This window comes from Hyperoodon ampullatus (genome assembly GCF_949752795.1).
Source record: "Hyperoodon ampullatus genome assembly, chromosome: 3".
Lineage (NCBI taxonomy): Eukaryota > Metazoa > Chordata > Mammalia > Artiodactyla > Ziphiidae > Hyperoodon > Hyperoodon ampullatus.
In genome coordinates this window covers 130,385,944-130,507,839 of record NC_136916.1, presented here as the reverse complement: position 1 = coordinate 130,507,839, position 121,896 = coordinate 130,385,944, and the positions used below count along the sequence as shown (strand labels likewise).

General features: G+C 39.7%; 1 protein-coding gene across 4 annotated transcripts; it reads left to right on the top strand.

The window, feature by feature from the left end:
* Window positions 1-3,479: 3,479 nt before the first annotated feature.
* On the top strand, window positions 3,480-98,124 carry NIN (ninein; the record flags this gene model as incomplete). Of its 4 annotated transcripts, none has more annotated exons than XM_079700459.1 (29): window positions 3,480-3,826; window positions 14,114-14,195; window positions 26,365-26,534; window positions 46,366-46,405; window positions 48,052-48,242; window positions 52,283-52,429; window positions 52,917-53,084; window positions 53,580-53,716; window positions 54,037-54,177; window positions 54,432-54,606; window positions 57,565-57,675; window positions 58,051-58,140; window positions 61,641-61,779; window positions 63,648-63,769; window positions 64,892-65,397; window positions 66,320-68,464; window positions 69,753-69,878; window positions 69,987-70,056; window positions 72,337-72,552; window positions 75,525-75,638; window positions 78,997-79,119; window positions 81,508-81,621; window positions 82,428-82,574; window positions 83,835-84,014; window positions 85,072-85,221; window positions 87,907-87,981; window positions 92,048-92,248; window positions 95,712-95,825; window positions 97,915-98,124. In XM_079700459.1, the coding sequence occupies exons 1-29, from the start codon at window positions 3,644-3,646 to the stop codon at window positions 98,122-98,124; spliced, it is 6,387 nt and encodes a 2,128-aa protein (XP_079556585.1). In that variant the 5' UTR covers window positions 3,480-3,643. The 4 variants fall into 4 exon arrangements, with proteins under 4 accessions (XP_079556585.1, XP_079556584.1, XP_079556587.1 ...); XM_079700458.1 differs by having other exon boundaries at window positions 87,907-88,008; XM_079700461.1 differs by lacking the exons at window positions 95,712-95,825; window positions 97,915-98,124 and adding an exon at window positions 93,895-93,957.
* Window positions 98,125-121,896: the final 23,772 nt, after the last annotated feature.

Sequence of the window (121,896 nt, the reverse complement as noted above, 5' to 3'; positions counted from 1 at the left end):
CCCTCAGAACAACCTTCCAGATGGGTATTATTATTCTCATTCTATAAACAAGGGGACTTTGGAAAGTATTTTAATACAGATTCTCCTCCAAAGTCATATCCCATAACAACAGCAACAACAAAAATGCAGCTGAAAATTGAATCCACTGGCTTAATTACTAAATCATAGAATCAAACTTCAGATGGCTCTACGTGGTACAGTTTGGCAGTGGGTGCTCACTTTCTACTTATGCTTGGCCATGTCTAAGACTGAAAATGCCTTTGAAAAGGGGTTGGATGGGGAAAGTAGAGGTATGCTTGTGTTTCAAAGTCTTCATATGCTCATTTCTGTAGCGTTCATTCAGGGTAAGTTTCCTTGTAAGGAATCTCCATATCCTAAGTCAGTCCATGATGTTTACTGAGTCCCTGGTGTGAAGAACAGACTGTACTATGCATTTGGGGGAAGCTATAAAAGAAATTGAAATTGTGAACCTTGCCCTTAAAGAAATTTCTGCCAAGTGGGGAGAAAAATAATTCTTGCACATGAAATTACTGGTGAACGTTTGGGGAATAATATCAGCCAGTAAAAATGCCTTCTGTGCTAGAAGAGTACTGACAACTTGTCACCATATGTAACATCTTTTGGATGTTTCCATATGATCATTTCTTCTCCAGGGGTGGGGCTGTTTTCCCTGTTAAGTCAAAAAAATGTTTTACTAAGCACAGTTCTTGAGAAGCAGGGAGATGAAATAAAGAGATAAAAAAGGAAAGTTGCTATGAAATGAAAGAGGTTTGATTTAGGGAAAATCCAATGACCTCCCAAAGAGCAGGGCATGATAGCGTATCAGATTCAAAGCTGTAGATAAGATTGGGACTTCTCAGTACGTTGTGAGACTTTTTTTTTTTTTTTTTTTTTTTGGTACGCGGGCCTCTCACTGTTGTGGCCTCTCCCGTTGCAGAGCACAGGCTCCGGACGCGCAGGCTCAGCGGCCATGGCTCACAGGCCCAGCCGCTCCACGGCATGTGGGGTCCTCCCGGACCAGGGCACGAACCCGTGTCCCCTGTATCAGCAGGCGGACTCTCAACCACTGCGCCACCAGGGAAGCCCGAGACTTTTTTTTTTATATTGAATTACAAATGAACTTATTTACAGAACAGAAATAGACTCACAGACATAGAAAACAAACTTATGGTTACAGTTACCAATGGGCAGATAAATTAGGAAGATGGGATTAACAGATACACATTACCATTGTGAGTTTTATGGTCTTCTTTCATTGGTTTAGATGGACAAATCCCCACCCCTTAAAATAATTTTTAAAAGGGGAAGTGTTAGAATTCTTTCACTTGAGATTTTTTTTTCTTTTTTTTTTTAAATGTAAAGTCAAGCAGAAGCAGAATAGTCTTACTTTTATGACGTTGGTCAGATTCCAGCCCAGGGGACTGTAGAACTCAGAGAGTGAGTCTGAGAGCTGTGGCAGCCCTGAAAATCCCAGAGCATCTTGGGGATTCTCAGCAGATCTTAGCTGATGATGAACTGGGTGGATGCTAAGTGAATCTCATTAGCTAAGCCTTGGCCCTGTCTAAATTCCTAACTTTTGAGGCTTTGCTTAACACCTTGGCTTTTCATTTCTGATGCTTTGATGTTTACTTAGCACTCTCAGATTATTTTGTAAACATTTACATGGTGATTAGTTAACCCAACAGACCAACCCTGGGAAGGCAGCCAGAGCTAGCAGCACCGTAATAGAAAAACTGATAATTAGGAGAAGAGACCTTTGAGACCAGGAGCCTGGACCAGAACATTACCTCTTTGCTTTAATGAGTGGCCCAGCTGTTTGGATCCATCTTCTGACTTCACCTCGTTCTGCAGAAACCCTTGGGATAGTCATTGGCTCTGTTTTAGCTTGTCATGTTTTGAACAGTTGTCTCTGAAAAGAAAGCAACCCAGCTTAGAGCAACACTGATGTGTTACAGAAGGCTCGCTTATTTTCAGGTCTGGCTGCATTCAGCATCTTAACGTGTGTGGTTCCCATGTTGTAATGATCTTCCCTATAACATCACCTCTAAGTTAGAGTTTTCTGACCCAGGACTTGGTTTAGTTAAAGGTGTGCTTTTAAAAGTAGAATGTTGGTTGCCAGGGACTAGGGGAGGGGAAATGGGAGTTGTTGGGCAGTGGGTATAGAGTTTCAGTCATGCAAGATGGAAAAGTTCTAGAGATCTGCTGTACAGCAGTGCGTGTGTAGTGAACAAATGTGGTACTGCATACTTAAACTGTTGTTAATAGGCTGGATTCCATGTTATGTGTTTTTTATCGCAATAAAAAATTATATTGGCAAGATAAATACTTTTTTTAAAAGGTGCTGCTTTTTATAGTCAAGGGGCTGGTTCTGCGAGCCTTGTTTGAGATGGCTGAGGTCACCCTCTCAAGGGTATATGTTCTGTTTGGCTTCCATTGCATCATTGTGAAGGTACCTTCCCATGCGAAGGTTTCAGGCTTCCGTTGGAAAACCCAACACATTAAAAGTGAATTATTATGCAAGCAGAAAACCAGATTTCATTCGTCAAGTATTGAGGGACCTAGAATTTTATGATATATATTTTTAGCAAAAAAGATTCTGAGAGATATTGATGACTGTGTTTTCACAAATCCCATGAAATGTGGAAAAATGGAAAGTCTGGGGTTAGGGTGGATCAGAGAGATGGAAGACCTATTAACCAGGAGTACAGAGGGGAGACTGTCTAGGTAGTGGAGGGTCCTGAGATTCTGTGTGATTCACATGTGGTCTGTGGCTCCTTCGGACCTCATTGTCTGAAAGACTGGAGTTGTGTTTTCCCTTTTCTCTAGGCAACTAAGCATTACCTAAAACTCCCTGGGGCTGAAGCGAGCTTCAGGGAATACTCTTCCTGTCACACCTCATGTAATTGCAGTGAAGTTAATTGAGTTGCTTTTTGAGGAACTCGTGTAAGAAGTGTTTGGTCTTATGTAAACAGGGAGTGGTTTTGTATCAGACATATTCATGCAGTGCCTCTTTGCTGCAGCCCTCTAGTCTTGACTACAGTGGGGGGCAGTAGGCTGAAGGAAGAGAAAGGAAACGGCTTGGCAAGTTGCAACATCTGGCAGGTCCTCTGGAGCCCGCTGAGTTGCGTGGAAGCTCTGGCCCTGCAGTCTGTTGTGGCTAACAGTCACTTCATTTGGAAAGACTGGATGTCAGAAGTGGCTTTTCACCTTCTCTGAGTCCTGAGAGGTCTCTTAAGACGGCTTTCAGTCTTGAGTTTGACAGACTGGCTGCCTGCCTGAGCGCCGGCCAGGAGAGTAGGGCACCTTTCTGCCCATGGGACTCCCTCGTTCTGGTAACATTACCCCACCAGGACCCGACCCTGTGGATGTGCACCTGGTGTGAGTGCGTGTGGGAGCTCCCCTGGCCTGGACCAGGTTCTGGAGGGACCTGTGGTCTCGCTGGGAGGTGTACAGTGTTACCTCCCCTGCTGACCCTCACAAGGTCCCGATGGACCAGCATGAGGGGACCGGGACACTCAGAGTGTTCTTCCCAAGGGGCTGGCAGGGGTAGGGGCGGCTAGTGGAGGGGCGGTGGCAGGACTCCAGCGCTGCCACCACCCATCCCCCTCTCTGTCCCGCACAGGTGAGCGCTGTGGGCGATGGGATGGATGAGGCAGAGCAGGACCAGCATGAGGCCCGACTCAAGGAGCTGTTTGACAGTTTTGACACGACGGGCACCGGGTCCCTGGGACAGGAGGAACTCACCGACCTTTGCCACATGTTGAGCTTGGAAGAGGTGGCCCCGGTGCTGCAAGAGACGCTGCTTCAGGACAACCTCCTGGGCAGGGTAAGGCCTGGGAAGAGGCGGGGTGGGGTGGGGTGGGGTGGGAAGTGGGTGCGGTTTCTGCCCGGGCGCTGGGGGTGGAGCAAATCGCAGGTGTTGTGACTTGTTTCTAACATCCTGGACGTGTGTGCTCTTAGCTGTTAACCTGATAAACAGAAAAAAGAAAAAGAAAAAAAAAGTAATGGGTGTGACTTAGCAGCGCAGTTTGCTCCGGTGATGAGGGCCTGCTTTAATTTGTGCTCTGGAGTGAAGGTGTACTCTGAGCCTCTTAGATGAAAAGAGAAAAAGGTAACAAGAGGATGTTTTCCAGTGCTTTCCTTGTTCTTTGTGGATCATTTTATGGACTCCACACTCATCACGAGAGGGGGCTGAGATTTCCATGGAAGTGAAGGAAAGTGCAGTAAGAAAACTACCATTGCCAGGAAGAGCAGCTTGCTGTTACGACTTTTACTCCCCATAAAGCTATTTCTCATGAGGATTGTGCCTAGGGTAAAGTATTAATTAAACCTTTCACCCAGGAAATAAGACAGGAGGGTAAGTGCAGTTTCACTTAAAACCCAGCACGACTTGCTTCCAACAGGGGTGTGCGTGTGTGCTGATATTAGCTTTTACATACGAAAACAAATAGTCATGTTCTCCCCGTAGATCAAGTCACAGATGAGTAAGAGGTGAGAAGAGGTCCTTTTTTCCCTCTTGCTGTTAGTGGGAAGGATGTCTTGACCTGACAGTGTCTTCAGTTCTCATAATTAAAATTGAGAGCGTCACTTGTATGGCTTTGAGTTGAATCTTGCTGCTGGTTTTTTGCATGATGAGAAGGAAAAATGGGCAGTACTTTTTGAGCTCTGTTGCTGCCATTGCTGACACTTTGTAGACGTTCGTTTTTATCACGTGGTATAAATTGAGGAAGCAGCTGTGAAACTCAACTTTATTCCAGTGACCAAACTTCCTTTTCTTCGTTTCATTTTCACTGTCTCTTAGCTGAAGCTTTGGGCAGGTGACCTCAGATACAGTGCAGTGTATTGGCTCTCTGTGACGTTAGCTGGATGGGAGTGGCGATCATCCTGAAGTTAATGTACAGAGGATGATGTTCTTGGGGGCCTGGCACCGTGGAGGTGGCATTTAACAGGGCTCACACTTAAAGAAAGTGTGAGTTTTTGTAAAATTAGAACCATTTTTGGTAACTTTGGGGGGATTAGCTGCTTGTGGATACATGTGATCCCTAAAAAAATGCTAAAAATCTTGCTTTGAAAGCAATAGAAATGGGAGCTTTGAGAATTATACTACTTGCTCCTCATCATGTAAGGCACTCAAATGTTTTCTAGCCCTGCCTCAATCTCAGAGACTTCAGGGAGCCAACAGAGCAGCGTTTCTCACTGTCGTCCTTGGGGATCTCAGTCCTTTGGGTATCTGAGGACTAGTATCAAAGTGGGGATCTGTTTTCACACCTATTAAAACCGGAGAAGACATAATACAACTTCAGGTTTCCTTGAGAGCCAAGTGTAAATATGGAACCCTCTGCTGTAAACAGATTGCTCCCTGGCAGCAGATTGACAGCTTGCTCTCCAGATGCTGCACATCTTTGCCCTCGTTTGGCAAACTAAAACAGGGGACCAGTTATCGATTGATTCGTTAATGACTTGACACTACCAGCCCGCCTTTACGTTTGCTCTTCGCCTGCAAATAATGAATACCTAAGTGGTCTGTAGCCTGATATTTACTTAGTGAGCCAGTGATAAAAGTTAAATAGATGTATGCATATAGATTTCATGGGGGAGGTCCCTGGTGGTTGTCTTGAGAGCAGAGTTGGCATGAATTAATGCACTACTGTTCGATTTGCATTTTCTATGAAACTGAATTATTCTCCTCAGATGATCACATAAACTGGGCCATATGCTGTTAAGATACTCTATATGGTCTACAATTTTAAATTCTAAAGAAAAAAAAATTCCTTAGACTTCACTGGAGAATTCTAAGTTCTACCATCTTGATATATGGAATAGGAATCATAAGTTGTAAAATTATAAAATTGTAAGCTGTTTCTAATACCAGCCTTCTTTCTTCTCTTTAGATGGTATTTATAGAAAAATATGTAAGAGTTAGCAGTTTAGTTTAATAAAAAAGGAGAAAGAAATAACAGCATGACAAACCTAAATATATTCATCTATTTGTTAATTCAAAAAATATGTATTGTGTATATCCGGTATGTCAGCATTTTAATGGTCTTATGGTATGAGTGCAACTTATGTTTATTGTAAACTAAAGTTTTCCATTACATTGGCTTTTGGAACACATTAGTACCCATCAACCTCCTGGATGCTTGTGGTTTTAATTTTGTCTTTTATATCATAACAAGTATGATTTTTAAATAAAAGAAAACATCTAAGTTTTACTTCCTTTGGTATTAAGCTGAATTAATCTTTTTTGTTGAAAAAGAAATAAGGTGAAAAGCATTTTCTCCCTCAACTAAGAATATGAATATAATCTGTTTATTTTTTATCTTAAGATCCATCTTTCATAACTTCTTGTCCTTTTTGGTTTTTTTTAAGTCTAATGTTTCTTATGACGGTTGTCAAGGAAAGTAGCTTAAATCGACTTGCCATTTTCATGCATTTTACTAATGGGCCATTTACCCTCAAATTAATCTGTCTGATCTTGCTTTATAACTTGAAACCATATTCCCCTGAGCATGGTGGTTACCCTATAAATGTTTGAAATGCCCAAAGATTGTGGATCACTGATTTAAAGGAAAGGGGACATTGCTGGTAGGTGTTTCCTACTAGGTTATCAAAAGAGCTCCATTCATATCTTTGTCATCAGTTAAGCACCTGTCAGGTGGGTCAGACCCCCAAGACAAGGGATTCCTTGAAACACTGAGGAACTTATAGTCTGGTCAGGTAACATTCCTGGCAGGTGAATAGTACTGGGAGTAAATACTACAAACATTTAAGAAAGGGAACCATGTTAGCTCACTTACTGAACGAAGTTTCCATCCAAGCAATTGATTCCAATTGTAGTTGCTTCCTGTTTATTGTGCCTTTTAAAGGAAGTGTTTCCACATGCCTCTCTATTTCCTTTATTAGAAATCAGAACCTAAAGATGATAATTTACCTTGGTTTTGTTGAAGCCTTTAGTTAGGTCCAGCTTTAGAAATACATTTTCCTTTCCTTATTGAATATACTAACTTTGAGACAAAGCTGCCCCCCCATCCCCTGAGCTTCCCTGCTCTACTCTTTAATGTGAACCTAGATGCTGACATATTTCATGTTCTTGACACTCTTTAGAATCAAAACAAGCCTTGTGGTAGCAGAACTTACCGTTGGCTTCCAAAGAGTCCCATAGGTGTGTGGACTTTGGTCATCAAAGGCACTTTGGAATTTTTTGTATTAAAATTTGATAACTGAACAAATATATAATTCCACTCGGCTTTTGCAGTTTTCATTTTCAAGTGCTTGTGTTCTTTTATAAACATCATGATTAATTGTATATGGTGATTTGCTGGTTTGTTTCCACATCATTCAGCTTTTTAAGACTTCTTTCACTTATATACATTTTAACTGTTTGAAAAGTGAATCAGAAGTAGAGCAGTACTTTCTGGTGGTGATTATTTGTGCTTGTTCTCTATGTGCAAAATTACTCTTGATCATCAAACAGTGCTTATTTATAACCACCCCATGTTCATGCTCCTGTTTCATATTATTGATCTGGGCTTTTTGAATGAGTTGGAGGGAAAGGTGGGAACATTTCTCATTACATCTCTTAAATGTGTGAACCTTTGCCATCTATCTTACTGTTTAACCTGAAACAGTGAGGGATATTTTCTAATCCATTTTGGTCTTGTGACTCTGTGGGGTTGATTTGAACTCCTAAGGGTCTATAGTTCACATTTATAAACAAAAAGACCTTCTGATTAAGAGGCTGCAAGACTTGCTTCTTTTCTTTATTAACACTTTCTTGTCAACCTCACTGCAAAATTGACTTTGGTGTTGTATACTGTGAACCTCGCAAGGTATTTAGTTTGACATAAAGCAAGGGCAAAGGGGGAGAGCTGGCCTTCCAGCAGCCTGTTGGGAAGGCCTTCTACTCTCAACAAGAGGTATGAGCAAGTGCTAAATGGCTGTTCTTCTCTACCTACTTTATTTCAGTAATGACTGTCACTCTCACCAGAGAAAGTATGATCAGGAATGCTCATTAGATTTCTGCAGTATTCCATTTTATACTTTTATGAGTAGTTTCTTGTTTGGATGGAGGGGACTTAAAGTTCTTCAGTGTCCAGCACAGATTTTAGACTTCAGTGTTCATCTGTATGACAGAGAAACCTAGAACCCAGAACTTGGAAAAAGATGGTGACTTGTCTGGGGTCAGGCAACTCATTTGAAGCACCATCAGGATGGGAACCCAGATTTCCCAGTCCCTGAGTTTGAATGCATGTCTCCACAGCCTCCCCAGACTCCACATATGCAAATATGGATCTCATTCTCCATGCCTTGCAACCCACCCCCATCCTCAAACTCCCTCCCCCACCACATGGATGCCATATGCTATGGGAACAGTCTTTGAATCAGACCTGGATTCAAGTACTGACTCCTGCCACTTTTTAGCCATGTATCTACATTATCTTAAATACTCTGAGCCTCAGTTTCTTCATCTCTATAATGGGAAAAATAATACCCTCCCTATAAGATTGGGATGAGGTTGACTTAGAGCATGTGTATCAAAGGCCCATCTAGGAGCCAGGAACACAGTTAACTATTGTGTCCTGTGTCTCCCTGTACACTGCCCCCCTCCATCTCTTACACACTGAGAGTGGGTTTTCGATAAATGGTGACTACCCAGGAATGATTTTCTGAGAAAGCTCGTTAGAGTAGGGAATGGATTTGCTAGCAAGTCTCTTGTGTGGCGGTGGTTTGCATCTGTTTCTATCTGTAGGCAGGGCTCCTTGGATCCATCTTGGAGTACAACTTCACACAGTCGCTTTAGGTTTTACAAACCCACCTCTTAAAATGGCCTTTGCCTCTCTCCACATTGTCTGCAGTAAATGACTACTAAGCTGCAATAACCCAAATGCTGTATTTAGGAGAAAACATTTGGAACTGTATCTTTCATTATGAAACCATGTCTCTTTGTTCTTCTGTGTCATTTCTCTTTGCATAAGGCTGTCAATGTTATTTTCTTCTACACTGACCTTCTGGTGAGTCCATATTTCTATACCCATTTTAGCTAACACTTAATGTTCTGAATGTCCTTTCTTTGATTTCCCTGTGTATTAATAGCTGCAAACCTCCTAAGTGTGTTGAGAGTTACGTGGGCCTTTGTCTGGTCTAATAAGCGTACTTTGTTGAACGCTGCCTTGAGCCCTCTCATCTCAGGTCTGTTTGAAGTGCTGCCTGCACACATGGGGAAACCGTATGCATCTGATCTCCATGATTGCACGAGATGATTTTATGCAACGTTAAGTTCCTCATTCTACTTCCTGTTACAGGGTCTTTTGTGTGTGGTTTGAAATAGAATTTGTTTCTTACGCTGCGCTTGAATTATTTTTTCAGAAAGGCAAATTATGTTTTCAAAAAGCATTCCTATGAAATTTGGAGAGGAAAAGTGATGAGGTAAATTTCTATTAAGCAGTGGTGACACATGACAAAAAATATCAGACTTAACTAGTCTTCCTGTTAATTTAGTTTAAATGTCATGTGTGTTTTTAGTCAGTCATGTAATTTTCCCATTGCTGCAAACTGCCCTTTGAGGCATACAAGGTATAGGAATGCTTGTAAAATGAATGGCGGCAATTATTATTCAAATGAGGGGCTACCAACCAAGGTATGCGTGGCTCTCGAAAGCTGGTTACCATGTGAGATTTAATCGCATTGTATATTTCTGAAGATTTCTAAATTTTAACAGAATACAATAGTAAAGCTCCCTTGGAGGAGAAAAAATGGTACTTAAAAATGACAGGGACTGAACTGAGTGAGCCCACTGATGTGCATTTCTTCACAGTAGAGGACGTTTATTCACGTTTTGGTTCTGGGTTGTGCCCTGAGGGGCTTTTCTGCCCCATCTGTATTCATGAGCATTGATGGAAAATAGTAGTCACCTGCCTCTATTAGAGAACTCTCTTGAAAGATGTGGAATTTACTGCTATTGAAAGCAGAGGGTCCGGTGTCTCTGCCCTCCCAAGAAGGAAAATAAAGGTCAGTTTAAGACGTCAAGCTGCTCCAATTGTTTTTTGATCAGCTTGCCAGGTTTTTTGTTTTGGATTTTTAGATTCTTTTTGTGGGAGAAGAAGGGTGTCACCCAGATAGACATTGCTGGATTATGAAGAACCCCTGAGTTAATAATCATGTTCAGTTTTTTATAGACTTTTTTCCTTCTAAAATGTGGCGGATTTAATACATCCTAAGTCCATTTTGGAAACCTCTAAGCTCTGCCTGTGAATATCTTGGAGAAGTCGAATGTCACGAAACTGTCCCTCTTTTCCTCCCTGCTGGCCTACTAGGACATGCTCGTTTATCAGAGGCCCCTACCAGCTTTTTTTGTCTCTCTCAAAGTATTTGCCAGATTCTGCCTTGTATTATAGTTACTAATCAACTTTCTTCTCTTCTTCCCCATTCCACCCTCCCACACTCTAGAATCTTATATATTCTCTTGCTCTTGTGCCCTCTGAGTCCCCAGTGTCCTACTTTGTACCTGGTGACATTGTGTAAAGTTGAGGATTTGACCTGGAGCAGCAGAGGGATTTCCCTGAGAGGTCAGACCAGGAGTGAAGAGGGCCTGGGGCAGGCAGGGTGGCTGGACTTGGATGAGTCCATTCAGAAGGCCTCAGTTCTCCTGGTAACTATCACTTCAAGACAGGTGGCCTTGGGCAAGGCACATGCTTTCTCTGAGCCTCTCTCCCCTCAGTTCAAAGGAGGGATGCCTGCCTTGACCGTCTCTCATGGATGTTGTGAGATTCAACTGGCCAAATGTCTAGGAAAGAATGAGTCTACAATCATGCTCCCAGAACTCGCATTAATATAATTTTCTAATAACTGGATCTCTTACCCCATTTAGTGGCAAACTTTAAAAAAATAAAAAAAGGGGTTAACCATTGGGGATTGAGAAAATTTTATTAAAGTTTTATGCTACCAAATAGTATAATAAACATCATGAGGTTATTCTTGATCATTTAAAATCTTCTTGGTCTGTCAGTTATTCTTCTGTATTATAAGAACAATACCCTCAGGATTTATTTAGCAGCACGTAGATTCTTGCCTCAATACTAAATGCCCCCAGCCTATTAGGTTTTGAGTGTGTATGTCTTTTAAAATTTTTTAACTTTTTTTAAGTCTAAAAAACTATACTTTACTTTTGTTCGAGGGGGGATAGTTAATGTCTTCTCTCAATCCCAGTATGTCAGTAGCTACTTCTTGTACTTACCTTGAAGTGTCCCTGTCTTTTAGTTGCTGTATCTAATCTGTAGGGGGTTGGGAAGCAGGAAAATGAAGCTGATAATAAATCATGTAGAGCGAGAAGAAATAGCTTCTGAGTCGGTTGCAGGGCATATTCTACAAGAAGAGCGAGTGGGCTTTATGACACCTTCCTCAGCTTTGGACACCACTTGTTCGCTTCCCGATTGTCTGCCATGCTCTAGAGGACTGAGGCTGAGAGAGAAGCAACCTCTATGTCAGTGAGGTACATACTGTCTCAGAAGTGGGTGTGTTTGTATGAGGCCTAAGTGTCCCTTGAATCTGGTATAATAAAGTCTTAGAAGTTGGTTAGAAGTAACTTCCAGGTTATTGACGTCTTTGTCATGTTTGGAGGTTGGGGGAAGTAAACTTGAGATACAGAAACCCCCGAGTTACCTGCATGGCTAATCCTCACCGAATTGAACTATGTTAGGACTAAATTCCGAGGGGCTCTTTCCAATGACCTCTATCAAAACTGACATGTTGAGGAGACCCAGCAGAGACCCACAGAGTCAGATATAAAGGATGTGAAAGTCTCAAGGCAACCACATCCCTTTTGAAATAGGAGCCTCCTTCTGTTCAACTCATTAACTGTGGCAGTGAGGGACTCTGGTCTCATTCGGGTCATGTCCACTGATACCCTACGGGAGAGGAGAATCTCGGAGTTGGGGTCCCTAAACACAGCAGACCAGATCCATTTCTCTGATGCTGGCCAGTTGCACAGGTCCTGGGGGGAGGCAGGTTCCTGGGCCTCCTGCTGTCACCCCCACCCTACCACTTGGCTGGTTGGGTCACTCTCATGGCAGTTGCTTTGCTTGAAATATGGCCCTGTTTCTCTGTGAAAGTGGTGAGAACAGTCACCCCCATTACTAGTCCTATTGGTAGTGTTAACTACCACTTGCTGACTACCTAGCAAGTCCCAGGAAGTTCTAGACACTTTACATAACTCTCATTTTATCTCCCTAAAGCCACTATGAGGGAGGCGGTAGTATAAATAACATAAAATACATGCAGTGCCCTTAGCAGTACCTGCCTGATTCTCTGTGACCGTTCCTGAGACTATGCGCTCCATGGTGGCTCTATCGCCGGGGCCTAGGGTAGGGCCTGGCCCATAGCAGTGGCCCAATAAATATCTGTTGAATGAGTCATAAAGATGAGTTGTTAGATATCCCATTTTTCAAGTGGAACAAACTAAAACTTGGAGAGGTTTGGTAATTGAGCCAATTCACAGTGGCTGAGCCAGAGTCAGGACCTAGACCCAGCTGCCCCAGCTTAGAGCTTTCACTCCTCCCCCTTCTCCTGCCCACCCTAAGAGGAAAGCATGATTCTGGTAGGGAATAGTAGATGCCAGGGTGGGAGATGCCCCTGAGTGGGAGAGGCTTGGGTATGTGCTCTTTGTGGGCTGGCTGGTTAGGAAGATGGCCTTGCCCCCGGTAACTGAAGCTGGATGCCAGGGTGCCTGAAGCCCATCTCTGACTCTGGCAGAACCTAGTTCTCCTTCCTCCCCCAGGCTTTTCTGTGATTCGTCAGCTATGAAACCTAATTAGCACAGTTTATAATTCTGTAATCTTTTAGTCCTTCATTGATTGTACCACCCTGGCTCTTTAGCAGATGCCCTCCCTTCCTGAACAGACTTCTGCTCTGGCTGCACAAATATGCTGATTTTTAGTCTGTGTGATCTAAAGGAATATGATTTTAGAAAGCAATTTCAAGTAATCAAAATGAATGTGGTAGAGAAATCACATATTCTTTGGGAGGGAGTGGTAAATTGCAAGCATATGCTATTTTATGACATATGAATCTCAGTGGATTCCTCTCCTTTGTACTGATTTGCATGAATAAGACATATGATTGGTTTCCTTCGTTGTTTAGATAACTAACAAGGTTTGCTGCTTTTCCACATTTAATTCAGAAGTGGTTTTTATCTGTCACTATATTTAATCTCCTAGGCAACGTTTTGTAATGATGTCTGAAGAGACCCATAGCAGCACAAGTTATAAATTTACCAACTTTGTATTTACATACAGGGTTCTGTATAAATAGGCACCACGTTATTAAACTATAATTATGATGAGAAGAAATACCGTCTCTCCCTTCTGCCGCATGGTGAGATCATGTAAATTTAAGTTATAGAAGAATGTACTTGACCATAAAGAAAACTATTTTATCCCTTTAACCAAAGTAATATCCCAATTCTGAGTATTCACTTAAGTGAAACTCAGGTTCTTTTCCTACTTCAGTCAAGGTAATTGTACTTTTAAGAATTCGGGAGAATGCTTCCCAAGTTTCTTTTATTCTTTGTGTTTGCTATTGATTTCTATTTGTTTATAGAATTACAGGGGCCTTGGGAGATAAATATATAACATATTCCTGCCTCAAGCAAGACTGTATTTCAAGTCATCTTCGAAAGGTAGTTTACCCTCTTCTAGAATATATTAAGAGATGAAAGCATCTTTGGGACATTGTTACAGAGGATCATTTACTTGGAAGGTTTTTTCTAGTACCTAACCTAACATCTTTCTCTTCGGTCTTGTTTAGAAAAATTAAAGGAGCTAAGAATTCAAAACCTATCTTTTTCTGAGTTTATAAAGAGGGGTTTGCTGTGTAGTTTTCCCCCTCAGGGTTGAATAAATATTGATATTAGTGTTGGTGACACTGGCGTGTAAAATGATCAGCCTATTTTCCCTTTAGTGCTTTAGAGAAATGAAGAAAAAAGGGAACAAAAACAGGTTATATGACTCACTTCAAGGCTGTCAGATGCTAACAAATGGTTCTGGAACCTTGTAGATGGATTTGCTTCCTTAAGGCTGTGGAAACTATTTTGAATTTCTTTTGAATTGTTTATTTTTAGGTGCATTTTGACCAATTTAAAGAAGCATTAATACTTATCTTGTCTAGAACTCTATCAAATGAAGAACACTTTCAAGAACCAGGTAAGGACACTAACTTTTCCTCTCTTCCTTCTGCTTTAAAATTTGTCCAGGGAAGAATTTGGGGACCTTGAAGCATGTCTGTGAAAGCTTTGGGGCATCTGCCTCCCACAGATTGAGTGGTTATTTTTGGTCTTTTGACATGGTCATAAAAGCCTTGCAGCTGTTGCACACTAAGATGAGCCTTCTCTACCACAGCAGCAAATTGTGGAAGAAATCACTGGATTGTTCCTAGGAGATGTGTCAGATGGTGTGGCCAAAACTCATTCTAGGAATGAGCAGAGTGGGGCTGAATGGTACTTCCTCCCTCCTCATTTCCTGTGAACGAGGAACAGTATGAACTGGGGGGGAGTTTTGTCTGAAAGAAGAAGGTTGGCCAATGAAGAGATAATTTTATTCAGTCCTACTGAGTGGATAGCCCTCTGTTACAGACCTTATCACATTATATTATAATTGTTTTTCTATCTCCTCTCGAGTGATAGTTCCTTACGGTCCACGTTTGTTTGTTGTTGTATTTTTAGTGCCTAATAGGATGTTCAGCACATAGTAAGTATCCAATGAATGTTATGAAATGAAAAACTTAATATTATACTTCACTGATTTTTTTTCAAGGCACCATAGATTATGACACATCATTATTTTATGTACCTCTAAAAAGAAAAAATATTCTCAATTATAATGGTAAAATGCCATTGTTTGTAAGACACATAATAATTTCAGAATATTCTAATCTAGGGGTGTGTGTGGGGAGGTTATGTCTTAAAATCAATGAAATATGGTAAATATTTAAGGGGAAGTCTAAAACAGTGTTGAAATTTATATTATAATACAGTCTGGTTTTATTAAAAAAATCAGTAGTTATTAGGGGCTAGGATTAGAGGTTGACTATAAAGGGGCACAAGGGAATTTTGGGGGTGATGAAACTGTTTTATATCTTGATTGTGGTGGTGGCTACAGATTTTATAACCCATAGAGTTGCTCACTAAAAAAGAGAACACTAAAAACATAGTCCAGTTCTGGGACTGAGGAGAAATCATTGACATTTTGTCACTATAAGGAGTCACTCAGTGTGACCTATTTAGAAGCAGCACAGGTGGGAACTCATGTCTTATCCTCACTGGTGATCTAGTTCTTCATCGTATCTTCTGAAATGCTCCAGATTTGTGTCATATGTATGAACTCTGCATTTAGCAGTGTTTTGGATTCCAGATCGAGTCTCCCCCTTTTTGCCAAGGTTCTTGCCAACTCTGAGGCTTTCCAGAGCTCTCTGCAAGCCCCCAGTGAGCCTAGGAGGGAGGTTATTGCATTCTAGAGATTTTCCAGACAAAAAGTAGAATTTCTGTAGGTGACCACTGCTGGAACATGGACTTTTTGTTCTTATGGGGTCTCACATTTTATTGGCAGTTTTACTTTTTTAAAGTTGTCGTCTTGGGAATTCCCTGGCAGTCCAGTGATTAGGACTTGGCGCTTTCACTGCTGGGGCCCAGGTTCAATCCCTGGTCAGGGAACTAATATCCCGTGGCCAAAAATAAATAAATAAATAAATAAAAATTTAAAATCAAGGTTGTCTTTTTTTAAAAATTTATTTAATTTATTTATTTTTGGCTGTGTTGGGTCTTCGTTGCTGTGTGCAGGCTTTCTCTAGTTGCAGCAAGCAGGGGTTACTCTTCGCTGTGGTGCGCAGGCTTCTCATTGCGGTGGCTTCTCTTGTTGTGGAACACGGGCTCTAGGCACACGGGCTTCAGTAGTTGTGGCACATGGGTTCAGTAGTTGTGGCTCGCGGGCTCTAGAGTGCAGGCTCAGTAGTTGTGGCGCGTGGGCTTAGTTGCTCCGTGGCATGTGGGATCTTCCCAGACCAGGGCTCGAACCCGTGTCCCCTGCATTGGCAGGCGGATTCTTAACCACTGCGCCACCAGGGAAGCCCCAAGGTTGTCATCTTGATGACAGTAGTGCAAGATCTAGGGACCTTGACTAGAGCTGTGGTGACATTACCACATCTATTTTATTTCATATGAGCATAGGTAACATAAGCTTAAGTTCAGTGTTCTTCTGTATTCCCATAATATGGGTTTGGAATGGGCAGTGCTACCACTAGTCCACGTGGTCCTTTTGCTGCTCTTTCTTCAAAACCTCTCCTGTCACCTGCCAGAAAAGTGTCATAATAAATGTACAGATTGATGTGACCACAAATGTGAAGGGTGCCCCATAGAGGGCTCTGAATAATGGGGAGGTAGACAATGGCTGACTGAGCTTGGTAACAGCTCGGAAGTAAGGTTTATGAATTCAGCTCCAGGCGGTAGTTTCAGAGTTCTGTATATGCCTCAGTGCTGTGCAGGCTGAGGCCATCATTTGGACAAATCTTCCAGGGGGACTCGCAGAGGGATTTTTATAGGTCACCGTGTGCTCCATCCTTTGGGTGGGCTGCAGCAAACCTTTGTTACAGAGCTGCCCCAAATCGGTGTAATGAAGCAGCAAAGTAATTATAGCATTTCATCCAGCGTGTATGCGACTTCCTAACGTTCGGCCTGGCAGCATAAAATCCAGGATTGAGCCTGTGCCTTAAGAGTGTTTTGTCTCATATGAGGCTGGGAGTCATCCCTTCTTTGTTCCTGAGAATCTCTGCTTTTTCTATCTTTTGCCCATCGCTCCCTGGCCCTTCCAGTTGTTTTTGGGGATCATGCATTGCTTTCCACTCAAATGTTCTCCCACTCACTTGAAAATGTGACTCCACCCCCATAGGCTGCCTGGCTTGGCTGGCAAGAGACAGAGAAAGAAGGATCAGGACTCAAATGCTGTATATCAAGAGGCCACTTGAGTTCGCCCCCTCCTTCCCCTTTATGAAAATAACTATCCCTTAAGTCATAGACCATATGACTGTAGGGCTGGAGCAAATGCTGCCGTTTTATCCATGAGCAAATTGAGGCTCAAAGAGGGATGTGGCTTAATTGAAGTCTCACAGATAGTAGCAGGGGAGGAGGATGCTGACACTGTATCACCAGGGGATGGGACTCCAGGAGGCTTTAGCTTGAGGATGTCAGCCCTCAGATGGATGAGCTGGAGGCAACAGTCCGCAGTCAGTGCAGCCTGGCCAGAAAGATTCTGACAAGCGGCCAGAGGCAGAAGGAAGGAGCAAATAAGAGCAAGTGTCACCTGATCATTAGTGACAGGGATGCCTGTGTCCTCAGCATTATTTGGCTGTTCAGGACTTAATTCATCTTCTACCATAAGGGGCCAGGGCTGTTGTATTTTTGTCTTGCCTTTTCAAATCAGTGGACCTCCTGGACTTTGAGAGAAAAGGTTACCCTTAAACTATGGAAGGTGACTGCAAAAATAGGAGGGCCATCGTGCACAGCCTTAGACATTGAGTGGGTCATGAATTGATATTTTATAACATCCAAGGTTTTTATAAGTTAAAAATATCAGATGTGGCACCTGACTATAATATAGAAAATCCAGCTTGATGAGGTAGAAAGACCCTTGAACCAGGAGTTACGAAATACTGGCCGTGCTCCTCTAATTGAGTGGCCTTATACGTCACCTCTGTGGTCTTCAGTTGCCTCATATGTGAAAGCAGTTGTACTGAAAAATACTTAAAATCCATTCAGCTCCAAGATTCAGTTGTGTTGTCTCCTAATATCTAAATGACATCTACATTTATGAGAAAGCTAGCTTTGTGTTTCTATAAAATTTCACCCAACATAAATTGACACTATAAGGGTCTGCTTCCTAAGGACAAATGCCCGGTATAGTTCATGCTTTCATATTCTTCTAATAAAAGGCAGTTGTATATAAATAATACAAAAACAAAGCTATAATAGGATGTCAGAGGAGATGGAATTAAGTCATTATTTATGTAGTCTTGGGTTGTGCCATTTATAACGTCTCTGCGGTACAGTGTCTTTATTTTTAAAATTAGAGGGTACGAACTAGATGATTTCCAGCATCTTTTTAACGCTGATGTGTATGAGTCTAAGACTCCTAGGAGAGAGTTTTTTCCCTAAAACAACAATAGTAACAACAATAGTACACCATGAAAAGTACTGAAATTCAGAAAAGGTCAGAAAAATGGGTTGGGGATGTAGAGAGTCCTTTGTAAATTCCAAACTGATTAACGTCACCGATGGCATAGCTCCCTCATGTCTGTGTGTACAATTTAATTTTGAAAGTATTTTCCTAGAATAAGAGAAGGACACCTTAATTATTAGTTACTTATTCAGCTTGCTATGGCTTTGGATGATAGGATTTTTATAATGGAAATGCTGGCACAGGCTGTAAGTTACATGGCACCAACATGCTGTCTGGATCTGTTCTCCAGAGATGTTGTCCTTGTTTGATGCATCTTACATTAGATTTGTGTTCTGTAGTAGATGTTAGCATAATGCAGGAAGCTCTTTCTTTCCCTCATGCGGTTAATGTAAAATATCTTTCCTTTGTTTATTTGGTGAGGGAAAACTCAGGTTTGGAAAAACCAAATCATTAGAAAAAAAGGCACGGCAGATGATTGTTTTTTTCTTTTTCTTTTTTCTTTTTTTTTGGTAATAAACATTACTAATTCCAGAAACTGCCCTATTTCTAGTTATTTTCCTTCTATTTTGGGAAGCTATAAATATAATAAACAAATATCTCTTCATTCACTCAGCAAGGCAGGCCTCATGGCCAGACAGTGGGCTAGATCCTGGTTTGCGGTGATTGAAGATTTGTGTTCGCAGCTGTATTCAGAGTTGAACTGAACTCTGGCTGAGGACCCTGTTTTTAGGAGATATACACAGGTGGCCCAACAGGCATGTTCTCTTGTCCTCTCTCTGGTTGAGTAAGGGCTTAGTCCTCGGTTCCTTTGGTATGTATGAGATGCTAACAGTGAGCACCAGAAAATTTCTTCAAAAATTAAAAGTAAGGTAAAATCACTACCACTAACCACCACCACTATCAGAAGAGGGTGTGAGAACCCATTTCCTAAGGTCAGAGGGAATTGGAAACATTCACGCCCACTGGTGGTCATGTAAAATGATAAAACCTTCCTAGAATTATGTAAAACAATAAGTACCATAAAAATGCCTTTGGCCAATCAATGCCACTCTCAGATTTTATGCTATGGAAATAATTATGGATGTGCATGAAGATGTGTGTGTAAGGATAGTCATTTAAAATAGTAAAAAAAAAAACCCAAAACTATATATATATATATATCTCAAGAATAAATATTTGACAGTGTATTTTGGTTAGGCAAATTATGATGTATCTGTGTAATCAAAGACTAAGCAACTATTCAACTGTCCTATAGAAGAATACTTATTGTTATGATTTTACAAGGAGTAAGAAGGCACTCTTTTAAAAATATGTGTATGTGCAAAAAAGATACTCCTGATATTTAAAATTAAATAAATAGGGCTGGTGAGAATTTTGATAATGAAACAGTTTGCTGGGGAGTTGTGCTGATGTAAGTTTATTTCAATTCCAGTGTATGAGAAGGTTTCCAAACTGGGGACATGAAAATGGTAGTTTTCTACAGGGAGTCTTAGAGAATTGGTGTGTCCTCTCATGTCAGCCCATTGATGAAGGGAAAGGAGATGACAAGGCAGAGAAAATTAGGGCATGAATGAGATGGAGGCAGCTTCAGTTTCTGAGATGACAGACTGGATGTCGTCACTGTGTGTTCACCAGTAATCTTACCCATGGTGACAAATGAGGTCAGGGAATCTACTGAGGGACTGGGGGCTGTGAGGCTCTCCCTGACTCTGCTCTGCTGGCTTTGAGCCACCGCTGACCCCCAGGAGTCTGGGTGGGAGGACACTATCCAGGGCAGGAGCTACCTGACAGAATAGTGACCTTGCCCCATGGAACTCCTGTTGTTTTCCCTTCCTCCAGATGAGGAGACCAAGCCTCAGGACTTGTTAGGTACTTGTTAGATACTCCTCACCTTGATAAGGACAGAGGGGTCCAGGTCTGTTTGAATTCAGAGCCCACAGGCTCTTTCCATGAAGCACTGCTGCCCTGGAAAGCATTCAGTCCAGCTGGGTAGGTAATTCTAACATGTAAAATGCTTTTAGAAAAATATGACCATGATCGTTATTAAATCGGGAGCTATCAACAGTATGGGTTGCACTAAATTCATAGAAAAAAACGTGCCATGAAACTTGTGCCAAGCAGTTACTTGAAAGAAATGAGTTCTGAGTTGAGCCTTGAACAATGGGGAGGACTCAGTTAGGTGATAAGTGAATCTCTGCCTTTATCCCCCAAATGGCTCAAGATGCAGGCAGGCTGATCCTCCTGGGAAGAGGGTTGGGGAACAATCACATCATCATTATCAACTGGAAGAGTTTTTCTTATTGACAGACCTTCACCTGCTCTAGGGCTTAGACAGACCATCTGATCAGACCAGTCAGCCCTGGGGGTTGCCAGACCACACCCATCCACCATCCTCAGCACCCTTGTGGGGTGCTAACCTTCCCCTCGATGCTTCCTTCCAGGCAAGGCTAATGAGAGCCACTTATTACCTTTGTGCCCAGAAGCCCCTGTGTTCCTGCAGGAAACATCACTCAGATTGGTAAGAGCTGATGTGAAGACTGCTCCTAAAATTCTGTCATTGCATCTGGGGAGGACCTGAAAGCTCCAGTTGACATCTGCATCTCGTGTGAAGATTCTGGAAGAGAGGCGTGATTGGGGAGTGGGGTGCTAGTGGCTGGGAAGCAGCTGCCTTGGCAAGGGCTGTGTGCACACAAAGTGTTGGGGTGGGGAGCCTGCCTGCTGACGGTCCCTGCAGAGGCGGGGCACACTGGGAGGCAGAAGGAACCCGAAGGCTTTCCGGGTGTCTTTTTTTATGTCGTTCATTCTCTCTTGGCTTCTCTTCTCCCCTCGCTTCCTTGGGACATCTCCCTCCCCATCCCTTCTTCTTTCCACTTCTCCAACTCGCCTCCACCCTCCTCTCCTCTCCTTCTTGGCCCCTCACTCCATTCTTCTCCTACCTCTTGGTCCCCAATCCATCAGCTCCTCCTGCTTCCCCTCCCCCATCCCCACACAGGCCTCCAGCTCTCTGCCTGTCTTCTGTCCCTCACCCCCTCCCTTGCTATTGGTCTCAATCTCTCTGTCTCCTTCTGTGTTGGTCTCCCGTTTGATTCTTTTCTTCCCTTTTCTCTTATTTAGTATCAGGTGTGGGTTTGCACTCTGACTGTGTAAGCCCTGTGCAATGGTGCGTTCAGAGTAGGCGAGGAGGTGGGAGGTGCAGTGGGGCTGGTGGTGCTCATTTGCTGCGTGACTGCCTCTCGTGGGGGGCTTGTCCTGAGGTTTACACGTACTTCATTTTTGACTGCTTATTTTCAGAGGGGTTTCAGGAATCCCGTGAGTTCGGCAGAAATGTAGTATAGAGGGCCTCAGATGATCCCCCTGTGCCCAGGTCCTTTGGAAGGGTGTGGGGTCTCTGGGAATGATTTCCCAGGTTAACGAAATGGGGCAGGAAGGGAAGTAGAAAGCAAGGGGGTCTACGTGAGCAATTCCAGAACAAGAAGATCAGCACCATAAAGGCAGGGCTTTCTTCTTCATCCTGGAAGTATCCTCAGGTCAGACAGGGAAGTTTGAATCAAAAAGTGATAAAATATCCATCTTATCCCTCAACAAGTACAATAGAATGCTTTGCCCATGGCAGGTGTCTGATAAATATAAGTTAAATGAATCCACCTAATCCTGGAGTGCATCTTTGAAACTCTCCTTTAACTTCCCATGTATGTGCTGAGGATGGCACCTCATCCCATGTCCTAAGCCTTGTGTTTTTCAAGAAAAGCATTGATGGAATAAATAGTGTTTAGGTTTTGGGGTAAGGATTTCAGCTTCCTCTTGGGTCCTCATTGCTTTGCCTTTGGTCATTGGAAGAACTGAGTGTTCCAAGTGGCCATCCACATCACACACGTGGCTGGGGCAGTTCTGGGAGAGAGTACAGAGTGTGAACTGCCCTGCTCAGTTAGAGGGGGGAAGGGAGGGAGAGGCGGAGGGACAAGGGGGTGGCTGGTCGTTTTCCCTGCCTGCAGCTGGCCTGTTCCAAGTGGTCATTCTCGTTAACATTGAATTTCAATTTTTCTTTTATTATAAGTGCAAGACTGTGGTTCATCCCGATTCTGGAAAGTGAACATTATCACACCTCTGGACTTTCTCTTGGTGCATCTCATTGTGAGCTCTCCAGGGGCTCCAGGAGTCTAAGACTCCTCTGGGCAGGCTGGGCTTGTCTGCTTTCCTTCAAAGCTCATTTGTATTTTTATGTAGTGATGCCAAATAGGGAAAATGGAAGATAGGAAAGAAGGGGAAATGGCTCAGAAGCTTGACAATCCAGGTAGAATCATAAATATACAGTGAAGGAAATAAAATACTGAAAGTACAAGCAGTCCTTTATATTTTGGGGTTTTTTTCCACTGGCATTTCATGTCCCTCCTTGGAGCTCATGATTGGTGCAGTTACTTACACTTACGTTAAAGGAAGCTGTATGTAAATAATTTCATTTCTTAATAAATTAAATAACCCTCTATTATCTGGCATAGGTAAAATTGTTCCAGGATAAACCCCTGAAATACATACATCTGGATGTGCTCATAAAGTAAAGAAACTTTGCCCCAGGGCTGTGGTTTGGCAAGTCTTTGCTGGGCATGGTAAGGGAGGGGTAAGGCATTCTTTAATTTGGGTGGGCAAGAGTGTCTTGAAATCCCCACTGAGGCCTCCTGTTTGGTGGACTGCTGCTGTGCACTTGTAAAGCCCTGCTTGAGATTCATAAAGAGAACGCTGGAGTGTTCAAAGGCTTAGCACAACAATGGCTGTTGACCATGAATGATCTCCTTACTTTTAATGCCTTTCTTCCCCTTCTTATCTTGTAAATACAATGAGGCTGATGCTCTAAATAAAAGAAGGCTGTATGAGTGTGTTCAAGTCTAAAATATAACTATTTGGTGTGATTAGTGTAATTCTTTCTTGTATGGAAGTTTTGTGAAATTTCTTACGAGGAAACTTTAATGCCCCATTTTTCCTTTGTGCTAATATCTTTATTCAAAAAGATTCTACATTTTAATAGATTTCTCTAGAAATTGACTTTGTGATGTATGTACATTCTGTAAAAGATATTAACTTCGAGTTTTAAGGATTAATTTAAAGTTCCTGGCAATGCAAAAATAAGTAAGTGTATAAATAAACCAAAACTCCACAGGATCCCTAATGTTTCACAGTCTATTATCTTTCATTGCTTAGAAAAAGAGCTATTTCAAATCTACCACTGCTCCCTACATAGCATGAAACATTTAGTAGTAAATATTTTATCCACAGGTGGATTTTGGATTAAATCACAGTGGGTTGTGTTTTGTTTGTTTGAAGACTGTGGCTTTGCCCCGCTGCTTTTTTTCCTCTGAAAAAGTGCAGCGTGCATTCAGAGTTCCTTTGCCACTTCCTTCCCCAGACCATGACTTATGTTCTCATACTGGGAAAATCCCACGTTCCGTTTTCTGACGTTACACATTTTCCCTTTAATCTTTTCCAAACCCCCATCATCACTAATGGTGTACCTTGTTGTCTGCCACTAAAATTTAAGAATATGTAATAAATTAAGGATGGTTCTACATTGCCTTTTATCTGACTAGCATCTGTGGGTGTCAGCTGCCAACAAGTAGCTCGGGTGTCTGGGCCGCTCCTGAATGCTCACAAGCTGACACACTGTCTTCTGATAAAAGGTACCTTCAAATATGCATGCAACTTTCAATATAACTTTTGTATGCTTGCACACTTCCTGTAAGAGAATCGCTCAACCTAATAAAATGACTTGGCTGGGACTTTGAAAAAGCTGGATATAAATATTGCTAGAAATTATAGAGCAAGCATAAATACTTCACTCTGAGCTTTACCGAGCATTTTCAGGATGTTTCTGACCACAATTGTGAAACCTAAGCTTATCCCAGAGGAAGGGCATGGGAGCGGGGAGGACAGAGTTAGTCACGCAGGATCACCAGTCCTCCCAGGGAGACTACAAAGTAATAGCTGCCCCCTAACATGGTTTCAGTGGTGATAAAGGAAGGGTTTTGTTCTTGTAGTTCTTATCTAATCAGTTACCCTTGTTTTGAGGATCTGTGTACAGCCCTCATCTAAAAATCTACATGTCTGAGTTCAGACATACCTTGTTAAGACTGTCATGTTCAAACAGAGCACATATTATGTTCTCCAGAGAGACAGTATGTCCATGTGGGTGATAAGAACTGAAGTCAAAGCATTGCCAGTCTTATATGTTAATGGAATATTTTGTTCTAATTCTGTTCAAGGTGCTAAAAAAGTGTGTCTCTAAGCTGACATTTCTAATGAGTGAAGTATTTATTTTATTGCTCTAAAGCTACCATTGTAGATAAAGGTTAGTATGTGGTGATGATGATGGTGGTGATGGTGGTGGTGCTGATGGTGATGATGGTGGTGGTGGTGGTTGTGGTGGTGATGGTGGTGGTGGTGGTGGTGGTGGTGGTGATGGTGACGGTGGCGGTGGTGGTGATGGTGGTGGTGGTGGTGATGGTAGGTGGTGATGGTGGTGGTGGTGGTGATGATGGCGGTGGCGGTGGTGGTGGTGGTGGTGGTGGTGGTGGTAGTGATGATGTTGGTGATGGTGGTGGTGGTGATGGTGATGATGGTGGTGACGGTGGTGGTGGTGATGGTGGTGGTGATGGTGGTGGTGGTGATGAGGATGGTGATGGTGGTGGTGGTGATGGTGGTGCTGGTGCTGGTGATTGTGATGGTGGTGGTGCTGGTGATTGGTGGTGATGGTGATGGTGGTGGTGTTGATGGTAATGGTGGTGGTGGTGGTGATGGTGGTGGTGTTGATGGTGCTGGTGATTGTGGTGGTCATGGTGGTGGTGGTGATGGTGGTGGTGGTGGTAGTGGTGGTGGTGGTGGTGGTGGTGATGACGGTGGTGGTGGTGGTGATGGTGGTGATGGTGGTGGTGGTGATGGTGGTAGTGATGATGATGGTGGTGATGGTGGTGGTGGTGGTAATGGTGATGATGTTGGTGATGGTGGTGGTGGTGGTGGTGGTGGTGATGGTGGTGATGGTGGTGGTGATGATGATGGTGGTGGTGATGGTGGTGATGGTGGTAGTGATGATGATGGTGGTGGTGGTGGTAATGGTGATGATGTTGGTGATGGTGGTGGTGGTGGTGGTGGTGATGGTGATGGTGGTGATGGTGGTGGTGATGATGATGGTGGTGGTGATGGTGGGTGATGGTGATGGTGGTGATGGTGGTGGTGGTGGTGGTAATGGTGGTAATGGTGATGGTGGTGATGGTGGTGGTGGTGATGATGATGGTGGTGGTGATGGTGGTGGTGGTGGTGGTGGTGGTGATGGTGGTGGTGGTGGTGATGATGATGGTGGTGGTGGTGGTGAAGGCTGAACCTGAGACATGTTCTGCTGAATGCTGAAGTTCTTCAGGGTCAAGAGATGACTTTCCCCTTATACACATTCCTTTTATTTTGTACAACACGAAGCTCATGAAGAGAAAAGAACATAATATATTATTTTCTTAATGCAGTTTTGCATTTGCTATTTTATTCCGCAGCTTTTAATTTTATAATGAGATCTTGATGACAAGTTTCATATGAACAGTGAGCTGTCATTAATTGATTAGGATCCACTGTGTCAGTTTCTTTGTTCTGTTTTCCTGCTTGTCTGATGGATCAGATAGTGGAATGGTTAACAAAGGACTCACTAAGGTACTAGACGGGTGTGTTCCAGACTAATTGGTGTGAATGCTAACTTTACAGTGCTGATCAGGTGTTCTTTTTATCATCATTTTCCAACATGTCTCTGGCAGTATGATCCCTCCCTCTCGTTCCCTCTGTCTGCAAAACAGAGCTTAATAAACACAAGAACAAATATGACCGCTTGCTTTGTCCTGATCTTAATTCCCTAGTTTTAAACAAATCCCTCACTGCTGGCTCCTCATCTCTCCCACCACATGCTGAGATATACTCAGGGTGCTATAAATCATTCGGAATTAGAAGCTGTGCTTTGCATCTGACTTACTGGCTCATATATCGCCCACGTCCACCGCAACTGGCAAACGGTGGTGGTTTATTTTGGGGCTGGTATAAGAGGCTGTGTCCAAAGGCAGTGTGTCAGATAGGGGCTGAGATTGTCATGTAATGTGGCCTCAACTCTTGTCTCCTTGCCCAGACTGCACTCTCGAAGCTCAGCCCAAATATGTTAGAGGTGGCAAGCGTTACGGACGAAGGTCCTTACCTGAGTTTCAAGGATCCGTGGAGGAATTTGCAGAGGTGACAGTGATTGAGCCACTCAATGAAGAAGCAAGGCCTTCACACATCCCAGCCAGCGACCACAGTGAGGTAAGAAATTGGACAGGCACATCCTTCTGGATCACAGGTATGGATACCCATGGATAGCCACATCACAGTGGTGCAGAGACAGGAGAACTGAGGGGTTTATGGCTTTTCTCAGCCATTTTTTCAACTACTTGCTAATCTTATTACTTGCCTTTTGGATATATGTGACTACTTTTTCTATTGTTTATATGTTTCATCTCTGTTTCAACTTTTGGAGAGCTGATCTTTCTGTGCATGCTTTATGTTTATACATTTTTGAATTCAGTTATTTTTATACTATCTGAGGTCTGCCACTTCTAGCTCTTCTTGGGAATATCTCTCTCCTCCACAGCACTGTTATTTTTAGTTATGTAAAAAGCTAACCAACTCCTTCCCCCCAGACTATAAGACAGCTGCCGTGACAGGTAAGAAATGAAAGCAGTGTGTTTAGGTATTTCAAGAGCCAGCATCTTGTCTTTTGTGGTGGGGCAAAGCAGCTTTGCAACTTCATCCTTGTCCCAGCGCTCAGCAGTTACCAGGGTTCTTAGTGGTTCTGTCCCACCGGGCATGTCTGGCTCCCCAGCAGTCAGAGATTACCCTGCCTCCCTCATCTCCCTTCTTTCCATTTGACACAGTGCTATAATCTACCAATAAAGGAGAAGCAGTGACATTTTCTTGTTTCTTTATGGCTCATTTACCAGCATACCATTTATAGAACATGATTGAAAGTGCCATGCTGAGCAAGCTCTAAATATTTCTTGTAAATCCCAGCTTAGACTGGGGATGCAGATATTTCAGATGTTCATATAAGCTGGGAAGCAGACAAAGTGCCTCAAGTTTCTTAAAGTAGTCTGTAGATCATAGGTTGTTAGGGGAGAATGAGTGTTTGTTGCTGTCTCAAGTCCATGTTCAGCTTGCTGAAATCTACAAGAAGCTTGCTCCAATAATGTCCCCAACAGTCAGACATCTGGCATCTTCACAAACCCAAAGGTACCCACAAACCCCACAAACTCAAAGGTAACTGGAAAGAGCTCAAGTATTGAACAAAAATGAAAACAACCACAAGTACTGCAATTTAGAAGACACGTGACTGGTCTGCTGATCAGATCACCTCTTTTTAAAATCAAGTGATACCTATCCTCACAATAGAAGTGAAGGAGCACTGGCAGAAATGTGAGCGAGAAGAGAGGAAGAAAAGCAGCTAGAGGGGATAAGGGAGATAGAAACCTCAAAAATGGTGTGAGTAGTGCGGGTGAGAAGTGACAGGTGAAAACAGAAGGACCATGAGAAGCAAGAAGGAAAACATTGCCTAGAACATCACAGCACTGGGGACCAATGGGTCTGGGGCAGAGGCTACTTCCCATCTTGGTTCAGTCGGTTTTAGACCCTTTCTTGGGTCCCTTTGAGAATTTAGATAGGGCCCTTTCCCCAGTAAAACACATAGACTCACATGCACAAAAGCGTTATATGTACTATTTCAGGGAGGCAAGTAATTTGCATACTTCAGTTATTGCAGGGTTCATAATATCTTGCTATCAGGAAGGGTATCATTTTATAACATAAAATCTGTTTCATAGCCCTAAATCATGTGGAATGTATCTGAGACATTTCTCTGTGAAAAAATGGTTAAAATAGGTCTCAACACTTTACTGGGGGAAGCTTTTCTTATATAGAAAACACCTTGAAGTCTAGTATCTCCTTTCTCCAACTATTTTCAATACCTGAGGCACTGTTACTTGGTGCTCACAAATTAAATGGTTGCTTGTTTTTTTGAGAAGAGGGTTTCTAGTTACCACCTGGGGATACTCAGAAATGTTCTTGAGCAGAGCTGATTTTGTTGCTGGCAGGATATTTCTTATATCCTTATTTAATCTTGTTTACTGATTTCCAGGGAGATTTACTGTTTAAAAAGTGAGGCTTTGGTTTTATGTGTACATAAAATGAAGGGTTGAGGCCTGAGTCTGGGCAAAATCTTGCTGCTTTTGTCTTAGTGAAAGGGTATGTTGGGAGAATCATTTCACCCCCAATGAACTTCAGCTTCCCTAACTCTTCCAGAAACCTCTTAGGTGTGACCTTTTGACACTATAGATAGAAGCTTTAATGTAACAACCCACCATCAATAGAGAGCAAATAGAGTGCTGTGGAGAGTCATTTATCTCTGTGTCTGCTCTCCCCAAGGACTCTGACTTGACTTTGAGAGTCTGTTACATCCCAACCAGAAAGCCTATAGTAGAATCAGATAACACGTTTTTACCTCCCCCTTTTTTTAATTGCTGAAAGTGGACTCAAACCAAAGTTCATCCAGCTGCTTTCTTGCCTAAAAATGAAGTGTTTTGCTAGCTGAATGGAGCCTGTCAGTTTTCAAGTTGATTCATCACTTTACAAGGTTAATAGAATCATGTGTGATGTTTTTGATGTTCCTCTTGGCCGTAAGAAGGGCCAGGCCCCAGCTTCATGCAGTAACCATGGCCATGGGTCACGTGCGCTCACGGGCTGTGGCATAATTTCTTCAGCATCGGTTTTGTTGCATCCTGTTGTGTCAAGATAGTGCTCCTGTTTCCTGGCCAGTTTCTGCAATAGCCTCAGCAGTTGAGGGCCACTCAGTTGGCCAACACAGTTCAAGCTCTGGGCAGCATGGCCTTGCTCTAGAAACCCTCCTCCCTTCTACAGAAGCTGTCTAGGGCTCAGTGGAGTGCCAGGTCATCTTCCCTTTTCTAGAGTGGCCCTCAGGTCGGGAAGATGAGGAGAGCAAGATTCTCAATGAACTGTGGGATTTGTTTATTCTTAACTTACAAGGAGTTCAGAACCTGTCAGGAGTTCTTTATTGTACTTCTGGCTTTTTTTCTCCCTTTTGGTTGCTTCAGGCCCATTTGTCTCCTGCCCGTGGGTGTTAAGAATTTTTTCCTTGGGTGTGTTTGTTATCAGGGACTCATACCTCATCTCAGTGCTGCTGGGCAGTATTGAAGGTGGGAGGGGGCTGGGTCTCCCGTGACATGAATATTTCATGAGGAGTAGTGAGATGGGGAGCTGGAGACAAGCCTTCTTGGTTTGACTGTGGGTTTCTTTTGACTCCTGGGTCCTGGCTTAGGGGTTCCTAGCTTGCCCTGAGACTGCAGTTTCTCCTGTCCTCAGACAGGCCTCATTTTTCCTGAAGACCAGAGGACCTGAATCTGTTGTCAGAAGTTCTATGGAGGAGAAGTCTGGCTGTTGCTACCCAACAGGAGACTGATTTCAGCCCTAAGATGAATCAAGTAATTATCTCATTTATCTGAGGACTTGGGAGGGGTGCAATGCAATGGAATGGTGTCACAAGCCACCTATAAAAGCTGTCCTCATGGTGGCTCGCTTCCTTCTAGGAACTCATCCTGTAGGGATATGTGAGCAGACAGTCATCTGAAGGGATAAAAGAGTAATCCCTTCCCTGCTTCCCTCTGGGGTTGTTCAAGAGTTGGGGAATTGCTAAGAGTGGACATTTCATTCCTAGGCTCCTGGACTAGTGGTTCACAATGTTCTTTATGCATCGTTGTTTGGAAGGCCTTCTCCCACATGTACAACAAATATTTATTTATTTATTTATTTATTCATTCATTCATTCATTCATTCATTCATTTATTGGCTGTGTTGGGCCTTCGTTGCTGTGCGCGGCCTTTCTCTAGTTGTGGCGAGCAGGGGCTACTCTTCTTTACGGTGCACGGGCTTCTCATTGCAGTGCCTTCTCTTGTTGCAGAGCATGGGCTCTAGGCTCCCGGGCTTTAGTATTGTGGCACGTGGGCTCAGTAGTTGTGGCTCGTGAGCTCTAGAGCGCAGGCTCAGTAGTTGTGGCGCACGGGCTTAGTTGCTCCGCGGCATGTGGGATCTTCCCGGACCAGGGCTTGAACCCATGTCCCTGCATTGTCAGGAAGATTCTTAACCACTGTGCCACCAGGGAAGCCCATGTACAATAAATTTATAGGTAATTCTCAGTAGTCATGATTCTCTGTAGTCTACTTGCAACTCCACCATTTCCCTCTCATCCAAGAAAACAGAAATGCAGGCAAGTAAGAGTGATGCTATTGTAGAGATTGCTTTCAAGCACCTAAATTTTTAACGTAAGTTCCACGTGAAGATCCAGGCTTCTTTAGTTACAGCAGTTTGGAACTCCCCCCATGACCATTCATGGTGCACCACTGTGATGGCTTGGGTGAGAACCCATGTTGTGACTGTGGGATCGCAAGCGCTTCACACTTTGGCCTCATCCGCTGAATAGAATATATAAGTCTTAACCTTGTTATGAGGTTGTGTTCGACTTTTGTTTCAGTCCGCATGTTAAAGCCCGAACATAAATTGTAAACATTTTAATCATCTCCACCCTCCCCTCCCCGCAGCTTTGTTCAGGCAGTTTCTTCCCTGATGAAACAGAAAATATCTAACCTAACTGTTAAGTGTGTCTCCCCTACCAAGTTTACTTTACAAGGCCCTAAAGCCTTTGCACAGGGAAAGACCACTGTAATCTTGCTAAATTTTCAGCACTAAAATGTGTATTTCAGAATTTCATTTAGAAACCCTGAAGCAAAATGTGCTAGTTCACAAGTGACAGGTGGGTTCCACTGTCTGGCTGAAATGTGCATTCACCTTCCAATTTACTGTGTTTACCTGGCAAATGGATCCCTTGGGAGTCTGACCTCTCATCTGGGGTGGTATTGAAAGGAAAGTGGTGATTTTTCTTTGTTTGTGGGATCATTTTCACTCAAGGCAATTCAGTTGGACATTCTATTCTGAATTAATCCAGACTAACAAAGGGCACATTCTGAAATTTTAGATTCTGAAGAGTATATATTCCCACCCCACCCCCATATATGCATATATGCAGTGGCCACTGAACTGACCTTGAATTTTATAAGGGTTTCTTCTAAGGGTAGCTGGAAGTTGGGGAGAAAAACAAAACTAATTCTTGGTTTTATTCTGCATTACTCAGACATGGTAGGAAGGGTTGACAATTAATACAATTGGGGCAGGGCCACTTTGCTTTCTGCCCTTGTTCAAAACAGGGGACACCTTGTTAACTGTTTTCCTCCACAGGGAATAAACTGGGTCTAGTAAGATTCTTATCAAGAGCCAGAGGCTTTAAACAATGATTTCTTCAACTGTAGACAATAGTAGTGTAAGCCAAAACCGTGCAGTTTAAGTGAGGACCTGAGAGAAAAGTTAAAGCCCATTGCTTCATTCAGTGGAGAATGGACAAGCAAATCAAGCCCTTGTGTCGGACTATGAGGGTAGGAGGATGAGTGGTCGTTATTTAAAAACAAAAACAGAAACACAAAGAACCCCCAAACTGATTTTACTACCCTCCATAAAATCAATCTTCTTCCAGAAGTGCAAAACTGACTTGTGTCCCCCTTTTGTTCATTTTCATATATGCATAACTTTGCGGTTGAACTTCATAAATTATTCATTTACATTGTATAGAGTAAATATTTAATTCTGGAGCAAACTTCTTAATGACTGAGAGAAGTTTTTCTAAGAGCTTTTGTAGTTGAAATGCACCTATTTTCCAGTTACTCGCCCATTACATTTTTTGTTCTAGTCTTTGACAAAGTAAGCAATTTCATTACTGATGCCATTCGTTTCCATCAGATAATATGACATCATCAGGATAGGTTTTTGTTTTTTTTTCCCCTTTATATTTCTTGAGTATTATTAGATCATCTCCAGCTATTCTCAGAGATGAAACACTCATTCAAGATGCAACTATACATCACTTGAAAGTGATATAAAGAAGCCCCTTCAAAGCTAGTAAGATGTTTTCATTCTAACACAGATTCAGCTTTCAGACTTTCAGGCTTTGCTGTTCTGCTAAGTCCTCCTGACTTGATCCCAGAGGAAATTCCCTTGGAGTCTAGCCCTCATTCTTACCTCCTTGCAGGTCAACAATTTCTAATATTTATTTTCTAACTAGAAAATAAAATAGACAACACATCAAAAATTAACAAGTTAATTTTAATGCTAATAGTAACATTTTCCAACTATACCATTAAGTCTTTTTCAAATAGGAGAGCAGTATTCACTATCTGTTGAGAACAACTCTGATAAGCAGGATACCACAAGCAGATGTATGAAAGAATCCCTTTCCTGTAAGGACTTTAAAATCCAGTGAAACAAAACCAGTCCCCAACCTTGGTAGAAGGGGCTTAAAGCTGGGATTCCTTTAGATTCAGCATTTCTTCACACTGGCAGTACTGAAGGCTGTTTGGCAGGACTCATCTAAATGTGTGTGCATTTAAAAATCATACACTAATTCTTGTTATCCGCAACACTTACTTGTAGCTTTTAACTGCTTTTAAAGATAAAGGAACTGATTTGCATTCTAGTCATGACAGCCCTGCAACTGAGCAGCCTGTCCCTGGGTTCAGAATAGAGAGATTGGGAGCGGGGCTGTCAGGCCCCCTTTCATCGCCCCTTTGCCTTCCTTCAGATGCGGGAGAGGTGGAGATGAAGTCCTAAGAAGCGTGTCCCTGCAGGAACAGTAGCCAGCCTTGCTGGGTGCACTTAGCTTCCAGTACCTGCCCAGAGCACAGGCTTTGTCAGTATTTAGGATTGTTAGTTAAATATGCTATAGATGCTGTGTTTTTAAAAGTCCTAAGGTTTCCATCATAAGTATCTCCTAAACTGATCCTGTTTTTCTGCAGAGACTTCCTGTGCTTAAGTGTGCTGCTCTTGTAAAATGGACACTATGGCTCAGTGTGCTGGGGGAGCTTTGTTGCTTTAATAAATTTCTTTTCTCTTCTCTCTGGGCTTGCAAGACTTTCCCTTTTACAAAAAAAAAAAAAAAAAATCTGCTTAAGGCTGCTGAGATCAGTTCAGCAACCTCTGCTGGGAAAGAATAGCCCCGTGTGTGCCCCTGGTAATCGCTTTAATTAGCCGAACATTCTGAGGGGCACAGAGGTCTGTGTCGGAGCAGATGGCTGGTGGGTCTGCGGCTGGGCTCCTGTGGGCAGGGGCTGCACCAGACCCACAGGCTGCAGATGCTGGCCCGGCCTCGGGGCTGGAAGCCCTGGGATCCAAGAGGCTTGGGCCATCTGTTCCGCCGTCCAGCGAAGCAGGTGTCCTTCCAAAGAAAGCATTCCTGAAAGCAGTGCAGCCCACAGGTGCAGGGCACCCTCGTCCAGCTGTAGGACAGCCCGAGAGCTGACCACAGTGGCCAGCGTGACTGAGACACATAGCCCACGGTGGGGGTGTGTGGGACTCCCTTTGTCTGCCTACCTGGCGGTGCAGGGCACTTCTTTCTGCAGCAGCCATTTTAGGACCGGGCAACCTCTGACCGTCTCCCCTCTGTCTGCTCTCACGGGGCCTATTGGCCAGCACACATGGCATGGTGGGCCCTGCCAGATGTGGCCACCAAGGGGACACTGTCCACAGCACGGAGGGCCCCGGGGAGGCCCTGCTCCTACGTTGAGTCAAAAGTTGATTGCTTCATCACAACTAACACACTCAAAGCTGGAGTTTCTACAGAGTTTCTTCTGGGTTTGTTCTTAAAGCTGACACTGGTCTGTCTGCTTTTCTTTCCTCTGCCGTTGTCCTAGTGTTGAACACCCAGGTAGTAGGAATAGTAATTATAAAATTTATTTACATAACAGACAGCACTTAATTTGCAGCAGGCACTGTTTCAAGTGCTTTCCAAAAACTAGCACACCCTCGTAGGTAGGTATTATTCACTTACCCCCGAGGAAACTGAGGCACACAGGGATTAAGTAACTTGCCCAAGCTTGCACAGCCAGTAAGTGAAGAGTCCGGCTCTGGAGTCTAAACCCTTAACCACTTCATTGTTCTGGCTGAAATAATAACAAGAGCTAACATTTCCTAAGAGCCAGGCATATGCCTCCATGTCCCTATCAGGTGGGTCACTCCCACTTCGCAGATGAAGTAAGGTATCGAGGGGTCACACAAAGTGGCAGGGCCAGACTTAACCCCGGCAATCTCCCCCGGCTACCATTTTGCCTCCAGAGTCAGGAATTGCTGAATGATTTTTTAAAATTTATTAATATCCATTCTTTCTCCAGTGAGAGGCTACATAAGATTTCAAAGGAAAAAGTTGAAAATCCTTTTTTATGAATAGTATGGAGAACACATCCCAGCAATTGCCACCCCCTTCCTCTCCCACTTTTCCAGAGATGTTTGCGATTACCTCCCTTCCAGTACTCATGGCTGATCTGTGTCTAGAGGCCATCTGCCAGGCTTTCACTGTGCTGGGTAAACCGTCAGCAATTAAAAGACCTTGTTCCAGAGTGATGCCTCCTTTTATTGGTGGCGTTCCAGTAGCCGAATGATCAAATCCCCCCCAACCTTCTAACCTGCCTTCCCTTCCCTCTCCCCCTGCTTTTTAATTGGAACTACTGGCCTCGGGCAGTGAGAATAAAAATAAAAGAGCTGTGAATGAATTGAATCTGCTCCCACCCACCCCCCACCCCACTGAAAATGCAATTTAATAACAAACATTCAGCCACCCATGTGCTTACCCTTTCTTAAAGGAATAGGCCCTTGGGGGAGACAGGGAAGAAGCATAACAAAACATCTGGGTGGCAAACTCAATCTCCAGTTGCAGTGGTCTTGGAATGAAAATGTAGCCCTTAGCATAAGCTTGTTTCTCCTTCTAGCAGGGGTGGTCTTAGCTGGATCTAGGCTTCTTACACAGGGCCATGGAGAAATGCTTGGGAAATCGTTACCCTTGGAGATGTTAAAATAAGTTATCCCTTACCTTGCCACTACTTGCCCTAAGAGTTCGTGTGAAATCACTTAAACTGCTGTACCTGACGCCATTGGGTTAGGCTGTCTGAAGAATGCCTCTTCGGATGGCTGTGGTCACAGTCCCCAAGGCAGGTCTCAGACGAGTGTCCTTGATCTTCCCACACTCTGCTAAGTTTAGGAGGCATTGGCACAGAGCAGCTTTCACCCTCCTGAAAGTGTCTGGACCTCCCACTTAGCAGGGTCTCTCCATCACAGGTCACAGTACAGGAGGACGTGGCTGACTAGCAGAGTGGTACATACCAAGGGGACAGAAGTTTCCCTTTCTCCCCACCCGCAGGTCACAGGGAATTCATTTAGTGAGAATTCAGGGGCAGGTGGGCAAAAGAAATAGTGATGTTGTACCTATTTATATGGTATAAACAACATTTATAACAGTAAGGGAAATAAAATGGTTTCCCATATTCCCTCAACCAAGTATATATATATATACTTATTGTCTCTGTTTCCTTCCAGTCTTTGTCTAATTGTATAAATGTTTTTTTTTCCAGTGGTAATCATAGTGTTGATGACATTTTTGTTGTGGTCTTTCATTTAACATTTCATGTTTTTCATGCTCCTACATGGTTTTATAATTATACCTTTATCGACTACATTATGATGTATCATTATACTTTATGCCCCATTGTTGAATATTTAAATTGTTTTCAGTACTTTACTTTTACAGAAAGTGCTAAATGTACATATTTACATATATACTTTTTTCTTTCTTTGATTTTATTGCCATCAGGAATCATATGAAATTGGACCAAAGAGCATGAACATTTTCATGACTTTTGATACATAAAGCCATTTTCTTTACTAAAAGAGTAATATCGATTTATATTGTTACCAGTAACATAAACAGGCCTATTTTAAATCATAACCTTGTTGGTAATAGGAGTTATATTCTTAAATACTTTGCTAATTTAATGGGAACAAAAAGATTCCTTGGTTTTAATTTATACTTCTTTGATTGCTATTGAAATGAACCTTTCCCCATATCTGTTTAATTGTGTTGCCTCTTATGTGAATTGTCTGTTTGTATTCTTTGCATATCTGCTGGATACTTGGCACTTTTCTTACAAATTTGTATAAATAACTGGTACTCCCCAGGGTCACTCAAATTAGTGCTTTAAGTTTGAACATGGTAATGAAAAAAACCTGCAAATATAAACCTAACATATACTACATAAACATGTGTCCAAGAAAAATAATATCAAATTTTATAGTGCTTATTAGGTGCCAGGCACAATTCTAAGCATTTTACCCAGCTCTGTGAAATATGTACTACTTTATTCCCATTTTATAGATGGAGAAACTGAGGCAAAAGAGGTTAAGAAACTTATCCAAGGTTAACCCAGTAAGTAAGCCAGGATTCAGAGCCAGGCAGTCTAGCTTCCAACCTCGATTTCTTACTAGTTAGAGGTGAGAATCAGGGCAAGAGGGCAGCCGGGAAGAGTAGATCAGATAAGGCACCCAGTTGCATAGACTCATGAGATGTTGGAAACAGTATATTGGAGCCTCTTGCTCCTTTGAACTAATTAATTGCTCACTGGTTTCAAATGGATCAAGAAGTAAGTGAGCAAATGTAAGAAATAAACTTTTCTGTAGCAAGATACATACCTTGTTGCTTTCTTACCAAGGATTTTTTGAAGGTATGTGTTTGCATTTTTCCAGCTGTGTATCCCAGCAGGGGCTTGTCCAGTGATACATATTCTCCTGCCATTTCTCATGTCAGCTTGTGCTGTTAAAAATCATCCCTTACTAGTAATTTGGTAGGTTTTATTTTGATGGTTCTTAGATGATAGAGACCTATTTTTTTTTTGGCTTTTTAAAAATTTTAGTATTTTTTTAATTGCAGTATAGTTGACTTACAATGCTGTGCCAGTCTCTGCTGTACAGCAAAGTGACTCAGTTGTACACATACATTTTTTTAATATTCTTTTCCATTATGGTTTATCACAGGATATTAAATATAGTTCCCTGTGTTATACAGTAGGACCTTGTTGTTTATCCATCCTATATATAATAGTTTACATCTGCTAATCCCAAACTCCCAGTCCTTCCCTCCCCCTTTTTTTATGGCTGAGTAGTATTCCATTGTATATATGTACCACATCTTCTTTATCCATTCATCTGTCAATGGACATTTTGGTGGTTTTCATGTTCTGGCTATTGTGAATAGTGCTGCTATGAACATAACGGCTCATGTACCTTTTTGAATTATAGTTTTGTCTGGGTATATGCCCAGGAGTGGGATTGCTGGATCATAGAGTAATTCTATTTTTAGTTTTCTGAGGAACCTCCACACTGTTTTCCATAGTGGCTGCACCAGCTTACATTCCCACCAATAGTGTAGGAGTGTTCTCTTTTCTCCACACTCTCTCTAGCATTTGTTATGTGTAGACATTTTAATGATGGCCATTCTGACTGGTGTGAAGTGATACCTCACTGTACTTTTGATTTCCATTTCTCTAATAATTAGTGATGGTGTGCATCTTTTCATGTGTCTACTGGCCATCTGCATGTCTTCTTTGGAGAAATGTCTATTAAGGTCTTCAGCCCATTTTTCAGTTGGGTTGTTTTTCTGTTGTTGAGTTGTATGAGCTGTTTGTATATCTTGGAGATTAAGCCCTTGTCTGTTGCATCACTTGCAAATATTTTCTCTCATTCCATAGGTTGTCTTTTCGTTTTTGTTTTCATTGTTGTTGTTGTTGTTTTTATGGTTTCCCTTGCTGTGCAAAAGCCTGTATGTTTGATTAGGTCCCATTTGTTTATTTTTGTTTTCATTTCTATTGCCCTGGGAGACTGACCTAAGAAAACATTGGTACAATTTATGTCAGAGAATATTTTGCCTATGCTCTCTTCTAGGAGTTTTATGGTGTCATGTTTTATGTTTAACTCTTTAAGCCATTTTCAGTTTATTTTTTTGGATAGTTTGAGTGTGTTTTCTAATTTCATTGATTTACATGTAGCTGTCCAACTTTCCCAACACCACTATTTTATTTGTGTTAGGTGGACTGAATAGATTTCATTTTAGGGTGTTTCCAACTTACATACTGAATACTGAATTTTCACCATTTTTGGTGCCAAAGTAGTACGAGCATTTCAATCATTTGCTCTATTGGGTGAGGAAATAAATGTGGAGGGATAGACAGGCAGGATGCTTTTATTTGTGGGGCTTTATTGACTTAAAACTTTAAAAATAAAAACAGGAGGGGACCTTCAAGATGGTAGAGGAGTAAGACGTGAAGATCACCTTCCTTCCCACAAATACATCAAAAATACATCTACACATGGAGCAACTCCTACAAAACACCTACTGAATGCTGGCAGAAGACCTCAGACTTCCCCAAAGGCAGGAAACTCCCCAAGTACCTGGCCAAGTGGCTGACAGGGTCTTGGTGCTCTGGCTGGGTGTCAGGCCTGAGCCTCTGAAGTGGGAGAGCTGAGTTCAGGACATTGGTCCACCAGAGACCTCCCGGCCCCACGTAATATCAAACAGCAAAAGCTCCCCCAGAGATCTCCATCTCAATGCTAAGACCCAGCTCCACACAACAACCAGGAAGCTACAGTGCTGGACACCCTATGTCAAACAATAGCAAGACAGGAACACAACCCCACCCATTAGCAGAGAGGCTCCCTAAAATCATAATAAATTCACAGACACACCAAAACACACCACTGGAGGTGGTCCTGCCCACCAGAAATATAAGATCCAGTCTCATTCACCAGAACACAGGCATCAGTACACTCACCAAGAAAGCCTACACAACCCACTGAACCAACCTTACCCACTGGGGGCAGACACCAAAAACAAGAGGAGCTACGAACCTGCAGCCTGTGAAAAGCACACCCCAAACATAGGAAGTTAAGCAAAATGAGAAGACAGAGAAATACACGCCAGATGAAGGAGCAGGGTAAGAACCCACCAGACCAAACAAATGAAGAGGAAATAGGTAGCCTACCTGAAAAAGAATTCAGAATAATGATAGTAAAGATGATCCAAAATCTTGGAAATAGAATGGACAAAATACAAGAAACGTTTAACGAGGACCTAGAAGAACTAAAGAGCAAACAAACAACGATGAACAACACAATAAATGAAATTTAAAATTCTCCAGGAGGAATCGATAGCAGAATAACTGAGGCAAAAGAATGGATAAGTGACCCAGAAGATAAAATAGTGGAAATAACTACCACAGAGCAGAATAAAGAAAAAAGAATGAAGAGAATTGAGGACAGTCTCAGAGACCTCTGGGACAACCTTAAACGCACCAAAATTCGAATTATAGGGGTCCCAGAAGAAGAAGAGAAAAGAAAAGGGACTGAGAAAATATTTGAAGAGATTATAGTTGAAAACTTCCCTAATATGGGAAAGGAAATAGCCAATCAAGTCCAGGAAGCACAGAGACTCCCATACAGGATAAATCCAAGGATAAACAGGCCAAGACACATATTAATCAAACTATCAAGAATTAAATACAAAGGAAAAATATTAAAAGCAGCAAAGGAAAAGCAACAAATAACATACAAAGGAATCCTCATAAGGTTAACAGCTGATCTTTCAGCAGAAACTCTGCAAGCCAGAAAGGAGTAGCAGGACATATTTAAAGTGATGAAGGAGAAAAACCTACAACCAAGATTACTCTACCCAGCAAGGATCTCGTTCAGATTTGACGGAGAAATTAAAACCTTTACAGACAAGCAAAAGCTAAGAGAACTCAGCACCACGAAACGAGCTTTAGAACAAATGCTAAAGGAACTTCTCTAGGCAGGAAACACAAGAGAAGGAAAAGACCTACAATAACAAACCCAAAACAATTAAGAAAATGGTAATAGGAACATACATATCAATAACTACCTTGAATGTAAATGGATAAATGCTCCAACCAAAAGACACAGACTGGCTGAATGGATACAAAAACAAGACCCGTATATATGCTGTCTACAAGAAACCCACTTCAGACCTAGGGACACATACAGACTGAAAGGGGATGGAAAAAGATATCCCATGCAAATGGAAATCAAGAGAAAGCTGGAGTAGCAATTCTCATATCAGACAAAATAGACTTTAAAACAAAGACTATTACAGGAGACAAAGAAGGACACTACATAATGACCAAGGGATCAATGCAAGAAGAAGATATAACAATTGTAAATATTTATGTATCCAACATAGGAGCACCGCAATTTATAAGGCAAATGCTAACAGCCATAAAAGGGGAAATCGGCAGTAACACAATCATAGTAGGGGACTTTAACACCCCACTTTCACCAATGGACAGATCATCCAAAATGAAAATAAATAAGGAAACACAAGCTTTAAATGACACATTAAAAGAGATGGACTTAATTGATATTTTTAGGACATTCCATCCAAAAACAACAGAATACACTTTCTTCTCAAGTGCTCATGGAACATTCTTCAGGATAGACCATATCTTGGGTCACAAATCAAGCCTTGGTAAATTTAAGAAAATTGAAATCGTATGAAGTATCTTTTCCAACCACAACGCTATGAGACTAGATATCAATTACAGGAAAAAAGCTGTAAAAAATACAAACACATGGAGGCTAAACAATACACTACTTAATAACCAAGTGATCACTGAAGGAATCAAAGAGGAAATCAAAAAATGCCTAGAAACAAATGACAATGGAGACACGACGATCCAAAACCTATGGGATGCAGCAAAAACAGTTCTAAGAGGGAAGTTTATAGCAATACAATCCTACCTCAAGAAACAAGAAACGTCTCAAATAAACAACCTAACTTTAAACCTAAAGCAATTAGAGAAAGAAGAACAAAAGAAAACCCAGAGTTAGCAGAAGGAAAGAAGTCATAAAGATCAGATCAGAAATAAATGAAAAAGAAACGAAAGAACAATAGCAAAGATCAATAAAACTAAAAGCTGGTTCTTTAAGAAGATAAACAAAATTGATAAACCATTAGCCAGACTCATAAAGAAAAAAAGGGTGAAGACTCAAACCAATAGAATTAGAAATGAAAAAGTAGAAGTAACACCTGACACTGCAGAAATACAAAGGATCATGAGAGATTACTACAAGCAATTGTATGCCAATAAAATGGACAACCTGGAAGAAATGGACAAATTCTTAGAAAAGCACAAGCTTCCGAGACTGAACCAGGAAGAAATAGAAAATATAAACAGACCAATCACAAGTGCTGAAATTGAAAGTGTGATAAAAAATCTTCCATCACACAAAAGTCCAGGACCAGATGGCTTCACAGGCGAATTCTATCAAACATTTAGAGAAGAGCTAAAACCTGTCCTTCTCAAACTCTTCCAAAGTATAGCAGAGGGAGGAACACTCCCAAACTCATTCTACGAGGCCACCATCACCCTGATACCAAAACCAGACAAGGATGTCACAAAGGAAGAAAACTACAGGCCAGTATCACTGATGAACATAGATGCAAAAATCCTCAACAAAATACTAGCAAACAGAATCCAACAGCACATTAAAAGGATCATACACTATGATCAAGTGGGGTTTATCCCAGGAATGCAAGGATTCTTCAATATATGCAAATCGATCAACGTGATACACCATATTAACAAATTGAAGAATAAAAACCATATGATCGTCTCAATAGATGCAGAAAAAGCTTTTGTCAAAATCCAACACCCATTTATGATTAAAAACCCTCCAGAAAGTTTAGGCATAGAGGGAACTTACCTCAGCATAATAAAGGCCATGTATGACAAACCCACAGCCAACATTGTTCTCATTGGTGAAAAACTGAAACCATTTCCTCTAAGATCAGGAACAAGACAAGTTTGCCCACTCTCAGCACTATTATTCAACATAGTTTTGGAAGTTTTAGCCACAGCAATCAGAGAAGAAAAAGAAATAAAAGGAATCCAAATCGGAAAAGAAGAAGTAAAACTGTCACTGTTTGCAGATGACATGGTACTATACATAGAGAATCCTAAAGATGCTACCAGAAAACTACTAGAGCTAATCAATGAGTCTGGTAGAGTTGCAGGACACAAAATTAATGCACAGAAATCTCTGGCATTCCTATACACTAGTGATGAAAAATCTGAAAGAGAAATTAAGGAAACACTCCCATTTACCATTGCAACGAAAAGAATAAAATACCTAGGAATAAACCTACCTAAGGAGATAAAAGACCTGTATGCACAAAACTATAAGACACTGATGAAAGAAATTAAAGATGATACAAACAGTTGAAGAGATATACCATGTTCTTGGATTGGAAGAATCAACATTGTGAAAATGACTATACTACCCAAAGTAATCTACAGATTCAGTGCAATCCCTATCAAACTACCAATGGCATTTTTCACAGAACTAGAACAAAAAATTTCACAATTTGTATGGAAACACAAAAGACCCCGAATAGCCAAAGCAATCTTTTTTTTTTTTTTTTTTTTTTTTTTGCGGTACACGGGCCTCTCACTGCTGTGGCTTCTCCCATTGCGGAGCACAGGTTCCGGACGCGCAGGCTCAGCGGCCATGGCTCACGGGCCCAGCCGCTCTGCGTCATGTGGGATCTTCCCGGACCGGGGCATGAACCCGTGTCCCCTGCATCGGCAGGCGGACTCTCAACCACTGCGCCACCAGGGAAGCCCTAGCCAAAGCAATCTTTAAAAAGAAAAACAGAGCTGGAGAAGTCAGGCTCCCTGACAGCAGACTATACTACAAAGCTACAGTAATCAAGACAGTATGGTACTGGCAAAAAACCCACAGAAATATAGATCAGTGGAACAGGATAGAAATCCCAGAGATAAACCCACACACGTATGGTCGCCTTATCTTTGATAAAGGAGGCAAGAATATACAATGGAGAAAAGACAGCCTCTTCAATAAGTGGTGCTGGGAAAACTGGACAGCTACATGTAAAAGAATGAAATTAGAACACTCCCTAACACTATACACAAAAAATAAACTCAAAGTGGATTAAAGACCTAAATGTAAGGCCAAACACTATCAAACTCTTAAATAAAAACATAGGTAGAACATTCTTTGATATAAATCACAGCAAGATCCTCCTAGAGAAGTGGAGATAAAACCAAAAATAAACAAATGGGACCTAATGAAACTTCAAAGCTTTTGCACAGCAAAGGAAACCATAACTAAGACGAAAAGACAGTCCTCAGAATGGGAGAAAATATTTGCAAGTGAAGCAACTGACAAAGGATTAATCTCCCAAATATACAAGCAGCTCATGCAGCTCAATATCAAAAAAACAAACAGCCTAGTCCAAAAATGGGCAGAAGCCCTAAACAGATATTTCTCCAAAGAAGATGTACAGATTGCCAACAAACACATGAAAGGATGCTCAGCGTCAGTAATCATTAGAGAAATGCAAATCAAAACTACAATGAGATATCACCTCACACCGTTCATAATGGCCATCATCAAAAAATCTACAAACAGTAAATGCTGGAGAGGGTGTGGAGAAAAGGGAACCCTCTTGCACTGTAGGTGGGAATGTAAATTGGTACAGCCACTATGGAGAACAGTATGGAGGTTCCGTAAGAAACTAAAAATAGAACTACCATATGACCCAGCAACCCCACTACTGGGCATATACCCTGAGAAAACCATAATTCAAAAAGAGTCATGTACCACAATGTTCATTGCAGCTCTATTTACAATAGCCAGGATATGGAAGCAGCCTATGTGTCCATCGACAGATGAATGGATAAAGAAGATGTGGCACATATATACGATGGAATATTACTCAGCCATAAAAAGAAATGAAATTGAGTTATTTGTAGTGAGGTGGAAGGACCTAGAGTTTGTCATACAGAGTGAAGTGAGTCAGAAAGAGAAAAACAAATACTGTATGCTAACACACATATATGGAATCTAAAAAATAAATGGTTCTGAAGCACCTAGGGGCAGGACAGGAATAAAGACGCAGATGTAGAGAATGGAGTTGAGGACACGGGGAGGGGGAAGGGTAAGCTGGGATGAAGTGAGAGAGTAGCATTGATATATATACACTTCCAAACGTAAAACAGATAGCCAGTGGGAAGCAGCTGCACAGCACAGGGAGATCAGCTCTGTGCTTTGTGACCACCTAGAGGGGTGGGACAGGGAGGATGGGAGGGAGACGGAAGTGGGAAGATATATGGGGATATATGTATACGTATAGCTGATTCACTTTGTTATACAGCAGAAACTAACACACCATTGTAAAGCAATTATACTCCAATAAAGATGTTAAAAAAAAAAAAAAAAAGTAAAAACAATTGAATTCTGCCCAGAAACAATAGTAAGAAAATCTAGAGTGCTGTTTCCTCCATTGCTCCCTCCCCACCCTCACACCTCATATCCATCCATCAGGGTTGAGATATTTCTTTATGTGGAAATGTAGCCTGATAAAATTGTAATCACAAACAAGTAAAAAATCACACTGTGCCCCAAATCACCTTCCATAGATATACCATGTATATTAGTGACTTTCAGTTGTACTCTGAATGAGTTGTAGTAGGATTATATATTTTGAATTATAGCCTTTTTAATGTCTCTCTGTGGCAAGAATAATTTATCTCAGTGCTGTGAGTTTGGGGTTTCAGCTCAGTGTGGCAAATTTTGGCGAACTCTTTGAACTGGTGCTATCTTCAGTATCTTTCTGAGTGAAATATGGAACTGTGAAATCCTGGTAGATAGTTGTCCTTCAGTTAAGAGGAGAGCAACAAAATAGATGTGCCTAGGTTGCCTGAAAGAACTTCAACTCATATCAACTTGAACAAGCTACTGAAATATTTAACCTAAGAATTTTAGGTTGCACACTGTCTGCCATGAGGAATCTAGGCTCTGGAGATGGGAGTTAATTAGGCTTATTTTCCTGTTCAGTTCATTACAGGATCTAAGAAATCAGTTCACCTTGTACAGTCCAGCCACCATGGAGAGTAGGCTGGTTATTTGTTCTCAAAGGCAGCTTCATTCATAAAGTTGGATCTTTGCTGAGACAGCAGCAGGTTTTAAAAGGGGGATACACCTTTTCTCAACAGAGTTTCCTGCCTGAGATGGTTGTAGAACCTACCAACAGGAGTGATTAGGAAGCTTACTGATGAGGCCGGAGACCACTGTGGACCTACTCGTTGCCAATGGTTGGAAGTAGATCTGTGCATGCTTGCCTGTGGAGCATGGGCTGGATTTTGGTTCTGACCTGTGCCCTGGGCTGGGTGCTTTTGTGCAGTACACAAACTACAACTGTGTACGCTGTGTCTTGGAAAAGACCCAGTAGTAACACAGCACAATAAGGGGACAAAATGATCTAGTTCAGATCAATTTCACTGCTTTTAATGTAGTAATTTACTGCTAACGTACATTTTATTTAACTTGAGCTTTCTAGCCTACCTGTTTTGGGTTGCATCTCTGTCTCCTCACTGTGCTAGAAACACACCAGTCTCACTCATCCTGGTCTCCACACGTCGGCAAATAGTAACTGCTCCTTTCTTTCTACCTGGCTGTCTCCAGCTTATCTCTCAGGTCTCAGTTAGACCTTGCTTCTTGCAGGAAGTCTACCCTGAACTCACAAGGCTGAAGGACACACCCTTCTTGAACTCCCCCATGATAGCACTTACTACACTACAATATTGTACTCTCTGTTTTCTTGTCTGCATGTCTTTGTCAGCATATAAACTTCTTGAGATAAGAAATATGCTTGTCCTGTTCATAGTTGTATTCCAAAGATGTAGCATAATACCTCACACCCATTAAACATTTATTGAAGAACAAATTCATAAATGCATGCGTACAAACTCCTGTTAGTTGATGGATTCTGAATATTTGCTTCCACCTGATTTTATTGGTTGTGATAGGTTTTGCTGTTGAGTAAGTGATGTCACCTCACAAGCGTGAGAGGCAAATCCTTGGTGCGATGCTGCAGAAGGCTGTGGCGTGTTTCTTAGGAGTCTCCTGTTAATTGGCTTGTTGACTGAGGAGAGCCGACCTGGATGAATGCACTGAAGGGGCCCGAATCATGTGACTCACTCAGATGATGATTTCAGAGCCAGAGAGTGATTGGGTCTTGGAAGAACAGAATTAGTTCTAAAACACACTAATCTTCTCTTGCTTCCTCTAGAACTGGAAGACGCAGCACAGCGAGGAGTATGAAGCAGAAGGTAGGAATTGAGTGTGCGTGGGGCCTGCCTGGGAAGGAGGGGCTGCCATTCACAGGGCACTCTCCACACCCCCTTCCTGCATCCCTTGCCTTCTTACTAACAGCCTTGCCTGCTGGAGGCCAACTAAGAAATAACCTGAAGAACAACACAGCAACAAAAAATTCATTCCCAGTTGATAGCTCATAGTTTTAAATCCTTGCATTTAGCATCATGCAAGATGTGACAACTAAGATGTAGAATTTCACTTATGGGTTAATTACTCTCTTACATAGACTTTCACATTAATCTATGAACAATCCAAAACTAAATAGTTACCTATTAAAATGTATCCCTTGACAGGGCTTCCCTGGGGGCGCAGTGGTTAAGAATCCGCCTGCCAGTGCAGGGGACACGGGTTCGAGCCCTGGTCCGGGAAGATCCCACATGCCACGGAGCAACTAAGCCCGTGCGCCATGACTACTGAGCCTGCGCTCTAGAGCCCGTGCTCCGCAACAAGAGAAGCCACTGCAGTGAGAAACCTGCGCACCACAACCAAGAGTAGACCCCGCTCGCCGCAACTAGAGAAAGCCCGCGCGCAGCAACGAAGACCCAACGCAGCCAAAATAAATAAATAAATTTATATTTTAAAAAAATGTATCCCTTGACAAGTTTCAGATGTATTTAAGATGGATCAAAACACATTGATCTTCTGGCCAGCAGATGGCACTGTGGTTCAGCTGACGGAACCTCAGCCCACTTCACAGCCTACCCTGGATTAACTGTACTTAAGTGTAATTACATGTTCTCTAGGTCTCCAACCTGTAAAGACACAGCGGTGATGGGCTTAATGTCTTTGATAAATAGTGGTAGCACTAAATGCTCTTCTCAACTCTCTAAGGTTCTTCCAGGCACACACAATCTTGTCAGTAATTAGCTCATGTTTAAGTAATGACTTTACAGAATCTCTAATATGGAAGTAAATTTTAACTAGAAGTGAGAACTTTTAATAGAGGATAAATAAATTTTTATTTTTAAATAAGTAGTTTGATCCTTAAATCTTCAAATAGAACTTATCCTTAATATACCAATAATTAATAACTTGCCCTGGCAAACATTTATTCTTTCAAGTTGGATTGCTTATAGGTCAGAATATTCATTATGTGTAAAGATTTGGAAACAGGCTAATCTTGCCTTTTATAATCATCTTATGATATTTATCATGAAATTATTTCCTTCTCAGTAAAAGCAGAGCTTAGGCTAGAAAGAAAGTGGAGATAATAAAGTCTGGTAGCTATAGCTGAGGTAGGGCATATAAAGCTCCTTAGAATGGCTCTCAACCAGCCTTCTTTTCCGATCACACCAGAGCCTAAGCCTGTGCATATTTTCCTTTGGAATAAAATAAGCCTAGAACCTTGGCATTATTGCACAGGAGATGGTATTTCTTACATAGTGTGACTGCCAGTGAACAAAAAAGTGTCTGTTGGCCCTAGTTGCAGCCTAAGAACCAATGGTTCCACTTCATCTGAACTTCAGGATCAAATCAACTCAACATCAAATCAACATCTGCAGTCTCTTTCTTATAGCATATATTTTCAAAAAGCACATTTTTCTTTGAGAATAGGCTCTCAGTTCCTTTAGGGACAGCACACTGTATGCTTTTATTTTAGGCCAGTTAAGATTTTGGAACCCAGATGATTTGAATGCCTCACAAAGTGGGCCTTCCCCTCCCCGAGACTGGATAGAAGAGAAACTGCAGGAGGTTTGTGAAGATTTGGGGATCACCCGTGATGGTCACCTAAACCGAAAGAAGCTCATCTCCATCTGTGAGCAGTATGGTTTGCAGAATGTTGATGGAGAGGTAAGCCTTGCATCAGATTTTTATTCAGGAATAGTAATCATGATAAAAGCTAAACTGGCCACAGGCTAGGAATAGCCATATTTTGGTTTCCTGCAGCATGTTACAGAGACTCTATTCTCTTTTTTTCCTGGGAAGTCAGCCATGAAGATCCTGTCTCTGAGGACCTCATGTTGTATCGTGGAAAAGAAAAACTGACAATAGCTGACACTTACTGAACCCGTACTGTGTGCCCCTCACTGTGCTAAGCACATTACCCCACATTACTATCAGACACCAGTTCAGTGTGGCATGATGTCAATCTATTTGTAGATGTGGCATTTATAGAGCAAAATGTGGGAAAGGGGTAGAGGAAGGACGAAGAGGGGAGCTCAGGAGATTTGAGTTGGGGGCATATTTTGAAGGCCAGGCTGATAAGTTTAGTTTTTTGGAGAGGAGATCTCAATATCACCCCTGGGTTCTTAAGCAGATTAAGTAATAATACATAGGAAAAACTTACTTGCTGAGGGTGGTCTGAACTTCTTTTATGGGGTATAGTGGTATGAAGAGAGCCTTAGATTAGGAGACCAGCCAGGAGCCATCACAATAATCTGGTCATGAGGAAAGGGAAAAGGGTAGGTTGGTGGTTTTGAAAATGTACAACAGAAGAGTCCTGAAGGAGCCCCCGAAAGACTCCTGCTCGGTAAAATTCTGAACTTTACGTTTTCTAAAAAATTAAGGGGTGGCAGGACTGGGTGCGTGAACAGCCATGAGACATAAGAATGTAATTAATTCCAAGATATGTCTTTCAAAGAGCTGAAAATAAGGACTGGAGGGACTTAGAGGTTAGGGCTACAGTTGTAGCTTTGGGAAACTTTTATTATAATGATATTTGAAACCATGTTATCTGCTTGCTCAGAGGATAAGTGGTATTATTTTCCTAAACCAGAAAGAGGTTTATTATCAAAAGCTTCCAAGTAGTGTAGCCTGCAGAAAAGTTCTTTCCCTCCCTTCTCCCTTGTGTATGTGACCATTGCACACCCTCTGACTACATTTTAATGGCTCAGTCGTCATTTATTTTTCAGTGATGGCTGTTGAGTCATAAAATTAAATTCATCCTCCTAAATTACAAACCAGCGCAGTATGCAGAACCTTGGGTTGTTCTGCCAAGAAATATTTCACAAACTTGGATTATTTATCTAAGAACAAATCTTGGAATAAACTTAGCCGTTTGTGGGGAGTTGCATTTTCTTCTGTGGTGGAGATTCCAGAACCCAGGAAATGAAGCAGCACATTTATTTTCTTCTGATGTGAGGATGAATAAAGGATTGCTAATTGAATGTAGCTTTTAGTGTTTTTCCTCCCCACCAAAATCATGAAACACTATAGTACTTTGTATTACTAGCTCTAGACCACAGCGGAGCTGAAAGTTCAAGATGATCTCATCAGCATACAACTTGGAATCCTGGAATTTTACAACTGAAAGCAATTTTAGATTTAGTCACCCCTCATTTTATAGATAAAGAAAGAGATCACTGCTGCCTGTTGCCATCATCATGAAGGGAAACTAGGTTCACTGTCTTAAGGCTAAAACTAGTGCCCTGCTTTCCAGAAGCAAGGATGACTGTAGGGCAGGGATGGCAAACTGTCACCCTAGCTGCCAAATATGACCCAAGGGCTACGTCGCCTACCCAATGTTTAAAAGTTGAACTTCTTGCTATACTTTTTAAAATCAGGAGATTTTTCTAAAAATCAGAAGATTTGGCTCCATTTTGCTGGCAGTGAGAAGCAGCTAGCCCCTTTGGACAGGGCATGCACTCGTGTTCCGTTCGCTGGTTTAAAAGGCACTACTTCCGGGCTTCCCTGGTGGCGCAGTGGTTGAGAGTCAGCCTGCCGATGCAGGGGACACGAGTTCGTGCCCTGGTCCGGGAAGATCCCACATGCCGCGGAGCAGCTGGGCCCGTGAGCCATGGCTGCTGAGCCTGCGCGTCCGGAGCCTGTGCTCCGCAATGGGAGAGGCCACAACAGTGAGAGGCCCGCGTACAGCAAAAAAAAAAAAAAAAAAAAAAAAAAAGGCACTACTTCCTATGTCTCAAGACCATCCTGCCTCATTTATTTACATCACCTTCCTGGCCCCTCAGGGCATTTGTGATCCCTATTCTAGTGCATTATTTCCCAACTTTCACATTGGGAAATCAACCATCCAAAGACCTGGCTGGTGATGGGGAGTAAGAATGTCCTCAGGGTTCTAGATTCAGCTCCTGCACAGACTGCAGGGGGTGCCCTAGTTGCCCAGCCCTGCCCATCCACCCTCTTCTGAATCCACATCCCTGTATTCACTACTTGTCCACTCCCCCAGTACAATAACTGGTAGGATTTACTTAATCCACCACTTCAAATGGATCAGGTGATGGGTGTTTAGGCACTCAGGAAGCTGTGCGTTGATTTGGCCAAGGTCACAGGGCCAACCCATGTGGAGCTAAGGTTAGAGCCAGAATATGCTGATTCACTTCAGTCAGCACACTTGGATTTTACTGTGACTTCTGGTTTGACAGTCCTGAAAGCCTAGTCCTCTAAGAAAGTGTTCTTTTGGTTGATGAGAACGAGACGGAGAAGCTAAGGGAGCTTGGCAACCTCAGAATTTTGCCCCAAATACCTTTCCATCTGTTTCATCATATGCTTCTCTATTAGGAACTGTTGCTTCTTCCAAAGATTTCCACTCTTTAGAATGATTTTCTTGTTTCAGAGTCCTCTCCAGAGGAAGTGGTATAAAAACAAGAATAGAGACAGATGTTTCCTATTGGGTATGAACTGGAGAAAAAAGCATTGGATAAAAGAAATGCCTCAGGCACTTAGATGAAGGATAAAAATCAACAATTATGAGATGACAGGAGTCCTAGCAATAGTCCAGACTTAAGAAATGAATATTGAAAAATTAAGGATTTGTTACAAAGAGGCCTTTGTTAGAATGGAACCAGGTGTAGGCTCAAATGCAACAAGAGTAAGTTTGTTGCCTGTTCTGTTCCTTGCTACTCAGCAAACTGGGCATCACCTCGTTAGAAATGCAGAATCTTGGGCCCTACCCCCAGATTTAACTATATCAGAGTCTGCATTTTAACAGGATCCTCAGGTGATTTCTGTTTTGTACACTGGGGGCATGTCCTAGAGAAAAATTTTAGCCCCCCAAATAAAGAGGAAGCTGACTGTGAGGGCGGAGGTCTTTGCCTTCCCTCCCTGTTTTGCGGTATCCATGATTCATGCTGCTTATTCCTTTTTCCATTCCTCTGTTGAGCTAGGGAACAAACCATCTCCTAGGCAGTCCTCTAGAAGGGACTGTATGTGATGAGGACTACTTGATTACTGTCACAGGGTGCAAAGTAGTCAGGCAAAATTCGCTTCTCTTTACATCTCTTGGAGGAACCGTTCTATTGCATACACATGAAATCCTTCCTATCCAGTCTTCATTTCTCCTGTGCTAAAGCATTAAAAGAAATAAAGACCCCAAACACGCAGTGCTGTTTTAAGTAATATTCTAAATCCCAAGTCACGGGTTTCAGACCCAAACTATTAGATCATTGCCATCTGTCCCAGACCCAATTCTGCCGTGCTGACGTACCAATTTCCAAAATTCAATATAAGCAAAATATCATGTGGAGTCACCATAATATAACGGCTTAATGAATGTCTCACTATTTTCTGTTGTTACGACACTAGGAAGCTATATCTTTATGTTTTTAAGTAATTCTTTAATTTGCAAGAATAACGTGTAGTAACATTAAAGATTACCCATTCTAACAGTATGAGCAAAAGAGAAAACAGTTAAATGCTAAATTGCATAAAATTATGAAGATGTTGAAAATGAATTTTATTTAGTTTATGTGAGGGGGAAGGACATATTACTAGAAAGGAAAAAAGACTCAGTCAAGTGAGAATAAAGGGACATGTTGTATTTCTGGAGTCCTGGGGTCAAGGGTGGTGCCAATTTCTGTTGGCTGGAAGTGTACTTTGGGCCTTGTGGGGTTTTTTGAGTGAAATAGTTAAAATATATGGTTACCCTTTTCTAGATGCTTGAAGAAGTCTTCCATAATCTTGATCCTGATGGTACGATGAGTGTAGAAGATTTTTTCTACGGCTTGTTCAAAAATGGAAAATCCCTTACCCCATCAGCATCTACCCCATATAGACAATTGAAAAGGCACCTCTCCATGCAGGTAAGAAATAAATAGGAAGTGGTTTCTTTGTGAGTAGAAGTTAAAATCCATTTGAATAATTTCTAATGAATTAATCTGCTGTCTGAAGAAAAATACTGAGGAGAAAGAGAGGCAAAAGAAGAGTAGTAAAGAAAGACTGAACCACTGGGGAAGGAAAAGTTGGGTTTGAGAAATGACCATAAATTACAGTAGGAAGACCACTAATTATGCCCCTTCTGTTAGCTGTAGGTCAGAAGAAACCTGGTGTTAAGTAGAGACACACTTCATCTATATGAAGGAACTCCTGGCCAGGTCAACTGTTGATAAGCTTTGCATTCTAGGCTGACTTAGGAAAGGGAGATCAAAGGGGCTGCGTGACTTTTTATCCTATCAGTATAAATTAGAGAGACATGCCTTCTGCTTCTTGTGGTCAGGACTGACCAGTTTTGGTCTTGACCAACACCATGTTGCAATGCCTGAGCTTGCTCAAGTCTCTTTCTTCTTCCAGTCTTTCGATGAGAGTGGACGACGGACCACAACCCCGTCTGCGATGACAAGTACCATTGGCTTTCAGGTCTTCTCCTGCCTGGATGATGGGATGGGCTATGCATCAGTGGAGAGAATACTTGACACCTGGCATGAAGAGGGCATTGAGAACAGCCAAGAGATCCTGAAGGTGTGGCAGCTAAAATGAGAGAAAAATGACGAATTGGGGCAGGGTTGAAAAATTCCATTTTTTTGAAACTGTGATTTGATTGGATTTCTCCTTAATGATTCTTCTGTTCACAAGATCTCAGACGTAAGAAGTAACTTTTCCTACCCGCTTCAACCAGGATTATTGATAACTTCTTTCCATGTTTTTAACCCCTAAATTATTGATAAGAAATTTCTTAGCTGATCTCTGGTTGGTAAAGATTAGAGTTTTACAGTTGTGTTTATTTACAGTGCCAGGTAGCATTTTTTTAAAACATGCAAATAATCACATTATGTTTTTCTTAGAGAGAGCTTAGTTATGCTGTGGATTGAATATTGTTCCTAAGCAATCCCTAAAGAAATGTAAGCTTCCAACCTGTAGACTGTAAATTCAGTTCTGTGAGTTTGTATAACCTTCACATTTTCTGCTTTCACAGGATAGAACTTGTGATTGTCTTGAACTTGTTCTGATTTCTAGGCCTTGGATTTCAGCCTTGATGGAAATGTTAATTTGACAGAACTGACGCTGGCTCTTGAAAATGAACTTTTGGTTACCAAGAACAGCATTCACCAGGCGGCTCTGGCCAGCTTTAAGGCTGAGATCCGGCATTTGCTGTGAGTTAAGCAGAAGGTTCACCTGCTCTATTCCCTTCCCTGCTTGTTGAGCAAGTCATTCAGATGCCTGTGGCATACATTCTTCCATCCTGTACACAGATGTGGCTAATCGCCTATCATCTCACTTCTGTGAAAATGAGGTAGAGCTTAGATTTGCATGTAGTCTTTTGAAGAGGGCTGTGGAATGTCTGTGTGCTTTTGAAGGGTTTTGGTTGTCTTGGTTTTGTTTTTGTATTGAAGCAAGCCAGATGAGAGCTTTTTGGGGTCTATTTGTTGCTTAGAAACAGTTTCCCTCATACTTGGTTTCTTTGTGATTCTAGGGAGCAAGTTGATCAAGTGGTCAGAGAAAAAGAGAAGCTACGGTCAGATCTGGAAAAAGCTGAGAAGCTCAAGTCTCTAATGGCCTCAGAGGTGGACGATCACCACGCAGCCATAGAGCAGCGGAATGAGTACAACCTCAGGTACGACTGGCTGGGCCAGGACCCTCCTTTCCCACCATCCTGGCCCAGGGCAGTGGGGCTCAGCCTGCCTGCCCGCTTGGCCACACCTGGCCGGAGTGACTTAGGTGTGGCCAAGCCTCAAGGAAAGCAGGATTCACTAGACACTTTCTCAAGGAGCTTCCCATCTCTGTGACTCTGTGTTTCCATTTTTGGTGGATCCACGTAGGGACCTCTGAGGGATTTGATGGCAGCTTGTCAGTCTTTCCTCCTCACAGGAAACTGGATGAAGAGTACAAGGAACGAACAGCAGCCTTAAAGAATGAGCTTCGAAAGGAGAGAGAACAGATCCTACAACAGGTGGGCAAGCAGCGTTTGGAACTTGAGCAGGAAATTGAAAAGGCAAAAACAGAAGAGAATTACACCCGGGACCGCCTTGCCCTCTCTTTAAAGGTAATTATCCTATTGGTTGTACAGTCTGTGTCCCTGCTGGGAATACACATGGAAAACCACAGCTCTGTAAGAGGACAGGTCTGCATGGGGCTCATAAGTCTGCCCAGCTGCGTCATGACCGGACATGGTAGAGCTCCCACCGGGAGCTAGATTTCAGGGGTGTCTAGGCTTCTTGTTTGCCAACAGCATATCTTGTTCTTACCCCCTGAAGCTGCACTGGGTCCTCAGGGCTGTCTGGCTCCTGGTTGATGCTCTCTTCCTTCCTTGCACTCCCCCTTCCTCATTCTTAGCAGATGACTTTATTTCCTGCCACACAGAGGCCATCAGCTTTGTTTCTTTGCTTCCAAATGAACCTTTTCCCTTATACATCCTCCTCTGCTTCCCTGTGCTTCAGTAGAGGAAGTGATCCTTCTCTTTATTGGACTCTGACACCAGATAATATGGTACAGCGTTATCTAGAGATAAAGGGTGGGCGGGGTAGGGGGGTCTGGCCTCAAGACTGCCTGGTTCCAATCTGGATACCACTACTTACAGGAAACCCTGATCAAGTTACTCAAACCTGTTTCCTAATGCACAAAAGAGGCACCATCGTAATACCTACCCCATAGCATTGATATGGAGATTAAATGAGTTGCTACATATACAGCATCTAGAAGGTAATAAGTACCTATGGAATATTCACTACTGTTGAAGTTATAAAAGGTTCCTGAAACTCCACACATCAAAAACTGAGCTAATTCTCACTTCCTAACCATCAAACTGCTTCCTCTCTGGAATTTTCTCCCTAATCTACATCACCACCTGTGCTGAAAGTCTTAGAAGCTAGAGTCCTCAGTCATCCTCGATTATCAGTCTCTGAGTCCCGTTGATGCTCTGAAATGCTTCTCAGATTTATCCCATCTCTCCATTTCCACAGCCTCTGAATAGGTTCACAATTCATCACGATTTCTCAGCTGACCTGTGTGCATCCTTTTTTCCATCTATCCAACCTCCATATTGTCACCGGAGTTACCTTACTTAAGAACACTTAAAATCATGCTGTTCCCTCTGTAAAAGTGCAACATGGCAACACTGAAGGGCCCTGAAAGGGGGCTTGTCCTCATGCCTTTCTAACCTCAGATCCTGCCAGCAACCCCCAGGGCCATGCCCTCAACCCTGCTGCACCTGCCATCAGCTGTCTCAGTTCCTCAGTAAGCTTTTAGGCTCCTTCACTGCTTTCTCCAACACTGCAGGCCAAACTACTTTTTCATTCCCATTACACTTTTTTTTTTTCTTGCCAGAAGATAGCATATTTTCTATCACATCATAGATAATTGTATTCATATATGCCGCCCCGGCCACGGGTCCCGATTGTGTGTTCCCTGTGGTCAGCAACAGAAGCTGATTTGTCAGTTTCCAGAGCACCAACACAGGCCCGATACACAGAAATTGCTCCTGATTGTCTTTTTTTTTTTTTTTTTTTTTTTTTGCGGTACACGGGCCTCTCACTGTTGTGGCCTCTCCTGTTGCGGGGCACAGGCCCCGGACGCGCAGGCTTAGCGGCCATGGCTCATGGGCCCAGCCGCTCTGCGGCATGTGGGATCTTCCCGGACCGGGGCATGAACCCGTGTCCCCTGCATCGGCAGGACTCAAAACCACTGCGCCAGGGAAGCCCTGCTCCTGATTGTTTTAACATCTAAATTTAGACACACTTCGGAAGATTAGAGTTGTAGAACTGGCATTTTGGGGGAAGGTAGTATTTTTTTTTTTTTTTTGGCTGTATGTGGGCCTCTCACTGTTGTGGCCTCTCAAGTTGCGGAGCACAGGCTCCGGACGCGCAGGCCCAGCGGCCACGGCCCACGGGCCCAGCCGCCCCGAGGCACGCGGGATCCTCCCGGACTGGGGCACGAACCCATGTCCCCTGCATCGGCAGGCGGACTCTCAACCACTGCGCCACCAGGGAAGCCCTGCTCCTGATTGTTTTAACATCTAAATTTAGACACACTTTGGAAGATTAGAGTTGTAGAACTGGCATTTTGGGGGAAGGTAGTATTTTTTAAAAACACTTCAAGCACATTCTTTTTCACTCCATGTTACTCTGTGAGGGTGTGAACAAGAATGTATTTAAAATATATTGGCTCTATATTCTTTTGGCAAAATATACTTTGAAAATAATGTTCTTCCAATTATCCTTTAGCATTGGGATAGAAAATATGTCAAATGGCATATCCATGTGGTTTTATTTTTTTGACAAATGTGGGTGGAAATCTTACAAGTGTTTTATATACAGAAAAACCCCACTTTTGTGGACTTTGGTTGATATTTTATTATAATAATTCAAAATACAAATTATGAAAAACCTGTATGTATAGCTGTATGTATGTCAGATGAACAAGGTATTCTGCAACCAGTCTTTCATCTGACAGTTTATTGAGAATGTTTTTCACGTCATTAAATTTTCTACTGCAATGCTGTCAAATAGAAATACAATGCAAGCCATATATGTAATTTCAAATTTTCAAAAAGGCACATTAAAAGGTAAAAAGAAACAGGTGAATTTAATTTTAAATCATTTTTATTTAATCTAATATCTCCAAAACAGTATCTTTTTGACTTGTAATTCATCTACAAAAATTATTACTGAGTTTTTTGTGTTTTTGTTCTAGCTCTTCAATATCCGCTGAATATTTCATATTCACAGCACATTTCAAGTGCTGAATAGTTACCTGTGACTGCTTGTGGCCACTGTTGGGCAGCATGGTTCTGTAGGATCAAGAAAAGCATGCCTCCAGGAGTCATGCTTTGAGGTTATAAGATAGATATCAGTTTTTTAATATTTACTTTTTCTGCTCTAATGTACTGAAACTTTGGAGATGAACACATTTTCTCAATCTAGAGCATTGATGTATGCATGCTATAAAATGGTACAACAGTTTATTTCTTAATCTGTGGCAACTTAATATCCCCAAATTTCTTCAGGAAAACAGTCGTCTAGAAAATGAGCTTCTGGAAAATGCAGAGAAGTTGGCAGAGTATGAGAATCTGACAAACAAACTTCAGCGAAATTTGGAAAATGTTTTGGCAGAAAAGGTAAGTCTGTTTAAATTTGATTTCCTGATATGTAGCCCCAAAGTGTCGTTCACTCAAAAGAGCAGAAGCTATGCCACCAAGAAAATTTCTATTATGGAATTATTTATGTGACTAAAGGAAGCTGTCATTTTTGCAGGGATTTAATTTATACGAGGGAAACATGGCGTGGCACTGAGAAACAATCTCTGCTTTGACTGAACACATCACTCTAGAATCTTCTCCCCATCATCTAATTGATGGTGTTTCTGCTTAAATGTCACATTCCTTTCGTACTCCAGACACTGGGTGAACACCAGAAACTTGGGCCTTTGGTACATTATAGGTCAAAGAAGGACACTTGGAAAAAATGACAACTTTGCCCTTTTCATTTTCTAGTTTGGTGACCTTGATCCCAGCAGTGCTGAATTCTTTTTGCAAGAAGAAAGGCTGACACAGATAAGAAATGAATATGGGCAGCAGTGCAGGGTGAGTGACTGAAGAGAACTTAGCAGAGGAGTGCCTGGGTTCAAATACTGCTTCACCATTTACTAGCTGTGTGATCATGAGCACATCACTTAATCTGCGGGTGTTTCAATTCCTCACCTATGAGATAGAAAAAATAAGAACACCCACCAGATAAGGTTGTTGTGGAGAGTCAATGAGTAAACATATGTAAAGTGCTTAGAACAGAGCCTGAGACACAGAAAACACTTAACCTAAGTGCTAGTTGTTAATGTTATTGTTTAGTATCCTGAAATACGAGAGAATCATGCAAACTGCATTTGTCTGCTTTATCTGGGTCAGAAATTGCCAGTAATTAGAGGAAAATAAAGTTTTATTCTAAGAGAAGGAAAATGTGGTCATGTTGATGTGCTTATTCCAAAACTAGTCTTTCCTGAGCGATTAGCGCAGGCTGATATAATTTGCTTTTGTTCTGTGGATTTTTTTCCTGAATACAGTCCTTATTTTATTTACAAAATGCAAATGGAGCAGAAACCACTCAAGTCTTTAAGTAGTAAGTCATTACAAATTCCTACCAAAGGACACAAAAACATCCTTATAAATAATAGGAATCTTTGATTTTTTTAAAAAGTAACTCTCCTAAGCTCAGGAATTTGGGGTGTTTTTTTTCCTTAAGCCACAGACACTTGTTTATTTTAACAAGGTAGGCATAACTGAGTTCTAACTGCTTTAGATGAACATTGTACTTGGGCAAAAATGAAGAAAATAATCACCTCCTTATGAGGTTCCTCATAGCCTGCCTTCTCAGGGAATATACATGCACACTTTGAGAAAAGAAATGAAACATTTATGCCACTCTTATAAATAAGTTATGGCTCTTGACTCTAATCAAGTAGAGGTGTTTTCTTCTATGCTTTTAGTTATTTCATCAGTAAAATCTGTCAGCTCTACCTCCAAAAATTCCCCAAATTTGTCCACTTATTTATTTTTTTAAACAGTTTTTCATAACCATACAATTCACCCATTTAAGGTGTATAATTCAGTCTCTTTTAGTATATTCACAGAATTGTGCAACCATTACCATAATAAATTTTAGAACATTTTCATCACCCAAAAGAAAACTACCACTCCACCTAGCTGTAATCTCTCCCATGACCCCCAGCCCTAGACAACTAATAATCTACTTGCTGTCTCTTTGGTTTTGCCTATTCTTTACATTTCCTATAAATGGAATTATACAATGTTATCCTTCCTTCATTTGGCATACGTTTTCAAGGTTCATCCATACTGTAGCATGTATCAGTACTTCATTTCTTTCCATTGCTGAATAATATTCCATTATATAGCTATACCACATTTTATTTAACCATTCATTAGTTGATGGACATTGGGTTATCTTGAATATTGTGAATAATGCTGCTGTGAACACTTGTGTGCAAGTTTGGTTTTGTTTTGGCTTTTTTTAAACAGAAACAGACTCACAGACTTAGAGAACAAACTTATGGTTACCAGCAGGGGAGGGTGGGAGGGAGGGATAGACTGGGAGTTTGGGATAGACATGTACACACTGGTTTATTTATTTATTTATTTTGGCTGCTTTGTTGCTGCGCGGGCTTTCTCTAGTTGTGGTGAGTGGAGGCTACTCCTCATTGCGGTGTGCGGGCTTCTCATTGCGGTGGCTTCTTTTGTTGCGGAACACAGGCTCCAGGCACACGGGCTTCACTGGCTGCAGCACACGGGCTCAGCAGTTGCGGCACACGGGCCCTAGAGCATGCGGGCTTCAGTAGTTGCAGTGCGTGGGCTCAGTATTTGCGGTGCGTGGGCTCAGTAGTTGCGGCGTGAGGGCTCTAGGGTGCACGGGCTTCAGTAGTTGTGGCATGTGGGCTCAGTAGTTGTGGCTCATGGGCTCTAGAGCACAGGCTCAGTAGTTGTGCACGGGGTTAGTTGCTCCATGGCATGTGGGATCTTCCCAGACCAGGGGTCGAACCCGTGTCCCCTGCATTGGCAGGTGAATTCTTAACCACTGTGCCACCAGGGAAGTCCTGTATGCAAGTTTTTGTGTGGACATACGCTTTCATTTCTCTTGGGTATGTACCTAGGAATGGAATTCATGGGTCATATGATCACTGTATGTTTAACCTTTTGAGGAAGTGCCAAATTTTTTCCAAGATGTTTGCACCATTTTACATTCCCACCAATGTGAGATTTGCAATTTCTCCACATCCTTGCCAACAGTTGTTATTATATGTCTTTTTTTAAAAAAATCTCTTTATTGGAGTATAATTGCTTTACAGTGTTGTGTTAGTTTCTACTGTACCACAAACAAAGTGAATCAGCTATATGTATACATATGCAATCCCACCACTGGGCGTATACCCTGAGAAAACCATAATTCAAAAAGAGTCATGTACCACAATGTTCATTGCAGCTGTATTTACAATAGCCGGGACATGGAAGCAACCTAAGTGTCCATCGACAGATGAATGGATAAAGAAGATGTGGCGCATATATACAATGGAATATTACTCAGCTGTAAAAAGAAACGAAACTGAGTTATTTGTAGTGAGGTGGAAGGACCTAGAGTCTGTCATACAGAGTGAAGTAAGTCAGACAGAGAAAAACAAATATTGTATGCTAACACACATACATGGAATCTAAAAAAATGGCACTGATGAACCTAGTGGCAGGGCAGGAAAAAAGAAACAGATGTAGAAAACGGACTTGAGGACACGTGGGGGAGGGGAAGCTGGGCCGAAGTGAGAGAGTGGCATGCACATATATACACTACCAAATGTAAAATGATGGCTAGTGGGAAGCTGTTGCATAGCACAGGGAGATCAGCTCGATGCTTTGTGATGACCTAGAGGGAGGCTCAAGAAGGAGGGGAGGGCTTCCCCAGTGGCGCAGTGGTTGGGAGTCCGCCTGCCGATGCAGGGGACGCGGGTTCGTGCCCCGGTCCAGGAAGATCCCACATGCCGCGGAGTGGCTGGGCCCGTGATCCGTGGCCGCTGAGGCTGCGCGTCCGGAGCCTGTGCTCCGCAGCGGGAGAGGCCACAGCAGTGAGAGGCCCGCGTACCGCAAAAAAAAAAAAGAAGGAGGGGATATGGGGATATATGTATGTCTTGTTTATTTTAGCCATCCTATTGGGTATTGAGTGGTATCTCATTGTGAGTTTGATTTGCATTTCCCTGATGGCTAATAACATTTAGTATCTTTTCGTTTGCTTATCTTCTTTGGAGAAATGTGTCTTTGGATCCTTTGCTGAATATTTAAATGTGTTATTTGTCTTTTTATTATTAAGTTGTAATAGTTCTTTATATATTCTACAATCAAGTCCCTTATCAGATATATAATTTACAAAAACTTTTATCCCATTCCTGTGGGTTGTGTTTTTACTTTCTTGTTGGTATCCTTTGAAGCACAAAAGTTTTTAATTTTGATGATGTACAGTTTATTTATTTTTTCTTTTGTTACTTGTGTTTTTAACATCACATCTAAGACTTGTATTGGTTTTTAAACTCCAGCTATTACAAGACCAAGTAGATGAACTCCAGTCTGAGCTGGAAGAATATCGTGCACAAGGCAAAGTGTTAAGACTTCCCTCGAAGAACTCACCGTCAGAAGAACATGATATTAACAGTGGTTGCGTCGAGCCTGACCAGGGTAAGACATTCAGACGCCATCTTTTCAGAGTCTCTGCCTTTGACTTTTGTTTTTAAAACCATGGTTGAATGTAGGATTGCAAAATGTTGGCAATCCCGCCCCACCCCCCCGCCAAAAAAAAAGACTTTGGCAGTGCTATTTTCTTGAGCTGTTTCACTTGTGGTCTGTTTTTTCATTTGTCCTTGAAGTCTTTATGAGAATATTTCCATCTGATTTTTATATGCATCAACAAAGAAATGGAAAAATTAAACCACAAGGATATTTGCTTCGTTTAAAAAAAAAACAAAAACTGGCCACAAGTCTGAGAATCCAGGCCTTGGGAGTGTTAGAATTCAGTCACTGAGTTATTGCTGAATCCTCCCTTTCTAAAAGAGTACCTAACTGGTATGACAGTGTTTTGGAGAGTGAGCCAGACAGAAACCACAAAATTTGATTTCCTTATGCTGGCTGTGCTAAATGTCTGCAAAACAACAAATAAGATAAATAAACCTTGGTTGCCTGTGCCTTTGAGGAGGATTTTGAGTAGCAAGGTTGGAAGGCAGAGTCATTTGGGAACCCCCCTACATTCATTATCAGCTCTTTTCCTCCCTCCTGGCATCCTGCCCCTTTCCTCCAGTGTGTTGAATTTCAGTTTCAGAAAGGGTTTATAATAAATTCTTCATCATAAATAGTTTTCCCCACTGCTCCTTGGAACAGGAGTACAGGTTCTTACAAGTGTTGTTTATTCTTCTCCCTACCTATTTATTCTAGAGTAAATAGGGGATTGGAGAGGGGACAGGGACAGGCTTGAACACCTTTCCTCTGATTCTAAGTCTGTACTCTGTAGCCTTACTGTGGTATAAGAATGGAGCCCAACTGATATGATGTATCTCAGAAGCTTTTCTGGGCTTTTCCATAGATGACCAAGGGCTGGGAGTTCTCCTCATGGGTACATGAGGCTGTGTCATCTTGGGATGGTTTACCCCCAGGTATCACTTCTCAGTTGGGGATATGCCATGATAGATGAAGAGAAAGCCCAAAGCAAGACTGTCAATTCCAGATGCTAGACGTACGCTCTTTCTTGCATCTGTCTGTGTATCTCCACATGAAAAGCTTTTTTTGAGTCCCCTGCCTTAAGAGATTTCTACGTAGTATTAGATGTAATCATTTTGTCCTTGTACTAGCTCAGCCCTCAGCTTATGCTTCACATTTCAGTGTCCTTCTCAGTCATCATCATGGGCAGTTGCAGAGGTGAACTCATATGAATGAGTTGAGAATTTTCTATCTAATCTGCCTATATCCAGGCTCCTAACCTATGTCCTATTCTTTAAAAAATTTTAGCTGATAATTTAAGGTAAGGCGCTCTCTGCACTACAGGAAATTAATATTACAATACTGAATCTTTTGTAATGTTGAGGGGTGGGTTGGATATCTTGACCCGTGACGTTAACACCTCAAAGCATAGCAAGTATGCTGGCCATTCATTCTCCTGCCACATGGCCCCTCTGCTAATTTGTCACTCAGTATTCATTGGATGGAAAGAAGGCTGGTTGGTTTGACCTAACTACCTCACTCTGCAGGATTTTCATTAGGAGGAGGTCACCTTTAAGCAACAATTTCCACATCTACTCCCACCTGCTATTGGATTCTATTAAGGTTTGGTACATTGCCTGTACATGAAAGACTCTGTTCACCTTCATTTTTTCTTGTTTTCCCTAATACTTAAAAACAAGGGACTTCTCTTGGCTTCTGTTGTTTCCTAGTAGATCTCATCTGTAGTAATTTAAGCTAAAAATTATTCCTCAATTAAACTGGATATCCTTCCTTAGATGCCAGTTGTGTTATTGAAAGAACCTGCTGCAAGGTCAACAGATCCGATGTGTTTTCAGGGCTTGGTTCTGAAGAATGCAATCCATTGAATATGAGCATCGAGGCGGAGCTGGTCATCGAACAGATGAAAGAACAACATCACAGGGACTTGTGTTGCCTGAGACTGGAGCTTGAAGATAAAGTAAGACCTTTTTATCAATCCTGTTCTCTGATTTCTTTGAGCTCTGACAAGCTTTTGCATGTAGGACATTCTCAATTCTTTTTTCTCAAAGAGCAGCACTTTCTATACATTTCCTCTTGTGTCCTGTTGGCTACCAGGAACGCACTACCTCAGCATGGTTTCACAGGCCAAGGGTGAGGCCTTTTCCTCATAGGAGACAGATTCTTAAAAATGTAGTATCTTCAGTCCTAGCAAGCATGGAACTTGTAGACAATTACATTATTTCCAACTCATTGAAAAACATCTTAATAAAACTAAAAAGCCCTTCAATATAGCATTACTTCCTAAATTAGGTACAAATTCTGAATCTTGGCCTTCAAAACCCTTTACCGTGTTGCTCTAGGTTATATTTCCAGTCTTCTCTTTTACCATTCCTTTGAGTTACCTTATCCTCCAGCCAAACTAGGTAGTTTGCTGCTCTTCATCAAACTGTCCTCTTTTGCTCGTGCTATTACGTGCTGTGTTATTATTTCTTTCTACCTCTTGAAAGTCTACTTAACCTTCAGAGTTTATATCAAATGCTACCTCTTACATTGCTGAAGTCTCCCAACCAAATGTGATTTTTCCCTCCTTTGAATCCCAGGTTACATTGTAACTATTTTCCCTATACCTTTTATATGTTTTATTCTGACTTATAGTATACTTTTTTGTAGTTGTCATGAGCATGTCTAGAGTGGTTTTTCCTTAATGACAGGGGCTATGTCTTACCCAACTTTGTGTCCCCATGAGGTCTGCAGGGTACCTGACAGGTGTTAAACAAATACTTAAATTTAATTAACTATGTTAAGGCCCTAAGTTTGCAGTTGGAAAGGATGCCCGTGGAGACAAATGGTATCTCTGTGAAGGTCTAGTCAGTTTTAATAGAGTTGTTCAGAAACTAATAAAATTCAACCAAGTTAAAAAGGTAATCAAACCATGCCTGACTTAAAGATATCTTATTTAATGTGTTTTTGAATTGTTACTTTAAAACAAAAAATGGGAAAACTGAGGAATGTCTTGTAGGAGAAAAGTAATTACTGCCCCATCACCTTTCCATGGCCTTGAGTTGAATAACATTGTGGTGGTTTTACTTTCTGGCTTTAGGTGCATCATTATGAAAAGCAGCTAGATGAAACCAAGGTTGCCTGTAAAAAGGAGCAGGAGAACATGAAGCAAAAGTATGAAAATGAAGTGCACATCTTGGAAGAACAAATAAGTGACCTTAAAAATGAAATTGCAGAACTTCAGGGCCAGACAGTAGTACTCAAGGAGGTACAACACACGGCTATCTGCAGACATGAGGAGGAAAAAAAACAACTGGAAATGAAGTGGGATGAGGAAAAGGCTCACCTGCAGGAGGAGCTGAGGCTGGAGCATGAGATGGAGCTAAGGGCTAGGCTGGAGCAGGCAGAGGAAAGCTTTAATGGAGAGAGGGAAAAACTCATTCAAAATGGTGCCTGGACAGAAGAGAAGGTGAGAAGCTTGACTCAGGAACTAGAACAAGTTCACCAGGAGCAGCTGAAAAGCCTGGTGGAGAAGCATACTCTTGAGAAAGAGGAATTGCAAAAAGAGCTCTTGGAAAAACACCAAAGGGAACTACATGAGGGAAGGTAAGAAAATGGGGGAAATGGAGGAAACTGGGGCACCATTCCTCGGGGGCACCAGAAATCCCAGTCAGTTAAGGAGGCTTTGAAAAATCAGAAGACATAATAGCCCGCTGACGGACTAGATTCTTTTTTAGTTTTTCAACTTGTTTTGCCGTTGTTTAGATATAAGCCTACCTTGGGGTATTGAAACTTTTTTTTAGAAAGAGGAAAGTATTTTTTGTATCAGGAGTGTACTTTTTAAGGTTCCAGATGAGGATAAGATTATCACAAATGTGATTTCTTCCTAGTTCAGTCTTGCTGTTTTCTGAGAAAGGCCATTTATAAGCTAGATTCTGGGCAAAGTTACATTTCCTTCCAGAGTTATGAAACACCATTTCGTGCTTACTTTCCTCACGTGAAATCTCAGGTACTTTTCAGGGCTTTGGTGCTTCATACTCTAACCCGGTGCTACTTTATTAAATAAAAAGCAAAACATAATGAATTTGTTAATATGTGTGGTTTATATGACTATTATCCACAAATGTCTGCTTAATTAAAATGGAAGAATTTTATGTATTTCCCAAATTTGGGTTTAGGCTAATATGCATTTGAACATTTAATGTGAAATATCAGCCTAAGGTTTTGGCTAAAAATCCATAAACAAATACATCTGGGAGTATACCAAAGAATTTGGTTTCTAAATTTTCCTTCTAAATGCAGAGAGAGGTAAGTAAGTCTTTTAAATTAATTATGGCTGCCAGCATTGGCTCTCAGAAATGAGATCCCTTCTCAGTATAAATGAATCACATAGGAATAAGTGAAGACCATTTTTAGAAAATATTTAAATTGTTTGCTTGGCTGCTTCTTCTATGCATGGGAAAATGTTTTTTGTTTGCTTCTGGAGTTGATGGCAGTTTCAGTAATGCTGTATGTTGACCACATTTAGGGAAAAAATGGAAACTGAGTGTAATAGAAGAACCTCTCAGATAGAAGCCCAGTTTCAGGCTGACTGTCAGAAAGTCGCTGAGAGATGTGAAAATGCTCTGCGAAGTCTGGAGGGGCACTACCGCCGAGAGCTGAAGGAGGTCCTGGAACAACAGCGCGAGGAGAGATCCCAGTGGGAGTTTGAGAAGGACGAGCTCACCCAGGAGTGTGCAGAAGCCCAGGAGCAGCTTAAAGAGACTCTCCAGAGAGAGAAAGCAACTTCTCTGGTCCTGACCCAGGAGAAAGAGATGCTGGAGAAAACATACAAAGAACATTTGAATAGCATGGTTGTTGAGAGAGAGCAGCTACTCAAAGACCTGGAAGATCTAAGAACTGTATCGGAAAGTCAGCAAAGTCTGCTGTCCAGCCAGATACTTGAGCTGAAGAGCAGTCATGAAAGAGAACTGAAGGACCGTGAGCAGGTCCTGTGCCAGGCAGGCGCCTCGGAGCAGCTGGCCAGCCAGAGGCTTGAAAGGCTAGAAAGGGAACGTGACCAGGAGAGGCAGGAAATGATGTCCAAGCTTCTGGCCATGGAGAGTGTCTACAAAGTGACCTGTGAGAAAGCAGATCAAGAGAGGGCTGAGATGAGCACAGAAATCTCCAGGCTTCAGAATAAAATTAAGGAAATGGAGCAGGTGGGATCTCCTCCCTCCAGGCTTCAGAATGGCTGCCAGGCAATGGGAAGGGAGGAGGTGGAAGGAAGTGGAGCCATGTCCCTGCTCCAGCAAGGAGAGCAGCTGTTGGAAGAGAACGGAGATGTCCTCTTAAGCCTGCAAAGAGCTCATGAACGAGCAGTGAAGGAAAATGTGAAAATGGCAACTGAAATTTCTAGGTTGCAACAGAGGCTGCAAAAATTAGAGCCAGAGTCAGTAATGTCTTCTTGTTTAGATGAGCCAACTACTGGGTTTTTTGGAAATTCCGTGGAACAAACAGAGCCATTTTTACTGCCAAACCGAATGAAACAAGTAGAAGGTGGAACCATGCAGCACGTCCTAAGTGACCTGCAAGGCGATGAGGTCCGGGATCTGGAAAGTATGGGGACGAGCTCTGGTCAGAGACAGGAGGTCAGAATAGAGGAGTCTGAAGCATCAATAGAGAGTTTTTCTGAGCTTGAAAATAGTGAGGAGACCAGGACTGAAACCTGGGACCTAAAGAATCAGATTGGCCAGCTTCAGGAACAACTAATGATCTTACGTGCAGACTGTGATCGAGCTTCTGAAAAGAAACAGGACTTACTTTTTGATGTTTCTGTGCTAAAAAAGAAATTAAAGATGCTTGAAAGAATCCCTGAGGCTTCCACCAAGTATAAATTGTTATATGAAGATGCTAGTAGAGAAAATGAGTGTCTTCATGAAGAGCTGAGAGTGATGGAGACGCGGTACGATGAAGCACTAGAAAATAACAAAGAACTCACTTCAGAAATGTTCCAATTACAGGATGAGCTAAAGAAAGTTGAAGAAGTGACTGAAACATTCCTTAGCCTGGAAAAGAGTTATGATGAGGTCAAAAGAGAAAATGAGGAACTGCATGTTCTGGTTTTGCGACTTCAAGGCAAGATCGAGAAGCTGCAAGAAAGAGCAGTGCTGCAGTATGACTGCTTCTCCTTATGGGAAGCCCATTTAGATAACCTGGAAGTCGGACCTGATGAAAAGGTCCTTGAACTAAATCAGACACTGGAAGAGTGTGTACCAAAGATTATGAATGTACACCATATTATAGAAGAACATTGTCAAGAAAACCAGTACCTAGAGCAGGAGAATACACAGCTCTTAGAAAAAGTAAAAGCACATGAAATTGCCTGGCTACATGGAACACTCCAGACACATCAAGAAAAGCCTGGAGTACAGAACCAAGTAATACTGGAGGAAAACACTGCTCTCCTCAGCCTTCAGGACAAACATTTTCAACGCCAGGCCACGATCACAGAGTTAGAACGGGAGAAAAAGAAGCTGCAGGAGCTGACTAGAAAGTTGAGGGAAAGAGTCACTGCTTTAGTTAAGCAAAAAGATGTACCTTCTCAAGGAGAAAAGGAGGAAGAGCTGAAGGCAATGATGCATGACTTGCAAATCACGTGCAGTGAGATGCAGCAAAAAGTTGAGCTTCTGAGGTAATGTATGTACCTTCTACACTTCACGGAATCCCACAGAGCACCTCACCAAATCTAACTTCGCTGCTTGCTGTGCCTAGAGAAACTAACCTGTTAGTCTTCAAGAAGAGAGCAGTACTTTAGACTTCCTTCTGCTTCTGTGTCGTATTAACAAGTAGAATAACCCTGCCTAGGAGGCACTGCTTCCTCTATAGGAAATAAATGTCATTCATTTAGGGTGTGAAAGTTCATGATGGAGAGTGTTAGTTGTTTAACCATGTGCATCATCCATGTATGTCAAGTCTTTAACTCTTTTGTAGCACTTCATTTGGATGGATAGTTTTGGTGGGGTTTTTTTTTGGCTAAATGTTGGTTATTTTCCTCATTTTGATGAAACAAGTTATATGAGAATGAATGCCTTTCGTGTATCATTAACTCACTTGGTAGATAAGAACTCTCTTCTTACACTAATATAGAAAAAGTGTTGTGTCTCATGGCTTATAGTTTTTCACTTATATCACTTGAAGTGCAGGCTGATATTCTGTAAACATTGGAAATTTATCTTAGAACATATAATTTTTTGAGGCGCTATCAGATTCTAATAAATGTGCTTGAAGAACAAAGACAAAAATGATACTAATTTGAACCACTGCTCACTCAACTTTATAAAATATGATTGCAATAGCCTTCTAACAAATTTAGTTTAAAAAAAAAGACTACATCATGTCTGAAATATCTTAATGATATGAAAAAACAAAATAATTCTGGGCGTAGTTTTTCCTCATTTTACTTCAGACCATATTTAGTTCTAAAAATCATAATGAGATGAAAGAAATCACAAAGTAAACATTAGTGTACATATTTTGACATGGCCCTTTCATTTATGTAGTGAATTTTCTTTCTCTAGGTACCCTGGGGTTTAAAACTGAAGCTCATACAGCTTAGTAATATGGCTTTTGTCTTTAGGAGCAGGCAGGACTTCAGACTGAAATAAATAATTTGCTCAAAGCATATGCTTGCCACTGAGAAAGTCAGCAACCAGGATGGGCATTGAGTCTCCTTTCTGTCTCCATGCTCAAGTGTTTCAGTCACACTTCCCTAATGTCTTTTAGTGAAATTCTTACTTCCCAAAAGAAATGAGTCAATAGGTCATAGCTTGATTTCCAAGCACCAAGAGACTACTAATTTAGGCTTTTCTTTTTAACTGGCATGGAATACGTGTTTAATTGGAAGTTACTATAAAGTATTTTCCAAAGATGCCAGATGACTGCCTTGTTATAACTATTTTTTAAAAATCTCTGTACTTCAGATATGAATCTGAGAAGCTTCAAGAGGAAAATTCTATTTTGAGAAATGAAATTACTACTTTAAATGAAGAAGACAGCATTTCTAACCTGAAATTAGGGAAATTAAATGGATCTCAGGAAGAAATGTGGTAAGACATATATTTAAATGTTCTTAAGGCATTTTTGTGAGGACTAAAACTATTTTACTTCAACCGTTAAAGCCTAACTCTTAAGTTATATTTTCATTGTCCCTTTAGGCAAAAAATAGAAACCGTAAAACAGGAAAAAGCTGCAGTTCAGAAGATGGTTGAAAATTTAAAGAAACAGGTAAGGAGAGAATATTTCCCAATGTTTCCTGATTCTAAAATTTTCTTTTTTAAAATTTGAAATTTACAGCACATGCTACTGGAAATGTAGCTAATAATGGTAAGGTTGTAAATCCTGAGTTTCAAAATGGAAACTCACCTCATGCTAATTCTAAACTAGGTTTCTATTTTTTGTGAATATAATAATGTATATATTATTTCTAGACTCTGGTGCTGAATACTAGCTTTATAATCAGTGGGAGTGGGGAGGTGATAACCTCTAAAACCGAACCTGTGAAATACTAGCTCTGTGTTGCCTGTGGTTTTGTTTTGTTTTGTTTTGTTTTGTTTTGAATTAGATTCAGCTGTGCTCTTTGTAGCAGATAGCATTTTTTTTTTTTTTTTTTTTTTGCGGTACACGGGGCTCTCACTGTTGTGGCCTCTCCTGTTGCGGAGCACAGGCTCCGGACGCGCAGGCTCAGCGGCCATGGCTCACGGGCCCAGCTGCTCCGTGGCATGTGGGATCCTCCCAGACCAGGGCACGAACCCATGTCCCCTGCATCGGCAGGCGGACTCTCAACCACTGCGCCACCAGGGAAGCCCTTTTTAAAAAAATCTTTATTTATTTTGGCTGCGCCGGGTCTTAGTTGCAGCACATGGGATCTTCGTTGCAGCATGCGGACTCCTTAGTTGCAGCATGCATGCAGTATCTAGTTCCCCGACCAGGGATCGAACCAGGGCCCCCTGCATTGGGAGGGCACAGTCTTATCCGCTGGACCACCAGGGAGGTCCCCACATGTGGTTTTGATTCATGTTAGCTCCTTCCTCTTTCCTCACCACAATTAAAAGCAGAAAGTTAAGAACAGCATTTTACAGATATAGAACACTAGTTAATCCATGTATATTTTCACAGAATTATGATTTATTTAGATAGCTTGTGCCGTTCAATGCCCAATTTGTATAATCTCAACAATATGCAATTGTGTGGGGAAAAGCCATTTGAGAATCTATCTGAAACAGTCAAAAGACAAGGACATCCTGGGAAAAGACTGTTTTCAGCACTTGAAATAGACAAGGTGTTAACGTCCAAAATATATTCTGTACTGTTACAAACAAATTGCAAAATGGAGTAGAAAAGTGAATAATTTATATGATTGGTCAAGTCAGAAAAAAAGAAGTGAACATATAAAAGGATAGTTAGCCTCATTAGTAATTAGGGAAGGGCAAATTAAATGAGTCTCTTTTTTTCACCTGTCAGATTAGCAAAAATTAAAGATTGATCTTGTCTAGTATTAAAAAGGGAATGAGGAAACAAATATACTCATACATTATAGGACTATAAGTTGGTAGTCTATGAGGAAGGCATTGTGGGGCTATCGATCAAAACAGTAATGTATATGCACACCTTCTAACCCAGCAGCCCTACTTCCAAAAATAAGATCCTAAATACAAAATGCTACCATGTGTAAATGAATTTTCCAAAAGATTGTTTTGTTTCTTCATAATTAAAAGAAAAAATGATAAACCTATATGTCTATCAGTGTGGGAATGGATACATACAGTATGGAATGTCTTGATACATGGAATACCCCATAGCAGGGGTCCCCAACCCCCGGGCCGTAGACCACTACTGGTCCGCAGCCTGTTGGGAACCGGGCGCACAGCAGGAGGTGAGCGGCGGTTGAGAGTGAAGCTTCATCTGCTGCCCCCCATCGCCCCCCCATCACTCACGTTACCGCCTGAACCACCCCCCTCCCCCGACCCCACCCACCCCCCACCCCTCCCCAGCCCAGGTCCGTGGAAAAATTGTCTTCCATGAAACTGGTCCCTGGTGCCAAAAAGGTTGGCGACCACTGCCCTATAGCCACTAAAAATATAGCATGTGGTGGTTTCTGAATGCACCGATTTGGAAAGAATAAGAGTCTGTAAGATATTATAAGTGGAAAAAGCAGACTATCCGAACATCTGAAATAATGCAAATTTTTGTTCTAAAGAAGGAAAAAACTACATGTATATAGGTCTGTATATGCATAGAAAATAATCTGTAGGGATACGTACCCAGCTGTGAACAGTGGCTACCCCTGTGGAGTGGGATTGGACAGAGTGTCTGTCACTTCTTCATACACTTCTGAACTGACTGACTTTGTAATAATGAGTATGTATTTTTTCTGCTATTAAATGTGTGTGTGTGTGTGTGTGTGCGTGTAACTTTACATAGAGAAGGTAAAACAATTAGTCTCTAAATATATTTTTAGCAGAAGTAGGATAACTAGTTTTTAAGACTTATTTCAATTTTAATTAGATTTCAGAATTAAAAACCAAAAACCAACAGTTGGATTTGGAAAATATGGAGCTTAGCCAAAAGAATTCTCAAAATCAGAAAGAACTACAAGAAGTTAATCAACGTCTAGCAGAAATGCTAAGTCAGAAGGATAAAGAGCCAGGACACGGTACATGTGAGGAATGGGAACAAGAGAAGTCTAATCTAAAAGAAGAACTGGAACACTGTAAAGTGCAGGTATGGTCTATAGCCACTCTACAGCCTTTCTGGAGGAAATCCCAGTAAATAAAAGAAATGCTTGTATTTAATTTCTTATACATAAAGTCCTAATTATTAAAACAGTGTGGTGTTCGCACATGAATAGACAGATAAGTGGAAGAGAAAGTCTAGAATTAGACCCAAATACATATGGAAACTTAGTATATAACAAAGGTAGCTTCTCAAATCACTGGGGTAAAGATGGACTTTTTAATAAGTGGTGCCTAGATCACTAGATAGACAACTGAAAATAAAATTAGATCTATATCTTACACCATACATAAGGGTAAATTCCAATTGGATTAGGAGTCTAAATATAAAAGGTAAAACATACAAGTACTAGTAGAAATTGGGCAAATTCATCTTTAGGCTTGGTGTAGAGAAAGGCTATGTAACTATGACTCATAAACTAGAGGCAAAAAATGACCTGATTAAATTTTTTTAATTTTTGCATGACCAAGAAAATACCATAAACAAAGTCAAAAGACAACTCACAAACTGGGAGAAAATATTTGCATCTTATACCATCAAGAGTGGAGCTAATATCCCTACTCTGTAAAGAGTTCTTAAAAGTCAAAGGGCTTAGGAGCAAAATCTGATAGCCAAATGGGAAAAAATACATGAACAAAAATTCACACACACAAAAAAGATAAAAATGGCCCTCAAACCTTGAAAAAATGTTCAAAATTACTCAGAATTAGAAATGCAAATAACACTGATATCTCATTTCTCACCTATGTGATTGTCAACAATTTAAAAATATAACAACATATTCTGTTGGCAAGGGTTTGGGAAAACAGGCACTTTCATACATTGCTGGTGGAATATAAACTGATATTGTATGTCTGGAAGGAAATTTGGCAAATCTAACAAAATTACATATGTACTTACCTTTTGTCCTAGCAATCTGACTTCTAGGAATTTACCCTAAAGATATTCCTCTAAAAATATGAAAATTCACCGTAAAGCGTTGGTTATTCATTGCAGCATTGTTTGTAACTGCAAAATATTGGAAACAACCTAGATGCCCATACATCGGAGAGTTGTTGGATAAATGTGATGGGTATAGCCACACATGGAGTAGTATTATACAGCTATAAAAAAAGAAAAAGAGAAAGAAAGGACAAATGAGAAAGATCTCTTGGTGTGAAATGATTTCCAGGACATACTGTTAGATGAAAAAAGAAGAGCTCAATAGAGTATCTAAGATAGTATGTCTCCGTCCGTGTAAGAAAGAAGGGGATATTAGACAATACACATGTATTTGTGTAAAAGAAATACAGAAATTTATGTAAAAGAAATATGGGAGGGCCTCCCTGGTGGCGCAGTGGTTGAGAGTCCGCCTGCCGATGCAGGGGATACGGGTTCGTGCCCCGGTCTGGGAGGATCCCATATGCCGCGGAGCGGCTGGGCCCGTGAGCCATGGCTGCTGAGCCTGCGCATCCGGAGCCTGTGCTCCGCAACGGGAGAGGCCACAACAGTGAGAGGCCCGCATACCACAAAAAAAAAAAAAAAAAAAAAAAAAAAGAAATATGGGAATGATAAACCAGATAACTAAAGAGATGGTTACCTATAGAGGGCAAGTGGGAAAGGGATGGAAGAGAGGAATGGGAATGTGATAGAAGGAATGAGGAAGGGAGTGACACTTCTGAGAACATTTTCACATAGCTCTGATGCTTAGAACCACAGTAATGTTTTACATACTCTTCGCATACCCCCTCAAATAAACACACAATTAAAACCAATCCAAAAAACAAAGATGGGGGGTTACTAAAATGGAACACAAATGCTAACAAATGAACCTAACTGTATTGTAAATGGATAACATAGCTACAATGTGGAAGAGAATAAGTAATTTAGAAATTAGTATCTTGACTGTATACAGTAGGGTTAAGACAAAAAGAAGTGTACATAAAGGCAATAATAATCTAGTCAGTAAATGTGTTTCTCATGGGGGTGTATGTTAGTAATTCTGGAACTACTCTGTGTATACTAGAATTGAACAAATAAGTAAACGTATTGTAGATAATAAGAACTGCGTTTCTCATTTTTGGAAAAGGAAGTTGCAAGTGGGGAAACTGAGAAGGCTAAAATGAAGCCTCTGATATTGGATTGGAATTTGAGGTATTAGTATAAACTCATATTTCTTAATATATAGACAGATAGATAGATACAGAGATGTAGATGTGTGTATATGGATCGAGTACCCAGATCTTGGTTTCTAAACACTATTCTCGTGTAAGAGGAGTCTGGGCTACTGCTCCCAAGGCTGGGGCAGGGTCAATTCAAGATGAGCCTGGAACATCTCATGGTATCAGAAAGAAAAAGGTGCCCCCCCAAAGATGGGGCATGTCAAAAAGACAGGGCACAACCTGAAGAAGCTCCTAAATGGCCAAAGCTGGAATAATTTGATCAACAAAATAAAGCATAGCATAAAATAAGTATAATTATAAAATGCAAAATAAAATATCTATAGGTCCGTACTGTTATCAAAAAAAATGAATACATAAATAACGGGGGGAGATAACAGCTCTTCCTTACAAGAGAATTCCAATTAATAAATGTAGGAAGAAAGAAGGAAATAGAAAGTCTTCATTAGGCAAACACCAGAGTAGTAATTGTTGTAGATAAAATCCATTGATAGACACTAAAATCAATAAGCAAAAGCTTAAGGAAAAACATTATTTGCGTGGTCTCAAAGCATCTACCTCCAGAGAAAGATAGTAACTTTACAGTGAAGAAATCTTCAAAAACGAACTTAGAAATCATGTTCGTGCCATTTTAGTGGAAAGTCTATTAAAAGATAGTTTTGGTTAGTTCCATTGAGTATAAGGACAAATGATAACAGTGTGTCATTGAATTTGTACTTGTGTTTGCCTTTTGTGAACTTACTAAGTTTCCCCAGGCTAAATGAATATGTGTATTATATGACTTTTTAAATTTTTTCTTAGTCTTCCACTTTAGTGTCTTCTCTGGAGGCAGAACTTTCTGAAGTTAAACTACAAATTCATATTGTGGAACAGGAAAACCTCCTTCTCAAAGATGAACTGGAGAAAATGAAACAAGTAAGATCGTGTGTTGCTTAGGTGGGGACAGGAGGTATGGGGGGGCTCACAGAATATTATGCACCTGATGGTCTGACTCTTCTAGCCACCAAATGTCCTTTTTACTGAGTCCTGTTAACTAGCTTATTACTTAGTAAAGTTGAGGGCTTGCAGTACAAGTCTATTTATAAGGGCTCCTATTGCTAATTCTCTAAATGTTTTTCTAGTTATGTAACTTACATGTTGTAGACTGACATTCTGTTACTATAAATGAACCATAACCACTTCAGTTTAAGAAATTTGGGCTTCCCTGATGGCGCAGTGGTTGAGAGTCCACCTGCCGATGCAGGGGACACGGGTTCATGCCCCGGTCCGGGAAGATCCCACGTGCGGCGGAGCGGCTGGGCCCGTGAGCCATGGCCGCTGAGCCTGCGCATCCAGAGCCTATGCTCCGCAACAGGAGAGGCCACAACAGTGAAAGGTCCGCGTACAGCAAAAAAAAAAAAAAAAAAATTTGTTGCTCTGCCTTCTCCCGGCCAGGTGTTAAATAATATAAATTTGTCTAAAAAGATGGTGACTTTCTTACTCATAACTTTAATAACTATTCACCCAGATTTGTGAGACACAGGTGAAGCTGGTCCCTCATCATCCCTTTTTCTCATAGTGAGTTTGAGGCATCTATCTTGGGCAGAAGAGTAGATTCTAGAACATTATCAGGGATGCAGTCTTACCTATGAATTTGGCTTTAAGAAGCACATTTCGAAGTTTCAAACAAAGACCTAATTTTAAGTATTAAAGAGGGTTCACCTTAATATATTCTGAACGTTGTCCAATTTTATTCTTTATTCTGAATTTTTCAATGAGCACATGAATCCCTCAGTTTGAGCAATCCTGATTTATACTAGGAGAATTTAGTTTTTCCATTTTATTTATTTGCTTCACCAAAGGATTACTTTAATATTATGATATCCTTAGATTATAAAATTCTTATACCTATTCAGCCTATGAGCATAAAGTTGTCCCTCTCTGAATGCTGAGTGTGTACCACTGAGTGTGTTATGTTCATATTGATTCCTAATTGACACCTGTAAGTCTTGATTTCCTAATAGGATTATAAGACTCTCAGGGAATTTGTATCTCTTACAGTGCCTAATACAGTACTGGTACCCGATAGGTGCTTTATAAGAACCTTTTCAAGTCAGATGCTGCTATGCAAAGTTTATCTGTTCTGCCATAGCAGAAGCTGTCTGTCCATATAAACATTCCAGAAGTTAAAAGGCTTTTCTGTGGTATATAAGTATTCCAGAGCTGTTATTACTAAATTCATCCTAATTAACTTGGGCATACTTTTCTCCTTTATCATTTTTTGTCTCTTGTTCAACCTTTCAGATGATAATGGTGGATTCCAAATCCATAGCATGGGAAATGTATGCTTTGTGATTTTGCCAAGCTAGGGATCAGAAGAAAAGGAGCCGAGTTGGGAGTAAAATAGTATGATGAGGACATCATTTGGCACTTTTTTTTTTTTTTTTTTTTTTTTTTTTTGCGGTACGTGGGCCTCTCACTCTTGGGGCCTCTCCCGTTGTGGAGCACAGGCTCCGGACACGCAGGCTCAGCAGCCATGGCTCACGGACCCAGCCACTCCGTGGCATGTGGGATCTTCCCGGACCGGGGCACGAACCGGTGTCCCCTGCATCGGCAGGCGGACTCTCAACCACTGTGCCACCAGGGAAGCCCCTGGCACATTTTTATTGCATATTTTTTGAAGCATTGATATAAGTAGTGAGATGGAAGAACAGTGAGCCCTTTTGCTTTTGGTGGGCGGTTGTTCAAGGCACCTGGACTCTTGGATCACAAGAGTTAAGATGGTGTCAGCCCATTGTTGCTTCCACACAGCTTGGACCTAGAAAGCCTGTGCTGCTCTGTATGACATAATAATTTCTTGTTCACAAAACATTTTTATTTGTATTATCTGTTGCACTGAAAAGAAACACGAATAGCATCAGCAGTAGTCACATACCAGTCTGTAGACACCCAAAATGATACCAGGCTTTGTGAGGGTCTGGGGATGGGGTAGTGAGCAAAGGAAAAAAGGCCTTTGTTAACCAATGCCCAGGTTCTTTACACTTTCCTTCATCCTTCTGACTTGTTTAGATTTGTAAATTATGCTGGATTTGTTGCCAGTTGAAGATAAGATTCAATCCTTAAAGTCTATTTTGTCATACTATTCCTAAAGCTAAATGTAAAAGAACTTCAGGTAAAAAGTTGAAAGATGGCCGTAAAATCATAATGACAATAAATAATTGAAAGCCAAGTGAAGTAGAGGGAAATTGAAAACATATGAGCTATGGGAAGGGTTAAGAAGTGTAAGAAATAATCAGTCTCCTTAAAGCAGTGGTTGTGGGGAGGTAGAAATTGCTCCCCCACCCCAAGACATTTAGCAATGTCTGGGGACATTTTGGGTTTTCACACCCAGTGTATGGGGAGGCAGGCTGTGCTACTGGAATCTAACAGGTGACATCAGAGATGCTGCTAACCATCCTACAGTGCATAGGACAGTCTCCCACAGCAAGGAATTACCTGCCCCAAAATGTCAGTAGTGCTAAGGCTGATGATGAAAAGGAACAAAAAGTTTTCGGTTTGTCTTGATGCCATAAAGTGCAGAGGAAGAAGCCAGTGTGTCCATACCAGCAACCTTTTTCTTAGCAAGTCAATTTAGGCATCTTCCAAAGGGAAGGGTTTGCAGAAAGAGCTGAAAAATACTGCTTGATTTATCTTTAAACTTGCCCTTGGGACTTCCCTGGTGGTCCAGCGATGAAAGACTTCATGCTCCCAATGCAGGGGGTCCGGGTTCGATCCCTGGTCAGGGAACTAGATCCTACATGCCGCAGCTAAGACCCGGCACAGCCAAATAAATAAATAAATATTTTTTAAAAAACAAAAAAAAACCTTCCCCTTTTGTTGGTTGATACATTGTACTTGGTTGATATCAATTCCATAGTCTTGATTGAAAAAGATTTTTTTCTAGTTAAAAAAGCACGGGGAAAATGTTTTGTGCTATAGGTACACAAGTTAAATTCATGACAGAATGGCAGTATGTTATTTATTGTATCCTGAAGGTAAAACAGAAAGCTAGGACCATTACTTAATGTCTGGTTGATTTTGTCTAAGCAGACATTTCAGCAGTCAGTTGGAGAATAGAAAGAAACCAGCAGGGAACGTTTTGTTAAAGTTAATTATAGTCCCCTAGAGTTTATATGTCCTCGGAAATATCTACAGATAGGGAAACAGCAGCAGCCATGAAAATGTCCTGTTTATAAATACATCTTTTTAAATACAACCATGAGACGTGATGGGTGGGCTTGTTTATCTCTTACAGCTGCACAGATGTCCCAGTCTCTCTGACTTCCAGCAAAAAATTTCTAGTATTCTAAGCCACAATGAAAAGCTGCTGAAAGAAAAGGAAGCTCTAAGTGAAGAATTAAATAGCTGTGTTGATAAGGTAGTAAAAATAAGACTTTTTTACCATCATTGGAGAGTGTGTACCATTATGAGCATTTCTCTAATGCCAGTGGCACGTGGGGGGCTACATGTTAGCCTAAAAGTCTCCTAGAACAGCATTTTGTTACCTTAGAGCTCCTGAAACCATGATTTTTTTTTCTTTTATTGAAGTATAGTTAATTTACAATATTGTGTTAATTTCAGGTGCATAGCAAAGTGATTCGGTTATACGTCTATGTGTGTGTATGTACTTCTTTTTTTCCATTCTTTTCCATTATACATAATTACAAGATATGGAATATAATTCCCTGTGCTATACAGTGAATCCTTGTTGTTTATTTTAGATATGGTAGCGTATATCTGTTAATCGCATACTCCTAATTTATCCCTCCCTCCTCCTCCTCTTTTGGTAACCATAAGTGTGTTTTCTATGTCTGTGAGTCTGTTTCTGTTTTGTAAATGGTTCATTTGTACCATTTGTTAGATTCCAGATATAAGTGATATCATGTAATATTTGTCTTTCTCTGTCTAACTGACTTCACTTAGTATGATAATCTCTAGGTCCACATTATTTCATTCTTTTTTATGGCTGAGTAATATTCCATTGTGTGTATGTATCTTCTTTATCCATTCATCTGTCAACGAACACTTAGGTTCCTTCCATGTCTTGGCTGTTGTAAATAGTGCCATTATTAACATTGGGGTGCATATATCTTTTTTAATTAGAGTTTTTGTCTTTTCTGGATATATGCCCAGAAGTGGGATTGCAGGATCATATGGTAACTCTATTTTTAGTTTTTTAAGGAACCTCCATACTGTTCTCCGTAGTGTCTGCACCAATTTACATTCTCACCACAATGAAGGAGGGTTCCCTTTTCTCCACACTCTCTCCAGCAGTTATTATTTGTAGACTTTTTGATGATGGCCATTCTGACTGGTATGAGGTGATACCTCACTGTAGTTTTGACTTGCATTTCTCTAATTATTAACAATATTGAGCATCTTTTCATGTGCCTGTTGGCCATCTGTATGTCTTCTTTGAAGAAGTGTCTGTTTAGGTTTTCTGCCCATTTTTTGATTTGGTTGTTTGGTGTTTTTGTTTTGTTTTGATATTTAGTTGTATGAGTTTTTTGTATATTTTGAAAATTAATCCCTTGTTGGTCACATCGTTTCTGCATGTTTTCTCCCAGTCTTCAAGTTGTCCTTTTGTTTTGTTGATGGTTTCCCTTGCTGTGCAAAAGCTTTTAAGTTTAGTTAGGTCCCATTTGTTTATTTTTGCTTTTATTTCTTTTGCCTTGGGAGACTGACCTAAGAAAATATTGCTACGATTTATGTCAGAGAATGTTTTGCCTATGTTCTCTTCTACAAGTTTTATGGTGTCATGTCTTATATATACGTCTTTAAGCCATTTGGAGTTTATTTTTGTGTATGGTGTGAGGGAGTATTCTAACTTCATTGTTTTACATGTAGCTGTCCAGCTTTCCCAATGCTGCTTATTGAAAGAGACTCTCTTTTCTCCATTGTATATTCTTGCCTCCTTTGTCCAAGATTAAATGACTGTAGGTGTGTGGCTTTATTTCTGGACTCTCTATTCTGTTCCATTGATCCATATGTCTGTTTTTGTGCCATTACCATACTGTTTTCATTACTATAGCTTTGTAGTATTGTCTGAAGTCTGGAAGGGTTATGCCTCTAGCTTTGTTCATTTTTCTCAAGGTTGCTTTGGCAATTTTGGGTCTTTTGTGGTTCTATATAAATTTTAGGATTATTTGTTCCAGTTCTGTGAAAAATGTCATTTGATAGGGATCACATTAAATCTGTAGATTGCTGAGGCCATGATTTTAACAGGAGTCTAGATTAGTTGTTTAATAAATATTAAGTACGGTAATATAAAGTTTGTCTTATTTTAATAAGTAACTATGCTACTTAATATATATTATTTAAATATATCACTATTCTACTTATATATAATATAAATAATATAAATATTATGTATTTAATAATCTGAAATCCATTACATAGACACTTTTTTTTCTACTGTATTTTCCCTAGCAAATCCAAAAATGCTGCCTTTGTGCCACCTGCCTTAATAGGCATTCCATATTTTCCTATTATGGCACACTCTTGGGATTTCTAATTGCCTTCCAGCCCACCATGTCTCACCCAAAAACATGAGGCAATGAGAAGGAAAAATTGAAATCCCCAAAGAGAAGAGACTCCTCAAAATTAAAGGTACAAAGGGAGTCAAGGAAATGTCTCTCTTTTACTTTGTCTTGATCCCCTATGTAGAGAGATGGTACTTGATCTTTTCAGTATAAGTGAAGGCATGTGAAATGAGGCTAGACATGTTTGTAGAAATGCTGTTACCTCTTTTCTTTTCGTGAATCAGTTGGCAAAATCAAGTCTTTTAGAGCACAGAATTGCTACTATGAAGCAAGAACAGAAGTCTTGGGAACACCAGAGCGAAAGCTTAAAATCACAGCTAGTGGCTTCACAGGAAAAGGTATGTGGACAATTCTTATTTCATCTGCACAGTTAATATTTTCCTATATCTCCCAGCAGAACTCCAAGTGGAAAGAATGTTCCAGGTGGATGTGGTCTAAGAGGGCTCAGAATGATTCAATTTAACTAATATGTGACACGTTACAGTATAGTAAAATAATTTGAACAATGTTTCTCCCAAAGTTCATTATTATGAAATAATCATAAGATTATCTCATCATTATGAGATTACTTATTTATGAAAGCTTGAGAATAGTGTGTAAAAAATGACTGCTTGTTTCTAATTTAGAATTAGGATTTCTAAGGCAGGTTCATGCCCAATTATAGTTAGAGCTCTCTATTAACATTCTGTTTACCAATTTAAATCTTTTTAAATTGAAATATATATGAGCTGTTAGCATGGAGTAGGGTTCTATAGAGATATGTTTTTATTTGCATCTAAGAGGTCCTTTACAAACCAACATCACAGTCTAAAACATAATTTCTACAAAGTTCAGTAAAATCATCTGTCATGATGCCAGTTGGTATTCCTTGGTTCTGTAAGATATCACTTGATAATATACCAGATGACTATACCAGCAATACCTTGCTCTAGGCATAGTTCATTATTGTCCTAAATATAACTTAACATCCTGTAAAGATACATAATATCCTAGATTTGCACTGAGCAACTGAAAAGACCTGGATATAGTAAGTAGAAGCAGAAGGGACCTTGGAGTTCTTTTGTCTTAGCTCATTCATACATGGACATGCTATAGGTGAGACCATGAGGGTTTGTCACAGTGTATGACTGTTCTCATGATGCAGGTTCAGAATTTAGAAGATACCCTGCAGAATGTAAACCTGCAAATGTCCCGAATTAAATCTGATCTACGAGTGACTCAGCAGGAAAAGGAGGCTTTAAAACAAGAAGTGATGTCTCTACACAAGCAACTTCAGAACGTTGGTGACAAGGTAATTTCTTTCCTTCTTTATTGAGATATAACTTTATACAGTAAAGTGCATAAATTTTAAGTCTATAACTTGATTGTTTTTACACACATATATGTATGTATATGTAAATATACACAGTTAAAGGTAAAATATATATGTATGTTTGTATAACCACCACCTAGCTCAAAATAAAGAACATTTCCAGCACCCAGGAGGCTCTCTTGTGTCCCCTTCAGTTGATAACCCCAAGGGAACCACTTCTCTACCTTCTGCCACCATCTCTAGGTTAGGGATGCTTGTTTCTGAACCTCACATAAATGGAACTATAGTGACTAGGTAATTGTGCAAGTCAGAAGACCATGGCTGAGTTGTTTTGTAGTAATAAAACAAAAACATTCTAATGTTGTAGAAAGTAAGTCTCGTTTTAATATATCACAATGCTGTTTCATCTATGTGCAAATAAATTAAGAACAATGTATGTATGTCAGTCTTGGGTAGATGTTAAGACTTTGTCCTACCATAAAAGTAGGCACTAAATTCAGCTACTTTATCTCTTGGTGATACTTTTTTTTAAACTGTGGTTTTTTTAAAAAAATATAATAGTTGCTTCCATTTAAAAAAAAATTACTTCTGGGCTGAAAATTTTTTCAAAATGAGATTGTACCTCTTTTTTTTCCTTTTCATGTTTTGGCTTAAAAGGCAAAACATGAAAAAGAAAAAACCCTAACCCTAACCCTTTTTTTACCTTTAAAAAAATTTTTTTAAAGCATTTTTCAGGATCCAAAAAAATCACCATGGTAGCTTAAAGCATATTCCTGAGTTCAGGCCTCAATTATATGGATGATATGTGCTTTTGATTCTAAAAAAGGATATGATTGCATATGTGAAAATGAAAGTAGAGTTTAGCATGTGAAATCTTTCAAGTTAGCAGTGCATTTCAGAGTTCTCTGTGCTCTCTGTTAACCAAAAGAATAGTTATTTGGGTTCAAAGCATAACTCCATAAGAATGAGGTAATTTTTAAGGTCCCCAATCTCTATGCGCTTGGGTCCTATATGGAACTGGGACTTGCCCTACAATCATCTTTGCTATTAGATTTGATGGGACTATTTTGCCAAAGACCATTTTAAAGAGAGAGCTTCCAAACCTTGTTTTTTAAAAATCAACACTCAAGAATATTGTTTTACTTATATATAGATATACATGTGCTCACTCTCATTAGAAGATGCTCAAAAAAGAAATCAGCTTGTTTTTAAGGCTTAACTCTACAATTCTCTCTTAAGAACTGGGCCCCAGAAATAGGCACCCATCCATCAGGATTCCATAACCAACAGCAAAGGCTGTCCTGGGACAAGTTGGATCACCTGATGAATGAGGAACAACAGCTGCTTTGGCAAGAGAATGAGAGACTCCAAACCGTGGTACAGAACACCAAAGCGGAACTCATACACTCCCGGGAGAAGGTAACTTGAAAAGTTGTACATGGTGGCATATGTTTGTAAATGAATGTTTGATACAACTGCAGTGATTCTAGGGTATGGATTTGAGTATTCTGGTGTGGCAGACTTATTTTAAGAATGTATAATTTATCATTTACTTGCAATATAATTTTATCATGCTATGTTTATATAATATTTTTCATTTTGTTTAAGCAGTTCTATATTAAAATCTGTGATTTTATGAATGGAAATTATGTTAACCATATATTCCTCATTCAAATAGGCTAGCCGCCAAGACTGGTAGTACAAAAAATGGCAAAACTAAACTCAGTTCTTGTTGGTCTAACTTCTTGTAAGAGAAAAGGTGCCCCTTTTTAAAGACTCAGCATTTCAAGGCTAGAATGGTCTTTAAAGATCATCTTTTTCATCACTAAGCTGATGTTTAAATTCTTTACCTCTGCTAAGTAGTTGACCAACTACGTTTAACCTATGCTTAAATACCTCTTTTGAGGAGGAACTCTCTTAGGAGTCACAGATATTCATTTAGAACACTTACCGTGTGCCAGAAACTCTGCTATCACTGAAGTTGCAGTGTTGAACAGACTAAACATGGTCGCTGTCCTCGTGGAACTTAGTTGATGTAAATGCATTGTTTCAGGTGTGAACAGTCCAATACAAAGTCAATGCGACTGTCACCCCCTTCACTCCTAAAAGTTATGCTCATGTCAGAGCAAAGGTGCCTACAGACCATGCTTTTTTGGCAGCCACATCACACTGTTGACTCCCAGTTGTTTGGCTGAGCCAGAAGTCCCTTTGTCCTTCTCTGATCCTCAGTGTTGCATCAGACTAAAAATAGATTTACCTAGAAAGGATCTTTTGAAATCCCAAAAAGTAAGCTTCAAGAATTGGCAGACTTAAAAAAAAAAAAAAAAGAAAGAATTGGCAGACTTGACTGGAAAAAGTTTTGTTAATACAACAAAACCCAAGCAACTGAATACAAACTTTCCTTATGTTCGCTTTTTGTTTTTCGTGGCTGGGTGGTTATATTAGCATTTCTTCCTCTTATACTGGTTCTTGTTAGGTCCGTCAACTGGAATCCAACCTTCTTCCTCCTAAGCTCCAAAAACATCTAAACTCATCAGGTACTGTGAAGCCCACAGAGCAGGAAAAGTTGAGCTTAAAGAGAGAGTGTGAACAGTTTCAAAAGGAACCATCTCCTACTAATAGGAAGGTGAGTTTTTGAGAGTTAATACCAAGTGGCTATGTTCTGACTATGATGCATCCCTAAGTGTATGTTTCTTCCCCTGCGTGCTTCCAGGAAATGATTACAGTGGCATATTTTGGTTCTTCCTTAGATCTATGCTTTTGTAATCTTGTCAAAACAGTATCATAGTTCTTTTTGATTGAGTGACCGCTAAAAAGGAGCAATTTAAGTTTTTATAAAGAAGATGGTTAATGATCTTCATTAGTATCATAAGCTTCTATAAGTTAGTAAAACATATATAGCCTGAATATTAGGATCATCTTAATATGGTCAGTGTTAGTTAACTATTGCTGTGTAATAAATTAAAACAGCAAACATTTATTGTCTCAGTTTCTGTGGGTCAGGGATTTGGAAGCAACTTAACTGAGTGGTTTTGGCTTAGGGTCTTTCCTGAGACTGCAGTCCAGATATCAGCTGAGTTTATCTGAAGGCTTCACTGGTACTAGAGAATCCGTTCCAAATGTATTCATATAACTGTTAGGAGGAGGCTTCTGTTCTTTGCTAGCTGATTGCCAGAGGCTCAGCTTCTCACCACCTGGGCCTTTTCTCAGGATGTGGCAATGAATGATACAAGAGAGAGAGGTCCCAAAAGTCCAGGATGGAAGCTGTAGTATGTTTTATTTGCTAATCCCAGAAGTCACACATCATCATTTCTGCTGTATTCTATTGGTCACACAGACTAATCCTGGTGTAGTGGGGAGGGGACAGGGCAAGGGTTTGAATACCAGAAGACAGGGATCACGGGGCACCTCTTGGAGGCTGGCTACTATGTGGTTAAACCTCTGTAGCATGACTCAGTTTGTTTTCTATTCTTGGTTCCATGAAGTTAGAGTTCTAGGCCAGTGTTACTGTGAGAGTTCTTGTTGTTACTTGTTTTCCTTTCTTTCTCTAAACTAAACTCAGAGTTTTCACTACAGGCACACCTTGGAGATATTCTGGGTTCAGTTCCAGACCACCACAATAAAGTGAGTCACACGAATTTTTTGGTTTCCCAGTGCCTATAAAATTGTTTCCACTATACTGTAGTCTGTTAAGTGTGCAATAGCATTATGTCTAAAAAAACAATGTACATATTTTAATTTAAAAATATTTATTGCTAAAAATGCTAATAACCATCATCTTCAGCAAGTTGTAGTAGTAACATTGAAGATCACTAATCACAGATGACCATAACAAATATAATAACAAAAATGTTTGAAATATTGTGAGAATTATGAAAATGTGACACAGAGACACAAAGTGAGCAAATGCTATTGGAAAAATGGCACCAATAGACTTGCTCAACACAGGGTTACCACAGAGCTTCAATTTGTAAAAAACTCCGTATCTGTGAAGCGCAATAAAAGCAAAGTGCAATAAAACAAGGTATGCCTGTATTACCTTCCTCTTCTGAAAATTATGGTTTGTTTAAAAATCTGGAAAGAATGATGAACAGTCATTTCCTTTTGTTATAAATATTTCAAAAAATTTGTTTTAAGTTTGTGAAAGTTATGACTATTGGCAGTAAAGAGACTGGTTGTGCTCTAAAGGTGAAATGTCATTTAAGTTTAGGTACATTCAAGTAAACTTTTCAGAAAGACATTGGGTTTCATCTAGCTGCTTACCAAAGGAAAAGTCTAATGATAGGTTTTAAAATAACAGTGAATTTAAATGTACTTAGAAAGATTACACTTAATTCCATTTAACAATTCTTGCTACCCTCCTCAGTTCTTTTGGATAGAAACAAAAATCAGCACTCTAGAATAGTGTCATATGTTTTCTACTTAGCAATATTCTGAATCCCAGTGTCCTCTAACTCATTAGATTCTCATAAGATTCTGTAATAAAGAGAATTCCAAAAAAGGATACTCATAAAATCTTCAAATTTCTTCTTTAAAATTGAGAAAGGAGTTAAATCAGGTTCTATGTATTCTCAGTTTTAAACCTTTAAACTTTGCCTTAAGACGTGTTTTTCCCTACTGCAGATCCATAGTAGAGGATCATGAAATCAATCTAGTTAAATACCAGCATTTTAAATTATTAAACTATACTAGAAAGTATCAGAGTGCATGGCTCATGGTAAGGATAATTTCATGAAAGTTTTCTCTTAGTGATATATACTTATAACTGATTACACACACACATACACACACACACACACACACGTGGGTGTGGGTGTTTGTACGGGGTTGCAAGAGAAAATGTGCTTCTTACAGTGAGTGGCATTGAAGTTTGAAAGCTACCTGCCTTAGGAATCTGTTCTATGTGAGGAGTGGTGATTAAAACTAGACTACCTAGGGCTTCCCTGGTGGCGCAGTGGTTGAGAGTCCGCCTGCCGATGCAGGGGACACAGGTTCGTGCCCCGGTCCGGGAAGATCCCACATGCCGCGGAGCGGCTGGGCCTGTGAGCCATGGCCGCTGAGCCTGCGCATCCGGAGCCTGTGCTCCGCAATGGGAGAGGCCACAACAGTGAGAGGCCCGCATATCGCAAAAAAAAAAAAAAAAAAAAAAAACTAGACTACCTAAATATAATCAGTGCACTGAATTATATTGTTTGTTGTTTTCCCTTGATGAATGAACTCAGTTTTCTTCCAAGAGTTGAGATTTGTGACTAGCGTAAATTCGTCAAAATAAAGTAGAGCAACTCAAGTGTTTGTTTTTGTTTTTTAACAGGTTAGTCAGATGAATTCCCTTGAACGAGAATTAGAAACAATTCATTTGGAAAATGAAGGCCTGAAAAAGAAACAAGTAAAACTGGATGAGCAGCTAATGGAGGTAAGTTTTTAAGCAAATGGCCTTAGCTATGAAGAATATTTTAATCCATGAATGAGCCATTTGTTGAGAGAGACTAGCATAGCATTAAATTCCTATTATGAAAACAGTGAAAATCTAAGTACATTGCCAAGCTGGATTCTTTGGTCTGTCTTACCAAGTTTGATAGATATTTTTGCTAATTACACAGCCATAGGATATATACTGCTTCACAGAGGAAGGAATAATGTTGACTATCCTAAAATGCAAGGACCTGTACCTCAACAAATTCAAGTGGCAGGGACTCTGTTCAGTACCGACCAAGAGGCTCAGAGCTCTCTCGCCATTGCTGTGGTTTTAACAGTCTCCTGATACCTCCCACAGTGTAGTGTTTTATAGATGTGATTGCTCTGTAACAACCTGTTCAGTTGGGAAGTGCATGCAGGGAATTTAAGAGCATTAGCATTTAGAGGTTTAATTTTCAAGTGTTGCTGTTGTTCATTACTATATTTGTAACTCAGCACTGCCTTGGGAGAGGTACATCTGATAAATATAAAAGTGGATTTGTAAAACCTGTCAGCTTGGACATTGAGTTTCCAGTCTAATAGATTGCTTTCTGAATACCAAGCACAATTATAGGATGTAAAACAACTTATGTAAAATCCTCCTTAATAAGTAAAAATTTCATTGAGATACTTTGCTTTCGGTAATGAAAATATTAATTAATCCAACATTTAATGACCTGTAAAATTTATATAAGGTATAGAGGCCTGGGTAGAAAATGTCTTTCTGTGCTCTTAAAAAGTACTGTGTATACAAATATTTTTAAGCCAGAATTATAGGAAGGAAGAGAGATATGTAAATATTTTCTTTCATGAAGCTGGATACATGCAAAGGTAAGTTTCAATAGATGCTCGGTTTTTAGGTATGAAATATGGGCAAACATATCACATTGACATTTAAATGACTGCTAAGGTTTCTGTCAATTTTATGTTCTCTGATTTATCCACTAATAGGGAGATCAGTGAAACTATAAAGAGTGAAATCCAAACCATTTTTTATTTCTCTGACAGTGTATAATAAACGTGTTTAAAACCTTGGGCTGCAGGCTGTGTTTAGATGTAAATATGCTTTTCTGATGAAATAATTATATACTCTAATGAATAAGATATCTGAAGCTAAGCGTGACATGTCTGGTACCTGATTGAAAAGGAACAGGGTATACTTAATCACTGTCAGATTCTCTCCAAATGCTCTGCCAACAGGCCAGTTCTTCTCCCACCGTTCTCTCTGGCCTCAGAAGCCCCCTTCTCTCCCAATCCTACTTTACATGATTAATCATCATAAGCAATTTCCCCTCATTACTCTTCTCCCTGATCTAGTAGTAAATATTTGCTAATGGACGAGGGAAATTGAGTGTTCTTGGCACTGGAGCTGGAAAAGAAAAAGCATGAATTTTTAATTGGAACACTGAAAAGAACATCTCATACACTATTCTAATTAAAGTTTCATTAGAAATAAGACTGAGCTATGAATTCTGTACAGACATATAAATTCGATTCTTCAGCAGCTTTATTAAATGTAATTCACACACTATACAATTCATCCATTTAAAGTGTCTAATTCAGTGGTTTGGGTATATTACATTATTTTAAAAATTGTGCTAAGTAAATAGATAGATAGATAGACAGATATAAATGGTTAAAATGACAAATTTTGTTAAGTGGCATTCGGTGGCATTAATTACTTTCACAATGTTCTACAACCATCACCACTACTTCCAAAACTTTTTCATCACCCCAAACAGGAACTCTAACCATTCACCAATAACACTCCATTCCACCTTCCCACCAGCCCTGTAAATTGGATTTTTATTTATGTTATGATATCTATAGATTAGGCCAAATTTGAGGATGAACAGTGCTTTGCACACCATTTTTTGTGCCCACCTGACCTGAGGGATAGGTACATGCCTCTCACTCTGGCATGGATTCTCAATCGGGTTTGGGGGAGAGGCAGTAAGCAGGCAGGGAGATGTTCCTACATCAGAATCTGGGATCAAGGAATTTAGGGAAAGCTTTCTAGGTGATTCAGTCTGATGTATGCACCCCCTTGGGGGAAGGGGTTTCTCCTCATCCCTATATGCCAGTTTGAAAGTCACTGATGTAACATAATACATAGCCCTACCCCAGGGTAATTAAAGATCCCCAATCACTAGACAAGAAAATGGAAGAATCTGCCTCCCACTCCAGGGTTTTTTTCAACTGTATGAGGCAGGGTTCTATAAGCAATTCATTTTGATCACTCAAAAACAGGGTTATAGACTATTAGCAATTCTTAAAGTCTGTTGTGTACCTCTTAGCCAACAGTTCAGACACTTGAACAACAAAAATGTTTTATAGTTTATATTCTGCATCTCCACATGGCAAGGTATTTAACATCAGGTCCATTCCATAGTGGACTTGAAATCTTCTGAATTATTATATTGGGATGGGTGGAGATAAAGGTAGCAAGCTCGTAAACCAACCAAATTGCAATAGATGAGGAAGTGGCTGCAGAATTAGAGCTGTGAGACTTTTAATATCTGCAAAATTTATATACAGAGAAATGTAAATGTTGGTTCTTTATAAGTTCCTACTGACTAGAGCACGTGTGGTCAGGTATATAATATACCCAATTTGTACTGTTCTTTCTCTTTATAACTCATATTTTCTTCCTCTTTTTATAACTCCTTAATTCTCTTTTGTTTTTGTTTTATCTGTGGCTAACCTGTGCCTAGAACTCTGTGGTTGGAACTAGCAGAGAAGGGTGCAGTTCTCTGCCTGAGATAGTGTGTGAAGGTAGAACATTCTTTCAATGAATTTCATGGCATGGAGACATCTCATTAAACTCCTTGTTCATGTAATCATTTCTACTACTATGACAGTTAATAAATACTTAAGGTAAGAGCCAATATTCATTTTCATTTTGCTTTAATTTTGGAATATATCTGTTTACATTTACATCAGGATTTTCCTTAGTATTTAAAGACGTGTGTGAAGAAAATCATCCCACTGATATAAAATCAGGGGATCATAATTCTCCATATTATTTATTCTTAAAAATAAAGTGGTGGGTTTTCTAAATCTATAACTAGAAATGTTTCAAAATGGGTAACACCCCACCTCAGAAATTTAGATTTAAGGAAATGGATAGTGGCTCTGAAGTTTCATGATAACATTTAATTACAGATGTGTCTTAGAGGGCCTTTTTCCCTTCTCACATGCCTGGGGGTGCTTCTTCTTGAGTTTAGTACTTGGTCATATTTATTGCATGTCTTCCATTGAGCTCTGTGTCTGCTGAATGTGTTGACAGATGTGAAGTGGCATGCTTCACTAGCCAAATGCAGTGCCTTCTCCTTTCCCTCGCCCCAACTTTTACTGGCATGCGATACACATACCATTTCCTCATTGTCTTGAATAAATACTTTCATTCCATGTACTTCAATTCCCAGATGTTCTGGGGTATCACCTTATGCCCCAGAATTGCTTGTCTGATAAACTAAGATAGGTTAAAATAATTTGAGATGCAAGATGAGAGTCTTCAAAACAAATTGCTAACTTGGAAAAAATGTAGTCATTGAACATTCGCTCTTAAGAATCTTTATGAATGGTAAGTGGCAAAACTCTAAAGCATAACCTCTTTCTCCCCTTTGCCTATTCCAACCCTGTTTTTTTTTTTTAAAGAAGAGGGATAATTAAATGTTCTAGTGTAAGAAGAAAAAAGGAGAATTCAGACATATGTACATCATGTACCTCATGTCTTATAGTCACTTAAGAATGAGGAAGTACAGTTTAAGTCTAAAACTTTTAAGGCCTGCTTATTCATTAAATGTATTATCTCCTAAGCAAAATGATTCTTTATTCTTACTCAGGATCATGTGCTGCCTGTTTTCAAGTTACCAGTGAGTCTGAGAGGCCATTAATGAATTCATAGACTTCATTACTCTCTGCTTGCCACTTTCAAGGGCAACTCTCTGATTGAAGGCACTGCAGCTGACCAGGGCTTTGCCCTTATCCTCTAGATGCAGCACCTGAGGTCCACTGTGATGCTTAGCCCAGCCCCTCATGCTTGGGATCTGCAGCTGCTCCAGCAGCAAGCCTGTCCAATGGTTCCCAGGGAGCAATTTCTGCAGCTTCAATATCAGCTGCTACAGCCAGAAAGGATAAACCAGTGCCTGCAGGAGGAACTTGAAAACAGGACTTCTGAAATCAACACACCACAGGTATGAGGATCTTTTTCTAATAGTAAACTCAGATCACCTAATTTAATTTTACCTGCTTATTTGAAAGTTATACCAGTTCACATGTGGGGATGAAGAACCTAAATCTTTTGTCAGACAGTTACACCTTACCTGAATTACAAATCCACAGAACTGCAGTGCTGTTTTGGTTTTGGTTTTTGCAGTGCTGCTTTTGAGCTCTCAGCTTCTAAGCTAGGTAATTAAGTGTTCTGGGTCTCCTTTGCACATTTGTAATCGATGATGAAGTCTCAGGATCACTTGAGCATATTGCACAATTGACCTAACAAACATTCTTGTCTAATGCCAACGATATTACGGAATTCAAGTGCAACTCTAGGATATGTATTACTAACAAAGCATCCTGGGTTTTCTTGTACCAGAGGAGTATAGCCTGCTGAGTTCCATGGAATTCACAAATAGGGACTTTTCTCAACTAATAAAGTAGAATGTGTCATCAGTGACTTTTTTAGTTGACATAGTTCACTTATTTTTTTAATGATCTAGCTTGAAAACCTCTATTTTTAAGAAAATAAAGATCCTCTTCCCCTTCCCTTTGAATTAGCATTATCCCAGCTCACTACCAGACACAATCTTATATTACCTAGGTTTTCAAATAGTTATTTCTCTTTAGTGCTTCATTCATGATTCTCCTCTTTCAGAAGTCTCTTGACTCTTTGGTCTTGCCCATTTATTCAGAATTAGGAATAAAATTAAAAATACTCCTTAGTTTGTAGAATTCTAAATTAGTTTGTTCTAGTTTGGATGCTCTTCTTCTGTTTTCAGATACCTTGCTTTTCAGTTGACGTTTGACAGGGAATTTCCCACCTCTCTTTCTGTAATCCCCTCACCATGGCTTTGCAAAGTCACATTAGCACCATAATTATACATTGTAGCAACTTGGTTTTCTTCTCCTACTAGTATATATCTATGCTTTTGCATGATGTACTTCTGTCATCTATTCTTTCTAACAAAGGCTTAAAATCCATGTTTTTGGAAGCTTCCTACACTCAATTTACAAATACTAAAATTTAATTCCAGAATTAAAATTGTGATGGTGGGTGTTGGACAGATGCTTCAACTCTTCATTAAAAACTGAGTGACCTCAGTTTTTAATGGACATTTTAAACCAAATGATTAGACTAAGATCATACTCATTGCTCTCTCTTATACACTGTTTTCAAAACATGCTCTTCCCAACCCACCCACCAATGTTTAATCCTTTTACTTCAATTATTTGAGGATTAGATAGACAAAATTTGTTAAGACTTTTGTACTTAAAAAAAAAAAAAAAAAAGAAAGAAAGAATTCCTCCAGATGGCAGGGTGGACTGCTTATTGCTCTCACTAGAATGCCATGGCAGGCTATCCTGTTTCTGGTAACTAAGCTGACACTAATTTTAAGATTACAGAATGCTATTAGAATCTGCACGTTGTCTGTGTGTGTGTGTGTGTGTGTGTGTGTGTGTGGAGTGATGTGATTTCTTCTGCCTTGTGTTGCTTCACTTGCATATGTAGTATTGATGTTTGCTTTTAAAAATTGTTTGCATTATAAATGTGTGAATTTAGACTCCCCCAAAAAACATAATCTTGACATCAGGGTGAAGTGTACCACTTGCCTTCTTTCTCTAGGCCTTGCTACCGGAGCAGCGAGCAGTGCATGCAGATTCCTACAGAAGGATTGGGCACCTGTGAACACTGGGCTGTTATTGATGGCATTTCTTACCATGGCAGATACTCAAATGCACACACCCACACACACCACACAAACAGAGACATAAGCTGAGAAATGTTTTGGAATCAAGTGCTCTTTTAAGTTTATTATTGTTGTTGTTGTTGTTAAGCCTTTGCAGTATTATGTTTCCTATTTATGTAGAAATGACAGATTTTGTGAATCAAATTCACAAATTTCAGCTTGTTACACGTAATTATTTATACGATTTAAGGAGTGTGGACTTGAGATTCTTGAAAGGATGTATTCTATATATTTTCTCATTCCATATGTTGTAACTATTTTTAACAAAAGGTACTACTTTTATATGTGAAATTGAAGAAAATCAGGGTTATTTATACTGTTTTATATAAGATGTATAATACCTTTTTGACAGGAAAAAGGAAATTTTTGATGAAATAAAATAAATTTTAAATATATGACTGCTTTTGTTTTTCCTCTTTCCCCACTCTTTTGCCATGCCCCGTGTTCTTTGAATTAATTATCTGGGGGTTTTTTTGGTTTGTTTAGCTTTTTTTTTTTTTTTTTTTTCTTTTAAGGCAAGTGGAAATCTGGCATTTTCCATTTATGTTTGAACTTTAAAAAGCCATTATAACTTTCAAAATATAAGATTTTAGATGTTCTTAAGACCTGGTTTCTTGAAATTTCTGGATTAGTCTTTTGCCTACTACAATTTTTCTCTTCAAATTAGTCTCATGGCTTAGTTGTTTCTTTTATGCTTGAATAAATGCTATTATTTAATATCCAAACAAATGTTGGCTTTCCACTCACGTTTGGTCATTCTTTTTGTGCTTTTTAAAGGATACCTTTTTGGGAATATTTTTAAGGACAGGTTATGCCATCAGCCACTAATACCTGAGTCTTGCTTAAACATTTGAAGAACCTTTTAAAATCTGAAATTCTTTATGTGAACATTTTGGTGGACTGGGAGAAAGGGCCGTCAGTTGCACTCTAAATCTTGTTCCAGGTCACTCTGTGCTCCAAAACCCACACACTCCTTAATCCATCACTGTTGTATGAGGAGAGAAGGAGAAGCCAGGGTCCTTTTTCTGCCCTATTATTTTGTCTAGGAGTTTTTTTATGGGGAGATTTTCAGTTTTAAATCTGTTCTAATGATAAACCCATCCTCCAATTCAGATATGTGCTTCACATTGATTGATAGGTTAAATTAGGAAACCAATAACCAGAATAACTAGCAGGAAGAGGCTATTAGAAACACTAACACCTTCACAGTAATCAGCCATTTCAAAGGAAAAACAGACACATATTGCAAGCTAATTGGAAATGTTAGGCAATCCTAAATAAACTCAGTTTTTGATTATTTTGTTGTTGAGAGGCCCACAGTATTGCAAAGCCCCAAATCACAGATGAAAGGTTGAGAACCATCTTTTAATTTACTTTGGATACCTATTTTACTATAAGTACACACAGATCTTAAATTATGGGTTTTAAGAATTTTGCTTTATCTCAGGGGAAGATGGTAACACAGGTAAGATTCTTCTTTTGTCTTTGATTCTTTCTCTAATAGGGTTACTTTTCTAACATGTGCAACCCATGCAGTGTTCAGAGCTCCCATGTCATCAGAAAACCACCCTTCCTGTTCAAAGGCAAACATTTGCTGTCCTTTCTCTAGGCATTTTATGGGGAAAATTAACTATTAGTGCTTTTGTGTGGCATGATTTTCAAATGATAATACAATTTTTTTTCTTTCCTTCAGGGAAACCAGGAACACCTGGTAACTGTCATGGAGGAACGAATGATGGAAGTTGAACAAAAATTGAAACTGGTGAAAAGGCTTCTTCAGGAGAAAGTGAATCAGCTCAAAGAACAAGTGAGCCTCCCAGGTCATCTCTACCCACCCACCTCACATTCAACTTTAACTCCAGTTTTACATTCCTCTATTGCTATTAATTTGTTAAGTTTTGTTGTCTAATAAAAGCAAATTCTATTATAAATGTTTAGAAGAATTTAGGAGTCACTCTTTCCCATACCACTTCAAAAATATGAATTCTGTATTCTACATTGTTTTTCTCCAAAGTTCTTTTGAGTCATATGTTTGTCTACAATTTTAAAAATGTATATTTGCTAGCAGTGACTCTCATGGACCTAAAGCATTTCTAATGAGGTTCAATTTAAATTGAATTTTTATAGATTTTTTTTCTCCAGAGAGGAAATATTCCTATTTAAATAAAAAGAAATTTTATATTGGTAAAAAATTGGGGGATAATAAGTGTAACTTTAGCTTTTCTGTTTGCAACAGCTATGACAGCCTCAAAAACAACCTTATGGCTATAGCCAGACCCCAAAAGGTTGTGTTTTGAATTAGAATCTGGACTCTTGAATTCAGGACCACTAAGTAGCCTGATCCTTTTTTCCTGCTGGTGGCAGGTGTGGCCTCAGTGCTTAGAAATTATTTGTGCATCCACTGAAGAGACATACAAGAAGGACTACTTTCTAGGAAAGTTTTATAACTTCTCTGGAATCTGAGATTGAGACAAACTGTGGCGGGAGTGGGAAGGTGGAAATTGCCCAACCTGGTTTTTCAGATATATAAAATCCAAGAAGAATAATTCCAAGGGAAAGTCTTAATGCAGAGGTAGACAGGAACTTTCCTCAGCCCTATATCTCAATACACAGAATGGAGAGAAAGAGAAAGTCCTGTATTTACATTTATTGATTCAATCCTTTAATCATTTATTCAACACATAGTTACTACATGCCAGGTTCTGTTCTAAGCACTAGAAATACAGCAATGAACAAAACAAAATCCTGCCTATATGGAGTGTAGTTCACTTACTACAGCTACTAGTGTAGTTCACAGTACTAAGCATTTGGCCAGATAGCAGTTTCAAAAATAAAGAAAATGGGTAACATGGGGTGTGGTCATCTACAAACACTGGCATTAACCGTTCATCCTGTCCTGGGAGAAGAAAAAGAAATGAGAGATAGGGAAGAGCAGACAGTAGAGGGTCTTAGTGATAAGCCACAGAGTTGGAATTTCATTCTGTAGTAGATAAGAGTCATCAAAGTGTTTTTTAATGGCAGGAAAGGAGGAAAGGTTGTATAAAAACAGTTCGATAGAAAGTATGTTAGTATTATGTTAAACTTGACAGTCACTTAGGTTCTGGGCTTCAGTGTGATAGTCTTTATCACTGCCCTTTGAAATGCTATTATGTAAATTAATTAGCCACTCCTTAGTTTTCTTTATTCCCTTAAACCTTTATACTTGTAGATGCCCTGCCTGAAACTGGGTGTAAAATGAGGAGTTAAAGGTATAATGAGGGAAAGGAGATTATAAGATATTAACAGGAGCAATAATAAAATTATCCTAATGCTGCTGACAAGTTTTCCCGCCCTAACCAAGACTGTATATTCTAACCATAAAGATTAGAATATCTCTTCTAGACAAGGTTTTATACAAAGAGGAAGAGTTAAGGAAAAGTAACTGCCAAATCTTCTCTCTTTATTTTAAAATTTGGCTCATGTATTGTAACAATCAGTAGGTTGTATGTGGTTATGAATGGGAAACTCAAGCACCTACTGTTAATAACAGTTAAACACAGTTCACACCCTCAGAAATTTAAGTTATAAAAGTATTTTGATATTTTTAGAGAATGAATAAAGAAATAATACCTAATTTATTAGGTTGAAAAATACCTTCCTTTTTGAGCCCTCAAATATCAATTTGTTCTTTTTATTAGTGACTTCTACAAACATATTATGCAGAGAAACAGCTTGCAATAAGTGGATTTGCTCTACTTGTATCCCTGGTGCCGGGTCTGATGTTAAAGCTGTATTGTAAAATGAAAGAATATAATTGGTAGAAGCCATTTGCCTTTATAAACAACTGTCCTATGTCAGACCTTAAATTTAAAAGAATTACAGAAATGGAGTCAAGATGTTTCTGGTTCTGTTTCTAGCTCTGCAAGAATACTAAAGCAGATGAGATGGTGAAGGATTTGTATGTGGAAAATGCCCAGTTGTTGAAAGCTCTGGAAATAACTGAACAGCGACAAAAAACAGCAGAGAAGAAAAATTACCTCCTAGAGGAGAAGATTGCCAGCCTCAGTAATATAGTCAGGAATCTGACACCAGCACCATTGACTTCTACACCTCCCTTAAGGTCATAGCCAAGCCAAAGGATAAACACTCATAGTTGTGCACTTTACTGAAATGGATGGAGCATTTCAGTATGTTCTCTCAACCATTGTTTTTTGTGGGGTTTTTTGGGGTTTTTTTTTAAACTTTAATGGCTTAAAGTTAAGCCTAATGTAAAACTTCCAGCAACAGAATTAAAATCTCCATTCATTGTAATTAGTTTTTCTAAATAGACTATAATGGAAGTTGCAAACAAATACATATTTCACTGTTTGAATTATTCCCAAGCTTTGAATTTTTAAAAATATTCTAATAGCCACCAAGAAGGTGATATGAAAACAACTCAAGAATCTTAAAACCCCAGTTGTGAATGAGTTTTTGAAAATTACTATTATGTGTAAGTTTATATGTAAATTGCAGATATTTAAAAGTTGAGAAATTATTAGCTGGCTGTTTTGATCTTTATTTTATAACCAAATGTACATCTTCTCATACATTTACATATGAAAAAGTCATTCCGTTTCTAATAGTTCTGGTTTTTTAAATTAACTGTTAGACTTTCTGTTTGGTAAGAGAAGCTGGTCTTAATAACCACTGAGGTCAGAAATGCCAGAGTCCATAGAACTCTACCTTCTAACACCTATGACAGTATTACCACTCCTTATGTATTACAGATCTAAAACTCATTTACTCAACTGCACTGTTAACTAATGTTAAAACTTTACCTTCTTTAAACAGTCTTTTCTTTGTTTTTTCCTTCTTAGAAGTTTCATTTGGGAGCTTGTCTTCTAAGAAATGGATAAAGCCACATTCTTAAAGCATTTGAACTATAGGGTAAGCACTGAACAAACTGCTTTGGAGTAAACAGCTACTCCTAGAAGAGAGAGAAGCAAACCATGTGGGTTTTTCTCTCTCTAAAATCTTGGATTTCATGAACTTATATTTGGGGTTGCCTCAAGAACTCAGGGAACAATAGTTTAAGACGTCTTCCTGAAATACTCTAGGGCCTCGTTAAGAATTTGAAATGTATAAACCATGTGACCTTATTTATTTGTCATATATTTAGAGCCATAGTGGGATTTTTATTTCTACATTTTTAGTGAATTTAATTTTCTGGAAAAAGGCCTTGATTTTAGAGTTAAAAACCTCTTCTAACATATGGAAGAGTTATTGTTTGCTTGTTTGTTTAATATAGGTCAAAATTTCCATGCTTCCTATTCCTCTGCACCTCAAATCTGATCATAAGAATTTCTTACTGTGATAAGCATTCGCATGCCATCTGGGGTGTAAAGGAGTGCCAAATAGGATTTTTCCATTCAGTCTCAAGACTAGAACATTATAGAACAGTAAACATTTTGAATAACTTTTTTCCCCAGGTAAAATCTCTGCTTCTAGCCTACTTCAGCCAGGAGTTGGTTGGTAAAGAACTTACTATGTGGGACACAAACAGAGCTCATCACAGCCACCTGTTTGTTTTTGTGGAAGAGTAATTAGATCAGAAAAATTCACTTTGATATATTTCAGGAAAGCCAAGCCCATCAATTTATAAGAGGTATCACAGCAAAATCAAACATTGCCTTATGGGCAGGAACAAAAGATGAAGCAAACTGCTTAAGGTGCCACGTCAGAAACTCAATATCAACAAAATAATTTGCATTAAGGAACTTTAGAGTTCCTTGGGCCTAACCATATACTATTAGTCCTACCTGCCAACACAGGAGTCCTTGCTACAAGAGCCCTGACAAGGCAAGGTCATCTGTGGGACTGGGAGTTCACGCTTCAGAAGCAGACCTTTTCACTTTTGAACAGCTCTATTATCAGAAATTCCTGATTTTCCCCTGGAAAAGAATTAATTTTAATCCCTCCCTATAATTATACTTCAAAGCATTTGATATCTGCTGTCATGCCTCCCCTAATCATTTTTCTCCATTGCAAACATTACTAGTAAACTCAACTACTTGTATGGCATTGACTTTAACACTTAAAACTGTGGATAGGCCTAAGTTAAGGTCATAAATAAACTAAGCACCTGTGGTGTATTTATGTGAAATGCTTTAAGTTATTCAAGGTTTTTGCCATCAGAACTGAACACCAAGAATATTTCTCAAATAGATGGCTTACCGTATGATCACATGTGTTGTATTTTTTATCTTTATTTTTTACATTATGAAAAGTATAGGTTAATTTGTTTCTTATAAATCTGTATGTGTATATAAAGTGTTGTACAATGAATGTAAATATGACTTCTGGAAAATTTTAGACTACATTTAGAATCCGTTTATCTAAAATCAAAATGCTGCTCAAATGAAAGTTAATTTAACTAACACCTCGGTGCTTACTTCTTGCTTCACTGCACTCATAAAATTGGAAAAAAGATCAATACAAGAAATATATAGTTACCTTAAATTATATATTTGTGCAGCAGATTATTTTTGTAGACTAGAGTGGGAATTTAACTGGCAATTTATAATATAGCTTACAGCTTTTAAAAGGCCTTTTAAAGAGATTAAATGTAAACTATTAAATGTTTAGATTTTGCTTTCAGACTTTATAATAGAACTCTTTACAGTCACCTTATATATCTTATAGGCATTTAACTCCTCATTTATTAAAAGTACTGGTTGTTAAATTCTCTTGATAAGAACAGTTATTTAAATTAGTCTTAGGAGATAGGATCTTCATTTCAAGGAAAGAGAATCAAGTTTGCCTTTGTGATAATGTTACCCTTAGAAAAGGAAAGTGTGGATAATAAAACCTACATTGTTCTATTTTGCTTTCTTCTGCTTTTTAGAAGCCTGAGCTATTAAGTTCAAATTTGTGAAGGGAGAGAAGTAGAAGAGGAGGGGTAGAACAATCACAGTATTTATTTTTCTAAAACTTAATAAACCCAGATTTTTAAAAACTATTTTAAATGTGAATTCTTCCCAGAAGCTTCAAATGCATTGTTTATATATTTAACCTTAAACATAAGTAGATCACAGTCATAGGCTTTCAAGGTTTATGAGGAGTTCTTACAGGTCTAGTATTTCAATAATGTACCAATACCCAGGGCAGGTATTATGATGAGGAACTTTTGTTTTTTTAAGAATGAATAAGACTTTATGGTGGACTTTAACGTGTGAAAATGAATTTTTTATTTTTGTGATTTCTTTTTTTCTGAGTAAAGGAAAAGAGAAATGTGTTGCTATTGTCAGCATCTTAAAGGTAGTCTCACTCAAGGCAAGGCTAAGTGCTTCGTGATAATATTAAGCAAGTCTTGTTTTGAACCGATTACCTAATGACTCACTAGAATGATATAAATTATACAGGTTATGCCAAAACTAAGTCAAAACCTAATAACCAAAGCATTCCTTATTTAAAACTTATTCACTATATCATGTTTGGACCTATTCAAACATCTCAGCCCTGTAAAACAGTTTTGGTTTTATGACATATGGATAGTGGTTTAATAATAAATCCAAGTTAGCTTTTTGTTTCTCAGCTTTTTTTGAATGATGTACATTAAATCTATTCTTATTGGAAGACATTATCACAGCATGATTGAAGGGAACATTGGTTTTATAAAGGAAAACCTGAGTTCATCGATAGCCATAACTAGGGTTCTTTTCATATAAAGATTAATGCTTATGTGTTTATATCGACTTTGTATATTTCATCTTAGCCATTCTATCCTATAAAGATTTTACCATGAGCTTAAAATGTAAATAAATAATTTTGCAAATATGGCTCTTTTTTCTATATGCCTTGAACTTTTATAAACAGTTTCAGTATGTTTGTCATTGGTTTTTAGAGTGAAAGCATCAAAACATTGCACTAAACATATTTCATAAATGCAAAATCTCTGGAGCATTCACTCCAGACCTACTGAATTAGAGTCTGCATTAAAAAAAAAAAATCCCCAAGTTATTTGTATGTGATTTAGAGCACTGGGACTCCATTTCTGTCACGGAATTGATGACTTTCACACCAGCCAGTTTGAGATCCCTGTACCCTGTGGTGGTTCATAATTTACTTCTAAAATCCTGACAAACTCAGGTGAGGCCCTGCTTGGGATTTTGGGTGCTTCAGAGGTGGCTTTATTTCACTTTGCCGTATGTATGGGTGACTCAGACTGTTTTAGTTGAGCTACTTGTAAATGATGAGATATATGCAACTATTGGTATAAAAGTTAACCTAAAAGCACATTAAGTTAATATGCTGAGTACTGAAATTTAGAATGGAAATATTGGCCAAACTAGACTTATCTCACAAGGCTTGTTTTATTTGCAAAGCTTTTATACCAATCTCACACTGCCTTTATGAGGCAATAACTATTATTAACCCCATTTTACAGATGAGAAAACTGAAACTTAGCAAAGTTATGACTTACTTAAGGCCACACAGCCAGCTAAGTAGGGGACTCAGGACTCACTAAGCAGGTTTGTCTGTATTAATATGTTGCAGCAGGTATCCATTTCTCTTTCCGGCAAACAACATTTAATTGGTGCTATTGAATACTTAACCTTGTGCACTGTACTCTAAAGAAAAATATAAAAAATTCTTGGTTTTCTGTTTACAGACTTGGGTAGAGTAGTAAGATTTATGCCCAAGAAAAAATTACATCATACAGAAGACAATCAAGTTTTATTGATGGACTCAGTGCTATAGGCACTAAGATATGGAATATTAGTGCCCTCAGGTATTTTAATACAGGAAGTGGGGAAAGTTCTTAACCTAGCATTAAGTATAATTCTGCACTCATTTGAGATTAGTGTAACCTGTTTGTTTTGTAGTCTCTTTTATTCATTTTGCATTGAAAAAGTCTTATTTTTCTAATATATACCTGATATACATTTTCCCATAATGGTCAAATTTTGTCCAAAAGATCAGAATTTTGACCTAATGCAAAATGTCTATAATCTGTAAAGTTAAATTTAATATAGTTAATATGTTATAAGTCACAAAATTGTTTATTCTTTGTTTGGTTTTGCCTCATTTGCAATCAGGAAAAATGGCTAATTTTGACAAATGGATGTGTTAAAAAAAATTAAAACTTCAAAAAAGGAACTATAAACTGAATCAGTGAAATGCTATAAATTAAAGAGTAGGCAACAATGTAAAAATAGAGCTGGAAACCCTTAGGTTAAAATAATATTTAATTCTGAGAAATGATTACATGAGATGTGCTTTACTAGTTAAGGCAAAGTAAACAACTCTGAACAGTCCTTACGGCCCAGATGAGCATTTACCAGTCATTTTTCTTTCCTGAGTATCTGTCTTTAAGATCTTAAGCAGTAAATAAACATTAGAATATTGATGGTAGATTAGAAAACAGTATTGTATCAATGTTGATTTACTTAAGTCTATAAGTACTGTGTTTATGTAAGAATATATTCTAAGGAAATACCCACTGAAGTATTTAGGGATATGTAACCATAATATATGCAAATTATTCTCAAATGATTCATAACAAAATTGCAGAAAGATATAAACAAATCAATGAAGCAAAATGTTTTAAAAAATAGGTAATGGGTATGCAAGCATTATTTGCATTATTCTTGCAATCTTAAGTTTGAAATTATTTCTAAATAAAACATTTAAAATGTTATAGATAGAAATTAACTAAGTGTGGTACTAGGCACTTAACTTTACCTTCCTTACCCTCATAGCAATTCTGAAGAGTAGACGGTATTTCAATGGTACAGAAGAGGAAACTGACTAGAAACCATTTATGGCAGCCTATCTGTGTGCCTCTGGTCTACTATGAAAAGTTCAGCATAATCAGACATTTTTCCTATTTCCCTGGGCATGTAGAAAATGGGGAAACAGGGGAAACTGAGGCAGTTGGCAGAAGAGGTAAATGCCCAAGGGAAGTGTTAAGGGGGTGCATAAGGAACAGGAGGGGCTGTTAAGCAAATGAATCCCACACACACATGCAAATGACAGTCATGAAGCAACACCTAAAGGTCCAGTGGGGGCTCAGGATATCTCTAGTATACACTGCCCCCTCCTCTATCTCTACACCTGATAGCATACAAGTATTTTCCTTGAGGTAAAAGACACTTTATCCATGTCTTTTACTCTGTTGCTACCTTAGGAAGAATTTGACAAAGAAACAGAAACCTGTTCTGACTAGTCTATGTAAAAGGGGATTAACTATAAGGAATTATATTTGGTTCATGGAACCGAAGGGCAGGAAATACAGACTTCACAAGGCATTAAAACAAAGACCTTTGGTGCTCTTCCCTACTCTCCCCCTCCTTCTCTATCCCTACTTCTCATCACTTGGTCTCTTGTTTTTCCTTCTCTGCACCTGTTTGTTGAGGCTGGCGGGGTGGGGGGGTGGAGTTGTTTGTTTTTCCTGCTTTATCTCACTTTCTTGTTTAAGTGCCAAATGGAGTCCAACAATTATTTCCAAGTCACAATTCCAAATTCTCAAGGAATCTGATTGACCACGCATAGTCTTTCCATAATCCAATAAACTATGGCCAGCAAGGGTCATGGTCTTGGGGTACAAGCTGCAGAGGACACCACATCACAGAATACTCTCACAAATAAGGGGTTGGAGCAGTTAGTGAGGGAAATTTGGACTCGAGGTGTGTAGACAGTAGATAAAAATGGCTTTAAAAGGTAGGATCTCGGGGGCTTCCCTGGTGGCGCAGTGGTTCAGAGTCTGTCTGCCGATGCAGGGGACGCGGGTTCGTGCCCCGGTCCGGGAAGATCCCACATGCCGCAGAGCGGCTGGGCTCGTGAGCCATGGCCGCTGAGCCTGCGCAGCCGGAGCCTGTGCTGCGCAACGGGAGAGGCCACAGCAGTGAGGGACCCGAAAAAAAAAAAAAAAGGTAGGATCTCAAAGATTTTCCTGTTTACTCACATTTTTATGGAAGTATACTGGATTCAAAGAGAAACACCATTTTAAAATGCTGCCTGGTGACAAATGTCACTATTACTCCTGTTATCCTATCTTTTGTCCTTGTCCCCTGCCCATACTCCTTTGTCCTGATTCCTACATATTCTCTAGATATCACATAGAGCTTCATCAAGGTGTCCATCCAAGTCACAGTGGGTATAATAAATGCCACCCATCATATCCTACTTAAGTGGCATAATCCTGCAGTAACTTATTTCAAATATTGCCAGAGAGGCAAAAGTTAGAGGTCTTTTGAAAAATATAATTAAAGGAGATTTAAATTTTGTATTAAGACCATGAATAAAAGAAATTCTATTGAACTTTTTCAAGATACCTTCCCTTACTCTTGAAGAATGGGGTAGGAGCCCCTCCTATGTGCTCACATGAGCACCCTGCACATTCCCAGGTAAAGCAGATGCCACTCTGTGTAACTGTCTACTGACTTGTCTGATCTCCATTAGACTCATCTTTTAAGACAATGATTGCTGTCTTATCACCATGCTATTCCCAGTTCCCAACTCAATGCCAAAAACAAAACTGGTGGTCAATATTCATTATACAGATAGAAGAGTATGTACATTTCTATTTTGAGTTTGTCATCCTGTAGTGGCACAGGAGAGTATGTATGCTAATTGTTTTATGCATATAATTTAATGTTCTCAGTTTTTATTATTTTTTAAAAGATCAAAAAATTTTAAATGTATTAGCAAGCAATTGAAGAAATTTTTCCAAGTAATTTAAGGAAAAATCATCTTTCAGTGTGATAAAAATTAAGTGCTATATTCCAGCAGTTGAAAGAGTATATATCCCTTTTGGGCCCATAAATCACAATCTAATAACTCTGACAATAAGTAGTACAAGCTCATGATATTTACTCAGATTAGTGGTTTGTAACAACTGCAACAAATTAAATATGACATTTTCTAAGGAAAGAACAAAATTCTTGTGGCTTTTTTTTTGGTAGCAGTGCTTGGCTTATGTTATCTCATATAATATTGTGATGTTTAGTTTTTGCTATTCAATAAACTCCAACATTATCATTTTTTCTGATGGAAGCAAAAACTTGAAAGTTGGTTTATTTTCTGATTTCAGGAAGTGGGGTGAGCCTCTGCCTCTAGGTTTGTGCCTAGATGTGATTCAGATGTCTTCCTACAGCAAATTTTCACCCACCTGCTTAAATCTAATAATCCCATGGTACAAGAAGACTAAGTCACTTCCCATCTGCTCCTTACTTCTGTTCTCCTGCTCATTATACATGTAGTTAAATTGAAGATAAGGCAAGGACCAGAGCCACTTCAGAACAATCCATTAAAATTTTCTCCCAAAATGATAAGTAGCTTTGCATCTTCCTAAGTTCAAAGATGACACATATTTTGAAAGAATATTCAAGCATTTAAAAAGAGCACTATAAAAAAGGTAAAGATTACCCAAAATCCTACCACCCAGTGGTAGCTGCTATCAATATTTTGGTGAACTGTCTTCCAGACATAATTTTATGCTTACAGGCACACATGCACACATCCACACTTACACAATTTTATATAAATGATAGCATACACATATATGTGTATATACATATTTACAGACATGTACATATGGTTTCTTCCACAATGGTTTTCCTCCCCCTCCCTCTGTGTAAAGAATGCCACATTATTTCCCTTAACTAGTACAAATCTGGCTTCAAGCTCCTCATTCTGATATCAGTGATTGGTCATAATTGAATGGTCCTTCTCCTCTTTAAGACTGTACAGCAGTCCCATCTCCTGACCTGTAGGCTATCGCATTCCTTTACCTCCATTTATTGAAGAGTTTAGCACCTAGGTCACTGTCTTCTCAACAAATATTCCTATCATTATCTTTGGTGACTTCAATTTGCACATAAATGACAAGAGCAGAGGAAGTAAAGAGTTTAGACAGCAAATAAGTTGGGCTGTGAAAGGGAGGAGGGAGAGTAGGTGGTAGAGGGAGATATGGCCTAGAGAAAAGACTGTTGTTTTTCAGATAGGAGGTGCTTGAGTTTAAATGCTGTGAGAAGATGCCAGTGGAAAGGGAGGGAATAACAGAAACAATGGTCATGATAAAGAGAAAAGGACAAGAAAATTGGGGATGTGTCCAGGGTAGAGGTTTACTTCAGAGCATGGAATCTAAGCTAGGTAAAGAGGGCAGTGAGGACAGGAGTTGGATATGGGTAAGTGGTTGATATACAGAGGGCCAACTGTAAAGAAGGTGAGCATCTATAGATTTTGGTATCTGAGCAGGGGTGAGGGAGTGTCCTAGAACAAATATCCCATGGAAACCGAGAGATGACTGTATGCTGAGAGCCAGTGTTTTGGAGTAAAGACATTTTGAAGTGAGGGTGCTAAAGTAGATGAGTTTGAAAGGTAAAAAGTGATGTATAAAAGACTTCTGAGGTGGTCTACATAATGGTGGTAAAGTGGGTAGAGGAAAAGATCAGGAGAAATGAGATCAAGGATCTGAAAGGCCAAGATTTGGGACTGCTTTCTTGTCAGATGCCTGTCCCCATTATTTCACCAAATCTTCTTGCCAATGTCACCATGAATCTTAAAGTTACCCTACTCCAACCTGTACTCCACACAGTCTCAAAAACTAGTCCTAAAATAAAATTGCATGTAACACTAATGTTTAAAATCTTTCAGTGGCTCCCCATGTCCTCAAGTTCAGTCTCTGTTCTTTAGTATGACTTAGGGCAGATTATCCAGACAGAAAATCAATAAGAAAACACAGGCCTTAAATGACACATTAGACCAGATGGACTTAATTGATATTTATAGAGCATTCCATCCAAAAGCATCAGAATACTATTTTTTCAAGTGCATATGGAACATTTTCCAGGACTGATCACACACTGGGCCAAAAAGTGAGCCTCAGTAAATTTTTAAAAATTGAAATCATATCAAGCATCCTTTCTGATCACAATGCTATGAGATTAGAAATCAAGTATAAAGAAAAAACTGTAAAACACACACACACACGGAGGCTAAGCAATATACTACTAAACAACCAATGGATCACTGAAGAAATAAAAGTAAATTTAAAAAATACCTAGAGACATATGAAAACGAAAGCACAACAATCCAAAACCTATGGGATGCAGCAAAAGCAGTTCTAAGAGGGAAGTTTATAGCAATACAAGCTTACCTTAGGAAATAAGAAAAATCTCAAACAACCAAACCTTACACCTAAAGCAACTAGAGAAAGAAGAACAAACAAAACCCAAAGTTAGTAGAAGGAAAGGAATAATAAAGATCAGAAATAAATGAAATAGAGATAAAGAAGAAAATAGAAAAGATCAATGAAACTAAAAGCTGGTTATTTGAAAAGATAAACAAAATTGATAAACCTTTAGCCAAACTCATCAAGAAAAAAAAAGGGAGAGGGCTCAAATCAATAAAATTAGAAATGAAAAAGGAGAAATTACAATGGACACCAAAGAAATACAAAGGATCATAAGAGACTATTACAAGCAACTATATGCCCAAAACTTGGACAACCAGGAAGAAAGGACAAATTCTTAGAAAGGTACAATCTCCCAGGACTGAACCAGGAAGAAATAGAAAATATAAACAGACCAATCTCAAGTACTAAAAATGAAACTGTGATTTAAAAAACCCCAGCAAACAAAAGTCCAGGACCAGATGGCTTCACAGGTGAATTCTAGCAAACATTTAAAGAAGACTTAACACCTATCCTTCTGAAACTATTTCAAAAAATTTCAGAGGAAGGAATACTCCCAAACTCATTCTGTGAGGCCACCATCACACCTGGATACCAAAACCAGACAGAGAGCACACACACACAAAAAAAATCACAGGCCAATATCACTGATGAACATAGACACAAAAATCCTCAACAAAATACTACCAAACCAAATCCAACAAAACAATAAATAATCATACACCATGATCAAGTGGGGTTTATCCCAGGGATGCAAGGATTTTTCAGTATCCACAAATCAATAAATGTGATACACCACATTAACAAATTGAATAAAAACCATATATATGATCATCTCAATAGATGCAGAAAAAGCTTTTGACAAAATTCAACACCCTTTTATGATAAAAACTCTCCAGAAGGTGGGCATAGAGGGAACATACCTCAGCATAGTAAAGGCCAAATATGACAAACCTACAGCTAACATCATACTCAATCGTTAAAAGCTGATAGGATTTCCTCCAAGATCAGGAACAAGACAAGGATGTCCACTCTCCCACTTTTATTCAACATAGTTTTGGAAGTCCTAGCCACAGCAATCAGAGAAGAAAAAGAAATAAAAGGAATCCAAATTGGAAAAGAAGAAGTAAAACTGTCACTGTTTGCAGATGACATGATACTATACATAGAAAATCCTAAAGATGCTACCAGAAAAGTACTAGAGCCCATCAATGAATTGGGTAAAGTTGCAGGATACAAAATTAATACACAGAAATCAGCTGCATTTCTATACACTAGCAATGAAAGATTAGAAACAGAAATTAAAGAAACAATTCCATTTACCATCACATCAAAAAAAATAAAATACCTAGCAATAAACCTACCTAAGGAGGCAAAAGATCTGTACTATAACTATAGAAAACTATAAGAGGCTGATGAAGAAATCAAAGATGATATAAACAGTTGGAAAGATATACCATGTTCTTGGATTGGAAGGATAAATATTGTCAAAATGACTATACTGCCCAAGGCAATCTACAAGTTTAATGCAATCCCTATCAAACTACCAATGGCATTTTGCACAGAACTAGAACGAAAAAATTTTAAATTTGTATGGAGACACAAAAGACCCCAAATAGGCAAAGAACTCTTGAGAAAGAAAAACGGAGCTGGAGGAATCAAGCTCCCTGACTTCAGACTACACTACAAAGTTACAGTAATCAAAACACTACGGTACTGGCACAAAAATCGAAATATAGATCAATGGAACAGGATAGAAAGCCCATAAATAAGCCCATGCACCTATGGTCAATTAACCTATGACAAAGGAGGCAAGAATATACAATGGAGAAAAGACAGTCTCTTCAATAAATGATGCTGGAAAAACTGGACAGCTACATGTAAAACAATGAAATTAGAACATTCTCTAATATCATACACAAAAATAAACTCAAAATGGATTAAAGACCTAAATGTAAGACGGGATACTACAAAACTCTTAGAGGAAAACATAGGCAGAACATACTTTGGCATAAATTGCGGCAATATCTTTTTTGATCTGTCTCCAGAATAATGGAAATAAAAACAAAAATAAACAAATGGGACCTAATTAAACTCAAAAGCTTTTGCACAGCAAAGGAAACCATAAACAAAATGAAAAGACAAACCGCAGAACAGGAGAAAATATTTGCAAACTATGTGACCGATGAGGGATTAATCTCCAAAATTCACAAACACCTCATGCAGCTCAATATCAAAAAACAAACAACCCAATAAAAAAATGGGCAGAAGACCCAAACAGACATTTCTCCAAAGAAGACATACAAATGGCCAAGAGGCACATGAAAAGATGCTCAACATCACTAATTATTAGAGAAATGCACATCAAAATTACAATGAGATATCACTTCACACCAATCAGAATGGCCATCATTAAAAAGTCTACAAACAAAAAATGCTGGAGAGGGTGTGGAGAAAGATGGAACCCTCCTACACTGTTGGTGGGAATGTAAATTGGTACAGCCCCTATGGAGAACAGTATGGAGTTCCCTTAAAAAACTAAAAATAGAGTTATCATATGATCCAGCAATCCCACTCCTGGGCAGAGCCAGGATGTGAATCGAAGCAGACTGACTCTGGAGCCCTGGAGACTTAACTGAAAATAGAGGCACAGCCAGGTGACTTGGCACATGCCTTCCCCTCTGGTCCTCAGTTTTCCCATCGTCCTTTTTTTTTGGCCATACCTTGAAACATGTGGAACTTCATTGACCAGGGATTGAAACCAAGTCCCCTGCAGTGGAAGCTCAGAGTCCTAACCTCTGGAACACCAGGGAGGCCCTCCCCGCTCTGGGCCTATATTCGGAGAAAGCCATGGTTTGAAAGGATACATGAACCCCCGTGTTCACCGAAGCACTGCTTACAATATCTAAGACACGAAAGCAACCTAAATGTACATTGACAGAAGAATGGATAAAGAAGATATGGTACAGGAAATTCCCTGGCAGTCCAGTGGTTAGGACTCCATGCTCTCACTGCCAAGGGCCCAGGTTCAATCCCTTAGTTCAATCAGGAAACTAAGATCCCACAAGCTGTGATGTGTGGCCAAAAAGAAGAAGATGAAGAAGAAGAAAAAAGAAGGAGAAGAAGAAGAAGATGTGGTACATATATACAATGGAATATTACTCAGCTATTAAAAAGAATGAGATAATGCCATTTGCAGCAACATGGATGGACCTAGAGATTGTCATACTGAGTGAAGTAAGTCAGACAAAGACAAATGTCATATGATATTGTTTATATGTGGAATCTAAAAAAAATGATAAGAATGAAATTATTTACAAAACAGAAACAGACTCACAGATTTGAAAACAAACTTATGTTTACCAAAGGTAGGGGGAAAGGGAAAGGTAGAGGGGAGGATACACTGGGAGCTTGGGATTGACATATACACACTACTAAATTTAAAATAGATAACCAACAAGAACCTACTGTATAGCACAGGGAACTCTGCCTAATATACTGTAATAACCTAAATGGGAAAAGAATTTGAAAAAGAATAGATATATGTATATGTATAACTGAATTACTTTGCTGTGCACCTGAAACTAACACAACATTGTAAATCAACTATACTCCAATATAAAATTTAAAAAATTTTAAAGATCAAAGAAAAGACAGAGTGGCAGATAGGATTGAAAAAACAAGAGCATACATACAATATGTTGCCTAAAGGAGACCCACTATAGGTCAAAGGACACACATAGATTGAAAGTGAGGGAATGGAAAAAGATATTTCATGCAAACAGAAATGACAAGAAAGCAGGCATTGCAATACTCATATCAGACAAAATAGACTTTAAAACAAAGGCCATAAAGAAAGATAAAGAAGGACACTCTATAATGATAAAAGGATCAATACAAGAAGAGGATTTTACACTCATCAACATATATGCACCTAATAGAGAATCACCCAAACACATAAAATACTAACAGACGTAAAGGGAGAAATTAACAGGAATATCATAATAGTAGGAGACTTTAATACCCCACTCACATCAATGGACAGATTATCTAGACAGAAAATCAATAAGGCAACAGAGATCCTAAATGATAAAATAGAACAGTTAGACGTAATTGATATTTTCAGGACATTACATCCAAGAAAAGCAGAATACACATTCTGTTCAAGTGCACATAGAACATTTTCTAGGACTGACCACATACTAGGACAAAAAAACAAGCGTCAAATAATTTAAAAGTATAGAAGTTATCTCAAGCACCTCTTCTAACTACAACAGCGTGAAACTAGAAACCAACCACAGAAAAAGAAATGAGAAAAAAATGATTACATGGATACTGAACAACATGCTACTAAAAAACCAATAAACCAACAATGAAATCAAACAAGAAATTTAAAAATACCTTGAGACAAATGACAGTGAAAATACAACCATACAAATATATGAGATGCAGCAAAAGCTGTTGTTCTTAGATGGAAGTTCATAGCAATACAGGCCTTCTAAAAAAAAAAAGAAAGAAAAATTGCAAAAAACAATCTAACTTACCACTTAAAAGAATTAGAAAAAGAAGAACAAACAAAACCTAAAGTCAGCAGAAGGAAGGAAATAATAAAGATCAGAGAGGAGATAAATAAATAGAGATTTTTTTAAATAGAAAAAAAAATCAATAAACCCAAGAGCCGGTTCTCTGAAAGGGTAAACAAAATTGACAAACTTCTGGCCACACTCACCAAGAAGAAAAGAAAGAGAACCCAGATAAACAAAATAAGAAGTGAAAAAGGGGCTTCCCTGGTGGCTCAGTGGTTGAGAGTCCGCCTGCCGATGCAGGGGACACGGGTTCGTGCCCCGGTCCGGGAAGATCCCACATGCCGCAGAGCGGCTAGGCCCGTGAGCCATGGCCACTGAGCCTGTGCATCCGGAGCCTGTGCTCCGCAACGGGAGAGGCCACAACAGTGAGGGGCCCGTGTACCACAAAAAACAACAACAACAAAAAAACAACAACAACAAAAAAAAGAAGTGAAAAAGGAGACATAACAACCAATACCACAGAAATACAAAAAACCTAAGGGAATACTATGAACAATTATATGACAACAAGTTCAAAAATCTAGAAGAAATGGATAAGTTTCTAGAAACATACAGCCCACCAAAACTGAATCAAGAAGAAATAGATAATCTGAACAGACTGATCACTAGAAATGAAATAGAATCTGTAATGTAAAAAAAATCCCTACAAACAAAAGTCCAGAACCAGATGTCCTCACAGGTGAATTCTACCAACATATGAAGAAGAACTTAAACTGACCCTTCTCAGACTCTTCCAAAAGACTGAAGAGGAGGGAACACTCCTAAAGACCTTCGATGAAGCCATCATCACCCTGATACCAAAATCAGATAAAGACACCACCAAAAAAGAAAATTACAGGATAGTATCTTTGATGAATACAGATGCAAAAATTCTCAACAAAATATTAGCAAACTGAATCCAACAACACATAAAATAGATCATACACTATGACCAAGTGGGATTCATTCCAAGTTCACAAGGATGGTTCAACATATGCAAATTAATCAATGTGATACACCACATTAACAAAAGACAACACAACAACCACATGATCATCTCAGTAGATGCAGAAAAAGCATTTGACAAAGTTCAATATCCATTCATGATAAAAACTCTTACCAAAGTGGGTATAGAGGAAACATATCTCAACATAATAAAAGTTACTTATAACAAACCCACAGCCAATTTAATTCTCAATTGTGAAAAGCTGAAAGCCTTCCACTAAAATCTGGAACAAGACAAGGATGGCCACTCTCACCTCTTCTATTCAACATAGTACTGGAAGTCCTAGCCACAGCAATCAGACAAGAAAAAGAAAAGGTATCCAAATTGCAAGTGAATATTTACAATTGTCATTACATGCAGATGACATGATACTATATATAGAAAACCCTAAAGACTCCACACAAAAACTAGTAGAACAGATAAACGAATTCAGCAAGGAAACAGGATACAAGATAAACATACAGATATCGGTTGCATTCTTTACACTAACAATGAAATATCAGAAAGGAAATGTACAAAAATAATACCTTTAAAAATCACACCCCAAAGAACAAAATACTTAGGAAAAAACCTGATGAAGGAGGTGAAAGGCTCTGAGAACTATAAAAAATTAATAAAGGAAATTGAACACAATTCAAAGAAATAGAAAGATAGCCCATGCTCTTCGATTGGAAGTATTAATACTGTTAAAATGGCCATACTACCCAAAGCAATCTACAGATCCAATGCAATCCCTATCAAATTATCCATGACATTTTTCACAGAACTAGAACAAATAATCCTAAAATTTATAGGGAACCATAAAAGACCCACAATTGACAAACAATCCTGAAGAGAAAGAACAAAGCAGGAGGGCTTCCCTGGTGGCACAGAGGATAAGAATCTGCCTGCAAATGCAGGGGACACAGGTTCCTTCCCTGGCCCAGGAAGATCCCACATGCTGCCGAGCAACTAAGCTCATGTGCCACAACTACTGAGCCCGCGCTCTAGAGCCCGCAAGCCACAACTACTAAAGCCTGCACACCTAGAGCCCGTGTTCCACAACGAGAAGCCACTGCAATGAGAAGCTCATGCACCGCAATGAAGAGTAGCCCCCACTCGCCGCAACTAGAGAAAGCCTGCGCACAGCAACGAAGACCCAGCACAGCCAAAAATAAATAAATTAAAATGTTAAAAATTAAAAAAAAAAAAAAGCAGGAGGCATAACCCTCCCAGACTTCAGACAATACTATAAAGCTACAGTAATCAAAAGAGCATGGTACTGGGAATTCCCTGGTGATCCAGTGGTTAGGACTCTGTGCTTCCCCTGAAGGGGGCACAGGTTCGATCCCTGGTTGGGGAAGTAAGATCCTGCAAGACATGTGGCCACTTGGCATGGCCAAAACAAACAAACAAACAAAAAGCAAGAAAACAGCACTGTATTGGCACAAAAACAGACATACGGATCAATGGAACAGAATAGAGAACCCGGTCAATTAATCTTCAACAAAGGAGACAAGAGTATACTATGGGAAAGAGACAGTCTCTTCAGCAAGTGGTGTTTGGAAAGTTGGACAGCCACATGTAAATCAATGCAGTTAGAACACACCCACTCACCATACAGAAAAATAAACTCATAATGATTTAAAGGCTTAAACATAAGACATGACACCATAAAACTCCTAGAAGAGATCATAGGCAAAATATTCTCTGACATAAATTGTACCAACGTTTTCTTAGGTCAGATCTCCCAAGGCAATAGAAATAAAAACAAAAATAAACAAATGGGACCTAATCAAAGTTACAAGCTTTTGCACAGCAAAGGAAACCATAAACAAAAGGAAAAGACAGTTGACAGAATGAGAGAAAATATTTGCAAATGATGAGACCGACAAGGGATTAACTTCCAAAATATACAAACAACTCATACAACTCAACAGCAAAAAAAAAAAAAAAAAAAACCAAACAAACAACCCAGTAGAAAAATGGGCAGAAGACCTAAATAGACATTTCTGCAAAGACATACAAATGGCCAGTAGGCACATGAAAAGATGCTCAACGTCACTAACTATTAGAGAAATGCAAATCAAAACTACAGTAAGGTACTACCTCACTCCAGTTAGAGTGGCCAGCATAAAAAAGTCTACAAATAACAAATGCTAGAGAAGGTGTGGAGAAAAGGCAATGCTCCTACATTGTTGGTGGGAATGTAAGTTGGTGAGGCCAGTATGGAGGTTCCTCAGAAAACTAAAAATAAAATTAACATATGATCCAACAATCCCACTCCTGAACATATATCAAGACAAAACTATAATTTAAAAAAATATATGCACCCTAGTGTTCATAGCAGCACTATTCACAATAGCCAAGACATAGAAGGAACCTAAATGCCCACCGATAGGTGAATGGATAAAGAAGATATGGTATGTGTATATATATATATATATATATATATATATATATATATAAATTTATATATGTAAAATATATAAAATGGAATACTACTTAGACATAAAAAAGAACAAAATAATGCCATTTGTAGCATTACTGGATGCAACTAGAGATCAACATACTAAGTGAAGTCATTAAGAGAAAGACAAATACCATATGATATCATTTATATGTTTCATCTAAAATATGATACAAATGAACCTGTCTATAAAACAGAAGAAGACACATGGACATAGAGAACAGACTTGTGGTTGCCCAGGGGGAGGGGGCTGGAGAGGGATGGAGTGGGAGGTTGGGGTTAGCAGATGTAAGCTATTATACATAGAATGGATAAACAAGGTCCTACTATATAGCACAGACAACTATATTCAATATCATATAATAAACCATAATAGAACAGAATATTTTTAAAAAGAATGTATATATATGTGTATAACTAAGTCACTTTGTACAACAGAAATTAACACAACATTGTAAATTAATTATACTTCAATTAAAAAAATAAAAGAACAGAAGTATAAAAACAACCAGAAAACAAGTAACAAAATGGCAGTAAGTACATACCTCTCAATAATGACTTTAAATGTCAATGGACTAAATGGTCCAATCAAAAGACATAAGGTGGCTGATTGGATAAAAAATAAGTCCTACCTATATGCTGCTTAGAAGAGACACATCAGAGCTTAATGACACACACAGATTGAAAGTGAAAGAATAGAAAAAGAAATTTCATGCAAATGGAAACGACAAGAAAGCTGGGTAGCAATACTCATATCAAAGTAGACTTTAAAACAAAGTCTATAACAAAAGACAAAGAAGGACATTATGTCCTGAGAAAGGGATCAATACAAGAGGGTATAACTTTCATTAACATATATGCACATAATACAGGACCACATTAATATATAAAGCAAATATTAATAGACATGAAGAGAAAAGTTGACAATAATAATACAACGAGAGTAGGAGACCTTAACACCCCACTTACATCAATGGACAGATCTTCTAGACAGAAAAATCAGTAAATACTGGCATTAAATGACACATTGGATCAAATTTACTTAACAGATATACACAGGACATTCCACCCCAAAACAACAGAATACATATTCTTTTCAGGTGAAAAGGAATGTTCTCCAGGTCAAATCACATGCTAGGCTACAAAACAAGTCTCAACAAATTTAAAAGGCTAGAAATTATATCAAGCATTTTTTTTCTGACCACAACAGTTATAAAACTAGAAATCAATTGCAGAAAGAAAAATGGGAAAAGAAACCTGTGAATGCCAAACAACATGCTACTAAAAAAAAAAAAAGGGTCAATGAATAAATCATAGGAGAAAACAGAAAATACCTTTAGACAAAGGAAAAGGGAAACACATTCCAAAATCTATGGAATGTGGCAAAAGCAGTTCTAAGAAGGATGTTTGTAACAATACAGGCCTTCCTCAAGAAACCAGAAAAATCTCAAATAAACAGCCTCACCTCCCACCTAAAGGAATCAGAAAAATAACAAAGTGGGCTTCCCTGGTGGCGCACTGGTTGTGAGTCCTCCTGCCAATGCAGGGGACATGGGTTCGTGCCCCGGTCTGGGAAGATCCCACATGCCGTGGAGCAGCTGGGCCCGTGAGCCATGGCCACCGAGCCTGCACATCCGGAGCCTGTGCTCTGCAACGGGAGAGGCCACAACAGTGAGAGGCCTGTGTACCACACAAAAAAACAAAAACAAAAACAAAAAGAACAAACAAAGACCAAAGTCACCAGAAGGAAGAAATAATGAAGATCAGAGATGAAATAAAATAAAGAACAAAAAACAATTTAAAAGATCAATGAAACCACGGGCTGATTTTTGAAAAGATAAAAACAATTGATCAACATTTAGACTCACCAAGAAGAAAAGATAAAGAACCCAAATAAACAAAATAAGAAATGAAAGAGGAGAAACAACAAAAAATACCACAGAAATACAAAAAAATCATAAGAGAATACCATGAACAGTTATGTGCCAACACATTCTAAAAACCTAGAAGAAATGAACAATTTCTGGAAACATACAACTTTCCAACAGTGAATCAAGAAGAAATAAACAATTTGAACAGACCGATCACTAGTAGTAAAACTGAATTTGTAATTAAAAAAATAAAAACCTCCCAGAAAACAAAAGTCCAAGACTGGAGAGCTTCACAGGGAAATTCTACCAAACATAAAGTAGAGCAAATACCTAGCCTTCTCAAATTATTCCAAAAAAATTGAAGAGAACAAAACACTCTCAAATTCATTCTATGAGGCCACCAGTACCCTGATACCAAAACCAGACAAAGACACCACGCACACACACACACACACACACACACAAAGAAAAAAAGAAAAGAAAAGAGAAGAAAAGAAAATGACACGCCAGTATCTTTGATGAATATAGATGCAAAAAGCCTCAACAAAAAATTAGCAAACTGAATCCAACAATATATGAAAAGGATCATATACCATGATAAAACTAGATTTATTCCAGGAGCTACAGGATGGTTCAATATTTGCAAATCAATCCAAGTGATACACTACATTAACAAAAGTAAGGACTAAAAAACAATCACATGATTATCTCAATAGATGCAGAAAAAGTACTTGACAATATTCAACATCGATTCATTATAAAACTCTCACCAAAGTGGGTAAAGAGGAAACATATCTCAACATAAAAAGGTCATTTATGATAAATACACAGCTAACATCATACTCAACAGTGAAAAGCTGAAAGCATTTCCTCTAAATTCAGAAACAGGATAAGGATGCCAACTCTCACCATTTCTACTTAATAAAGTATTGGAAGTCCTAGCCACAGGAATCAGATAAGAGAAAACAGATAAATAAAAGGCATCTAAATTGGAAGGGAAGACGTAAAACTGTCACTGTTTGCAGATGATATACTTCCCACAGAAAACCTTAAAATCTCCATCAAAAAACTATTCCAGGGCTTCCCTGGTGGCACAGTGGTTGAGAGTCCGATGGCCGATGCGGGGGACAAGGGTTCGTGCCCCGGTACAGGAAGATCCCACATGCTGCAGAGCGGCTGGGCCCGTGAGCGATGGCCACTAAGCCTGTGCGTCTTGAGCCTGTCCTCCGCAATGGGAGAAGCCACAACAGTGAGAGGCCCACGTACCGCAAAAAAAAAAAAAAAAAAAAAAAAAAAAAACTATTCCAACTAATAACTGAATTCAGCAAAGTTGCAGGATACAAAATTAATCTACAGATACCTGTTATTTTTCTATACACAAATAATGAACTATCAAAAAGATAAAGTTTAAAAATATCCCATTTAAAATTGCATCAAAAGAATAAAATACCTAAGAATAAACTTAACCAAAGAGGTAAAAGACCTATTGTCTGAAAATTATAAAACACTCACAAAGGAAACTGAAGATGATACAAAGAAATGGAAAGATACCCTGTGCTCTTAGATTGGAAGAATTAATGTTGTTAAAATTGCCATACTACCCCAAGACATCTATAGATATAATGCAATCCTTATAAAAAATAACATTTTCACAGAACTAGAAAAGTTATTTCAAATAAATAATCCTAGATTTATATGGTACAACAAGAGACACAGAATTGCTAAAACAATCATGAGAAAAAAGAACATAGCTGGAGATATCACTCTCCCAGACCTCAGATTATACTGCAAAGCTACAATAATCAAAATGGCATGGAAATAAGGAAACACAAGCTTTAAATGACACATTAAACAAGATGAACATAATTGATATTTATAGGACATTCCATCGAAAAACAATAGAATACACTGCATTCTCAAGTGCTCATGGAACATTCTCCAGGATAGATAATATCCTGGGTCACAAATCAAGCCTTGGTAAATTTAAGAAAACTGAAATTGTATCAACTATCTTTTCCGACCACAACGCTATGAGACTAGATATCAATTACGGAGAAAAATATGTAAAAAATACAAACACATGGAGGCTAAACAATACACTACTAAATAACCAAGAGATCACTGAGGAAATAAAAAAATACCAAGAAACAAATGACAATGAAAACACGATAACCCAAAACCTATGGGATGCAGCAAAAGCAGTTCTAAGAGGGAAGTTTAAAGCAATACAATCCTACCTCAAGAAACAAGAAACATCTCAAATAAACAACCTAACTTTACACCTAAAGCAATTAGAGAAAGAAGACCAAAAAACCCGAAAGTTAGTAGAAGGAAAGAAATCATAAAAATCAGATCAGAAATAAATGAAAAAGAAATGAAGGGGGCTTCCCTGGTGACGCAGTGGTTGAGAGTCCACCTGCTGATGCAGGGGACACAGGTACGTGCCCCAGTCCGGGAGGATCCCACATGCCGCGGAGCGGCTGGGCCCGTGAGCCATGGCCACTGAGCCTGCGTGTCCGGAGCCTGTGCTCCGCAACGGGAGAGGCCACAACAGTGAGAGGCCCGCATACCGAAAAACAAACAAAAAAAAGAAAAAAAAGAAATGAAGGAAACGATAGCAAAGATCAATAAAACTAAAAGTTGGTTCTTTCAGAAGATAAACAAAATTGATAAACCATTAGCCAGACTCATCAAGAAAAAAAGGGAGAGACTCAAATCAATAGATTAGATATGAAAAAGGAGAAGTAACAACTGATACTGCAGAAATACAAAGGATCATGAGAGATTACTACAAGCAACTCTGTGCCAATAAAATGGACAACCTGGAAGAAGTGGACAAATTCTTAGAAAAGCACACCTTCCGAGACTGAACCAGGAATAAATAGAAAATATAAACAGACCAATCACAAGCACTGAAATTGAAACTGTGATTAAAAATCTTCCAACAGGACGAGGGGAAGATGGTGGAAGAGTAAGACGCGGAGATCACCTTCCTCCCCACAGATACACCAGAAATACATCTACACGTGGAACAACTCCCACAGAACACCCACTAAACGCTGGCAGAAGACCTCAGACCTCCAAAAGGCAAGAAACTCCCCACGTACCTGTGTAGGGCAAAAGAAAAAAGAATAAACAGAGACAAAAGGATAGGGACGGGACCTGCACCAGTGGGAGGGAGCTGTGAAGGAGGAAAGGTTTCCATAAACTAGGAAGCCCCTTTGCGGGCGGAAACTGCAGGTGGAGGAGGGGGAAAGCTTCGGAGCCGCGGAGGAGAGCACAGCAAGAGGGGTGCAGAGGGCAAAGTGGAGAGATTCCCGCACAGAGGATCGGTGTCGACCAGCACTCACCAGCCCGAAAGGCTTGTCTGCTCACCCGCCGGGGAGGGCCTGGCTGGGAGCTCCGGCTTTGGTCGGAGCGCAGGGATAGGACTGGGGATGGCACCGAGAACACAGCCTGCAGGGATTAGTGCACCACGGATAGGCGAGAGGGAGTCCAGGGAAAAGTCTGGACCTGCCGAAGAGGCAAGAGACTTTTTCTTCCCCCTTTGTTTCCTGGTGCGCGAGGAGAGGGGATTAAGAGCGCTGCTTAAAGGAGCTCCAGAGACGGGTGCGAACCACGGCTAAAAGCGCAGACCCCAGAGACGGGCATGAGATGCAAAGGCTGCTGCTGCCGCCACCAAGAAGCTTGTGTGCGAGCACAGGTCACTATCCACACCCCCCTTCTGGGGAGCCTGTGAAACCCGCCAGTACCAGGGTCCTGGGATCCAGGGCCAACTTCCCCGGGAGAACGCACGGCGCACCACAGGCTGGTACAACGTTCTGCCAGC